At 38.5% G+C, this 126,082-nt stretch overlaps 2 protein-coding genes across 2 annotated transcripts; both read right to left on the reverse strand.

Moving 5' to 3' along the window:
* Positions 1-63,803: 63,803 nt before the first annotated feature.
* Positions 63,804-97,072, reverse strand: tgfb2 (transforming growth factor, beta 2). The gene is made up of 7 exons (XM_066696302.1): positions 95,888-97,072; positions 70,657-70,820; positions 68,519-68,651; positions 68,277-68,387; positions 67,450-67,615; positions 66,243-66,396; positions 63,804-65,850 (listed from the first exon to the last, which is right to left on the reverse strand). The coding sequence occupies exons 1-7, from the start codon at positions 96,231-96,233 to the stop codon at positions 65,692-65,694; spliced, it is 1,233 nt and encodes a 410-aa protein (XP_066552399.1). The 5' UTR covers positions 96,234-97,072; the 3' UTR covers positions 63,804-65,691.
* A 2,841-nt stretch (positions 97,073-99,913) lies between these two features.
* rrp15 (ribosomal RNA processing 15 homolog) lies at positions 99,914-117,940 on the reverse strand. Its single transcript, XM_066696414.1, has 5 exons — positions 117,836-117,940; positions 113,972-114,264; positions 113,710-113,807; positions 111,803-111,983; positions 99,914-101,404 (listed from the first exon to the last, which is right to left on the reverse strand). Exons 1-5 carry the CDS (start codon positions 117,924-117,926, stop codon positions 101,255-101,257), a joined length of 813 nt encoding a protein of 270 aa, XP_066552511.1. The 5' UTR covers positions 117,927-117,940; the 3' UTR covers positions 99,914-101,254.
* Positions 117,941-126,082: the final 8,142 nt, after the last annotated feature.

The following is a 126,082-nucleotide window of genomic DNA, read 5'->3' on the forward strand; positions in this document are numbered from 1 at the left end:
ATGGAAGATTTGACGTGCCATGGTGGAGCTCGCAGTACAGCAGGGTTTGTGTTGTTGAGGCCTAGGCAAAACTGACAAACTAAGTTTGATTCCAAGCCAGGAAAATGTAAAAGTGTGGTGTAATTTATAGGAGCCTCATTTCAAACTGGATCTAATCTGGCTTCATTCCAGTTGCTAAGTGTAAACACATCTTATATCTCATTTGTGTGTTCGAAAAAAACAGCACTGGCAGTTACATCATTGTAGAGCTTGTTATCAACAAACAAATGGAGCTATTGTCAGTAAGGAAAATGTGTCTTAAAACATTGTCTTATTTACTTTAATGAGGCAAAACAGTAGGGTTATCTCTAGGAGGACACAACACCCAAGTCCTGTCCTGAGGAAATAGAAAATAAAACTTTCCACCACATCAGCTTTTCCATGCTACGTGAAAATAAAAAAAGGAATGCAGGTAAGGAACCTAGACATCTTTACATAACAATGTCATAACTGAAACAGACATAAAAGCTAAGGATCCTTCAAAGTGTATGAGCAGTTTTAGCAAAGCCTTAAAAAATAAACCCATACAAGTCATGTGTAGCCATGATATGGGTGCCACTGTGAAAACGAACAAAGAAGATAGTCAGCGACAAAGCAATCACTGGATACAATCACGTCAACACTTCACAAATAAATCCCCTTTGTTCCTGTTGGGTTAATGATTTTTTGGTCCCATTTACCTTAGGATGGTACATTTCACATATTATTTTATTGTATCCTGGGCCTTGACTTTGAATGATTAGGATTTATGGGCACATTTTAACCAAACAAACTGCCTCTCATCTCAATAAAGAAGTGGAGTAGTTGCAGTTAATCATGCGTGGGCTCTGAAATAATAAAGTTCAGCAGTTCATTAAGAGATCAACTCAAGGTGATACTCCCTGCAAATACATGCATCTTAAGAAGGAAATATGCAACAAGAATGTGTATTTTTCCCCTTTCTTTAGTCAACAATGAACTAACATTTCTGAGCTCTGATTTGCAGGTATTTGTTTCATATTGGCAGGATACAATATGTCAAGACCGGACAAATACAGACTTCCATAAAACGTAAGTGTTGGAATGCATGCTAGGTGTGTATGGGAGTAATTATCTATGCAAAGTAGATGAATAACAGTCAGGTAAAAGACCTCTTCTTGCGCATAGTCATGCAATGCTGTAACATAGATATTAGAACTCCCCACAGCGGCCTGGAGGCATGACGTGACATTCCACAGAGGTGCACGGACACGCCAGGTAAAACATTAATGCCTCGGCACAAACACTATTTGATATTCTCATCTGGAGGAATTCAAAGGGAAATTTCAGAAGCAGCTTAGAGTTTAAGCTAAGTGGAAACTTAAGAATAATGGATGACCTTGTAAGAGATGAATGTAAGCAATGTCTTGCTAATAAAGAACACGCATCATTCACAAAGGTGGTCTCGCATAGACACGGGAGGAAGTATATATAAACCATATTGATAGGGGGAAAAGGGTTTATTGTACTGGTTTATTAATACGTCTTATTATGATTTAGTGCCATTTCCTTCTTGGGGTTTCATATACGTTTAGTTTTATTAGATGTGGCTTTGGCCAAAGGGCAGAAAAGTTTTGTGTTATTCTTCAGTGTGCATAATACTCGACTTTAATTTCAACTCAGAAACAACAAATTACACATGATGCTAATTCATACTATTTTGCTGTCATAATTTTGTCGACCTCTCCAGAATCATGCAAACACATTTAAACAAAAACAAATGCATATTTTTTTATTCCAACACAGATCTATTTACAAATTAATATTCCTGGAGATCTTCTACAAAAAGAAATTACTTTCAAGAAACAATCAGCAGGAAAACTGGGAAGGTTTGGACACACTGGGACTATTTTTCTAACATGTCAGTCTTGGTACATTGCTAATCCCTATGTCATATATATAAACTTAATTTTTTAATAATAGAATAGACTATAACAGATGCAGGTGGAGAAAGACAGGCCAGGCTTTGTATCGAGTGTGGAGAGATGCGCCAGAACAGTTCCTCGCTGCATTGTTTCAATCTCTGAAACATTCCAACGTGTTGCTAAAAAGAATGCTTTACAGTGCTTACAACTTATCATATGTGTTGTCTGGTTTTTATTTTAGTGACAACCGTTATGATGTATGCTTTGTTGGTGAGTGAGATTGCAGCTGATGCCGATTTTCAGCAACAAATGTAACAAATTAGCCGATATGAAATTATCCTATGCTTCTGACAAGGGACTGCTCCTCAACACCCGTGGGCTGCTGTACATCTGGTAGTATCCTAATACTGGGAGTCAAGAGTACGGGCTTCTACGTCTCTTGCAATATGGGAGAGGTCTTAAGCTGAGAGGCTGTGACAGCTTGGGTCTCTGCCCTTACCGGCCATATATTCAATGAGTGTAAATCCAAGGAGGCTGTCAAATATACACGCATATCTCATATGACGGCAATGGCAAAATTGCCTGTGTTACGTAAATCAATTTTAAGCCAGATTTGATTTAAAGGAGGTACACATCTCCTTCAAATAAATCAAAATACAGAGAAAAACTATGCATGAGAATTGAATGCTGTGTTCTCAATGGTCAGCCGGTTCTCATTGGTTAGTCAGTTCTCACTGGTTAGTTGGTTTTCATTGGTTAATCTCACTGAGGCACACCTGCAGCTTTATTAAAAGCCAGGCCATGGGCTTCTAGGAAGTGAAAATATAGTTTATGTGATTGGTGATAGTTTTCATTCATTTTGTTTACATTCTTACTAGATACTGTAGTAGATAATGCAAGAAAGTAATCATAATTATTTAAACTATTCTTAGAAATGCCTGGTCCAACTTTGTGTTTATTACTGAATGGTCTTAATGGGATTCATCCACAGAAAGACAATTCACCAAGCATACATATTGATCAAATCAGTGTACTATGACGGGTGATTTAGCTGTTTCTCACTCAACACCTACCCTCTAACTTGCACAATCCAAATGAGCTAATCGTACAAATTGGAACACAAATGACATCAGTGTTTTGGTGGGATTCTTGTTGGCAGGATTCTTGTTCAGAATGGCGTGAGTTTTGCCAAAACCGTTTGAATGTCCACCCATAAAAGTTACAAGTTACAATCGAACTGATGAACTGCAAACCCAAGGCACAGCTGGAAATGCATTTTATGTTGTGCTTTGTTCTTTCCCAATTGCAACTGGATCATCCAGAGTTGATTCCTAGCCTGCCAACAGAGTGTTTATGTTCCAACAAGGTCATATAAGAATGATCACGTGCTGCCACCATGAATCAGGAATCTGTTCCCTTTCTCACAGTTGCAATAGATGTGGAGAGAAAGTAACTGAAAGAGTTGATCAACAACAAAACAAAACATAAAGTAGATTTACTTCTTCTTCAATTTACTTCATTTGCGTGATACCATTCTGAAACATTATAACATCTGGCAAATTATGTCAGTGCCACTCCCAGGTTCTAGGGGTTCATGTGGGTTAACAGGTCATTCTTTCTATGACATCAGGATTGGGTTGGTCGACCATTGTCAGTGACGTATAATGCCTCTAATGAGTTGACCCAGCTGCATTGAAGAATGAAAGGGACATTTCTGCTGGACAGTCACACCCTGAGTGTGTGGGCTCTGGTGGAGGAGTTGATGTGGTTGGAGACCCCGCCAAATAAACCCCAAACATGCTGCAAGGGTAATAGGCACAGGGACATGGCTGGCCAGTCATAGTGAGCTTGTGCAGTGCCAGTGTGTTAGGAAATATTATAGGAAGCTGCATACCTAGCTGGGTATGCTGGGTCCCAGTCTCCTGTTGTCAAACAAGGAGGGCATTATTATACAACCAAGTAATCCACACAGCAGTTACAGAGAAGGAACTGAAGTATAAAGGTAATCTCAAGAAAACGTTCTTGAGAATGAGGATGGAAAACAAGAGGGGGGCATTTGGCCCAACTTACGTATTTGGTTTGAGGCCAACAATGTGATAGAAGTGATACAGATGAAAGAGGAATGGTCTAAAGCAGTGGTCTCCAACCCTGGTCCTGGAAAACCCCTATCCAGCAGGTTTTGGAGATCTCCCTTCTATCAACACCAGAAAGTATTCGAAACAATTAAGCAGGTTGTGTGTTAATTCCAGTCATTTAGAAACCATTGGAGCAATCCTCAGAAACACCGTCAGCATCTTGAGTCAAGAAATCCCTCGGTTGAGTTGCTTAATTGATTCATTACTCCCATGTGTTCCCAGTTTTTAGAAAATGGTGATTTAAGTCGGCCTATAAGATGAAGTGGATTGGGGCTCCCCAGGACGAGGGTTGCAGACCACCATTATTTTCAGTAATTGAGCAAAGACTATACACTAAACGTACATTTAGCACTAAACTAAGCACAATCAGACTTCAGTTTTAATAATCTGAATATAATTTACAATTTAGGATTAGTAATTGCCTAATATGTTTGAAGTGAAACTGAAGAATTCACAAAAGAAATAAACAAAATGTATTCATGGTAGGTCATAGTTATGGATGCAGATGCTATGGTATTAATGATCTTATGTTTACCATAAGGTTCTTTACAGAGTATTATTTTGAGTGATTTAGTGATTGTACTGACAAAATAAAGGTAGCAGGGGTCACATTTGATACAGGGCTGGTGTTAAGGTTAGAGTAAACATCTGCTTCCATTAAGGTTAGGGTTGATTTCCTGTTGACTTTTGATTTGGGGTGTTGGCTAAGGCTGGGATTCAGATTAGCTTTTTTCGAACAGTGATCCAACATACTGTTTGCCCAGGACATATTAAGCATCGAATGCAGTTTGCTGTGAGATAGATAGCAGAAGCTTCCCATTGTATTTCACGTTTCTTAATTTCGGTTCTCAGAAAGCTTCATGTGGGACCCGGCCAAATCGAGTATATTGGGAAATTGCATGTGCTAACTGTTAGATGTCAGTGCTGACCTCAGGCCCTCTGAAGAGGGATGATGTGGTGAGGAGTAGGCCCGAGGGCAGTGTTGTTGTATACAGAAGGTTTAATTGTTCTGGCCCAAATGCAAGTGATGACTCACCCGGGTTTAGCGGAGTGGCTCCATCTCCCATCGCAGATTTGGAACTGGGGGAGGATACTGCAAGTAATCATATCTCTCCAAGTAATGGGCTGGTCCCATCCAACTTTTTAACTGCTTCCACCCGGCTTAATTTACTTTGGACAGATGTTTTGATAGGAATCCAAAAACAGCAGAAAGTAGTGCCTTTGTCACCCTGTTTCTTTGAACCAGTTAGAGCTCGGTGTCTACTGTTAGTAAAACACATTAGCGTGCCAAAGGAAATCCTATTACTGGCCACGTTTATGATATTTTTCAAAAACCTTTCCACTAAAATCAGGAAAAGCAAATATTCCTGACACTTCTAGACACTGGCACATGTCATCCAATCCTCATTTTTTTAAATACTGTACTCAAATTATACATTTTATTTTACATATGCATTTCAATTTACTATTCATCTCTCCAGTAGCCTAACTTTTTTGCTTTTGCTTCCATCAAGGTTAGGGTTGATTTTCTACTGATCTAACAACACTGTGTGTTAAATTGGCCAGCTTGAAAAGTATTTGTATTTTCTAATGTAGCTCAAATATACTTCATATGGGCAGTCTATGTGACTTTCCTGCAGTCCCCACCAAAGACAGTCAAGACAACACAAATGTGTTATTGTCAGGCCAATGATTAGAGACGGATCATTCTGGAAAAAGGTATCTCCCTCGCACAGATTGTGTCCCAGGAAGAGGAATGCTAATCTCTTCCACACAGTGTGAAAACCATAAAGTATTCAAATCATGCATTTTTCACCAGCTCTATGTGTATAGCTAAAATAAGTAAGCATTCATTCAAAACCTGACCATGTATTAACTTATGTGAAGTCTGTGTATTCATTTCTGTGCATTGCAGTTCCGCCTCCTCTCAAACCTTTAATATAATCTGTTATCTCTTGTCTTTTTCTCTTGAATCATTCTCTGATATACTGCAGCTCAGACACCGCTAGGAAGTGAAAGCATTGTTTTACTTGGACTACAAATGCTTTATATTAGACCGCAGTCTTTTGATCAGAAAAGGGAGGACATAACAATGAAAGGAAATGGTACATAGCGTCTGTAAGCATTTATTTCTTTATTTAATCTAACTAGATAAGTCAGCTACTGAAATAAGTGTTTCCCTGTTTAAACAGGCTATAAACAGTAAAGCTTAACCAGATGATTTAACCGTAACACGCCAAAACATCTTGTAAGATGTATTGTTTTATTTTTTTTGATGAACTGCGTAATGCGGAGGATGCTTTTATTAATAAAGGAGCGGAGACAAGTGTTTAAAATAAATACATAAATAAAAAATAAATAACGACAAACCCTGTAATGCAACCATAATTAGACGTAACCTTTTCTAAATAACTTGAGTTATGACATGGTGTTGGAAATAGAATGGATTCCAAAAAGATGAGAGCATTCCTTGGGGTGTTTTAAAGAGAAGTTTTGTGTAAGAAAATGGAAAACCTTTGGAAGTCGATCTTGTTGTTTTCCAGAAGAAACCTGTGATAGTGTTTATGATCGTAAATTAAATCAGGTGGGGCACAAGGAAAGTTCACTTAGTAATGCGAGGTGGGTAACAAAGCTGGAATTGGCAAGAGTTTACTGCCCTAAGAATGCTGATATTGATCACAAGACATTTGTGATGTGGTTGCCCACTGGAGAGATCAATTTGTCTGAATCAGGATATAGATACATAGTGGCAGAACTGGAGGCCTGGCATTGGCACCCTGCACAGTGAGAACATTGTGGCATTTATTCACATGAGAAATCTTTGATTAATCATACTGGACACAAACAAGCCAGCCATCAATTCAAACAATTGTCCTGAATTACTGGGAAACATGCTCATAATATTGAGCTCTAGATACGATACGTTCTCATGGCTTAGAGATGAATGATGAAGCTGTGAGAGTTGCACAAACAGCCAAGTGCAGCATTCTTCAACAAGTGCCATTCTTGGCTCTGCCTACCCAGGAAAACCCATATTGGTCACACTTCATCTTAAACAACCACACATTAGACATGCATTTTTTTAAATGTGTTTGTGAATAGCTACTGCATACTAAATCACAAATAGCCACCATATAAGGCATTTTAGCTACTTATTACACTTATTGCCAGATATGGGACTGTACATGTCTTTAATAAACTATTTGGATCATCTGTTTTGAAGTGAGAAACTTGCTAGTTGGTTGCTTATAACTTGTTAATAACACTGAATCTGGCAGTAAATCAGCCAATTACTTGTATATGTAGATTATTTAGTACTGAACATGTAAATACTGAAATTAAATATGAGATAACATGTAACTATTGTATTTTTACCCAAACTATATTAGTTTGCTGACTGGTGTGAATAATATGACATTGCACCAGTTTACAGCAGTGTTTTCTCTCTCCCAATACATATACACGTTGACAAGGAAACCTATGAAACTGGCCCAGAAAGTCTGTTTTTCCCCCAAACAAACATATATATCTTGAGAATAAGCACACAGTAATGCAAATCAAGCCAATAACTGCTATTGCCAGAGAGATAGTTTCTCTGGCAAATGGACATATATGGTTTTGATCTTTCATTTGATTTGATAAGGGTATTCCCATGCTTTCATAGCAAAGCATGGGTTGTCAATGCTAATATCCCAACCACACTATTTATTTTCTCACACAATGGAAATGATGTTATCATTTGGCATTTTACACAGTCACGAAGCACTGATTGCAGGTATTGGCAAATTACAATTGTAAAAATATATTCTCTTCTCTTCTCTTCACTAACTCTTTTCAAGGGACAGAAATTGGCAAATGTTTGAAACAAAATGCCTCAATCACTTTAATCTATGCAACCTAGTGCTATCTCTGAGAATGCCATGTGCCTGCACTCTGGATGTACAGCTGTAGCTTTGCTTTTAACAGGGTTGAATGTGTGTATGGGGGAGAGTTATGCACAGGGTTAAGTTATGAAAGCTTCTGGGTACAATCAAGAAAGTAACCTGAAATCTTTACACCACATCAAGCACTGAGATCCCTCATCAAGGCATGTCAGATCTAAATGTTAGGCATAGTACTGTAAAAGTAATAAGCACAAGCTTTATCACAGACATAGTTTCCATCTGGATTAGATTTTCTGGCGTGAAATCTTCCTGATAAGATAGACTTGCCGGAAATCTGACTGTTTCATACCAGAAAACCAAGAAGCAGCACTAAAAATATTACCACAGGGTGGAAAGGAGTAGCAGTGATGATAGAGTTTGATCTGCATTTTTAATTTTGTTTTTGTAATCAATAAACTATTTAAGGTTACTATGGTCTCTGAATCCTTACAAAGGTCAACATCCTTACAACACCTAATGGCATTAAATGGACACATTGTTTTTTTTTCTGGCTTTCCTGTAACCCTTTATCTTTATGATCTCCATTGTGGTATTTGATCTCACTCTATTGTGAAATTCAGATTAATGGTGATACCTGTGTTTTATTGGGAACCAGTGAAAGAAATAGAATATATTGATTGTGAATTCATAATTATCTTTCACTAAGAAGGGTATTATGCGAGGGTCATTGTGAGAAAACTTTTCCTTTCTGAAAGACTCAGATTAGTTGCTTGTTGTAAACACATGAATACATAATTATATTTGCAAAAAGGGAGGGATTGTTAACAGCCTGAAAGGATGTTACTTTGTCACCTCTATAACATTATGCTGGCTGATGCAAACAAACACTACAGATATGAAAAACCTGGATCTGACCCTGAGATTCCTCAGCATATCAGCAAAAGTGATTTCCATTTGGTAGTAGATTGTGAAAACCTTGGCACATACAGTACTGACAAATTCTGCACTGACAGCTGCACTAAAAGCCTTTGCTCCCTGTTCCTTGGAAACACAAACCTTCTGAGTCCTACAAATTAAGGGATAACATTTGGGACAAATGCTTTTAGACAATTTTACAGACCATGGGATGCAAACTTCAAACCCAATCATGGAGTATATAGGTTACTTTATAAAAAGGTCTCATCCTAATTGTCAACAAAGTCCCGCAGATGTCCAGCGCGGGACCGTGCCTGAACAGGCTGGTCCAGTCCTTCCTCCAAAGGAGGCCCGGGTACAGGTGGAGCTGCTGGGTGAGCTTGTGCCACAGACAACATTGGGGGGTAGGGCTGCCGGCATCGGGGGCCCAGTGGCCAGGCCAGTGGTAACAGGGGCTGGGGCACTCCCAGCAGAACCGTGGTCACTGGGGTTGGCCGGTGGTTGTGGTTCAGGTGTGGGCACCCTCCGAAGGCGACTACCATGCCAGCGGGAGCCGTCCTCCAGCTGAAATGTGTCCGGGCCAAGCTGACGAGAGATGTGCAGTGGTGCAGACCAGAAGGACCTCAGCTTGTGACCACGATGAGGGCAGCATGTGTGCACCCAGTCAGAGACCTAATGGAGGTGGGCTTTGATTTGTGTGCCTTGTCGAAACGTGTTTTCAAGGCCTGTTGGTGATGGTGTACTGTGGCCTGGACAGAAGGTGTGCATTGGCGGGCTACTGGGGTTCGCAGCCTGTCCAGTGGCAGCTGCAGTTCTCACCCGGTCATGAGGAAGGCAGGGGAAACGCCAGCGGTAGTATGCTGTGTTGCCCGGTAGTGCAGTAAAGTCTCAAATAGCGTTTCTGGAAAGGGCACCCTTGTACCAAATGAGCCCTGATGCCGTTTTTGAGTGTTTGTACTCCATTGGCATGAGGGTGGAATAAGGAGGTCTTTATGTGGTTGATGCCCCTCTCTGATAAAAATGAGCCAAACTCAGCTGACAGAAAGTGTGGCCCATTGTTGGTGGTGATGGCACGAGGCAGCCCCCAACGGGAAAACAGGCTGCTGAGGACTTTCACCATGGTCCTGGCTGTGACTGAGTCTGTAGGGATGACTTCTTGCCACTTGGAATGTAGGTCATAAACAAATACTAGAAAATGCTGGTGGTGTGGGATGTCCATCTGTAGGTGTTACCAGGGTTGGGATGGCCAGGTGAGTGGTTGCAGAGGGGTTGGAGTAGGTTGTCCAGTCTTGCCGCTGACCAGACAGGTGGTACAATCGCGAACTAAGCCTTCAATGTCTATGTCGATTCCAGGCCACCACATCAAATCCCGGCACCATTGTTTTAGCTTGACTATGCCAAGGTGGCCTTCATGTGCCATGTTCAGCACCCATCTGTGCAGTGTTGCAGGAACCACCTTAGAGTGGCCACGGGCAATGCAGGTCTCATTCCAGCATGAGAGTTCATTCTTCACACGGGCGAACAAGCTCCTCAGGCACAAGTGTCGACCTCCCGGCTGTGATGTAGGTGCAAAGGGCTGTGAACAGGGGGGCTGCCTCAGACGCCTCACAGAGCTCCTGGAGGGACACTGTGTCCTGGAGGGGAGTGTGCAGCAGTTGTATGAGATCAAGCTCTGGGTCCACAACCATGTCCTGTGTGTCACAGCTGGTAACTGACCATGAGAGCAAATCAGCAACAACGTTTTCCCTCCCTGGTACAAATTTTAGCCGGTAATTATATTATCGTAGATGGTCAGCCCATCGGTAGAGGCAAAGAGGTCAGTGTTCTGTACCAGAAGTGGACAGCAATGCTGTAACGGCCTGGTTGCCAGTCCTGCGTGTAAAAGGGCAGACATACAGGTACATGTGCCACCGCTCACATGCCCAGACGCACGCCATTGCCTCACGTTCTGCCACTGAATATCGCTGCTCTGTGGGTGTCAGTGCCTGGGAAGCAAAAGCCACGGGCCTCTCTGTGCCATCCTGTAGCTGAGGAGAGAACCGCTCCCACGGCTGTAGCTGAAGCATCGCATATGACCAGGGTGGCACTGTTGAGGTCAAAGTGGGCCAGAATTGGGGAAGTGGTGAGCTGGCTCTTCACTGCAGGCTGGGGTCCAAACCCAGGGTGCATCTTTTTTAAGCAACTGACGGAGTGGAGATGTTGTGGCTGAGTACTGCGGCAGAAATCGGACATAATAAGCCATCATGCTAGGAAAGAAGACAGCTCTGTGGCGGATGAGGGCTCAGGTATGCGGTGTACAGCATCCACGTTGGATTGAAGTGGAGATATGCCCTTAGAGGACAGGCAAAACCCCACCAACTCAATTTCAGGGGCTGTGAACACACATTTCTCACCATTGAGAGTGAGATTGTGTTGCAGGACTGTGGAAAATACCGCAATTGATTGTGGGTTTCAGCATCAGGCTTATGGACCACGATGTCATCTAGATAGACTCTGGGAATTTTGGCAAAGGTAGATTACATTCTTTTTTGAAAGCAACTTGGTACAGAACTGAGACCAAATGGCATGCACGTGTACCTGAACATGCCAGTGTGTGAGACGAATGCGGTGAGGTCCCTGCTGTTGGGGTGCAGGGGTACCTGCAAATAACCCTGCCAAAAGTCAAGCTTGGAGAAGACCGTAGAGTCGTAGAAGTTGGCAGTGAGCTCCTCAGTGGTGGGGAGAGGGTATTTGTCTGGTATTGCAGACTTATTCACCTTGTGGAGGTCAACACAGACTCTGAGGCCAACTGACTTCTTCGCAATGACAAGGTGGGAGATCCAGGGCGAGGCGTTGACCGGTTCAATGTCTCCAGCGTCCAGCATGAGGCGGAGTTCAGCCGTGACGTCATCACACAGTGCAAGGGGAACTCACTGTAGTGGCTGTATCACTGGAGTTATTGCTGGATCCAACAGGGGCTGATATGTGAAAGAAGGGAGACACCACAAACCTTCAAAAACAGGCGTCCACATCTGCTACCAGGAGGAGACAACATGTAGAATCTTTGTACCGCAGTTGTCAGTGAGGGAGAAACCCAACCCCACAAAAAGGTCGAGGCCCAAAAGTTTGGCACCGCACGAGAGCGGGGCCAGTGTATGCTACTGCAGCAGGAGGCTGTGAGGCTTGCACAACGTACTCTGTGGAAGTGAGAGTTGGGCATGCTTCAGCTATTTTCACAGCACAGGCAGCGGCTGATTCTACTTGAAAAGCTATTTCGACAGCACGTTTAAGGTTTACATTTTCTGGTTCAAGCAGTAATTTCTCTCTCACTTGTGGGTTAGATGTCTTTTCAATCAATAAGTCCCGAATCATCTCATCTTGTAACACCCTGAATTTACATGTGGATGCTAAACCCCTCAAATTAGCCACATACTGATGCACAGACTCACCCGCCAGTTGACTGCATTGTCGGAAGACCAATCGCCGAAGAAGCACACTTTGCGATGTGGAGAAATGAGCTCCAAGAGCTGCCACGTCTGCATCATATGTGTCTGTGTATTCCAGTGTCTTGAATATGTGCTGCCCTTCAGTGCCCAAGCAATACATCAGCAAGGCTCTCTTCCTTCCATCAGTTAGGTCTCCCAGGGCAAGCGCCGTAAGGTAAGTTTCAAAGTCTGTTTGGTGGTAGCAACAGTTCAGCCATTATCGTCGCCAAATGGTTCAAGCAGTGAGAAACACACAGTAGTAGTTCGAATGTCACACTTTATTTCCTAAAAACAAACACACTTCACTTGCCGTAAAACCCCACTTAACCTAGGGTAACCTGCCACACTGCCATAACAATATCTATCAGGAAATTGACATTAGCTCTCTAAATGGTATAAAACAGAATATTACAAATACAGGCTTTTGAATACGTGGCCCTAGGTTGGATTGCATTATTCTCCCTAGTCACTACCAAGCAATTAAATATAAGCACCTTGTCAGAAATGCATTCATCGTTTATTTACAGGAAGTAACTACACAGAAAGAAAGTTCTTATTGGCATTTATTCTCCTGGCAAATGCTACCCCGCATGTCCTATCAAATCATGCCTATGGTCCCAAACAAAATTATACCCCCATTCATTTGTTTTATGAACAAGCCAAATCCTTTAAAAAGAAAAACATACACAAATTAAAGGTTTTAGCCTAATCTGCTTTGACAGATTGAATAGGTGATTATATATTTAAGGTTGGAAAGAGAATTCATTCTTCACTGGAGTAAACAGAGCAACAAGAGGAAAGCAATAAGAATGCAATCCATCACAAAATCTTCACTCAATGTCTCTCATATTTCCACAGTTGGTAATTGTGTACTGTACTGCAAATACTTATCTTCTATGTCTTCAATTCAGTTGTGCCTACCTTCCTGATTCTTTTGTATTTTTGTGTGTGTGTGTGTGTGTGTGTGTGTGTGTGTGTGCGTGGGGGGGGGGGTGTCCTGTTACCTAAGGGCCTGTTGGATATCCTGTCATAAATTGCCTGTTGAGTTGATTTCGATCCCCCTTTAATTGGTATCTTTCATAATAACCAATAAGACAATTGGACTAGGAAAACAATTATTATAAAAACATACACCGATCAGCCATAACATTATGACCACCTGCCTAGTATTGTGTAGGTCCCAAAACAGCCCTGACCCGTTGAGGCATGGACTCCACTAGACCTCCACTAGGTGTGCTGTGGTATCTGGTACCAAGAAGTTAGCAGCAGATCCTTTTAGTCCTGTAAGTTGCGAGGTGGGGCCTCAATGTTTCGGATTTGTTTTTCCAACACATCCCACAGATGCTCGATTGGATTGAGATCTGGGAAATTTGGAGGCCAAGTCAACACCTTGAACTCGTGATTCATCAGACCAGGCCACCTTCTTCCATTGCTCCGTGGTCCACTTGTGATGCTCACGGGCCCATTGTAGGCGCTTTCGTCAGTGGACAGGGGTCAGCATGGGCACCCTGACTGGTCTGCGGCTACGCAGCCCCATACGCAACAAACTGCGATGCACTGTGTGTTCTGACACCTTTCTATCAGAACTAGCATTAAGTTTTTCAGCAATTTGAGCTACAGTAGCGGGCCAGCCTTCGCTCCCCACGTGCATCAATGAGCCTTGGCCGCCCATGACCCTGTCGCCGGTTCACTGCTTTTCCTTCCTTGGACCACTTTTGATAGGTACTGACCACTGCAGACTGGGAACACCCCACAAGAGCTGCAGTTTTGGAGATGCCCTGACCCAGTCGTCTAGCCATCACAATTTGGCCCTTGTCAAAGTCACTCAGATCCTTACGCTTGCCCATTTTTCCTGCTTCTAACACATCAACTTTGAGGACAAAATGTTCACTTGCTGCCTAATATATCCCACCCACTGACAGGTGCCATGATAATGAGATTATCAGTGTTATTCACTTTACCTGTCAGTGGTCATAATGTTATGGCTGATCGGTGTATAATAAATGGTACATTTGTGCTATACTGCCTGAATAACTTATTTCAGCAATTCATCTGTTTTGTTTTCTTTTGAGTAATTCTACTTATGAATGCTTTAACTACAGCTCTGTCAGCTTACAGAATCAGTATGCCACACAGGCAGGGAGCAAGGCTGATTTCTGTCCTTCATCCTAGGTAACTTTACTGTAGACAACTACAAAAGCCTACAGAATGTCTACCACAAATGTACAGCCACATATCTTACCCTCGAAATGTAGTTCAGTCACTCGAAACATGATCTCTGTTTTCAACCATGTTTTCTTGAAGGCAGCTTTGGAAATTACAAGGTGTTCATGTCAGACATGAAGATATCGCTAAAAAAATGTCCATTCTATCTGAATGGAGCTGTCAGCCACAAAAATAAATTAAATAAAAAATCTGTCCCCCAAAGCTAAGGCTACGGCAGGAGACATATCAAGTAACTTAAAGCAAAAAGCATTCTTATTGAAATGATAGTCCCATGTCCATCTACAGAGAAATATGTGGATGATCGAACTGTCAGAAATTGGTGAAGGGACTCACCCCTCCTACCATCCTGATCACATCATCTTCCACACAATTGAAAGGATTAGTGCTGGCTGGATATAATATGATCAATGTAATGGGGTATATTAAACAAATTAAGCAGAATGTAAAAGAAAATAGAGGACATATTCCACTTTTTCAACGGCCTGTCTAGAATACGGCATGGGGTATGAGCAATGAATCCTGAGATGTAAAATACTACTTACTATACATTGTTCACAGCCGTTTCTGGTACATATTTTCTCCACCAAATAGATAGCAATTTCTCAGAACCTCTGAACATTATTGTTTCTTTAAAAAGGATTAATGGGAAATTAAAGTAAACACACACAGTATACGCACATTACCTTGTGAAGTGACGACCAAAGCATATTTTTTGAGGAAAAGGAAAATTGCGGCTTTTCGGGATGTTACAGTTAACTACCTGGAAAAATATCAAGGCCTCTGGTCTGTGGAGTCTTGACAAAAACAGAACAATTTTGCTTGCGTGCTGGTTTTGCATCTCAAGTTACACTTACGTATTGCATGCTTCTAACATACCTTTTCAGAATACGATAAGCCATCCTTTAAAGGAAGCATGTAACACAGGACAATAGCAGCAATGATCTAGAAACACAATCCCAAACCTTAAATTAAACCGTTCTGTAAGCCGCTTCATCCGAGTCTTTTGTGCTTCCGTGCAGCCAGACTCCGGGAGCCACAACTGTAAGAGAGGGAGCCATCAGCTTAATCTGCAAGTTCAGGTTTCATGATACATTCTTTTGTAGCAGGCAGTAGCTTTGCTTTGATGGAAGGTACTTATTAAACATGGATTTATATCTGACAATTGAAGGATATGACATTTTTTTTCCATAAAAAAAGAAAGAAATTCAAAGATAGTAATTTAGTAGCCACTTGCAGACTTGGGTGTCTTACTAATGTGATAACAGGTGCCTTGCCTGTCAAACCATGGAAAGCAAGCAGGCGACACTTCTAGATCCTAAAGAGAGATAAAAGATAGTATCCCACCCTGTACATATCACATATCAGCCAACTGTCTGCAGTTAAATACATTTTGTCAAACTGTCTTGCCATTTCATATGACTCCTGTACTTAAGCCTTGAAAGCAATGTGCATAATTTTAAATATATATGATGCCAAGTGAACTGGTAAAACGTATACAGTCTTAAAATAAATAAGTTCTAGAAATAGACAGAAATAAAGTATAATATTCCTGTGCTGCCCTCCCTGGGGATTTCCATTCAGGATTCAAAGCAAAAAGCTATACATATTCCCTCAGATAATGGAGTTCACCAGAATAAGAACATAAGAAAGTTTACAAACGAGAGGAGGCCATTCGCCCCATCGTGCTCGTTTGGTGTTCATTAATATCTAAGTGATCCAAGGATCCTATCCAGTCTATTTTTAAATGTTCACAAACTTTCAGCATCTACCACATTGCTGGGGAGTTTATTCCAGATTGTGACGCCTCTCTGTATGAAGAAGTGTCTCCTGTTTTCCGTCTTGAATGCCTTGAAGCCCAATGTCCATTTGTGTCCCCGGGTGCGTGTGTCCCTGCTGATCTGGAAAAGCTCCTCTGGTTTGATGTGGTCGATGTCCTTCATGATTTTGAAGACTTGGATCAAGTCCCCACGTAGTCTCCTCTGTTTCAGGGTGAAAAGGTTCAGGTCCTCAGTCTCTCAGTAGGACATTCCCTTCAGACCTGGAATAAGTCTGGTTGCTCTCCTCTGAACTGCCTCTAGAGCAGCGATATCTTTCTTGAAGTGTGGAGCCCAGAACTGTCCACAGTATCCAGATGAGCTCTAACTAGTGCATTGCACAGTCTGAACATCACTGCCCTTGTTCTCAATTCTACACTTTTGACAATATACCCTAACATCCTGTTTGCCTTTTTTATTGCTTCCCTACATTATTTGGATGGAGAGAGTGAGGAGTCCACATAGACTCCTAGGTGTTTCTCATGTGTTACTTCTAGTTCTATTCCTCCCATAGTGTAATTATAGTGGACATTTTACTACCTGCATGTATTACCTTGCATTTGTCCACATTGAATTTCATCTGCCAGGTGTCGGGCCACAACTGAATGTTATCTAAGTCCCTTTGAATAGCCTGTGCTGCCGAGAGTGTATCTGCTGAGCCACCTATTTTAGTATCATCTGCAACTCCACTAACAGCCTCACTCCAGTTAGAAGCGACTCCTCTAATCGACACCCTCTGTTTCCTATACATCAACCAGTTCATGATCCATCTACTTACATTACCCTGAATGCCTACAGCTTCCAATTTGAGGATCAGTCTTTGGTGTGGAACCTTATTAAAAGTATATCATATCATATGCTTTCACGTGATCAACAGCTGCTGTTGCATTTTCAAAAAACTAATAAATTAGTAAGACATGATCTGCCTTACTAATAATGTTTGTGTTATGATAATAATAATAATAATAATAATAATAATAATAATAATAATAATAATAATAATAATAATAATAATAATTAAATTCAATATTCATTCAGACCTATTCTGTAGAAATCTTTAGTCTTTGGTAGCACCACTGCCTTTAAATGAACATTCAGACAGTTTTTAAACCACAATAGTATCAACTGAGTTTCCTACAAAAGTATTATTTCATTAATACAGTTTCATTAATACAATCTTATTGGCTGAACTGTACTAGTCCCATCTTTTATCGCTAACAAAAGGTGCTCAGTTTTCTGAGATATGTTGCTATTTGTCATACTTGCAAATAAAAGTACCTGAAAACAAATTTATAACAGTTTTTTTTCCAAACATCAATCTGTTTACCAGTAGTTACCAGTGTGGCTCCCATGAAAATACCAGTATGACATTGTGCCTATACGTGTTTATACTTGCTTTCTCTTGTGATCTGGAAGTGTCTGCTTTCAGGCCTTCTAAAAATGATTTTCACAGAAGACTAGCAGCTTATCTACTTATATCCAAATATTTTTAAAGCTTTACCCCACCTGTTTATTAAGATCAAAACATGGGGAGAAAAAGTGTACTGCAGGCTCAGATATCATGTATTTTAAAATGAATGTGAGGTAAATTATGCATTTGAGTTGATACAGGGTATTGCTTGAGAAGGACAGACCTCAGCTGACCCATGGCTTTGTACTGAAATAGCCTGTTAATTCTTACAGGTCTTTTAGCTGCAGTCGAAATTGACTTTAGCTTGTATTACCTTCTTTTAATTCATCACAATACACAATAAATTCAATTGGCCTCATGGGAAACACAGAGGCTAACTATGCAGAACAGAATACAGCTGAAAAAGCTTTGCCTTGCTAGTATATCGATGAAACAAAAAAAATTAAAAAACAGATGTTGTAGAAGGCTAGTATTTGGCAACAGAACATGCAAAATGACTCCTATTTGGGTACTTGTATGGTCCACAAAAATCATATTTGACTTAAATCACTACCTATGGAAAATATTCATCAGGATCTTTGAGAGTCTTTTAGAGATATATACTATCCCGTAGTTGCCTAGCACACCCTATAAGATTTAGTATTATCCTGTAGCGTTCCTTTATGATGGATGCCTGCACTTCTTAACACAGAGGTTTGTGGGAGTCTTGAACAAGTTCCCAGTCATGTTGATGAGGCAGATCCTTCTGGAAAACAACTACATGAAATCCTTGGATATATTAGTTATTAGCAAGTATCCAAATAAACCAGATGGGGCAAAGGGCCTCTGTCCAGTATACATCCTTCTACTCCACAATACCTGAGACGTGGTTGGAACACTGTGCCAGTCTCAGGAATGACATCCCCATAATGCATTCCTGAATATAATGAGACTTGTTACATCTAAAATCAAAAATCTTAAACCTGATATTTGGTTGTTCCTTTCCAGTGAGTACAAAACCGAAAAGCCCACATAAAGTGGCATGTTTGGAATTTTTAATCGGTGGGATAAACATTAGTATTTAATCTGGGCCCTGGTCCAAGTGGTTTCAGAAGAGAACACACTACAGGCTGATTGAAGTGATAATCCTATTATAATGCTCACTTTCCCTGTGATTGTTGGAACATATGGATGTAGGACAGTTATAACTTTGTTATCGTTATCGTTCCAAGCAAATGTCCTATGTTGCTCAGAAGGCCCTGCCCAGATGGTTTCAAGGTATGATGTATAGGTTTATACTTGCTAGGTGAAACACTTCTCAGCCTCCTTTAAGAAAGAATAGGATTACGAAAATCCAGGGTGCAGCACAAATTCCCATTGAAGGTTATATATTTCAAGAATCTACAAAGGCAGCCAAAGTTAAGATAATTGCCCCAAAATCTTATCAAATGATCTGCACTCTAATATAAATAGCAGTGGCCTATTTGTAGCTCTCTCCCCTTGTTAGTTCTTGGTGGGAATGGAGGCTGACACTTGGCACTTCACACCCAACTAGTTACATTTACCAGACATCCTGCTGTTGACTGTTTCATTGTCCATGTGGCCCTTTTAAGCAGAGTCAAAACAGCCAGCTATTTTGATGTCCTTGAACATGACTGTGGAAGGGAGGAGGAAAGGTTGGGCATTTTGGCTAATTTTCATAATACCTGGTATTCTGAAGGATAACATACCTCAGCAGATTCTTTTTCATAACAAAATGTACATCTTGAACTCTGTCACTCTTTATGTTTATTTAAAAAACAAACTGCATGAACTTCAATGTCTGCTTTACATTTACATTCATCGGATCAATGTTCTCCACACGTGCAAAGCGCATTAGCTGGGCTTTCTCTGCTACATGTGAAAATTCATCAAGCCTGTACAAACTTCTTATATACATTTAAACATCACCTTTTCTCCAAATTTGTTCTCCAAAATATGAGAATGCACACATGGAAACACAAGCTGGTACAAAGTCTTATGAGTTAAGTTAATGAGTCTAACACAAATGTCCACCACTTGAAACACAACAATGGAACAAGGACCCATTGTCCAGAGGGGAAATTTAGATCCACTAAAACAGCCACAGTCTTGAAACTTGAATATGATTCTCTGGGGTGCTTTAAACAATTGTTCATTAAATAATGGAATCAGTTACTACTAACAAGCAAAACAAGCAAGTACTGGCCACACAGTTTCCAGTCATTTCTGAACTTCATTATGTTCTCATATTCCAAAACTTTTTCAAACTCATGCATTGCCCAATATATTACTGAAACCCAGACTTCAAGTCAAGTCACTTTGATCAGATACTGCTTTAAGTAGCAATATGTTTTCCCCTCCCCGGGACCCTTGCCAGGATAAGCGGTTTCAAAAATGGATGGATGGATAGATGTTTTCCCCTCTTGCTCACAAAAGCAATGTGTAGTTCCCCATACAAATGCATTTCTAGTAAGACCCATGGAGAGGCTTCCCCCTCACTGTGAGTCATAGATTTACATGTGGTTTATGAATTTTAGGAAATTTAACATTGACATTCAAATGCATAGTTATAATGGGCCTTCCACCTGTTTCAGCCCATAATATAATAGTACTTCAGTTAGTGAAAAGTTATTGCCCTATAAATATAAAGCCTCCATGGATGTATATATATGTAGACTACATACACACACACACACACACACACACACTTTTTTCAGAACCATAGATATTGAAAAAGAAACACAGAAACAAAGGCTATATTAAAAGCTGGCTTATTTTCCAATGATGTCGTTTCAAAATGGAATTTTTATGATGCAGTTGTTCAATAAATTGAATTTATGGCATGTTGAATATACTATATGGGGTGAAATGGTCATGCTGAATTCATAAGTCACATTCTTTCCACTGGACTGGAAACCAAACAAGGAGTCCAGACTGGTGAAGGTGACAGAATATTCAAGAAGTTGCTCTTGTTGATGTTAAAGCTCCTTGGTGCTCATGGTTCAGTCTTTGCTTTGAAATGCTGAATTTATCCTGAAATCATATGAATCACTACAATTTTACATTAAAATTTTTACAATTTTAGGTGGGGCCATTTCTATTGATGTTAAAAGGCAGCCATTTCAAATACAATAACAGGTGTATTTAAATATCAATTTAAATCCAAACGCACCCTTTCCCAATCATCATTACATTACAATAGACAACCATTGATTTAGGTGTCAACATGGGTAATTTAAAACAGGTTTTCAAAATGTGCAATATTAATGGGACACAAACATTCAGTGAACACAATACAATGTACAAAATTAAGGAGATATCTATATTTTACTTAATGATGTCAATGAGTTAATTCAGATTCCAGTAACAATTATACAATTACCTTCATTCTACATCCACATATCTTTTTTGATATATTGATTAGTTAAATAATGGATAACATTTATGATACCAATTGCATGCTGATGGAACTAAAGTAACATTTACAACAAAAAAATAACCCATCATATTCCAAAATATAATATAATATAATCACATTAAAACATCCAGCCAAGAAAGTTTAATACCCAAAAGACCTTTAATGGTCTTTATTATTTAACCTCCAGTTGATTCACACCTAACAAAAGAGTTCTCGGATCAAGTGTTTCATTTAGGCCATATGGTTCCAAAGTAAAGATACAAAATACTTCTCTTTGTAACAAAGGTTTGATCATTTTACCTCCCCTTAGTCGAACAAATACTTTTTCGATTGCAGACAATTTTGAACTGGAAGCTGACCCATGACTCATTTTTAAATATATTGCCTGTAAGTGACTAAATGGACTGGGCTACCAAAAGATCGGCTGGCTTTGTTTACAGCTGAAAGAATGTCATGCTGTGAGAGCACAAGAGCGTCTGAGAGTCTTATAATGGCTGCATCCGCATTCTTGGCCAGACGCGCCACCAGGAATGTGACATCACTTCTGCCAGTGACAGGCCTTGAAAAGCCTGTTAGGGCCTGCATTACAAGACCCTTCATGGACCACATTCACCGATAATTTGCATGGTGACATCAGGTCAGTGGAACTCCAGGGTCAGGCTTGTGGACTTGGAACCGTCTCATGTAGGTTTTTGTAATTATAGTAGAAATAGCACAGTTAATATGAATAGACCAACAGAAACCATAGCGGCACTATAATCCCCGTTGCCTTGGATACAAGAATTACCAATATGAACTATTAATAAATGAACATATAAACAAACACACCAACAAATACAAAAATAAAATCACCAGGCCGAAATCCTCCAAAAAAATTGTAGATGTTATTTACTTACTTATTTATTATTCTGTAAAGGCTTAGAAACTCAAATAAAACAGACAGTGAAATCATCTACTGATGGTGGGGTATCTTTGATGGAGTTTCTCTAGTGTAATACCAGTGGACAACAGTTGTCTCTATGCCTAATAAGGAGTGTCTTGAATTATTTTGTTTTTTGAATTCCCTGGCTTCTTATGAAAGGAATTTTCAGCTGATTTAAATCAGTGTCTGTCAGTCTCCTGAATGCAAAGTAAACCATCACAAAGAATCGCTAACATCTTTCCATACCCCAGATGGGCCTGCAAAACAAAGCCATCAGAAACTATTACACCTAGATACCCCAGCTATTGCCCTAGTTAACATTCAAAGTCTTGTGTAAATATGTAGATGGAATTTGTGTTTTTTCTCCCCTCGTGCCTTTTTAATATACCTGGCAGCGTCTTCCTCTGTATCAGTGGTATGAATGTTTCACATACTTTCCTCATTTTTCATAATATGCATGAAAGGTTGCTTCAAAGTAGAGTAAATCTACAATGCATTGCAAAAATAGTTCCCTGAAGGTTAATGCACAAGGTGAGGCATTTAAAAAAGATTCATTCCTTGCATAGATAGACTCGCACTGTGTGGCAAATACTAAGGCAGCTGCTATGCTGTAAGGAGTTGCCTGACAAAGTTTCAGTGAATGTTACTTGAAAGTATAAAATGGTGTGACCCTGTAATATGTATACTTATATATTATTGTTTTTAATACTGTTAAAATGAAAAAACATACATTATTTGCAGTGTTGCTGCTGTTATAAATTAAACACTTTTAAGAAAACATAAAACATATCTAATTGAAGTGTAGGCTACCTAAGAAATTGACTTCCAAAAGCATCAATGTTGTCTCTGTTTCACAGCCACATGGACAATAAAATATGTGCTTTCGAGAAAGTAAGTGTAAGTAAATATTTATTAAAACCAGGAAAAAAATTCCCAACTTGGTTGAACTTGAAACATAGTTTTATGATGAATGACACATCCTAACACAATCAATGGAGAATGCCTGTTTTTTCTCCAGCTCAAGGCAGCTTTAGATGATAACATTTAACTCCAAATTCTTTGTGTGCCTCCTGGCTACTTTTCCTCCCTAACGTTTCATGTGCAAAACTGCTCTTTTGGGCACAGCCATACAACTGACTTAAATCATACAGTTGCAAACTAAACTTCCTCCCAAACAGATCCTCTCAGTCTTTCACAGAGGAAAGTAAAACCGCACTAACACATATTTTAACGCAGATACACGAACACATATGCATACATACACATACCACCACACAGCAACCAACACACTCCTCCGGGCTCTCGACAATGGAAACCTATAGACCATAATTCACAGAGACTTGGGTTGACCTGACAAATAGCATTTTGAATCAAACTTGACTTTACCGCTAACCAAAGCCTTAGTGAAGTCATTTGTCATGGAAAAGGATCACATACAAAAAGGTTCCTGAAAGAAAAAGGGACGGTTGGGGGTGTTGTTAAAGTATACTACAATTCCACTAAAAAAGTTTTTGACAGAACTGTTTCACAGCTGGGTCCCCCAAAATGACTAGTTTTTCTTCCAACCTGCATATGATTCTTCTGGTCAGCCTAAGAAAAATGTTTGCATACTGAATCAAGAAGGTTCCCTTTTCTATTAAATCTCTGTTTGTTCCTCTGAGAAATGGTCTTTATAGGCAATGAATTGCACTGGCAAGTAGACTGATTAGTGAAGCAGAAAGAGGTAGAGAGCTGAAGTGCTGGAATGTAAGATGAGTGCAGGGACAGGACCAGGATATTGTGAGAAACTGAAAGAGAGGAGTGCTGTGTATTTAAGGGGGTGAGAGGGGGAAGCAAAGCAATCTAGAGAAGGAGTAAATCTTGCCAATGATTACCGATGTTTCTAAGTTCTTCTGTGACTTCTGCTTCATAAAAGCAGCTCATATTATCAGCCCCAACGGAAAACAGATACAGATACACAGTGGGTATGATGTTCTTCTCAACATAGGCTTTTTAGCACCAAATATACTGCTGGTACACTTCACATGCCCACTGCCCACAAAGACAATCCCACTACGATTCCCATGATTGCAAGTACTGCAATGTGAAGATGACAGAAGAGCAGTAGGTTACTCTCAGTATCTTTGGAAAATCAGTGCCCGTGCTATCATTGAATTGTACACTAGTTAGGATATTGTTATTATATATTGTGTTGCTCTTACTGTATTCGGTTTCTTGAAATGTGTAAAGTTGTCATCACTGTCCTTTGCCCTGGGTTTATTAGTTTAAAACTAATAAACAATAGCACTGTCAGTTTGGAGAAAGGCAGTTCATTTCTCATAGATTCCCAAAGGTTTTTATTTTTCTTTCTCAATATATGTATTATTTTAATCCTCTCCTGCATACCAATGCATTTTTTAATTTAATATTTGAAGTTCAACTATCTATAAGGTTGTTCCATTATTGATACTTATATAAACTATAATAAATCACATTTTTTACCTGGAACTGTTTTTCAATACATTGCTACTTATATTTTTGTAATTACACATTTACACATTACACATGATTTTTTGTCACACAAATGGAAACAGGCCTCTATGTCATGACAAAACTGTTCCTTTAACCACTAAGATGGATATGAGATATAAAATATATCATGGGAACAGCCTTGCAGGGAACAGGACTGGCATGTACTGGAAAACATTTTGGAAATGGGATATATATATATATATATATATATATATACCATATACTGTAATATGCATATTACTCTGTATAAAATACTGTGCTGCACGTGTTGCTTTCAACAACAACCTTCTGTTATTAAGATCTTTTCTTACGTAAGAGCATTGTGAAATGATCAGAGAGAAGGACATTATTTTCCAGATAAATGTTATAGTTAAATGCCAACTAAATGAAATGTATCTCCTTAGTTATTATCCAGGAACGCGTGAGCCAAGAAATACAATTTGGTAAAAGCCGTTAGATTGTGTGAAATCCGTATGCTAAATACTTTCAACTGCAGTAAGATCTGGCAAATATAATCCAGTTTGTTATAGAAAAATACTCTGGGAAAGCGTCCCACATTTCGTATTCTCTGCAGAATGTAGCACATTCTCACTGTCCAGTCTGTAATTAAGATGAAAGGCATATTTCCATTCAATTTGCCATTCAATGGCATGGTTTGCATTCCATCTCTTCTACATCATAATACATTCCTTTAATGCAACAGAACTGGCATTTTTACAGGATATACTTTGTCAGCTTATGTTATTTTTCAGTACTGCTAATATTTCGTTTTTTCCCAGGAGAAAAAAACGACATAAATTACAGAGTATGGATATATTGTTGGGATAAAAAAATACCTTAAATGTGGATTCAAGAGAAGTAACCATTTTTGTATTTTGTAACACTTCTAAATGTTTAATTAGTAAATTACTTTACAGTAAAGAAGGCTGTTTTTCTTAACTCGGTAAGTACTATTATTTTACTTCAACTGACTGACTGAGAATTGCTTTAAGTGATTTTATGTCACAGGTAATAACAATGGCTTTATGTATGCTACACTGCCAGCAAGGAACAATGAAAGTTTCCAGTCAAAGACCTATAACTATAATATATAACTATATAACTATACCTATAACTCACACTGCCATTCAGTCCTGTGAGTCCCTCGAGTAAGACAGCTGAGCCTTGCCAAGAAAGGATGGGAGGAGTGGTTTTGAGGAGGTAAAAATGAGACCAGTCTCATCACTTTCAAGACCATTGTTTCAAGTACATTACCTTAACCCTAACAACATTGGCCAAGACCAAAGAAATCTACCAATTAATCACAACTTAAAAATACAATATCCTTAACACACTACAGTGGGTGTTTGTATTAGTATGCATTAAGCTGTTTGTTTCTACATTGCATGGTATAACCTTATACAGAAGTAGACCTGCCACAAAGTCTATAATTCAAATAACGAAATATTTACATGAAGATGATTTGTGTTGATTTATTTTGTCCCTTGCTATCAACGACTAAAAAATGCTGTAGTCTAGACCCTAGTTGATTATTCATGTCAGAAATATTTGATGCATTCCAAAAAATACTTCTGTAGTCCTAGGCAAATTAGTAAATCTCTAAAAAACAAACACAAAAACATCTAAACCATTTAAGGAAAAAATAAATGAAATCTTATGAATGAATATCCTGTGGCTTCAAGTTCACATCTTGGGCATTTACAGTCATGGTTTTGTTCCTGGCATTCCACTGCCATTTCTTCCAGTGTACACTTTTATATGAGTCACGCGAGTCAAATCATGATGCATCTTAGCCACTCATTAAAATAGAAGTCTTCAGCTAACCGTCTGGCAGTCATAAAATTTGACAGTCAGTATATCTGTAGGTTGATTATGTCTTTATTGTCTCACAGCGGTAGGTCTGTAGGCCGACCACCAGGATTCAATCTTAATAACTTGCACCTTTGAGATGGAGAGAATCAGAAAAACCACAAGGGATTGGTCATCCATGTGAAAGCCTTCAAGACAAATTCCTCCGAGACAACAGATCGCAAACAGCTGAGGTAAGGTCCCTGTCCCAACTGCGGGAAATATCGACACTGCTGTATGCCTCACATTTAGCGAATCCCTCTGTCTGACTCTCTCCGCTATTACAATTCAGTTTCTCTTTGGCCTCTAAAAAAGTAAATATTAAAACAGGAGCAGAGAGTTTTTCACCATCACTTTACCCTGTAGGTTAATCATCACGTGTGTATTTCAAAACCTACTGAACATACCCAGTAGTTTCACAATGATTAGAGAAAGTGGGGAATGGTGGGCTGTCAATAAAATGTTTCTCTCAATAATGAGGACAGGAGGAACAATACATTCTGAGAATGGTTTCTATGTCGTTATTTTGTATTTTGTATTTAAGAAAATGTCCTACTTTCCTGACAGTCGAAAGTCGATGTGGAGCAATTGGTCATCATAGAGACTGTGATTGTATGATACGGCACAGCAAGTTAAAGCCCACAGAAGTCATGGCAACAGATATAGTCTTGTTTAAAGTTTGCCTGAAAACATTCAGTATCAAAATATGAAACACTGGTAACTGAGGAAAATAATTACATCTTGCTGAAAATAATAATAATAATAATATTGGTTGCCACCTTTGTCAGGTTTTATGCACTGTAATGCATGGAAGGTTTATTTATTTTTTGCTTTACATTGGATGCGTGTTACAAAGTACAGTAACCTCATTGCCAGAGATTCAAAATATTCAACCTTATGCTTTACTACAGCCCTAGGCCTCTGGTTACTAAAGCACAGCCAACTTGCTACACTTTTGCTATAATATATCATAGTAACTACTTGTAGTATCTTTGATGTACCAAGAAAAGGAATACCACATGAATCTCTTTAAATTAACCCTGTTGTGTGATCTGCTCAATGTGCTTCAATTGGTTGTGGTGAACTGCTCAACATGATTGCCTGTGACCAATGTGAAGGAATCCATGTGCTGTTTCTGCTCCAGGCGGTGTAAAAAAATACCATCAGACAACAGCAAAAAGAGAGAAATAGCAGTAGAATGATCTTTTTGAATACAACCTAGCTGTAGCACAGTGAACTGTTATGTCATACAAACAAGAAAAAGGGAGAATAGCTTTTCGCCATCAAAGGCAATGCAGACCATATAAAAACGTTTAACATATAAGTTGAGGTCTCTGCCTGCTGCCATGCTAGCCATAATTATAGGCAGCCAGGCCTGTCCAGAATTGGTATATGGCCCTACGCATGCTGAGATGTTATTTGCTTAATTACCGCATGAGCCCCACCTGGGTTGAAGCCCTTACGTTCAATACCCTCATTTATCCAGGAGTTTCCATTTGCTGTCCACTACCTGTAGATGAATTATAACAGGACTACATGTGTGTCCCAGTGGAAACTCTAATTTTCTCCCTAAAATGATCTCCCTGGCATTCCATTTCACTCACCTGTCAATCACTCTGTGCCTCCAGCATTATATATTTCAGATGTAGCCATCCACTATGTATTGGTTCCGTATCTGCTTCTCCAATCTTGCTGCTCTGTCTCATTTATTGTAGTCTGGTTTTCTGAAATTGTAAACCCTTCTTTTGGGTCTACCTGTAGAGTGTCTGCGAAATAATAATTGACTCATTTAGGGGCTGAAAATGATGCACTGAAAGATCGTTTTACTTCATTCATGAAGGAAGAAACGAATACCACGAGTCAGCTTCATTATTCAATACTTCCAACATTACAGAGGCTGACATGTTACGAGTGCTAGGAGCGCTTAAAACAAACAGATTGTCTTTCAGCACACACTTAGGAAAGGGGATGTATGGACCAGCTGAGAAACTGCACGTGTGATACGCATCCACGAACCCAAGTAACTACACGCCTATTAGTTCTCTATTTATGTGTAGTTTGAAGCAGCTTCAATTAAGATAATTATCTATATTGTAAAAGGATTCTAGGGGGTAGTTAGCATGAATTTAGAAAAGGCAGATGGAGTGATACCCATATGTTATAAATTTAGTTTCCCTTTGTGTAATTGTAGCCTAATGTGAAATTATGACTTACTGTCTTTTTCCCAAGATTTTTTCCTTGAGCTATTTTCCCTCATACATGGTTAGCTAAATCAACAGCAACAACAGCATTTAGATTTCCACATGAAGATTCCACGTGAATTAATTATACAATTTGCAAAGGATAGAAGCCCAAAGCAGTGCATACATATGGCTGGCGAACTTGTAAATGCAACAACTAAAACCAAATGAAAGGTGAGAAAATTCAAATGCACATAAAACACTTTAATTACAAACCATATGCATTAAAGATCATCTGCAAAAACTTAATATTTGTGTTAAATTCACAGCATTAATCTTTCAACAGCTTGAATGCACTATGATATATTGTGTGACCTTCTGGATCTGTTTTATTACCATGGTAATCATTGAATTTATTATATGTGGGCTCATGTGGAAAAATACAACTCGAAGCAAACTGGTAATGCACTGTAATGCCAATATAATATTTGTTTTGACACATTTTTAAGGTGCTTTTCCAAATGCCTTCAGGATTAATGTGTCATGTTCAGCCATTTCCATTCCATGTTGGGATTGTTTCACACAGGTATGCCCTGTGAGAAGCAGACATTTGTTTAGAGGATAAGATTATTTATTTATTTATTTAGTTAGTTAGTTAGTTATATCTTCAGTAAAAATAGTCCCATACTTTATGAGGATGCTGCTGAGTAAGCTGACAATCTGTAAATGTGCAATCTTTTAATTCTGAACAGCCTGAAATTATCTATATATGGATATATAATATACATTAAATTGAAATGGCTGTTTAATTTTGGAAACCAGGGGCAGTTGCTGAATTAACACAATCAATTTGCATGCTGATGTTATACATGAGAAGTGTTGTTGTTTTCCCAGAAAACACTGCCTAAAAATATGCTGTTAGTATTCCAATAAACTAAATATTTTCTCTCATGTAAACACAATACTCCAAAAATATTCAGAAGGTCTATTGAGGACATGTACACATTCAGCCAAATAGTCATTATACACCTATGTTTCCCAAGAAAATATGTTGATGAATACAGGGGAATGCAAAACTAATTTTGCAGTGCTTGTAATAACATGCCGCTGTACAATAGTATTTGTACTCATACTTCTGCCTTTTGTGTTCGACTGTGTTCAACACTACGACACAGTTACATTTCTTGTATTAAGTATAATGATGAAATACAAGCAAATAACAATGAACAAAGGATAGCAAAGTAATAATGACAACTCAATGTTCTTGGCTGACCAAACATGTATGAGTTTTTTTCAGCATTTAAAGAGAGGTTTGAAATATGTAATGTTATATGGCTTCATATGAGATATGATTAGATTGTTTTTGCCAGACATTTTGGAGCTGTAAGTAACTTAATATTTTATTAATATTTCTAGAAAGAAAAAGTGAAAAAATGCATGATTGTATTAGCCTCAGTGAAAGCCTTGCATCTTTTGTCATATGTACAAACATATTACAATATATTATATATGATTAACTGTTTAAATGTGTCCTTTCTCTACAATATATATTTGTACACCCTACGAATTATAAATGATGTTTTTCAATGACATGTCTTTCCCAGGCCTGTCCTGAATTCCACCGGTATGAAACTGTCAAATTACAGACGTTTGTCTCTTAACTGCTCTGATCTGCAGTGTATCGTGGGGTCATGACCAAAAATATCAGAACAGCCCCCCACCAAATGAAAAAAAAAGAATAAACAAATACAAATAATTAATGATAATGAAAACCATGAAGTCCATAACCATGCAGCTATGGGAATACTGCCACATGGAATAGTTGGAAAAGAACAAAAATAACTGTGGTCAAATGAAATCTTTCCTTAGCAATGTTTTTTTACTTGCTAAGAGTCAAAAGCTTTACAGGAGGATGCACTCCACACTCCACAGAGGATCCTGACCACAAGGGTAGATTTAACCAAATCCAATGCAAGAATTATGGATGAGACGAGTTATTGACGAGTCCACAATTTAAAATAAAACATTTAAAATCAGCTCAACAGTTACATGCATATGAGAGGACTTATTTCAGACAATAGCTTGGTTTACATACAATTGAAAATCATGTCAATCGTTGTTGGAACTACTAAGAAAGAGTTTGTTTTCTTGAACTGATATTGTTCTGCCTTATACCATCGTGGTGCAGTTTCCCCAGATGTCTCGAGAGTCTGAATTGGCCTTACCCCCTGGTGTTTTAGTCTGGGGTAAGGTGTAATTAAGAGGAAAAAAAAAGTGTGTGTCAATGAACAAGAGATCAAACAGAGAGAAAAAAATACTTACCCAAACACATTCCACACATGAAAATAATCACTGTCATACAAAAATCCGGATTACACCAGACAGCCACTAATAAGAATGATTCAGGTAATGAAGACAAATGTTAATTAGAGTACATACCCAAAAAAAAGGCAATCTCAACAACCAATCAATCTAAAGTGAGAAAAGTTTGAAAAATAATGGCAAGTCTGCTGTTTTTCAAATGCATAGTGACAGCTAGATTATAGGGAACACTATAACCATTATCTATTATTAATCTTGCAAACTTGAAACTCCTCACCTCCTAAGGGTTTGAGGTTCATTCAGTCTTTGGTGCCAATACCTCAAGCAGTGCAAATCCCATGTCAGACTTTTGGCACCATTTTTATGATATAGAACATTAATCATAATACTATAAATATCTAATTGCTTCCTTTGCATTCTATAAACTCTGTAGGGGTGGCTGAGATTTCAGGGAGGAGGAAATACCCCCTCCCTCCTCCCACTTTCTACTTTCTTCTCAGTTTATTATACAGTAGCCTCCAAATGTATCCATATCCCCAATGAACTGTAAGAAAAAAGTAGTTAACAAAGTAGAGAAACAAGGTGTACTGGCAATATACGTCTATGCAAATGAGAAAAATAAAACAAAGAATAGTATGAAGGTCAATATTCTATGCATCAATAACATACAGTGAGGGGAAAAAAGTATTTGATCCCCTGCTGATTTTGTACGTTTGCCCACTGACAAAGAAATGATCAGTCTATAATTTTAATGGTAGGTGTATTTTAACAGTGAGAGATAGAATAACAACAAAAAAATCCAGAAAAACGTATTTCAAAAAAGTTATAAATTGATTTGCATGTTAATGAGGGAAATAAGTATTTGACCCCTTCGACTTAGTACTTGGTGGCAAAACCCTTGTTGGCAATCACAGAGGTCAGACGTTTCTTGTAGTTGGCCACCAGGTTTGCACACATCTCAGGAGGGATTTTGTCCCACTCCTCTTTGCAGATCCTCTCCAAGTCATTAAGGTTTCGAGGCTGACGTTTGGCAACTCGAACCTTCAGCTCCCTCCACAGATTTTCTATGGGATTAAGGTCTGGAGACTGGCTAGGCCACTCCAGGACCTTAATGTGCTTCTTCTTGAGCCACTCCTTTGTTGCCTTGGCTGTGTGTCTTGGGTCATTGTCATGCTGGAATACCCATCCACGACCCATTTTCAATGCCCTGGCTGAGGGAAGGAGGTTCTCACCCAAGATTTGACGGTACATGGCCCCGTCCATCGTCCCTTTGATGCGGTGCAGTTGTCCTGTCCCCTTAGCAGAAAAACACCCCCAAAGCATAATGTTTCCACCTCCATGTTTGACGGTGGGGATGGTGTTCTTGGGGTCATTCCTCCTCCTCCAAACACGGCGAGTTGAGTTGATGCCAAAGAGCTCGATTTTGGTCTCATCTGACCACAACACTTTCACCCAGTTCTCCTCTGAATCGTTCACATGTTCATTGGCAAACTTCAGACGGGCCTGTACATGTGCTTTCTTGAGCAGGGGGACCTTGCGGCCGCTGCAGGATTTCAGTCCTTCACGGCGTAGTGTGTTACCAATTGTTTTCTTGGTGACTATGGTCCCAGCTGCCTTGAGATCATTAACAAGATCCTCCCGTGTAGTTCTGGGCTGATTCCTCACCGTTCTCATGATCATTGAAAGTCCACGAGGTGAGATCTTGCATGGAGCCCCAGACCGAGGGAGACTGGCAGTTATTTTGTGTTTCTTCCATTTGCAAATAATCGCACCAACTGTTGTCACCTTCTCACCAAGCTGCTTGGCGATGGTCTTGTAGCCCATTCCAGCCTTGTGTAGGTCTACAATCTTGTCCCTGACATCCTTGGACAGCTCTTTGGTCTTGGCCATGGTGGAGAGTTTGGAATCTGAATGATTGATTGCTTCTGTGGACAGATGTCTTTTATACAGGTAACGAGCTGAGATTAGGAGCACTCCCTTTAAGAGAGTGCTCCTAATCTCAGCTCGTTACTTGTATAAAAGACACCTGGGAGCCAGAAATCTTGCTGATTGATAGGGGATCAAATACTTATTTCCCTCATTAACATGCAAATCAATTTATAACTTTTTTGAAATGCGTTTTTCTGGATTTTTTTGTTGTTATTCTGTCTCTCACTGTTAAAATACACCTACCATTAAAATTATTGACTGATCATTTCTTTGTCAGTGGGCAAACGTACAAAATCAGCAGGGGATCAAATACTTTTTTCCCTCACTGTAGCTACAAAAATGTTCCAATTAACTTAAAATGTTGAAAATCTATATTTTGTGACTATTAATTTCAGTACACACCAGAAGTATTCTATTGGATTGTGGTCTGGGGATTGTGGTGGCCAATAAAAAACATAGATTTTGTGCTCCTTTAGCCATTTGGTTGGGATGTTTTCTTCAGGTATTTATTTGCAAAGGAAAGTCTATTTGCAACCAGGCTTGATCTTCAGGACAGAAGATGCCAGGGTTATTATATTTTGTAATCCATTATTTGTCTTGATTGATACAAGGGCAGCAGGACTGGACTGGAAGTTGCAAAACAGCCCCACACCAATCAGATCTGCTGCCTTCCTTCACAGAGGATATAATATTGTTTTCAACACAAGCTTCACTTTTCTTGCACCAAATATGCCAATAGTCTGTATATCATCAGCCCAATTGATGTCACAGTAATTAACATGCTTTTTGTCTAATTCAAGAGTCCTCCTTGTGTGTATGAGAACCAGTGGCATATTTGACGCAAAGATGTGAAGCGATAGCTGACATCAACATAATACTGATGTATACACTGTTGGTGGTATTATTCTTTACCTCATAATTTATTTGTATTGTAGAAAAAAATGTAATGCATTTTCATGATCATTTTCCCAATATTTTATTGAGGGTCTGGATGTATTTTCTTTTACTGTATTCTGGGTAAAATACTTGACTGTGGAAAACTTACCAACTAAAATAACAAACCAGCATATTCTCAGGGTGAAAACATTTAAGAGTGCCTTCAAAGTTGTTTAAATGTAAGAAAACAGAATTCAGTGTGTATATAACCTATTACCTACCAGATTTTATTCTTCAAATCTAACTTTTGCAAGAGTAATTTTGTTTTACTTCAACAGCTGTATGTCATACAACAAAACCTAGGCCTTCAGCACAGTTATTGTTCATTTCCAAGTGCTGGACATAGAGTTATAAGGACACATGTAATTCACTATGTGTTGACAGATCTCATAACGATAGATCCAGAGGCAATTGGTTTGGAATGTTTTGTAAAAGCCAATAGATGTTGGAAGACAGCAACTGATATTCTGTGTTCCTTGCTCTCCGTGAGGTCTCTGAACTTTTTTTTCTTTTTCTGAATACTTAATTTCTTTGCACAAACATAAGCTGGCACAGTGTCAATGCGGTGTCATATTTTATATTTCTAGCTTTTGTTCTCCAGATGGCTTTTGTAATAAAATGAAGAAGACGAAGAAGAAGAAAAAATGAAAGTGTATGCCCACATCTGGGGAAAGACTGGCTGTCACCTGTGTTAAAGTGTACTTTATAAGCTCATATTGCAAAAACATATTGTACAAAGGCTTACTTTCCTTACCATGGGAAACTAATACAATTTCACTAAAGAGTTATAAAATATAATACTGTCTGGAAGATCGAACTAGGATCATAAACAATACAGTGACAGATGTTTTATTTAAAAAGAGGGGAAAAATCTACGGTCACAAGTGTATTATTAAATTCTAAATATTGATATTTAGTTTAATATAATAGCGGAATGCAGCTACCCTAGTCTTTTATAGAATGTGATTCTCAAGAAACACCAGTCAAACCTAAGATTTTAGATTTTGTGATGTCTACCCTTTTAACTGTGTATATGTAAATTGATTGTTAATAAGCTCCGTGGTCTGTCCTGTAAATCAGATATACAGTAAGGATGAAATCTTACCAGTTTATCCAAACTGTCAGATTGAAATTATGGAAACTACAGTAAATCCCACCACAGACTGGAAGATTAAAAGTGAATCTTATATGGTATGGTAGGTTTTCCTTGAATACATTTGATAGTCTGTTATAGATCATAAAACTCAACAACAAACGTCCAAAGTGGCTTGGAGTGTATCTATTTTGATTAGGGTATTTTTACATTGAATTAATGACTTGAGTACGCCCACAACTCACAAAATGAAAAACCAAACAATAACAACAAAAAATGTCCCTAGCAGTAAAAACGTTAATGCCTTATTATTTAACACACACACACCAGAGATTGCCTTAACCATGAAGTTCATTCGTGAAGAGCACAAAACAGTTGCTAGACTATACCATTGAAAATGTTTTTATTTTTATTTATTTGAATATTTTGTATTTAGTTATTTTCCTAGTTCAGTTAAAAATAATTACCTTAAAATAATATTTCAGTTCGAATCATGTTTGTTTGGATATCATGTGAATAATCCCTCTGCACTTTCTTTTAAATTCTGTGTTGACAACTGCGCTCCATAAGGAGTTAAACCTTTCTCTGGCAGCCTGTTATGGACTTGGCAGTTGCTCTATAATGACAAATCCAGATTACTATTATCACTTGTAATATGAATGCCCAGCTCTTAATCTACTACCATGTGTTTTTGTATTGGATAGCTGTGTTCTGCAATAGTCATTAGGAATGTTTTCTATCTGAAAGCACTTCATTTTCAACAGGCATTATAGCTAGCTTATATAATATAATGTAATATTATATATATATATATATATATATATATATACGTGCAGTGGCTCTCAAAAGTATTCACCCCCTTGGACTTTTCCACATATCACTGTGTTACAACATGAAATCACAATGGATTTAATCAGGAGTTTTTGCCACTGATCAACACAGAACATGTCCATAATGCTTTAACTGGGCCACTCCAGGACAATGACCTTTATATTTTTAAGCCACTCCAGTGTGATTTCTCTGTACTTTGCTACATCTATTTTGCCCTCTAGCTTGACAAGGTTTCCAGGCCCTCACACAGAGAAGCATCCCAATAGCATGAAGCTACACCACCATGCTTCACGGTAGGGATGGTCTTCTCAGGTGTTAGGCTTGCGCCAAATGCACTTAGCACTTAGCATTGAGGCCAAAAAGCTCATCAGACCATAGAATCTTCCTCCACTTGGTCTCAGAGTCTCCCACATGCCTTCTGGCAAACTCTAGATTGAATGCAAGTTTTTTTCTCTCCCATAAAGGCCACTTTCTGTTTTGTATTTGTAATTAATTTAGAACAATTTGCAGATTATATTTTTCACTTTGACACTGTGGCAAACACTCCTGATTAAATCCATTCTGATTTAATCTGGTAACACAATGAAATGTGGAAAAGTCCAAGCAGGTGCAGCTTTCCAAGAGCCATCTAACATGTCTCTGATGTAGCAAGAGCACATACTGACACCTGACCCTGACGGTTCCTGACAACCTAAAGCAGTGCCATGTACGCATTATACTGTCTAGTTCAGTCATGTACTATTAAGAGATAGTATTAAAGTGTGGCCGCTGCAGTATGTACATGTTAAAACTCAATCTCAGTGGCCTGGCAAGCTCTTTTAGTAGAGCATTTGAGGTTCATACTCCATACCTGGGAAGTGCATGAATTAAGCAAAATAAAATTAATAATTCATTAGAATCCATCCATCCATGAATAAATACCTATATATGTACTTTGAATGTGTTTTTTCTTTTAAGTAATTATAACCATATCTCTAGTACAGTACAGCAAGGCAGGGAACTCCAGGCCTGGTCTTGGAGAGCTACAGTACAGTAGAAACACACAAACATACTCACACACGGATAGCAAAACAGGCACACATATAGGCTGTTGACACACACACACACTCCACATTCTCAACGTACTGGATATTCAAACATGCCCACACAGCACCTTGACTGTCCCTATGACACAGCCCTTGTCCTCTATGTCACACTTTGTCCCCAAACGTTACTTTAAGGCTGTTCCGTTTACCCCCTATTGTAACATATGTATTCTACTGTACTGTACTGTCACTACAGCCCCCTATTGTAACAGCACTATTGCACTATTGAATTTCATTGATTTGTACTTGTCCATAGTTGTAATTTAGTTTAGTTTATTTAGTATGTTTTTTGTAACATGTACAATTAATAATACATTAAACAGTGTAGTATGAATTGTTTGGATTGTATGTTTCTCCTTGTTTTTTTTGTAAAAAAACATGGTTGTCCCTTAGTTTAGCCGTCATTACCATCACAATGCACAAACTACAGAACAATAATGTTGTATAAAAATGTATCTAATTGGTCACATGCAAGTGATGAAGTCACAACAAAGCACACAGAGATGATGGAGGGAGCTTCTTGATATCATGTCTTTAATATGAAGAAAAATTAAGGTACATATTTTTAATTATGTGGTTAGTGCTGCTGCCTCACAGCGCCTGGGTCCTGGCTTCAAGTCCCAGCTTGGGAGGGCCCGTCTGTGTGGAGTTTGCATATTCTCCCCGTGGCTGCGTGGGTTTTCTCCAGTTTCCTCCCACCATCCAAAGACATGTGGGTTAGGTTGATTGGTTTCTCTAAATTCTCCTGTGTGTGTTGTCCAGTGATGGACTGGCATGCCATCCATGGCCATATGCAGGGTTTAAAAAATACCGAGGTCTGGACCTCGGTGTCCTCAATGGTGGATACGGCCATGATCCCATCCTGGGTGTATTCCTGCCTTGTGCCCTATGCCTGCCAGGATTGGCCCCGCAACCCTCACCAGGATAAGTGGTTTCGAAGATGGATGGTTATGCTTATTATGTGTCATTACCAATCACGTTGTAACTTGTGTAAATTAATTATAATTAAAACATATATGGTAGGCCTATATTTTCATATAATTAAACTTTACCAAGAGATATTTGTGCAGTATTATGTACTAGGCCTGAATTCCTAGATTTTAGGCCTAAAATAGGGATAAATGTCATTACCACAATGTGTCATTACCATTACACATTCTTTGAAAGACTATGGTCAAGAAAAACATGTGTCAAGGTATCATGGGGGTTTCCTGAGCAGGGCAGCGAGTGTGCTGGCGGTGCCTGTGTTGCAGGTTTGGTTCTGCCATGGAAGTGGATCTCAGGCAGTGTGTGCCAGAGATGGGCTCGGCTGGATGGGAAGACGGTGCTGATCGCCGGCATTGGCAAGGAAATCTTCATTTCATCCAGGTATAGTAATTAATTAAGCCAATACCTAAATAATATTAAAGGTCTTAATTCCATACTTTAATATGACACTGCAACACTGAGAGGACAAACCTGATACTATAAACAACTGCATTAGATCAGTAAGTTACGTACTTGACTGCCCACTTAATGGCGTCGGTATGGGCACATTCTGTGGCAGTATGGGCCATCTTCTCCTCGACTTGTACTTGTGTGGAATAGTCAGGGGAGCCGCAGTCATAATTTCCATATCTTTGGTAACAATAAAATCATTGGTTCGTCCTCCACCACTTCGTCAAACTCCACTCATGTTAGCACTGTCAGTAAATTCTCTGTACGGACTGGTTGACCATTGCAAGCTTAGTACAGTTGTTGCAGTTACAGTTGGATGTCAGAATAAGGAAGTGATATCACAGTTTCGCTTTGGTCAATCAAAATGTAGGATGTAGATCATTCCTACCATTTATATGGCATATTAAAACTAACTTTTAACTGGTTGGGCTTTTAACCCTAAAAAAAACTAACTTTTAACCCTAGCCAATGCCAAAATGTCAAACTAGGACCATACAAATCTACACCCAATTGAGTTAAATCAGCAGAAAAACAACCCTAACCTAATCCAAAGTTTAATGGGGACTCTAACAATAATCCTAGACCAGAATAAAATGTAATCCTAAATTCATTTTAGTGCATAATGTAGCTAAATGACTCTCCATAATACTTAATGTAAACATCAGACCAGTCCAACCTTCATCAGTACCTGTCAATAAAACTATCAGAATGTGATATGTAATCTGATTTTGGATAATCATTCATTCTTTCTGTTGTTTGTTTCTGAACTACTATTAATATTAATAATTACATTTCTTAGCAGATGCCAGGGCGACTTGCAATTGTTACAATATATCATATTATTTTAACATACAATTACTCATTTATACTGCTCAAGGGTACAGCAGCAGTGTCCTCCACCTTGGATTGAGTACAGTGCCCTGACCACTACTCCACACTGCTTCTCTCACATCATACAGGAAAACGATAATCAACCTAACACTGCAATAACATTCACAATCTTTATTTCCATCTCTGTTACTGCATTGCAATGTAGACTGCAGAGACTTGTCATTATAGCCCACTGTATTACAACAATGGTTACCTGCCCAATGTAGGCCTGAACAGCAGCTTGAACCTCCACCCCAGCCAACACCAGAAAGTTCAAGCAAGGGCAATACTACTAACCCACTCACCATTGAGTTCAGTCAGTGGAAAAGCAAACCTAACCTTACTGAAAGACTAAGTTTAGTGGGGACTGTAGCCCTAGAGCAGACCTGTACAAAGCAGGGGAGAGAGAAGTCATTGCTGTGTGTATTGGCTGCTGCAGGTACATGAAGGTCTGCTAATTCTAATGTGTTGAATTGGGTTGCCTGAAAGTGTCCTGGTACTCTCAGGGGTGATGTGTCCCAAATGGTCGATGGAGGACGGATTTAAGATGCAGATGGTTTTCAATCACCTGGCCATTTTCCTGCTGACCAATCTGCTGCTGGACAAGCTCTAGAGCTCCACCCCCAGCCAGGTGGTCAATGTGTCGAGCATCACCCATAAAGGTGGACAGCCTCACTCTCGTCAGCCCCCACCTTGGGTTTCCAGAGTGAGTACGAGGCAGGAGAAATCTGTAGGTCTTTAGGTTGAATTGAGATGTGGACAACGTCCTGTTAAAAAAACAAATCCCACAACACTATTGGAAGGAGGAGGAATGCTGTATTTCAATGGTCCCTCCTTCTCCTCTTCCCCCATCTCTCACTGCTGATGATTTCGCCTCCTTCTTCTCCTCCAAGATTGCAGACATCTGCGGATGTCTGCAATCTTGGAGGAGAAGAAGGAGGCGAAATCATACTCCAATCACTCTTCAATCCTCTGCAATCCGGCTTCCCCATAGCTCACTCCACCAAGACGGCTCTTCTTGCTGTCACTGACTCCCTCAGCTGTGCTCGGGCGGCCTCCCTCTCCTCAGTCCTCATCCTCCTTGACCTCTCTGCAGCATTTGACACCGTTGATCACTCCATCCTCCTCTCCTGCCTCGCTGACCTTGGTCACCTGTCTCACCTGGTTCTCCTCCTACCTCAGTGACCGGTCCTACCAAGTGACATGGCGAGGCTCCTCATCCACCTCCCAACCTCTCCTCACAGGCGTTCCCCAAGGCTCCGTCCTGGGCCCACTCCTGTTCTCTCTCTACACTCGCTCCCTGGGCCCCCTCATTGCTTCCCATGGCTTCTCCTACCACTTCTACGCTGATGATGCCCAGATCTTCCTGTCTTTTCCCTCTTCCAACCCTCTCATCCCCTCTCGCATCTCTTCCTGCGTGTCTGCTATCTCCGCCTGGATGCACTCACACCACCTCAAGCTCAACCTCTCCAAATCGGATCTCCTCTTTTTCCCCCACTCTTCCTCACCTTCTGCTGACCTCCCCATCTCGATCCCCTTGGAATCCACCACACTATCTCCTTCTAGGAGTCACCCTCGATCCTGCGCTCTCCTACACACAGCACATCACCACGCTGACATGCACCTGCAGATTCTTCCTGAGCAACACACGCCGGATCCGTCCCTTGCTCACGACTACTCGACTACTGCTTGTCCAGTAACTGGTCCTTTCCCGCCTGGACTACTGCAACTCCCTCCTGGCCGGCCTGCCTGCATCTACTACCGCCGCTCCAGCTCATCCAGAACTCTGTGGCTCGTCTGGTATTCTCTCTACCTGATTCACACGCTACTCCCTGCTCCGCTCCCTCCACTGGCTCCCGATAGCGGCACACATTCAGTTCAAGACTTTGACCCTCACCTACCGCTGTCTCGACCACACTGCACCAAGCTACCTTCAGTCACTCGTCTCTCCATACATCCCCTCCAGACCACTGCGCTCCTCCAGTGCCAGAAGACTAACTCTGCCTCCTCTCCACTCTCCTTCCTCCAGAGCCGCTCCTTCTCATCCCTGGACCCTAAATGCTGGAACGGCCTGCCCACCGAAGTCAAAACAGCAGAGTCCTTGACCTCATTCCGGCGGTTACTCAAGACGCATCTTTTCCGACAGTACTTGTAATATTATTCCTCTATCCCTGCTAGATAGCACTTCACAGTTCTTATTATGCTTCTCGCGTTCTTGATTGTTTTCCTCCTTGCTCCCTTTCCCGTAGCCCTTGACTGTGACCCTACATCTTGACAGCACTTAGCTTTCATTGTCCAGAATGTAGGACCTCACTTACTGTACTTGTGTAAATTGTAAATTGGAATTTGTAAAATGTATTATTTTGAATTGCTATGTTTTAGCTAAATTGAATTTGTAATGTTTGATGCCGTGTACTTAACTGTATTTTTGCACTTTGTTTGCACTTATGTTGTAAATCGCCCTGGATTATTATTGTTATAATAATATTAACAACCATAAGAGATACATTACTAGAAGGGAATATTAGCATTAGTGCCTTTTGGGTGGTAAACTCAACTGGGTAGCAGAAGAGCGAGAAGATGACACTGCCCCCTGTGCTGAGTTCTGCTGACAGCATAAAATAACACACAGCAATGTACAGCAGTGGTTAGGCCTCTGGATCTGTAACCCGGGCATTGCTGTATTACACTTGAGCGCAGTCCTGCACCTGGAATGCTCCAGTAAAATCCCCAGATGGATAAATGGGCCCCCATCATGACACCTGGCAAATACATCTCTTCTGACATGTCTATGCAAAGACATGCTGTATTCAGTGAGCACAGGGCACAGTGTGTCAGGTCTGGTGAGCACTGGCCTGTGAGCCAGTAGTATCTCCTCATCTGTGGACTGACGGGAAACAGCAGGGAAACAAACCTCTGTGCCTGGCCGTGCATCTGCAGCGCTGTGAAAGACACAGTGAGACACCTCAATATTGCACACAGGGCTGGGAACACACACACACACACACACAAATACAGACACACGAAGAACAGAGCAACACCAGGACATCAATTTCTCTCCATAAAATGCTCAAAAATAAGGGTTAAGGCAGGGCTATTTATTTGTACCTGCAAAAAGTAACCATTGTTTATTCAGGCTTGTTTAAAACATGCTGGGATGACTTTATCACTCTACTGTCTTTTGCACAGGTTTATTCAGTCAGGCACTCTGACTGCTTATTGCTCTGGAAAATGTCAAAATATATGACTGGTGTATTTTTTTCATTACATCTGGATGAACAGCTGGAAAGAAACGCCAGAAATGAGGCATTCAGGACAAGGAAGCCTGGTCTCATATTGAAGCAATCATTAAATCTGCCCCTGACAACAAGCCTTCTTTTCCAGAAGACATTTAGAGGACTTCTGAAACTCACTCATCCCAGAGACATTTGTAGTGGGACATCTCTTCATCATAGAACTGTTAATAAAAAAGAATATACAAATAAAATTAATCTATTGATGTATTATATAATGATAACCAACATAATTGAATATTAAATCACAGAGTATAACACTTGTAGTGAATGGATACTGAAATTGACATTTTACTTTCTTATATTTTAATTTGGGTTTTGTAAAATGTGTTGTATTTGTATATATATTTATATTATATTTGGGGTGTTTCTGGAAATAATGCAGGAAGTTTTCATAACACCATAGTGATAACTATGTTACAGAATATCTTGCATCTATCCATCTTCATAAGTATTATCTGTCTGAGAAACAACAGCAATAATAATTAATAATTATACTTTTCAGATGCACAGAGATGTGTAAAGTAACTGTCCTTTCTACTTTGTAATATGCAAAAACTAAAAGCTGATTTACACTGCCAAGTCATTGACTTCTCTTTTACATTCTTTATTACTGTCAGTTAAATGCATAAATAAGGAAAACTTCAAAATAGGATAATAAGGAATAATTCAAAATAATAATAAGAGGAAATAGTAAATACAACAACAACCATAACCAACATCAAAGATTTTTGAATATCACATTCATTCCTCTTCTGTTTTGTTTCTTCATCTCCTGGCTACAGTGAGACACCCGCAAGGTATTGCTAGTCCAAGTCTAAAAAAGTTGTTGGGACAATTTTCACTTAAACAGGCTATATATCACAGCATGTGTCATTACTTTTCTGGGATTTCCTCTAAATTGCTCCTTTCCCCTCTGTTCCCCAGGGTGAATAATATGAAAACGAAAGGTGCATTATTCAATGCTGATTGTTGTAATGGGTATCCCTGGTATATTTGAGCTATTAATAACATGTCTCCTGATTTTCCTTAAATAAAAAATGATGTTCCTAAAAATCATCCTGACATCTTGGCAGATCTGTAACTAAACTCAGTACAAATATGCCTTATTGTCCTTACCATGTAGGTAGCACTAAAGAGTGCAGAATATCTTCTACCTGTCATCAGAGATATCTTCTCTTTGGAGAATAATTGCTGGCGTGAGATGTCATGCTAATCTGAAATGGCTCTGTTTTTGAATGCTGGCAAGAAAGAATGTTTTTTTTTTTTTCTAATTCAGTCTGTAACTCTGATAGTTAAATCTGTCTCCTTTATACAGGTTTGAGACGACATATAAAAAAGTGACTAATCCATTTCACAAAGGATAACTCTGCCAAGACATATCAGGTTTTCTTGTATTAAAGGCTGAAATAGCAGTCTGTTGTATTGCATTCCCTTTCTTATCACAAGAACTGCCCTAATCCCATTTCACCCCTGCATTTTTAAGATATATCATCTGCTCCACCCTTGACACTGCTTTTGAAACTGATTTGTTGAAGCAAACTAAAAGGGTTAGTTGGACAAATCTAGTCACACTACTACTACTACAACTAGTTCTACTACTACTACTACTACTACTACTACTACTACTACTACTACTACTACTAATAATAATAATAATAATAATAATAATAATAATAATAATAATAAGCCACTATTTCAACTTGCTCTTGAATCGACAGCTCAAGGCAATGTGCAGCATCTGAACAGAACCTTTAAAGACAGAGGAAAGAGAAAATGTGCTGAACATATATCTTCATTGTAAGACCAATCAGTCCCAGATTGCCTGGGAGCACATGTGGGGCTGCTAGGGGTTGTGGGAAGCAGTTTTAAGTGTTGTTTTGTCATCAGTAGCAAGCTGTCCTCTGCACTATATACAGGAAGCTATTGGGGAGACGATAACATAAAAATCCGATCATTTCCTTTCGTTCCTCAGTTAGTCAAATGTAGTTTTACAAAGGAACTGTTCACAATAAATGCCTGAGTGCTTTCGCTGGGTCTGGGATTGGAAATTATGTCTCCACTGGTGAATTTGTTGGTATTGCTATTTAGGAAGCATTCTGAAAATGCATTTGAAAGCAAAAGATGAGAAGTAAAATTTGGAGGATCCCAAAAGGCTCAGCAAGCCATAGCTTCTGCTCAGAACGTATAAGAACTGCATTAGTTCTCCACATCTGTATTGCTCTGCTGTTTGTGTTTTTGGGCTTTCAGTGTAAAAAAAATGATATGGCTTTAGCAGCACATGTTTTGGAGTAGGTATGTTAGCTGTCTAGATCCCGCCAGTGTTAAGCAATTTGCAAGGAAGTGGTTGAGGGTAGGGAGGGGGGGATTGGTGATTCCAAATAAAGAAGTTAATAAAGTTGGTGCAGGCTGGTAAGGTGACACCCGGCTGGATGGTTACCCAGTGTCATTAGTGGGCTGACATTGGTAATTAGGGGGTTTTCATCTTGAAATAAGATATTTGTTCTTATGTGAAATGTGAGCTAGCTTTGGAGTGTCAAGAATGTTGCATGCATCAGAGTATTATTACATTTATTTAATTTATGGAAAAACAAAATGTTTCCATTAATCAGACAAGCAGTTCAGGTATTCAATGTCCTGTCTCTTAAGAACTATATTTGAAAGCCTCGTAGCTGTTATCTGCAGCCACAAACTCTCTTTATGTTTTGTAATGTAGTGCTAGGCAGACCACAGCTTGGTCGGCATGTCAGCACTACACCTCCTACAGTCAGAGATTCATACTACGGAAGCACCTGACCGCCAAGATGGCCCTGATTAGCTGACTTTCTGCATAAAAGCAGGAAGTTGGAATCGTTTGTTGTGGAGAGAAGGGTAAGGGTAAAGGTAAGGGTAAGGGTAATTTTGTCACGGTGTGACTGTTTGTACAGGTGCTAGACTCAGTCAACCCAAACACAAAAATGCATTTTGCCAGCCCCTGCTGATGACATCGATTCCCAGACCATAAGGATTCCACTGCCAAATTGGACCGTTTGGGACAATACAATCACAAGAAAATACCTCACCATCTCTCTTCCTTATGAAGGTAGCACCGGAGATCCAAAATCCTTTAACAGGAAGTAATGATTGATCAGTTCAAGAAACTGTGATTTAATATCCTTATAGAGCACATATGGCATTGCTTTTCATTGGCAGGGTGTGCTTACTAAACTGAGGCCTGTTTCATTTTCCTGCCCAAGCACTCCAGTAAGCTTCTTTTTTTGCATATGGCCTCTAGTCAAACAAATATGTTATTATTACAAGAATTAACAAGAAAGACAAGACTTTTGGGTGAAAACTTTGAAGAATCCAGTCTACCGTGGTAGGCTGTATACAATGATACTCTTTTTCATAAGCAATGCACACATTTCCATGTCTAGCTGTGATTCTGGTGAAAGAAATCTCCACAGCTTGAAAAGTGAGGGTGTTTCCTGTTTGCTGACACAAGTGCATCTGTAAAAGCTGTCAACGTTTTCTCACACTATCCTGGCCTGTTCATACAGAAGGCCTGTAACTTCCTGCAGTATCATCACTAAACACACACAGTCTTCCCATGCAGTGTCTGCGGTGAAATGGCAGGTGTATCACAAATTAAAGTGCACAGAAAATGCATGCACAGAAAGCCTTTTAGTCCAAATGTTATTCAGTGTTCTGTAGCGTTAGAGGTTGGATTCAATGTTATAAAACAAGCTAGGATTGAGTTGCAACAGGAAAGGGTCTCAAACCATATTTGAATGCTGGGGCCTTGATACCTACATTTGACTTCAATTACAGTCAGTCTGTATTTTATTTTTCTTTATTTTAAGTTTAATATGTGATAAAGACATACTATTTATTTTGATCAAAAGTAAATCATGGCTCCTTACAGATGATTGCTGCGGAAGGTACTTCAGTTCATTACAGTCATATTGAAATTACAGGTTTTAGGGGGGGGGAAATGTGAATCTATTATGAACATGTATAATTGCATCCTATAAAAATGGCTCTGGAGTTTAAAGACTCATTGAACTCAATTATGGCATTCTTCAGCAAACCCAGAATAGCTTAATTGTTTTATGATTACATAATGTTCTTGTCTTTTCTGATTACATTTCAAGTAAACCTTAACTTAAAGGTCTTATGTCTACCCTACAAAGCAAGGTTAGTACTAAGCAGCATGCCTTTTCTCACACAAATGTACTCTGTCTGCTCCTGACAGCTTCATAGTGGTCTGTTTTCAAAGACATCAACCTCACATATAAACATGATAAAGATTTAGTGAGTCATCAACATTATGTCAGTATTTCTTAAACATACGTGAGTGAAGAGGAAGCTTGATGTGTCCCATTATGTACTAATTAGCTCTTCTAACATCAAGACATTATGCTGTTGTCATATTATTCAGAACTATAAATGATATGGTGTTTACTCACTGCTTCTAAAAGCATTATGGGAGGAAGGTATTTTAATATTTTGTATAATTAAATGGACAGGACTTTCTGATTCCCCTTTACTTCTCTTTGAACCCAACATATGTATTGAAATAAATTACAAGAGAGTAGAGAGATCTAGCATGCATGAACAGTAAATCAATGCTTAAACCATCACCCTACACATTAGAGTGCAATTCATACAGATAGGTTGTATATTTTACACGTTGAGAGTTGTATCGGAGTTGAACGTGATTCATTTGTTGGTGGCGTTATCAATGGCCTTTCTCAGGCTAGTGAAAACAGATATGTTTTTATGTGTGCATAGGGGTAATCACACTCTTTTCCCTTTCGTTTACCTACGGGTGTCTTGCTAGTCCAAATGTCTGCACTCTTTTACTTAGTCTTTCAGCGCACTGTGCTTCCCATCCAACCTGTTCCAGCAACATTCATCATCTTGTTTTATGTGCCTTCCTCTCTTAGTCATTGAAGGATGGTGCTGACATGTATTGAGGCTTTCGTTATACATCATCTTTGTGCTGGCTTCTCGAGTCTTGAGACACGATGCCCAGTACCCAAGTCGCACTCGTGTGTCAGCACCTGGGCTCTGCACGGCTTGCAGACTGAAAGGCTATTTAAATATCTGTGACCAGACCACGGCCAAGAAAAACGAGGTCTTACCAAAGTCTGGTGTTCCATGGGGGGAGTTTAGAGAATACAGTCTGTCTCATTATGTAGGCTTACAAAAGAGGTCTTTGATCAGGAAGCCTAAGCATTCATCAGATGAGTACTGTTACTTTTATCAGACAAAGAGATGAATATTGATGCTTTTAACTTTAAAAATGTTTTACTTGTCATGGTACAGCATGCAACACAGTTAGCCTATGCATATTTAAAAATAACAAAGACAGGGCTATCGAAGTTCCAAAACAGGGTTATCAGTGCATCCGTGAGAATCCACAAGGTGTTGGGCGATAAGCTTGTTTTGTTTGGTAACAGTATTTACGCTCAATATCTGTTACAAACCTACAGTCAGAGTAAGTTAATTTCAATTAATTGGTACTACACTATCCCATGTCTAAATTATGACACCATTCCCTCCTCTAAATAATACTTAAAATGTTCTCCTGTTTTCAGGCCTATAACCACTTTTTCACAATTCAATCTAACACTGAAACTGCCACATTTGTAACTAGGGATTATTCTTCCAGAGACCTAGAAAAAGACATCTGTGTGAATGAAGTTGATGTATTTGCACATGAAAGGAATAAAGCAATCATGTTAATCCTGTTAAGCAGAACAGATCATAATAGAGGCAATAATCGCTGAGCAACGTAACCTAAGAAGGATTTGTAGGATACTTTGTATGATAAAATAAGTAATTAAAAAAGTCTATTTTCATTAAGAAGACCTGCTCACTTACTAGTCAGACCAAATTCTTATAAGATTATTCAGCTTTACTGCTATTACCTGATATCTGAGTTCACTATTATTATTTAATGAAATATCTGGTACTGAAAATAAGCCAACATATTAGATAACTTTCAATAGAAAAGGGCCCACTAATACCTATAACCTAGCTTTTGTGTTTTTATTGTGTAGTATGACTTTGTTAGAGTACTCTGGGGCCACATCACATATTTATGGTTTGGTTCATATCAGAAGATTTATTCTTAATACCATTTTACATCATTAGTAGGGTACTCTGTGAATTATATTTGATTGGTTGTCACGGTGTAGTAAAACTGTACTGTGTATTTTATAACATAAAATGAACAATCAACAGTCATTGCAATCATTACCTTGAAACGCCAACATCTGTCCTAAAATACAACTTAAAGAAAATATGTTCCAGTCAGCCAGTCAGAGGATTTGAATAACATCTGTTTTACTTACAGATGTACTGTAACAAATGGCTACAATCAAAGGTTATATCTACTACCCCTATGGTTATTTTAAAAGTGTGTATCTGATATATAATGCAATTTCTACTCTACCCTAAATTTGAATTGTTTATGTGGTTAATCAACATATGTTGAGAAGAACAAACATGTTCTAAAATTCATAAAGCCACAGGACTGAGTGCAAGTTTTATTAACGTAGTTATGTGACTCATAAAACATAGCCACTTAATCACATAAGTGGGAGAAATATTTTAGCCCACACATGTGCACGGTTTTGATGATCTTGACTATCTGAACAAATATTTTGAGATTGCTTTTGGGTTTTCTAAACAGCTAAATACGCTCCCTAGATTTCCAGCTTCAGATGTGGAACTAATCTAAATCATGTTAATGATCATACAAATAACCACCACTTTCACTCATCTTGTGTGGAGAACCCAATAACATGACCTCAGTCTTCTTATAATTTCACAGCAAAACATTATTTTTCACCACTGCATCCAAATGTTGGGTTCCCTCAGGCAGTTGCTAAGCACAGAAACAATCACGTCAGTATCAAGTTTATTTGTTATGTAGGTTTGCATGTCATCAGTATAGCAATGAAAACATTAGGTTACGAATGCAACCCCGGTTATCTGAAAAAAGAAGCACTGTCGAAAACCTCACTCGCACGTCACTCAGAACAGGTCCCTTCCCACTTCCTGTTCTATAAAATGTGATGTCTGCGCAGGTTCATCCTCTTTTGCAGTGCTTCCTTTATCAGATAACCGTGGGTTGCATTTGCACCACAAGGAGTGTCCAGTTGCCCTTGCGCCGTGACACATCACATTGACCAGCAGGTCGGCCGCCACCGCTATCTCTCTGATAGGGGGCGGGGGCCTGTGATGCAGTGGCTGGGTCTGGGGCCTCAGCGAGCTGGGCCAGGTAAAGCGCCAGCAGGCTCTCGGTGTTACGCAGGCGAGCCACTTGGGCTCCAGCCTCGTAGGCCCTCCGGAGCAGGTTTTCCATCACGCGACATTGCCAAGTCACGTGACTCCGTGGACAGCAGGGTTAAGGAGACCTGTGTGGCAATGGTGGAGTTCACTCGGGGGCAAGGTGCGTCGTCCGCAAGCTGCACAATGGCAGGGGTGAGAGGAGCTCATCGCTGAGTGCACGCTCGCATGAACCAGGAAATGAGCAGCAGTGGCGCCGGTCAGTGTTTGCACCAGGGGGCACACAACAACTGAAATGCTGCCACGACAAGTGGAGCACCTAGTGGGCTTGCCGATGTAAGTGCGTCTCTGCTCGGCAACGTTTATGGACACGGGGGCACTACAACACCAACCAGACGCAACCTTGTAGTTGCCGGACAGAACACTGTATACTCCAAACACCAGGTGCAGGATACAAGCGCCGTGTAGGCCCGTAGGCTTAACCACACCGTGTGTGCTGTGGTTTCACGAGGACACCGGGTGACGCGGGGTCCGGGGTCCAGGGGGGCGAGGGTAGTAGGCCACCAGCCAAAGCCAGAGCTCAATCCCAGCATGCTGAGAGATCTGCGGGCTGTAGTGTGGGCGCAAGCCGGCAGAGGAGCCCCTCACGTGGGCGAGATCTCTTACAACAGACAAAGGCTTAGGCCAGGCAGCTGGGCCTCGGATTTTACTGCTGCTGCTAGCGCTCCTGCTGTGGAGGAAAAAGCCCTGTGGACAAAAAACCAACACAGCAAGCAATCGGATAATATATAGCACTATATTAACACGATTATTATTTTTAAATGCTCTATTTGTAGCCGAAACTGAAACAGAAAGCGCAGCTGGTGCTCCCGTGCATGGACAGACAGGATCAAAATTTGCTATAAATATAACTAATAAGGCACACAACAGAGACACAGATGTAGCAAAATGGTGGTGAATAACACTATTAGTGAAGCCAGCCAGCCGAAATACGCAGTTTTTAAGGTTTAATGCAACACACAGACAAAGAGAGCTCAAGTTCTCGGGTCCAGCGAAATGGCAAAAGAGGACGAACCTGCGCAGACGTCATGTTTAATTGAACAGGATGTGGGAAGGGACCTCTTCTGAGTGACATGCGCAGGGGCCAATGGCAGCTTAGATTGACGTTTTCAATCGGGTTCCTATTGAAGTGTGCAGAAACCCCTCCCCCTTGGGCAGTGCTTCCAACTTGAAAGATAACTAATACCATGGTGACAAATTATCTGGCAAAGAGGTAGCATATAAATAGTACTGAATACTATAAAAAAGACTGAACAGCTCTAGGTTAGTTCATTCTTGGAATTACTCAAGACCACATTGGGTCTCATAGCTTAGGGAGTATTTGATTGTTTGTTTGTTTGTTTGTTTGTTTGTGTATTATGTGTTTGTATTGGTAACCTTGGCTCATTTTGTTTGGCATTTAAAAGGCCTTTAAAAGGAGTTTTTTTTTAATGGTTTGTCTTTTCTCAAAAATACCCTTATTTTAGCAGAAAATTATAAAGCTCCAGCTTCTTCCTTGCCCATCTTGAGTATTAAGAAGATATTTATAGTATTATAATTCAGCAGAGACACAATTCTGGATGGTGGTATATTGTCAGTGTCAGACCGAAGGATAAATCCTCCCATCAAGCAATTAAGATATCAATAACTAGAACTGGATTTAAAGATTGGTGGAAGGGTCCAAGCTTAGATTTGGCCTGGTCTTCGTAAGTGATATAAAACAGTAAAAGTATTTCTAATTTGTGCTTCCTGATCTAAAGGATGATAAATGTTTGTTTATGGGTACACTTATACCATGCCACTTCCTCATGTGAAGAAAGTCACCACCTATGCAAACTACTTCCCAGAAACCCTTGGTAACATACTTAAACTGGTTGAAACCTCAACCTTTTAGGAAGATCCAACTCAGAATGTAAACCCTTTCACTAAATTCTCTCCATTGACTCCATTGAAGTGCTTATATTTATATTCTGAAGACATTTATTTCTGTGAAGAGGAACAACAATTTTTATTTTAAAATATATATTTTACCACTGGGGACCTTTCTCTGTGTTCTAATTAGGCTTTGGAACCATCAATTACCTTCACTGGTCTCCTAGGTTATGAAACCTGAGAGTATTCCACATGAGCGCTGCATTAACAATATCATAAACCACGCCATCCAACATCTCTCCTGTGGACCCTTTGTGGACCGGCTGCCAACTGATTTATTGTGCACCTGTTGTTTCAGAGAGAGGCAGAGAGATCTCTCAATGTCAAAAGAAACACAAAATGTCCTTTGGAAATTGTATCAAAAATAAATGTCTATGTCACGAGCGGTAGTGACTCTCAACCTCTTAAAACCCCCTGACTATGCCACCCCAGTATATTTATGAGGATAGTGAGCCTCATCGCCACCCGCCATTACTGAAACCAACCCACACAACAAATAAGAATAAAACATCTCTATATATGGTATATATATAAAAATATATATAATAAAGCAATTAACCACAATTAGCCCCCTGTCATCTACACTGTATGAGTATCTTTATATCTGTGCAACACAAAGATAGGGGATAAGGGATATCTCCTTGTGTATTGGTGGTAAGAGTTATAGAGGTTACTTTTTCTGTTGTGTTGTTTCTGTGGTAATCATTCTTTTGCATTCTGCACACAGCTTTTGTCTCAAAGGGAGCTTGTTATTGCATTACTCCACACCAGAATGTGCTTTTCATGATGATGCAACACTGTATGGTTGACTTCCAATCTGCTATGCTTCGTATGCAAGCTTGTCAGTTAACAGCAATTCATAAACACTGATGATGATCACAAAAAGCAATCTGCAGGTATGTTTCATTCCATATGGGTAATCTGGGATAAACAGTTTAGTGTATCTACAAAATGTTGTGATGGTGTCAACATGCACTCTTTAGAATCTTCTATCTTTTTCAAGATTATACAAAAAAAATGATTGGAGAAAATTACTTACCACAAACATTGTTTGAAATGGCAGTTTTAGTCAAGTTAGAATGACCATTTCAAGCATGATTTAAAAAGATAAAACATAAGACATAAGTAGTTTGAAAACATAAAGAACCATTCTCTCATTCTTCTTTACTAAGCATGACAGGAGACACTGTTATATAGTCATGCTTTGATTTTCTGGGTTTACACACATCTTGGCATAAGAAGTAGCAATGGAATAAAACCATGTATTTGGAATAGAGAGGACCTGGTGGGAAAATGGAGACAAAAATAGCAATATACAGGAGGATTTAATCTGTATGTTGGCTTGTGCAAAATAAAACATCAGAAGTAAAGGGTGATTAGGCACATTTACACTGCCATTTCTGAGCAGGATCAAAAGCATCGGTAGCATTGTTTTAAATGCAGGCAGCAGACAAACACCCTTCACATCAGTGGAGCAGATAAGAGAACACTTCCCTACTTCCTTTATTACAAATAAAACATTATTAAAGTTAATAGTAAATGGCCTGTTATTTTAAGTTAGCAAAAAAAAAAATGTTTTGTTTGTGGAAAAATATGCAGGTGTGTTGGTTTTACTTGTTAGAATAATTCATAACGAGATAAAAAAAAACGTCTAAAGGATTCATTTAATATATTCATATAATGTTTGGATGTCTGTGCTAGTGCGGCTACAAAGACTCCTGTGGCGGTTGAAAGTTGATCCTGATCAAATGGCAGTGTAAACGCGACCCCACTGATCCTGATCAAATCTACCAGTGATTTGATCCGGATTAGAAATGGCAGCATAAACACACCTATTGAAAGTGAAAAGTACCAAAATCTAGATAAGAGTAAATAAATAAATACACAAATAAATGTAGAAGTACTTGTAGCATTTCCTAGTGTATATGTTTATTTACAGACAAATCCATGTCAATGGAAATTGAGAATCCCCTCATTGGAGAACTGGTCCACCCCAGTTCCCATCAACCAATTTAATATGTTATTAGGTGGATTTCCAGGCTTTTTCAAAGCATCATTGTGTCTTTTGGCAGACATGTGTGGGAATGATCGTGACCATGTGCCAATTCACTCTTTTCTCTTATTGCTGAGTGTGTCGAGTGATTATTTTAGTTGATGCCATTCAATGTATGGCTTTGTTGTTGTTGTTGTTGTTGTTTGTACACATTTCCATAGTTCAAACTGTATATTAAAACTTATCATCAATGACACAGTATGGAAAGGTTTGGGGAATTGTCTTATATTAAGGTAAACTGCTATATTATTACAATGCTAAGTAAGAGTCACAATCTGGAAAAATATAGGAGTGGTCTTCTTACTGTTTCCTTAAGTCTCACAAAGAGCTCAAAGTCTGTTCAAAATAAAACTGTGAAGTATAATACTTTTTAAAAGTAAAATCGTTACATAACAGTTAAAATGCAATAAAGAATCCAAATCAAATAAGTCTTTCCAGACTGCAAAAATGATTCATCAGCAGCTCTATAAACACACACACAAATTCTTTGACAAGAAGGCTCTGATATTTTTTGTAGTAATTAGGTTTCAGCATTGCTTGGTGCTGACATCATTCCTAAGAATGTTTTCCCATGATTTGGTATTGTCTCTCGCCATCTGTTCATGAATCAGTGAGGCACTACATTTCTTTAACTCACTGAGCAAGCTAATCTCTTTGACTGAAAAATATATTAATTTTCAAAAGGTGTTCTTGTTAGCAGAGATGTTATTGCAAATGATTAGACCCTTTCTTTTTTTCAGATTTCTTTTATTTTTCCAATTTTAAACCGCAGAGAAGGTGACTAGTGTACATTTTACAGAAACAGAAACCTTTATGATGTCTCCCTTGTTTGTTCTGGTCTAAGTGTTGCTGAACATTTGTACCACCCTGCAGGCCAAGTTATATTCAATATACTGCATGGTTTGCACAGTCTTCGCCAATTTTCATGAGCATGCATTCAATTGGCTTGTGTTTATGGCTCAGTAGTTGTGCACACAGTTTGACACTTTCCATTTTGCATGAATACTGAAAAGCAAACAGCAATAAATAAATAAATCAGTAAACTGATGCTATGTTGTTTTCTTAGCACCTGGTGTAATTGTATACAAAATAAAAGAATGCCACTATATTATAAAGATATAACTAATAAACATAGTGCCAGTGCAGTGTTACAGTACTGGCTTAATATCAAGGTTAGGATTATGTTTGTGTTTTGCATAGTCATGTCAAGTCCATGGTTCTAAAATGATGGGTTAGGATGAGTCAACATTCATTTAGTCACATTGAACATAATAATTATATTGAAGGCTACAATATAGTAGGAATATTGAATCATTATAGGAAATGTTACAAATGTTACTCAACCTCTACTTCTCATAATAATATTTAGCATCCTATCTTTTCAGCTTTCTTGAAGGAACTCAAGAACACTAACCCTCCCCTAGAGATGACTCACCCTGATCAAGTTAAAAAGACAAAAGCATAAATGACAGAAGTGCTTTTGCTTGGTCGCCATCTACTACAGGTCATACAATTCCACCTCTTTCTTTCGGGAGGGTGTGGCCTTCCGAAAAGTCAGAAAGCAGTCTCAAAATGGGCTTGTAAAAATCTGAGAATAGAGAAAAGCTGGGAACTATACACACCCTCATCCTACCTATATAACAATGTGAATTTTCTGACTTCATGTCCCTAATCCCAAAGGAGCATTAAAACAAGCCCAGTGATTACAAAACAATAATAAAAAAACGATTGTGCTATGGCATTGTGAAATGAAAACAAACAAAGTGGAGGCAGCATGAGGTAACAGGTTGCATAATCTCAGTTAACCCCGTGTCATGGTTTCACAGTCAGTAATGATTAAAGTTACATTGTGAGAGAGAAAGAAAGAAAAAGTGCACATTTGTTTCCCAGTTTGTGTTCTAACTTTGGCCATATTTCCTGGCCTTAAGCACTTGGAACCAAGATTTAAGTTTTGTCAGAAATAAGATGCATTATTCATTATTCATCAAGTTCATATGCAGAGCTTGTAAACACAGTTCAAAGAAGCCCAATTGCTTACATGATATTGCATATGATGATTGTATGTGTCATAAATAACTAATTGGGCATCGACCCCCTTTTTAATTTGTTTGATTGTTATTTATAAATATGCATTCATGACAATAATTTTTTGATTTTATTTAGACTTCCACAGCTAATTTAGACTTTTATGTTAGTTATTAATCATATAATCATTCATTTTAGATTTCCATTGTACAATAATCTTCATGGCCACCAAAAACAGCAAACATTTATTTTTTTAAAGCCCCCCCGCCCCCACTTTGAACACAGACAGCCATTCTAACAAGGTTAGCAGAAATCATGGCCTCTTCAGAATGATGACTCGGCAAATGTGTGTTTCTGCATGTATGTGTTAAGACGACCATCTGGTATAACAATCTGTGTCTCAAGACTCCACATTTCCTGTTACCCGGGATAAGCAAATTTCAAATAGGAGGGAAAAACTGAGCAAGTTTCCCCATGTACCTCTTGACCGGGGACATGGTTTGCTCAGACAAGGAGGAGCATATTGTAATACAAAAACATTTCCCAGTGCATTGAGAGAACAAGTCATTTGTTTTCAATGTTTTTTTTTAAATAATTACTACATTTTGTTAGTAAGCATTCACTCACTCACATACTTTGCTTAATCAAGCTGATGAATGTTCAATTTAAATACCCTCGGCATTTTAAAAAGCCAGAGCTTCAGTAATAATAAGTCATATTGCTGTAGCATTCACCCAAAACCCATATAGCTCACAGTAAAGTCACAATGCAAAACAATCAGCCATGAGGTCATGAAAGACAGAAACAATACCTATAAGACACTATCAACAGAAATAACGAAGTATGCAAAACAAAACCCCAAACCCAAAAGAGGCAGGATAAAGAATAATAATAATGAAATCTCATGAGTCAGCAAAGCTTAGCACCAATATAATTGAAATAGTTGGATATGACCCAAATGTTCACTTTCTGTTTCTTTTATTGTTTTTCAAAACAATGTTTAAGGTTTTGCATGTGGCCACTGTTCTGTGAGGGGTGTTTATACTTCCCATTACCAGGCATTCATTTGGCTGTTATCCACTAACCCAAGCAAGATCGTTTTATATTGTTATAAACAAAACCAGGTGTGTTTTTACTACTAAGATAAGGCATATGAAGCACAAACGTGGCATACAGCTGAATTAAAAATATGAGCAAGCTGTAGAGCAAGATAACTGCAGTGTGGTAAAGATACTTATCTAAGCCTGTGTTCACACATGGGGACAGATGTATTACAGCTGTCGTGATAATCTCAAACCGGCTGGCAAAGCTAGCGTGAAATGCACTAAAGAAGAGCCATGCTGTTAGCAATATTGTAGTCAATGTTTTGCAAGAGTTGTATGTCACTCTTCAGGACTTTTGAAACAATGGTTGACATTTTTGCAATAAAAAGTATCCCTGCCACTACGTTTGTTCCGAGAAGCACACATTGTCACCAGTAAGAACAAGTGAATGTATGTTTCCATTTCAAATGAAAGCTGTAAGGTGGTATTGATAAGCAGATTTCCCAGAGAACAATGGAGAGTTACAAATGTGACTCACATGCGTGCATTTGTTTCCCGAGTAACTCCTGTGTGCATTGATTCAGGTGTAGTGGTTTGGAGGATATCAAAGGATTGCTCACAGTTGCTCACTCATATACTGTCTGTATTGTCTCTATGCACAATAGATCCCTTTATAAATTTAAATATTTTGCAGGATTTAAAAAAAAATATTCCTTCAAGGCTTTGGAATCAGCCTTGGTTCCTGTTAATATCATACAGGACTCCTTTCTCTGGCAAAATAAAGTTCAGTGAAAAATTGCATAAAGTATATACATACATACATACATACATACATACATACATACATACATACACACACACACACACACACACACACACACATACACTCACCTAAAGGATTATTAGGAACACCATACTAATACTGTGTTTGACCCCCTTTCGCCTTCAGAACTGCCTTAATTCTACGTGGCATTGATTCAACAAGGTGCTGAAAGCATTCTTTAGAAATGTTGGCCCATATTGATAGGATAGCATCTTGCAGTTGATGGAGATTTGTGGGATGCACATCCAGGGCACGAAGCTCCCGTTCCACCACATCCCAAAGATGCTCTATTGGGTTGAGATCTGGTGACTGTGGGGGCCAGTTTAGTACAGTGAACTCATTGTCATGTTCAAGAAACCAATTTGAAATGATTCGACCTTTGTGATATGGTGCATTATCCTGCTGGAAGTAGCCATCAGAGGATGGGTACATGGTGGTCATAAAGGGATGGACATGGTCAGAAACAATGCTCAGGTAGGCCGTGGCATTTAAACGATGCCCAATTGGCACTAAGGGGCCTAAAGTGTGCCAAGAAAACATCCCCCACACCATTGCACCACCACCACCAGCCTGCACAGTGGTAACAAGGCATGATGGATCCATGTTCTCATTCTGTTTACGCCAAATTCTGACTCTACCATCTGAATGTCTCAACAGAAATCGAGACTCATCAGACCAGGGAACATTTTTCCAGTCTTCAACTGTCCAATTTTGGTGAGCTTGTGCAAATTGTAGCCTCTTTGTCCTATTTGTAGTGGAGATGAGTGGTACCCGGTGGGGTCTTCTGCTGTTGTAGCCCATCCGCCTCAAGGTTGTACGTGTTGTGGCTTCACAAATGCTTTGCTGCATACCTCGGTTGTAACGAGTGGTTATTTCAGTCAAAGTTGCTTTCTAACAGCTTGAATCAGTCGGCCCATTCTCCTCTGACCTCTAGCATCAACAAGGCATTTTCGCCCACAGGACTGCCGCATACTGGATGTTTTTCCCTTTTCACACCATTCTTTGTAAACCCTAGAAATGGTTGTGCGTGAAAATCCCAGTAACTGAGCAGATTGTGAAATACTCAGACCGGCCCGTCTGGCACCAACAACCATGCCACGCTCAAAATTGCTTAAATCACCTTTCTTTCCCATTCAGACATTCAGTTTGGAGTTCAGGAGATTGTCTTGACCAGGACCACACCCCTAAATGCATTGAAGCAACTGCCATGTGATTGGTTGGTTAGATAATTGCATTAATGAGAAATTGAACAGGTGTTCCTAATAATCCTTTAGGTGAGTGTATATATATACAGCTCTGGAAAAAATTAAGAAACCACTGCCCATTTTTCTTAAATCAGCATTTCTACATGTATGGCAGCCATTCCATTCCATTCATATTTTTATTTGTAATTTGGGAGAAATGTTGTCAGCAGTTTATAGAATAAAACAGAAATGTTCATTTTACCCAAACACATACCTATAAATAGTAAAACCAGAGAAACTGATAATTTTGTAGCGCCTCTTAATTTTTTCCAGAGCTGTATATATATATACACAGCGTGGTCACAATCAATCGAACTAATTCATGAGGATTTCAAAACTCGTGACTTTCATACCTTTAAAAGACTGACATAACCCCTAAATAACTAATGCAGGATAATACACAATTAATATAAGTTATTAATTAATTGGTAACCATCACTTGACATAAATTACCTTTGCAAATAGTAGGAAACATAAGATTTACTGTGTTCCGAACTCCACCAAATATTTTCCTTAATTCTTTAGATCCAAAGTGGAAGCCTTGGTGCTTCTCCTTTGCCATAGTTATTATTGAAAGAAAAGGGAGAATCAAATTCAGCAAAACTATTGTGAATCTCACTGCGTCCAGCTGCATTTCAACTGATCTTACAGCCGGCAGAATCTTACCGTATGGTTTGCAACAATTGCAGTGCGGTGTAGAGATTTGCTATTGGTCTCTATGAAGCACTTAGAAACATCGCAATTATGATTTTTTGTGTTTTTGAAACTTTGTGACTGCACCGTATTCCCTTCAGGGTAACTGGAGGATCATTTCAGGAAACTCAAAGGATGGTAATCCACATAATCTGTCGTATAGGCAAGCGATTTTGATCCTGATGTTTTATTTCTGAATCTTAAATCAAATTCCAGATCATGCCTACAAGCAGCTGAAAAATATGCAGAAAACCCTGCAGAAAGTCAAAATAAACACCTTGGTAACCTGGGCACTCCACTGTTGTGCTCAAAAACAAGAGTTGACACATTTATTAGAGAGACATAGAGTGCGGCTAGCTTCAGATGTGAATCATTGGTGCCACAGTCTGGAGTGTGTATTTCCTTCCCACATATGGCAATGTTTAGCCTCAGTTTTTTTTTCCCCTCCTTGGCTCCTAGATGGGTCTGAAACCAGATGGTTCTGTGTGGCCTAATCGTTGATGATTTGTTGTGTGATACAGTAGCATTGTTTATTTGTGTTGCGGTCCAGTGGAATTTTGAAAACTGTATAATATCCCTCCCCAACTGTGTTCTGATATAACACAGACATGTTTGCCCTTTTGTTTTGTGGTTACAACTGCCATAAAAGAGAGCATTAATCTTGCTTTGATCTCTGTGTTGGGTAATGCTTGAGAAAAAAAGATATATATACCGAACTGCAGGAAATCAACCTCATATCAGGGTTCACACTTCTGGGGATCACAGAACGAGCTCCTGCAATAAAGAATAACTGTTTGATATTATGGCTTGCGGTCCAGGACACCAGGAACAGTTGTGATTGTTAGTGATACATGTAATCTCAATATTGTCTTTGATTCAGATGCCGTACGTTACCTCTCAACTCTACTTGGGAGTGTTACTTGAAAAAAAAGGGTAAAGAGGAATGAAAAAAAAAAAATCCCTCCGGGAGAGAAAAAATAAAGCAGGATAAACTATACAAATCATTCTGCTGGAGGTCTGCACTCGGATGAAGCTTCTTCATGCAGAAACAAAGAGGGGAAAATTGAGTTGGTTCCAGGGATCATTACCCCGGCGATCTCTGCCTGTTGAATACTGGCTTCATGGAAGGCCATAATTGCGAGAAGCCCTCTCAGTGCATTCTCAGTGCATACTATTCAGCCGAACATTTGCTGGGAAAAGCTCAGGCTGTCAAACTGTGCAAAGTTAGGAATTCATAAAGGCATTTACTACAAGCTGGAAAAGTAAATAAAAGAGACAAATGGATTTTGCACCAGCATGCTCTCCTCTGGTTTCTGGTAAAGATCTAGCGTTTTATCCTCCCCTAACAAAAGAGACCACACTGCCTTTATTTATGTGAGTGATTGCCCAGAAATGTGCTGTATAATACTTTCAAAGGCTTTGTGCATTCTCCATGTCGGGGGAAATGCCTGCTTCCAAATATTTAACATTTCATAGAATTACACACACTTCAAATGAATATGGATATGTATAACTGTTGTTCCTATGCTCTCATCTGCCAATCACATTTGTGACATCACACAATTAAAAATTTGAAATATTTTCAGTTCTTCTAGTTGTTTTATGTCTTCTTTTTAATCCTTTTATTTCACATTTATAGCCATATAACATTGCTGAATAATTTAATTGGAACAACTCAGTCTAGCATAGGGTCCCTGCAAATTATGCTGTTCCTATTCTAGCTAACAAGCAGGTAAACTAACAATAAGAAACATTATAAACTAGAGAAGGCCTTTTGTCCCAGCTGGATGGTTTGAACCAATTGAACCATGAATTTCTTGAACAAACCCAGGGAGTCATCTTTAACTGCTTGGTAGTGTGAATAAACTCTTTGTAACTTTGATTCCTATCTACAACCTGACAACATGGGATCTGTGGTTATTTTATTATTGTGGAGATAGATGTGGGTTGACTTTACCCATCCCATTCAGATTCAAAATCAATCTTCCCATCTCATTCTTTGCATTTCTAATATATCTTTGGACATTTTAGTCACGGTCTCTTTTGTTTGCCATCGTGAAACAAGGGCTAAGTTATCAGGACAGGCACAGCGGACCCAGACTGAACTGAGAGGGAAGTCTAAGCTCAGCTACTGCCTTCTCCTTCTGGTCAATCAGTCAATCAGATACAGCCTGGCAGACGGCACTCCAGCCCTTGAGCTAATTATGGGCAGGGCAGCCTGCCACATCCCCCAAATACCTCATTATATTTGTTTTCTTAATTGAACTATTAAATCATTCAGGACTTTGATTTACTAGATTTTTTTTAATCGTTAAACTGGCTCCCTGCCTCTAGCAATAGATTATTAAATGCAACCATCCGTTTTCTACTGGTTCCACATATATATGACCTCCGTCTGCTTTTAAGCTTTGTCTCGTTCCCTCATGGTCTGCTTTTCTGAAATTGTAAACCCTAGCTTTAGACTCTATGCAAGCAGTAAGTGCCTTGACAAACTCAATCAAAAAACAACAGTTTTCATTTAATCTTCACTGCTGGTACTCCAAGTTGGACAGTACTTATGTCACTATAACAATAATCCATTTGTCATGCAAAGTATTGCTATGGGGAACTTTACAGCCATCTTTCCAATGCGAGGATCCAACCTTTGATCTGCTAAAATAAATAAATCCAAAAGGACTTGTGAGAGGCTCAACGGTAAAGGCCTCCACTTGGCACACAAACTGGAGCCTGTAGTCCAGACATTGCTGGTTTGAATCTGGGCTCCAAGACACAGTCAGCACAAAATTGACCATCTCTGCCAGGGGCGGGAAAACAGTGCTTAAAGTCATCTTCACTCTGTGTAAAATAGCAATACATTTTTGATGGTGTTTATAATGCATTGTCTGCAGTTGAGTTCATTGCAAATAATGCATGCTAGTTAAGTACATTTAGTTTGTATCTGGCATATAAATAATAATAATTGGAAATGGCAAGTTAGACTAATTGTCATATGAAAGATTTACTTTTGACCTTTAAAGGTTTTACAATTAACCGTATTGCATCAATCAGCTATTTTAATGGAAGGAAGGAACTCATTGGCACAAGGTATTTATTTTCTTTAATAGAAGCACCAGAGACCAGAGAGTGTAGAACTGATAGAGTTTTCATACTTCAGCAGCTTTTCACATTTTGCTTTCAGCTTATCATAGCTTTCAACGTGTAACTTGGTTTCCCTTGAGAGCAGAATAATTTAGCTGTGAAAAGCTGCGTTTCAGAATGTAAATCTGCTCTAGCACTGAAATCCTCTCCTGAAGGCACCTACTGTACATAGACCTCCCAGTCACTTGGCTGACTTGTAATACTGCCAAGATATAGATCTCAGGGCTAAAATTTATGTTTTCTTAAGTAAGACTAGTCTTTAAGAACACAGTAATGTAAAAGTGAGTTTTGAGAATTATGCACACACATTTAGTTAATACTATAAGAATGAATTAATTCACACTTAAATGTAGATGTAAAGGTTTGATTTTTAACATAAATACATTTAATTATCTTATTTCATATAACCGACTTCATCTATAGTTCGCTAGCTACAGGGACAGACCTAGGAAAAAGGTTTGGACAATAGATACAAATATGTTCCCTTTCTTAGTCCCACAAGCCATAGAAAGCTATATGCATAAAGAAAAAATGTTATAGTAACAAGATTTCATACTGAAACCAGAATCCCAAATAGGGTAGAAAATAGGATTTTTAAAAAGTGGGAGACTTCACCCACATTAAAAAAACATTGCGTTGCAACATATTAAAGTATACATGCATATTTCTGCAATGATGCAAGGACCCAGGCACGCAAGTGGAAAGTGAGTTTAAAGGCATTCAGAACGGAAAACCAGTGGCACCTCCTCACACGAGAGAGCTGTGGTGGTCTGGAAGAAACGGCCTAGCCTTAATATAGACGCTGAATGTTTGGGATCATTCAAAAACAGACTGGATGTGTCCATTAGTTACTGTCGCTACTAAATGAACATGATGAGTCTAAAGGCCTCCATGCATTTGAAAACTCTCACTGATCACTGAATGTACACCTTCCTTATAACATTGTTTATTGCTGCTCCAGCGAGAAGAAGAATTGGGCCAACAAGATTTAACATGAAGGTATATCAGGATCTTTGAATCCAGGACATTGGGGGATGAAAATATATAATTACATTGCAATGCTTCACATATGAAGGACACGAGTAGTCTTTGTAATTTAAATAATTTATTTACCACTAGAGCACCACAACATAATGTGTTACAATACATTGTAATGGGTAAAAAAAAAACAACAACATAAACAAAAACAAAACAAAATCTTTCAACTGGGTTGATTCCATGCTACCCTCTGAAATGTACTGTTGATAGGGAATTATGTTATATCCTACCCTCACTCTCTCAAATGCTATACTTTGTGACTGGTTCTTACTCAAGGGAAACAACAGCTAAGAAAAAACTAAAAAACAAACTGAAAACAGGGAAATGTCAACAGAAACAAGCATGAAAATACTATCAGTGCAATAATTTGAATCAAAGGATTTTATTCCTAATGAGGAAATACATTAGTGAAGGAAGGCATTCTGCAATGGGGTGGACATGGGAGCGTTTGACTCTCTGCTGCGCCCAGCGCAATCAAGCGAAGCTCTGAAACTCTTGGTGCTCATCTCGACATAAAAACAAAATCAGTTTTGGACAAAACATGTTGTTGCAATCACAGTACAAACTGTACGATTCTTTAAAGCAGCCTTTGCTGTGTTTGTTTCACATGCGTACGTTGCAAAGAAGCTGCAATCTTTTGTCCAAGACTGTGAAATTTAGATATGCTGTTGGTAACTGTGCACCAATGTATAGCAAAATTAAACTTTGTAACTGAATTTGAAGGATTTTTAAACACGACACAATCATTTTGTTTGACAAGTACGTTTTCCATTCCAGACAGCTGAATGTCAATTGGAAATGGTGACAGTTGGAGAAAATATTAAAGACAAGATATTGGGTTCCTATCTCAGAAACATATTTAAAATAAAAATAATCAATATACATATATAGAGAGAGTACTGATAGCACATTGCTTCTGGTGGATTGTTGTCACAATTCCTTATGATACCACCTCAAGATGCCTTACATATGGATCGTCAGACTTTCCGTCGGCCCCACTGCATCACTGTGTTAAATTTTAGCCAGAGTATTGAGTGTTAGTATGCCCTCGTGTTGACCTTGTCTTTTCTTACTGGCCTGAACATAAAAAACAGGTCTGAAATGTCTACCCCCCCAACCCTCCCTCTGGAGTAAGAATGAATTAATATACTGACAGTACTGACTGTCCACTACTCACCCAGCGATGACTAGTCACCACTCTAATGCTAGATTTTTAAATACGAAATTAGATTAAAAGAAAGTAACAAATTGCACTATTCCTGAAACAATGCAGGAAACAATAGACGATGCCTTTAAAATGATGTAATGAGCCTTCAAAACATAAATTAAAAAACGTATTCTCCATTCTGTCGTACGCACTCCAACACATGACCAAATACACTCTGCACTTTTTCAGCTCTTTTAAATTAAAATAGCTTTCAATTTCATAACAATTGAGCGTTTTGTGTTTGTTTGTTGTGTTGTTGTTTTTTAACTGTAGTGCTATTGAAGAAAGTAAAATCTGTTTTCAGTATGAATCGACAAGCGTTGTAGCAATGCATCTGATCGGTAGTTTTGAGATTTGAAGACTCTAAAACAGACATTTCCCTTTTAAACCGAACACATACGAAAACTGATTTTCTTGTTGAAAAACAAAAGGTAGTTTCAAAGAGGCAAAAAATAGTTACAGAGAGAAAAACTGGCATCAGACCTGGACAATTAAATCAGGGAAATGGCATTCTTCTATTTATTTCACATATTGACACTTAAAAGATTCTTCCAGTGTTTACAATTATGTCTCCTTTATATCACTAACATAGTTGATGGTTATTAACGCCTTCAAAATGCATTTCTTCCGTTGGCCTTAACGACTCTTCCATACAGACTATGATTGTTGTTTTGAAACTCTTTCTCTTTTAACACTGATACACCCAGACATCCCAACTACAAACCCTTTTTAACTGCACTTACAAGACTTAACAATCATGTTGGATAGCTGTTCGATTTTGGGGGTTTTGCCGATGAAATACAGGATGGTAAGAGGTTCTAAGTCTTGGGAAACACAGCATGGTGACGCAGATGCTTCTGGGTTCATTGTATTGTACATACCAAGTACCTGTGGAACAAGCAAAAGGAAAACTGTAAATAAAGCCCCCAATAACCATTTTTTTTATATAAAAAGAGCACATCCAAATAACAAATTGATTTTCAAGTGGTGCACATTTTAACACAAACTCATAAACACTCTCTCAGGTAATTTCAAAGATTTGACTACATCCATGACAAGTCTCAGTCATTTCACTGTCATAAGTAATGTGATCAATGGTATTTTTTGTCCACTCAATCAAAATAAATCACATCCACACATTACAGAATCACATATCATAGTTTATATTTGAATACATCTTGTTTAAGTGGCTCAGCCTGCATTCTGAGTGACGTTTTGTACCTGATGAGCCTCTCAGGATCCAATTTGTTTCGTACACCGCTCACATGCAAATTACTCACCTTTGTATGTTGAGTATCAGCACTCCATAAATATGGGCATGCCCCTGCACAGAAATTTGCATTATATCCTTTTGGTTCATGGATCCATTTCCAACCAAGATCCCTCTTAAAGTCAATGAATAACGGGCGCAAGCAGCAGTTGTCCTGTACATTCCTGTAAAAAACAATAAAATAAACAGAAGTCAGGTATTTAGCACATTGTGTTAAACATCTCATAAAAACCTCAAAGCACTACAAAGATGTGGTGTCCTATACACTATACTGCGGAGGGAAGGATTTATTGAAAAGGGATAAACTATAACAATAATGTTTAATGAAAGGATCAATAAAGAGATCTACACAGGCATGAAAAGAAATTAACACTTTACAATAGGTCTCCCTAATTACATAGTAGATACCCAGTAACTACATGTTAGTTACTCATAATAACAGTGTAATTATGCATTTATTAACATGTACTTGATGTGTAAAAATTATTAATGGTGTATGTAAGAACACATTTGTCTGGTTATGATGCCTTTGGAGCTAAACCAGGCATTATAGAAGTATGTTTAGACGGGGACGGGGGAGACATGTTACCCCCAGTGTTGGGAGAACCTTAAATTGTTCCCCCCAACATTGTGTGCCGACTCCATAGGCGTAGGGGACACATCCCCCCAATATTGACAGTGTCCCGCCCTATAATGACAGCGTCCCCCCAATATTGACAGTGTCCTCCCCAGTTCTGAAACTAAACCTACGCCCCTGCCGGGCATGGCCCACTTTTTACACATTAAGTACATGTTAACAAATGCATAATTACACTGATATAATGAGTAACTAACTTACCGAGTACCTACTATGTAATTAGGGAAACCTCTGATAAAGTGTAAACGAAAAAATGAAAGGCAGCTTAAACATTACAAACTTGCCGACATTCATGTAGTTTTTGTTTAAATGAAAACCTTTAGTATGAATTTGTTCATGAAAGCAAAACTGGAACCATAAAAGGTGAGGAGAAATATTCAACAATTTTAACAAGAAGTATTACATAGCGGTGATATCTGATTAAACCTAATTGACATATGCAAACATCTCAGTCACACCTCAGCTGGATTCAAGTCCAATTGAATTATAGCTCTGACCAATGTACATGTTTTCACGTTAAGGTTTTGAAAGGTTAGACATTTGTGTTTTTTTCTTTGGAAAATTGGATCTGAAGTCATACTTGGAACAGTAGGCAGCGTCCAGAGCCCGTTTCTTCCTTCGATTACTGTGTGGGGTTTCCAGTCTGTATGATGGGAGCAGCATCAGTAAGAGGTGGGGATTCTTCCTGCTATGTTTCCTCTTATTGAGTTGTTTCGAATTCTCTGCATGGACGCCGTCATCGAAACCTTTAAAGATATCAAGGCAATAGATGTCACTAACGCACTAACGAAGACACGGTCGAATTTGTAGCGATGTTTTCCCTTAACTTACTGACACTTGAGCCTGAGAGAGATACATCTATAACTTCAACCAGTGTTTGATCGCTAACGCCAACGTAGAAATAGAATTGACCGCAACAGGAAACAAATTTACATGATAATAACATTTAAAATTGACCTCTGGTTGTTTGTCCAGCTTTATCGCTACCGGTACACCTTGACACTCCAGTAGTAGCATGAATCAAATAGATTGTTTTAGATACTAGTAACACCAGATAAAGTGGAGTTACATTTACAGCGGTAAAACTGTGACTTCAGATGTCCTGAGAGATCCTTAGTGGGAACACTAAGTAGGGAATGTTCACAGGCCAAATATGGAATGTTCCGGCTGTTTATGGTCCAACCCTTGTGAAATATAACCTCATCTGACAAGATGAATTGATCTGTCATATTGGCGTTCTTTCACCCAGTTCAAAGAACAACAGTTAGCATTCCACATCTGCTATTGATCAAACTTGCTAAGAGCTATATTTGCATAGAAGAAACTAAATGCAAAGAGGAATCCTCCACACAGCACAGTACTTGCAAGCTGTACTATCTTGCTGAAAATTACGATTTAGTTATTTACCTGCAAATCTAGTTTCCAGTTCTTCGCTCTTATTTGGTATGATGTTATTGTTCGAAGGCACAAACGTGCAGCAGGGGCAGTGCAAACTTATTTTGAATCCATTGTTTCTATCTGAAAAATAAGAGGTTAAGTTAGCATCTGATTTTTTCAACGAAGATATATAATGGTATCTTCTTCCATACACCCATCCCCCTCGTATTTTTAACTCTGGGTTACATGTGCGGCAACTGTAATGTTCTTGCCTCTGTGTTGAAGCCACTCGCTCACGGCTTCCGTAACGTCAAAAGACAGCCATTCTCCCTCCGTTCTCGTTTTCACCACTTTGCTGTCAATGTAGCGCTGGTTTGGTGATGTTAGGTCTTTGTGACCAAGGACCTTTAATACAATACAAAAAAAAAAAAACATTAAAAATATCCTGATGTGGTTGTATGCATAGATAAGGATTAAACTGAGATAGGGAGTGTAAACATTAGATCACTGCAACTGAACTGAATTTTAGGATTGTCCTTCAATACTTTACAAAGACCTTTGAAACCAGGTTTATGAACTCTTGAGGATATGAACAATGTTAAAAAAATCTCAAGTGAAAGTTACTGTTCTGCTAAATCTGCTAATTGTGATTATTTAGAGCTGCAACATTTCTTGATTTTTAAAGATATGAAGGATTACACTTGTCCATATTAGATATGCATCAGAGTTTAGAGCTATTACATTCTCTTTAATGGATATCAGATGTGGCTTTTTTATATCAATGATTTATTTGCCTGTCAAAAGATGTAAAGATAAAATCTTCGCACACAAGGCTAGATTGCTGATGTACATAAACCCAAATATGTAATTATCAGTCACAGATTCCAAGGTTGTGTAAAACAGCTGGGAGCAACATTTAAACTCTAGTGAACCAAGCGTTCTCAAGACTCCACCTGCTTCTGGTTGTTGCTGCCCATCAATAAATAATTTTCTTTTCTCTTTTTTATACACAGCCTATGTGAGGCTTGGCAAACCAGGGCCGTGCTGGTCATTTGTCAGGTCAGAGCAAATCCAAGCTGATGTTCTTGTGTTTCTGTGCACCATTGACAAGGCGTTCAATGAGACGTTAAGTTTGCATATGTCCCATAAACAACCTCGGAATTCTGACACATCTGGAACAACTGTGCGAATACAGGTGTCTGTGATGTCTGTACCCGGGGGTGTTCATCAAAGAATGAAAAAGAATAGAAAAACGACTCATACAAAAGCAGTAGAAGATTCAAGCTGCATTCTGCTGATTTGTGAACAATGTGAACATTTTTACGTGCCCTTCTCAGCAGCGGTGAACATGTCAAGCTCTCAATAAGATTCATTAGCTCCTTTTCCTCCTTGCCTAGGTGTGATCTGCTGCCTAAACAACATCTGCAAAGTCCTTATTTTTTGTTTGGACAGGTAATATGCCACAATTTGTTACACACATTAAGAGCCCTCCTTATAAGTGCCCTATGCTCAAACCCTCATCTTTGAAGCAAATGAGAAACCGTTAACAAAATGTGGTGCTTCTGAAGAGCTTTGCACCTCCAAGCCCAGCTTTGTTCGATCTCTCATTGAAACAACTGTTGAAAACATTATTTTTCTTCCTCACTGGACACACTGTTCTAAATGATTTTGCAGCCCTGGAAAAACTACACAGCACTACAATATAGCTGCTATGGGATAACGCTGTAGTATGAGGCCATTTTTTTTTTTCTGAAATGTCCTAATGGTAATGTGTTTGCATTGGCATCTCTTATTGTGGTGTTCTTTCCTAATGCCTAAAACATTATTTCTGTTACCTTGAGTTTTTCTAAAGATGCCAAGAAAGACTTTTCACACCCATAGTACAAGTTCATTAATCAGGGAGAACCTTTGACTGCAACACTTTTGAGATCCCTCGTTTGCAGCTAATTGTGAAAGCGAGTTCGATTTTGGATAAAACACGTTGCCATGGAAAAACTTTGATGTAATGTTACATTTTAATGTGGGCCAAGGCTGTCGGGAATACAATGAACCAAACCAAAAAGGAATTGTATCAAATTTCGTGCCTAATTTCTGAACAGCTTTAAAACATTTCCTAAACTGTGATTTAAACAGAGTAATGATGTTTACTTTCAGGAACCAAGGGAAACATTTTTTATACATGTTTTACACAGAAAGTGCAATTTTGAGTAAGTCATTACAGCTACGTTCAACCTTTTGCAGATGCATAGCTGAAAAAATGACATTACAAGAAACCAATCTAATATTTAGAGCTACGGTGACATTTCATCTGCCTGAAAAACAAGTAAAACACTGCATGCTGTCTCTATGCTAAGACACAGATATGTTTGTACTACAAGTGGACTACAAGGTACAAGACCATTTTAGTTACCTGATACAGCTCTATCCTCTGCTCGAAGACTCTCGCCTTCGGGTTTTGAATTCGGAAAACTCGCAGTTCAGCCTTCACCAGGTTTGAGGAGTTCTTCTCCATTGATGTGACATTAAACCTGAGGCGTCTAAAGTAAGGGTTGTATAATACTGAGGGAATGACATCTGAAAAGACACAAAGAGAAGGATGATTAGTATAGTAAGCTTACAATCCGATTGTGTACTGAGTACAACATACTAAATCAAAAAAAGTCAAATCTAAACAAAGCAGAGATCATCAGTATTTTGGATGTGAGAAATCACAGCACACATTTTAGTTTTCTGTTTCTTAGTGACGGTTAATACCATACTTATTACTGCACATAAGAAAAATGAGTTGTGCCCTGACTTAACATATGGAATGTTTAATTCTGAACAATTACCCAACTAATATTTAAAAATCTGAATACATCTGACTGTTTCTGTGGGAAAAAATATTGTACTCATACCACACTATTGCACCATAGGCTCTTGCTTTATTGAAATTGGTTACTCAAAACCACATCTACTGCACAATAAATAGTTATCCAGACCAGGCTTGAGTTAATAGAGAGAGACAGAGACAACTGAGAGTGGAGAGAGAGGTTTTTATTCAATAGAAAGGAATGGAATGAGGAGAATTGAGGAAAGAACGAAGGAAGCTTGCATTAAGAAATATAGTATGATTACATGTTTGAACACAAAATAATTAATCATATATATGCATTTTTCTTCAATACTATTTTAATTATATGAATGACAAGACTATTTTCCCCATTCAAAAAATAACTTATGAAATTATGAATAAGAATCTAATTAGTACACTGCAAACATTAGATCATTCAATAAATTGTCTTTAAACAGGGCTTTTTTGAGATATTTCAACTTTAACTTTCAACTTTGCAATTAGCAAAACAGAATTGTATTTGTCCTCTTGCACACAAAAAAAAAACCTGTCTCTGCCACTCTGTGCTTTGCTGCGAATGAATATGAAGTCTATGAGTTCACAATTCGTGCAGAAGAACTTTTTTCCCCTGACATGCACAAAAAAAGGAAAAAACAATTAGCAAGAGGCCCCACGCTGAGCCTATTATACGCACTTAAACTGTAACAGTTTAACAAAACACTGCTATTTAAGTGAATTTGAAAGAGGCAAGCATGCTTCTGCCAAAATCATAAATCACAGAACCTCTTTAGAAAAACGTAAAATTACTCAGGAAAGAAGTCATTACAGATGAAATCAATGTTGATTGTAAGATTAAAAGAGTACAAACAAGACCGTGAAGTGCTTAGGTTTTACTACTTAGTGCTTTTTGAAACAGAACAACTGACATGTTGAAATGCCACATTTTCTGGTATCTTAGAAGCAATTACAGTTTGATTCTTATGTTGCGCAACTCTGTAAGAGCTTTGCAAAACTTTGAGGGCACATGGAGGATTAAATGCAGATTATACAATGGCAAGGGTCACCCTCTATTCATTGCAATGTGATGTGTACTGTTACACCCCTGGCAATGTGTTATGGTATTCTCAGGGTGCAAACATAACTTAAAAGCATCAGATTTCCTCGACCTACAGATATGTTTACATACAAAAATAAATAATGTCATGAAATGTAATTCAAAGATAAGCCATTTTGCTTAGTCAGTTAAAGGGAATATGCTAATAATTAAATAAGTTGATAATTTTAATTGAACAAAAAACAACACTATACATTACCATAGACACCCACACAACTGAAGTGAGTGTTCAATATATTTAATATGTAAGGGCCTTCATTTTCATATTTACATTTTTGATTGAATATTACGCTTAACAATGTCCATGCATTTATGGAAATACATTTTCATGTATTTAAATTGATGCAGAAATGGCTACATGAGATCCCCAAATCAATTAGATAATTTGAACCCCTTAATAAATCTTTATTAGGATGGAGCTGTTCAGCTGGAAAGGGTTATTTAATTGAAAAGAACCCAACCAGAAATGATAAAACAACTGAAAAGTTTGAAGAGAGTGAAATCTGTTGAGCTGCTACAACAAACACATTAACTATAGGCCCATGGGAAAGCTGTGCATTTCTTTTTATGTCCCGTTATACATGTTTCTGGCTGGAATATCCTGGCGCCAAGCTGCTTTAGGACTGCCACCCGGCCACAGAAAACTCCTGGAGAGAACGCTAGATATACCAGGCTATTCACTGGCCCCTTCCCTCAAAAACAAAGTTTCAAGTTACCTCTCTTGTAAACATCTAGAACAATGTGCCTACAGATTGGATGCAGCCAGATAATGATGTGATTTTTTTATTCAATATTAGTTTTGGATACACATAATATTTGGTCCTCAAAATGGGACAATCTAGGATTAGTTTGTGGAAGTAAGTAAAAATGATGACTCATAACGTTACTTGCAAAATGTTGTTTTTTGTTGTTGTTCTGGTTAAAATAAACATTTATGTTGAGAGTTTTGCTCTTTTTTTACAACCAGAGAGGTGACAGAAAGTGTGTATTCATCATAATCACACGCAATCTAGCTCATTTGGAGAGGGAACACATTTTTGCAACACTGAAATACCCTACTGTAAAAGATTTTTGGAAGCTGTCTTTATAATGGTAATTTGGTATGTATGAAGAAGATGTGTCCAAATCACACAGGCTGAAATGAAAAGGCGTTTCGTAACAGAAGAATGTATTCATTGCTCACAGAGTTCCTTTTATCAGCAAACACACTTTCTCTCCGATCAGGGACCGAAATTAAAGTACGACCTTCACTTTCCAGTCTTCAGTTTTCCATCAACATCCCCTGTTCAATAGCACTGGTTTAGACTAATCTCATTTGTTAGTCACAGTGTCCTCACAAAAAATGTTTTTGATTCTATCCAGTTATCGTCTAATCTATTTTGGATGAAAAATGAAAACAAAAGTGAGTTACCCAAGATCATTTTTTTTTTTTTTTTTTTTTTTTTTTTAGTTTTAACTGGATCTGCGGAAGCTTATAAGCACCACAGAGAAAACAATAATCATTGCGTTAATACGAGATATAATTGCGTTATTTTACGATAATTATTGTGTTTAATATGAGATTTTTTGTATAAGATACGAGATATGAGAAGTTTGCTTTGAGATTGAGATAATTCTATAGGTGTAAAGAATACTTTACATTTATTCTGTTTTAGTGATGGGAGGTTATAATTGGTGCAGTATAACAATATGGTCTTGGAAATTTGCATTAATTGTTTTGAGTTAAATGGTTAAATATGGTTCAAACATATTTTTTTATAATTATATTTGTAATCCTCACTATACATATGCCTACAATTTAAAGTTTTAAGACGCAATATTATCTCGTATTAAGGCAATAATTATTTTCTCTGTGGAGCTAATAAGCTTCCATACAGATCATACAGATAGAAGACCATATCAAAGAAAAGGATTTATTTTCATAGCAGTAATTCTCGCATTGGCTAAAACCAACCAAGCAACGTTATTCCAGTGTTTTGCCCTATTTCCTTTGAGGTGCAAAGCTCGACAGCTGAGCTAATTGAGATTACAAGGGCTAATGTGGATCTGAAGGCCCCCAGCTCATCGGGGGGGGAAAAGCCCTACTCTAATGGAAAATCTAGTAAAATACATATTCCAGTTTCAGATTGCACTAGGAAAATTGGAGGCCATGCGTGTAGTGAATGAATAACAAATAACAATGGGCAGCTGCAGCAATCCCCCTTTCCCTTTTTGGAGAAGCATAAGACCAGCCAACAATAACTGTGCTCTCTGTCATTTCCTTCCTATCAATCAAGCCAGCTAGCTAAATATAAAAGTCACACTTCGACTTCCACACACAGCACTGGATTTCACACACATCAATAATAAAAAAAAGAATGAAAACTCACCATGAATATCACTGTTGTACTCAATCAAACACTAGCCACATTTACAATACCTTCAGGATGTGAGGACTTGCACAGGCCGCAGGAGCCAGAGCGATCGCAGCAGCACCTCTCGTGCCAGCAAAATCCCAAATATCACGAAATTCATTACGAAGGGGTGAATAAAAGTCAAATTGTTCTGATCCTCGTAGTCTAGTGATTACGTGCCCATTTGCTGAGGAAAAGTAAATGTTTTTTGACAGTGAAGAAAGTCCATTCTAAACACAGCAAATGACAGGAGTTTCGCAGACAACAAAAACGACTCTATTAGCCTGAAATTTGAACACATAAAAACAACAGGCACAATAATGAAACCTTGTTAAAATATAATTTAACAAGGGGGGGTTATGTTTAAAACAAGGTTAGAAGGTCACACTTGCCCCAGGGCAAACTGAACACTGTAAGGACAAGTAAGTGCCTGTGTTTCAGTAATCCACTGGGTGGCTACTTTTATTTATTTTGAAGTATACAGATATATCCTCTAGTTTAGCTTTAAATGAATGCAGAAAGAAACGATTTTCTTATGAACTATAGTAGTCAAAACAGACAGATCTGCTCGAATGCAATGCCAAACCCCCTTATTGACAATATATGTTACCCTTCCTCATGTCAATGTGATAGAAGTTTACTTTACTAGGCTACTTAATTCTGCTTCATTAGAGAAAGTGTTGCCATTTAAACTAGGTTGCAGCCACCCTCCAGAAAATACAAAAAAATTATAACAACATAACACACACGCACACCAAATGTTTCCACTGTGATTTTTATGAAAACAGAAGCCTAGCACTAAAGTTTTCTTAAGTAGTGTCATTCCTCTATTAGCTCATACTCTGCCTTTATCCTCGAAAGCAGCCTGTAAAGTTTAGCTGTACTGTGCAGAAGACTTCTGCTTCTTTTTGAAGTCAGCCCTGGAATAAACTAAATTCTGTGCCAAAGAGATAAAATGCAAAAATGCTCTGTAATATTTACTGATTCAACCCGCCACTGAGCATTAGGCAAACTTTATGAAATTTCCCGTCGAGCACTACACACTGCATACGGATCTGATCCAGTTTTACACAATGCAATCCAAACTTACCACGGCAGCATTCCTCAGTTATGGCAAAAAACGGACTTATTTGACACTTTGATACAGCTTGATAGTTGTGAACAGTGTGAAGAATATGATGTAGATTTGGTTAACCTTGTTAACGTTTATAAATGCATATACATCCATGATAATGAACAATTCATACATCACTTTAAGAAACAAATAATAAAACATAATATTGCTTACTAATGTTCAAAGTTAAAAAGCTGTGCAACATAACACAATTTTCAACAGATATTTTGCACTTGATGAACAGTATTGTGTTGATTGAAGAAGTCACATGACAAGCAGTGCTTTGATTTCGGATGCATACGCCAGGAACTGTTAAACGTTAGACTGCTGAAATATGGGTGTTGGGTGGCATTAAGAATTGATAATACAAATAAAGGCATCATTTTCATTTGGTTCTCTATTGCATCGTTTGTGGCTTTTACACAAGACACTTTAAGGAGAAGGAGTTAGATCCCCGCCCCCTGAAACAAATTGTAATTGAGTGGTACTCTCTGTTTCTGGCAGCATTGATAGAGTTAGTGGTATATTTATATTACAATTGCCATGTTGTTCTGAGCAACGATATATATATAATTTAATCTGTGGCTCCGTGGGGGTACTTAAAGAGTCAAGTAACAGGAAACTCCAAAGGACAAATTGTGTTACAAATTAACTGTGCTTCCTGCTGTTAGGAAAAAGTAAACATCTAGCTAGCATTGTAAAAACGCACTCCTCACACAGGGGGCGAAAAAGGCAGCGGAAGTCTCCCTGACTGCAGCCTTCACCCTAATAGTGGGGATTAAAAAATAATTGGTGGTATGCTTTGTATTTTTTGTGTCCGATGTGATTGTTAGACTTCCTTTTTGTGCCTGTCACTCAGTTACTATAGAGACTATTCGGCAACAAGCATATGGTTAGAGCATAATGTTTACTGCAGACCAAAGCTCCCTTTCTTCATTAAACTGCTTGACAGTAATAATCTTAGCAATACTAATGGCATGGGTGCTATTTTATAGTGTAAGTGGTTAAAAGAACCACTCTCCACTCAATGGTGCAAATTACAAGCTGCAGCAATGTACATAAGGGACAGTAAAATATCTAACAGGGTAAAAATCTGAGAAATTCAATGTACTATTTGGCTATATAGCTATAAAGAGCTGTATGAATGCATATGAGTGCAGAAACAACAGCTACATACCATGGATGTATGTATCTTTCCTCTCCTCCCCTGCTTTATTTCGCATGTTAGACTGGGCAGGGTGGTAGGGTGTTCCTAGCTTTTGTCAGTTTATTTCTGGGAAGGAAATGTGGGTGTAACACTCATGTTTTTCTCTTCTTGTCCTATAAAGTCTGGAAATAAATCAACGACTTCTCTTCTGCTGGAGGCATGAGACAGTGTTCTCGTTTTCCGAGCACTCCGCTGTTTTTTGCACTGCAGGACCGACTCTTACAACTATCACGCCAATCGGAGGATATGAGGCAGCTGGAATTCCTAAAAACACGAAGCTACAGGCGCTCGAGACCCAACAGGATTCACTGGTGTGCGGTGAACCGAGGAATACCCAGCTACTGCCCACCCTGTCCTGCTGATGCATGGCCAATTATACTTCACCCCCTGGGAACTCTGGCAGTAGCATAGCCAAGATTTGAGACCAGCTCCATTCAGACTATAGGAAGCATCCTGCACTCTGGACAGAGGCCTTTACCCATAGTTGTTGATATATATATAATATATTTCATCCACATTATTTAAAAAAAAGATAGTGTAAGCACTTGAATTCTCACAGGGTAGCATCTGTTTTCACCCAGTTTACCAAGGCCCTTCAGATTATCACATATGATTCTCACGGTAGAATGGGTCAACTCTGGATTCTGGTCACTTGTTGGCAAAACTATGTGTTTGTGCTTAAAGAAAAACGAGTGGCACCAACAAGGGTCAAAGAGTGAGAGCCCCCTCTCAGAGCAAAGATTAAGATTATAGTATGGATAGTACTGTTCAAATCTGGACTGTCACAGATTCCCCGCAGGGAAATTATGGACTTCTGTAGTTTAGCAGGTGCCTGTGAGTAGCCCATTGTTATCAGTTAGAAATGCATTAGTACCCCCCCCACTAATTCCCTGTGTGAAAAGAAGCAGATAGTTTGACAGTGCGTGCTTTGGCGGGTACATGTTTGCTGTGTACATCTCCCCCTGTGTGTGTTTGGATGGGAGGTGTAGCACTGAGCCAACCTGATCAACAATTGGCGATTCCGAAAAGTATGCGCATTTAGAAGAAACAAAATGTTGGTCAAATTCCAAACAAAATTTAAGAAGATGCCAAAAAAATAAATAAATAAACCCAGCACTACATCTAGTTTCAGCATAAACAGGTCTTCTCTCCGAGCTTGGATGTCTGTTTACTTATGTCTCGTCTTTGTAGAAAGATCTCGCCAGCTCCTGACATTGGTTGTGGGCCACCTACCACACAAAAACAACACTGATGTTTGCTTATCTTCAGTAGGATAACAGTCCAAGGGTAGTGTGGCTGCAGGCCATGACAAAACAGTACATGGTCTTGTCATAATTCTGTTTGCTCAAAAAATAAAAAAAGACGGAGATAGGAACCACATTACAGCAAACGTATATTTTAACGATCCATTTTCACTTTACCACATGGCATTATAATTGTCGGTGGTGGATGTGATTCCCCACTAGCATGATTGCATGATTTCCTTCAGTGTAAACAGAGTTGCAAACACACAGCCCATTGTGTGGCACCTATACAGACGTGAGTTTTAATGACGCGCATGGCCCTAAGCAAAGCTGACCCGCAGGGAAATGTTTACAAGCCCCAGTACATGCACAGTGTGCTTCTTTTCTCACAAAAGCAGCTATTCATTTACTTCCCTGCAGGCTGAATACTTTATGCACATCAGCTTCTCAAAAAAAGGATAATAAATTCACTGTTACACAAGTCTCCATGTATACAAAAATCAATCCTCATTCTTAACAGTTAGATATGTGCCGGTGCAAATGTGACTGCAGGGTGTGCACAAACATTGTGATTTCTAAAAATTAAATGAACACATTTAATTAAAATTTGTCATTTGATATTTTTAGCATTCTTATTATCTGTCCACATACAGCATGGCAGTTGTTTCCTAGACCATTATTTTTATATTAGACATATATGTCTGAATCGTAAATCTGAACTTCGTAGAGAACTGTCTCATTCCTACTTAGGCTAATTTCCTGATTTTTATTTCACCAGAGTAGGCATTGTTTATTTTATGCTAATACTGAACTCCACTTTCCAATATATTGGTACTGAAAACAAACTAAGAACAACATCAGCTGGAAACAGAGTTTTTTGCTGACATACATCCTTTCTCTTAAAATCAAATTTGACTTTTGTTTATGAAAGCCGTTTACTGTAAGCCGACGTCATGCAAATTAAGGGGAAAGGAGTGATTTAATATGCAAATTAGCTATATAGACAGCAGTGCACAACAATATAGAGAGCACAATGATAATAGGGAATTAATTACAAAAAAAAACAGCTTTCTGCATTGCCATTAACCTGAAATACACCATTGCTAACCATGAAACATCCATCAACAACTTACTTGAAACCAACAATAAACTGACCAGTTATCTTGCACTTTTATTATGTGGTCATTTATGGATAAACAATTATCTCAGAAGAATTAACACGTGCAATCCATGGGCATGTTTTTCCCATGTTTACATAATTTTTACATAATTTACTCAAGTATTTGGGATTGGGACAGTTATTTGGGAGCGCAAACCTGATTCTCCCATGTTCTCGGGCCAAACATGAATGCGCATCATCACATCACAAGTTAAAAACACCAAGGAAACTCCCCCATCTAACATAAGAAGATGGAGAAATAGAAACCTGATAAGATGTACTGAATAGAAGAATCAGAAGATCATAAAAAAGAAAGCATAAATGGAACTGCTAGTGCTAGTTACAATTCTGATGACATCTTACAGGAACATGCTACACAAGTTTGGAAACCTTATAGAAGAGTGAAAAAATAGCAGAATTACCCTACATAAGGACAAGGTTACATTGGAATATGTGTAGGAAATTTAAAATATAATACTTACATTATGATTACAATCGTGGCCCTAGGTTACAGAGGGGCAATGCACCATCCTGACAATCTTTTGTTAAGGTTGAAGCTTGGGGGGGGAATAGAAGCACTTAAAGCTCATACATCTCCCCAGGGCCCGATCGGCTCTATCCGGTTCTGCTTGGGGATGTTATTTATCAACCGCATTTCCTTATTCTTCCAATTCGCAAACAAATTAAATGTAATTTCCTGACTTGGAAACAATGCAAATTGGAAACGGAAAGTGTCTAAGACAAAATAAATTAGGTAAAATAAACATTGCAAGGCCACTTTGTGAGTTGCAGTAGAAAATACTGATCCAAGATTCTTTCAAAGAAGGGAAAGCATTAAGGCTATAATAACCAAAGATAAAAAGAAAATGCTGCTTGAATAAATGCCAGAAATCTTTCTCTCTCTCTTTTTATCTATAAGCAAGTCTGCATCGATCTACCTACCGTTTATTCAAAAGGTTTAACAAAACCGTTGAAGGATTAGAGGGAAATAAAACACAATTGATTAAAAAGCCGATATTGATAAACTACAAAAGTGTGTGACCTGAGGAGTGTGTCACAATGTCACACAGGGGCCTAAAATAGCTCAAAATCTTTAGATGGTAAACTACCTACAGCCTTTCATTTCAGGACAGGCCTCTAAATTTGACAGTGACCCTACATCTTGACAGCACTTAGCTTTAACCGTCCAGGATGTAGGACCTCACTTACTGTACTTGTGTAAATTGTAAATTGGAATTTGTATAATGTATTTTGAATTGCTATGTTTTAGTTAAATAGAATTTGTAATGATTGATGTCTTGTACTTAACTATATTCTTGAACTTTGTATTGCACTTATGTTGTAAGTCGCCCTGGATAAGGGCGTCTGCCAAGAAATAAAAATAATAATTAATAATAATAATAATAATAAGTTAATGCCTGCTGCTTTGATCACAGTATTCTGGAAACTAACCAGATTTACATTTGTAGAATTAATTAATTAATTAATTAATTAATTAATTAATTAATTAAATGTTTTATAACAAAATACTGGTAAGTGCTGGTAAGTAAGAGTGCTAAGTGATGGAACCTCACCCTGAAAATAGAAAGAGTTATGATGAGAAAGATACATTCATGGGGTAAATGCTACTGCCAGCAACACTTATTCAGTGAAATGCTTGGTATTTCAAATATTCAGAGTGCTGTACAAGGAAATCCAAGGAAACCTGACTGGAATGCTCTTAAAAGAAAATGAACTGCATGAGACATCTTATTATTTATTAATTATTTCTCAATTTCTTAAATTCATTCTTAATCAAATATCACCTACAATTAAGTGAACACAAAGCCTTTCACACTAAACATACAGAAACCGAGGCATAGACCAAATCAAAACTTTGAGCCCCTTGCTAACTGCAACTTCCAGTTTCAGTGCTTGATAATGGCTTCTAATTTCAGTGTTACTTCCTTGCAAACCCAGCATCTCCTGCACATGTTATTAAAAGTGTGCTCTTCATCTTGAAATATTCAATATATATGAACAAAATGCTGGGATGTGGTAGAATACTTGTTATTTTGTTTCACAAATGTGTCTCTTTCTTACTGATGTAATACTCTAAATGTAATCAAGCTTATTTCAGTGACTCGTCTAAAGAGATGTTTAAAAGCTCTCTCTAGGTTCTCTCTAGCTCTTAGCACCCATCTCATCAATTACGTTCCACAGACAGAACCGAGACCAAAGCAAAGATCTGTTCTTTGTTTCGTTTTCAAGGTTAGGCTGAAGATGTTAGCCATTGTTCTGAAAGATAATTGTTTGCATATTAATTACGAGTTTTAGGTTTAATTTGCTGGGAAGAGAAACATTACGCACACTTTCAGATTCCGCAGGACAAACCGCTGCTTTGGTTTCAACAATCCAGTTGGCATATTTATAAGGTCCTCATTTTTAAAAAGAGTAGTGCTCTAAGGAGAGTTGATGCATTCTCATGTTTTCCAGATGTGTCACCCTTGCGTTTTACTTCAATTTATATGTGGTGATGCCAAATAGCACATGCAAGTTACGTGATGCAGAATTTTACCATAGTTGCCCATATCAACACCAAATAAATATACCAATTTGACACATAACATGGGCAAAGCCAAATTCCTTCATAGCTCTTGTACTCAGTGCTTCCCAAGTATGTTTTCATAGTTCGCTAATTTGCTGGCAGGGGAATCCTCAACTGCCTTCTCAGAAGAAATGGGAGAGTTAATGCTCACTCCCTCGTAGACTTACTACTTGAACCCACTGCCTGTGTGTCTTCTAAAAAGCTGTCCTGATGATGTAAGTCCAATGATATTCAGTATATCGTGTAATTCATTTTCTGCTGGATGCCTGTCAATCCAATTACCCAGATGTGCAGCAGTCACTCAAAAAACACCCTCTTCCTCCTGCCAGCTTGCATAGTTCCTGGACAATTTCCAGTCTCACGCTTACAGGTTGTTGGAAACAGAGCTGCGGGAAAAGCTTTGCTCTCACCTTCACAACACAACAACAATCCGTTTGAAATGTTCCCACCTGGCTTCAGAACAGAGCGATGAAACGGCCTTTCTTACAAGACATTAAAGACTTTTGAAAGCGCATAGAGAGAGAGAGGAGTGATCTGTCTGTTCTCATTCTTTGGGATTTGTAAGCAGCCTTTGATGTGGTTGTGGATTGTGAATCTCTCCTGGAGAGGCTTGCAAACACACAACAGCACTGTCTGGGGATGGCGGTGGCTTGTCTCCAGTCATACTTAAAAACACAAGAACATAGGAAAGTTTACAAACGAGAGGAGGCCATTCAACCCATCGTGCTCGTTTGGTGTCCATTAATAACTAAGTGATCCAAGGATCCTATCCAGTCTATTTTTAAATGTTCCCAAAATTTCAGCTTCAACCACATCTCTGGGGAGTTTGATCCAGTGCACAAATTGTCTGGGAGAGTTCACCTCTGACCTTGTTGGGCAAACCAGTCTTTGGCCCACTGCCCTTGACCTCCAACAAGCTGCCTCTGGGGTCAAACTTCAAAAGCTTTTAATTCCATTTCCATAGCTACACTGATGACACCGCAGTTTACATCTCACCACCAGCAGACTGAAGGCTGGTGCTCAGATGGCATAGATATTCTCAAAGAAAAGTCTGAAGGCCACTTTTGTAAATATTACACACTTTGGCCAGGGTTTCCTAGGGAGATACTCACACTTGTGAAACTCATTCACTGCATTTATAAAGCCAAGAGGGATTTTTGGCAGTTCCTTTTTAAGACTTGATTACTTTTTCTGCTTCAGAAGTCTGCATCTAACATCATCACATATAGAAAATCACATTGTCAATAAACCCCTTCAGTTATGTTTTTGATCTTGAGACGGTGTGGGCCTTCCTTATATTTCCTCATTGCCCCTTATAGTCTAAACAAACTTTACAATGATCTAGTGCAGGCATGCTAGATACCACTTTCAACTGATTTTGTTCCAGAACCTTCTGTTGCTCTTTGTACATAATAAGTTTCATGGCTAATATGGGTCATTATGTATAATGAGCCTGTTATGGTGACATCAGGTCCCCGTTGAAGCAGGGGTTTCTTACTCGTCACAGAGCTCTGCGGGTCAAGTTTTTTGGAGGTCTGCGTTTTAGCCAAGCGTCCGACTGCATAAGCTACATATCTACAATTCCAACTTAAATATTTACAGTTTGTATCAAGTAGTAAAGCTTCATGTTGTGCTGGGCAGCTATATTTTATAGCTGTCATTCTGGATCAATGGGCATATTGAGAAATACTGGAGCACAAGATCTGACTGTGTGGTTACACGGCTCTGGAGCTGAACATATCAGCGCTGAGCACTCAGCTGCAGACAGAAAGGAGTTTCTTCTGAATAGATTAGTGGAAAACCTGATTGGCTAGACTTAATATTATATAATGATTTTACTAAATATGTATTTTTACCTTTTTTTTTGCTATTTTAGTAATTGTTGAGACAGGAAATGCACTTGAGAGTCTGATTTTTATATTATTGGTTGTAAAATGTAAAAGTATTGTTAAATATTATGTATTCAAATGCAAAAATCAAAACCGCCTGTATTACACAGGAGAAAATGTATTGGGAAAAGTGAAGTCTCTATGTAGAAAAAGGATCAAAAGCTAGGGAAGGTCACATCACTGGTTTTTGGCAGAGTGTGGCTTACTATGAATTTTGGATTCATTATGTTAACAACACATTCCTTGTGCATATCCTGGGCTTTGAAATTGATGCTGTTTCAACAGGAAGCCAGTACCTGAAAATGTTGCCCGTGGTAAAACTCAGCCAGGCACTCACTGGAAATACAGATTCAATTTACATAAAGGCCTGGAACTTCTTTCCTTCCACCCTTTTTGTAATTATGGTAGTGACCGACATGATAATCCTCCGAGCAACTATTGATTTGAGTTTGGCTTGCTCCATTTATACCATTACAATGATTGTGTGTTAGTTTTCAAACAGTGTTGGTTCAAAGGAGGACTTCAAAGTTTTTCTTTCAACAAACGCAACTCTTACTTTTGAAAGCGTTTCAGATTACCACCATCAAAGTCACCACAAAAAACAATGTCAAGAAGGGCCGCTTGATTGAGTTTAGGACATTTGCTCGTTTGAATACAAACATGCTATATAAATTTGTTTAATCCTTTTTTAATATGGATATTACAGATAGCTGAGGTTATTGTTTTGTAGAGGGTATTCTCTTTGAAGCAAGCGGTCACATTTTGTGAAATTCAATTTCTCTGCAGGACCTACATTTTTGTGGGCATGTTATTTTGAATAAAGCTGAAACTACACCCACCTTCTCAGAGTACTTTGCCATCTGGAACTAAAATAGAAAGGTATTTCCTCAGGACTGCCCTTCACTGGGATGTACGCATTCACACACTAGCTGTTTCCAGATATATAAACAATCTGTATTTGGTAACATACAAAAGACAAATTAGGAGTTTCATCTATAATCTAATAAATATACTTATGAGGCCAATATGATTGCATGTTCCTTTCTGTTGCTGGTAGTTCCCTGAGTTTTTCTATTCTCAGTAATCATTCAAGCTGCATACCTTCCAATCCCACCATTACAGGTTCAAACTAATAGGGAAAAGAGAGAAAATAACCATTTTAATATTCAAGAGAGCCGCTTCAGATTAATTTATCTAATGACTTTTCCACAAAGGTCCAGCACAGATGCCTTTGAATTAAAGAAATGTGTATTACAGGTGTCTTGTAAATGCTGTTGAAATACTTGATATGACTTTGTAAATGACAACAGAATCCTGTCTGAATGAGTGAGCTATTTCAAGGATTGTAAATCCAGGTAATCTATCTAGAGACTCCATAGCATTTGCATTTAAAAAATAAATGCATATATTTGTGGTTAATGATTCTAACTTTCTCAGGTGGCAGGTGGGTCTTCTAACATCTAACTTTAATAGCTGGACTGTGTGCATTCTGCTTGCTGTTGAAACCATTGCTAATGGCTTTGATAACATGCATGTGGGAGAAAGTGTGCTTTATCCTATTCCTCCTGAAAGAGCACAATGTTCATAACCTAAATTCGCTAATTGGCAAATCCAAATTGGGTGAAAAAAGCAACAGATTGTAATAACAGGATCTGAGAGATGACACTTTACTTTACTTTACCTTGTGATTGACTCTTTCACGTCCTTCCATTATGCTTAACATTTGTACTTGTTCTGTTTTAGCAGATCAAAATAGGCTGAACAGAGGTAGAACAATGAGCTGTTTCCATAAATTAACCCAGTTCATTGCCATGAACTGCTATCCTCTAGCTAAAAGTAGAAATGAGCTCGAGAGGAATGCTCTGGATTCCATGCCTGAGGAACTCCACACCCAAATGCTCACCTGCCAATTACAAATTGAAAACAACTACGAATATAATTGGCATGACTAAAAATATATACGTAGCTTTGAAACCTCTTCCATGAAATGTTGACAGTCTACAAGCTGTTCTTTTCAAACAACAGTATATACAACAAAAAGGGGTTTAATGGGCTTGGCAAAGAGAGACTAACTTTTCTTGGCTGTCTTTGGGGAAAGGGAAAAAAAAAACATCAAAAGATGTCATTCAAGAGAGATATACTTCAACCGCAAAAGGGAGAAAGAACTAGGAGAAGGAACGAGGGCATTTAATGAATAAAAACACTTTGCAAGAGTTACACACATGTATTAGGTCAGCCATTTTCAGGGAGTTTTATATTCTACACGGACATCAGGAGAACAGTAAATGTTGCGATGCTACAATACTCAAAAGATGAATTCAAAGACCAGAGCTGAGAGCTAAATGCTAAATGTGCAGCCCACAAATTCCATTCAGATGTAAGGGAAACTGGCAATCGTGGAGAAGTGGAAACTGACCTGCAGATACAAAGACACTGTGACATACAGACAAACAATCAGCCTGTCTTAACTCAAATTAATCAACTGGGACATGTATTACTAACTGTTAGGATAAATCAATGTTCGATACATGTAAAAAGACAAATCTAATTTATATATAAACTTGGTCTATTCAAAAAGTGTGATTTGCATAAACTATAGCAAAATCATTTTGCACACAAACCCTCTATACAATGCAAACATTTATCATAAAAGCCTGATATTCCATTTGTTACTGTTCTTATTGTTATGTTGATGTTATTTCAGTATTGTCTTTATGATACTTGCCAGAGACAAGTGTCAACAATTATTCACTTTTATGATTGCGATAACTTCCAAATTTGACATGTTTCAAAGTAATCGAGAGACTTGTGCTGAATTCTATATTCTAGTAACCTCCCGTTACAAAAGCCGTTAATGAAAATATACAGCAGGGGCAATAAATCAAAATCTTTGTCATGTTAGATTTCTAAGCTGTGTGCTGTAGAGTGTAAACTTGTACAAAAATGAAGTTTTTAGGAATACATTTCCACGGGCTTATTCACACAGAAACACAATCATAGTCTTTCAATAGCTTGTCAGACTAAAACTGGGATGTCCGGTGCTGAAACTGCTGTCATGAGACACATGTCACTTCAAATCAAGACCTCGTTATGAACAGTCTGTGAAGATTTTAGGCGCCTGAGTGAAGAGCGATCCTTGCAGGTCTCCCCTCACACATCTGTATAGTGTCAGAGAGGTCATGAGGATTACACACTGTGCTGTGAGAGACTGCTAATCCATGAACGTGTTCACTCTTCTCTTGCGCACGTTTCGCATCATATAATCAATAGCTGCCCTCTCAGTTTCTCGAGCTATCAAGAGCAACTAAAGGTTTATATGGAACCTAAGATCCTCTGTGACATACAATCAGTCACAGTTTGGCACAGACTGGCTTTGTATCGGAGATATCCAAGCTGCAGATCAGCACATTTCCATTCCAAGTAAGAAAAAAACAACAACACAATCTCAAAAGCCAACACGAGTGACCCACAGTCAGACCTCTTCTAGATAGACCCCTGCACTGAGAAAGAACAGTTATGACTCAGTTCTTTACATAGCCTTCCTCATCTTTTGACATTGCAAATTGCATACATCAGTTGCCATCAAAACAATAACGTATTTCATGAGCAAATTAAATTATGCAATATGAGTTAGAAACATCTGCTGACAAGTTCAAAATGCCAAAAAGGAATATCTCAACAATAATAAAACTCTCTGAAGATTTGCGGTTTGAATTCCGTTTTGTTTTCCTGTTTGTTTTAAAAACAAAAACAGAAAAACAGAAAAATAGAATAGAAAATTACTGTTTGGAGGCCTTGATATATTAACTTGCTTGTAAATATGTGAACTAAACACATGCCAGCTGAGAAAAGATGCCAATAGATCTTCTGCTAAGCGTACTGTAATCTGTTTTGGGATTAATTTAGCTAAAAGTATTCATTTGTTGGAATATTTTCCTCTTAGATTCTATCTAAGGCATTACTGGCAATATTGCAGTCAGTGCTGCTGGTATTCTATGTATGCTAATGAACTCTAAATCATTCACTGTATGGTTATGCTTGCAATCCCAAAATGTATAAATTATCAATTTTAACTGCAGCAATTACATAAAATCCAAACCAGTGCATGTAGCCAAGAATATGTTCCAGGCACTACATTCAGATTTCAGTGACTAGTTGATGCAACACTCATTGTTATAGTTTACATTCCCATGACAGTAACCAAATAGCAGTCCAAAGTTAAACTTCATGCTGTTTCCGAAGTGGTGGATAAATCCTTCCTAGCTGTCAACTGAGGTTTGTTTCGGCTCCTCGAGCCCTGCTATTGGCCTCCTAAGTTTATTTACTAACCAGCAGTCCATTAGAAGGTGGTGTGGTAAAGTAGCACTTAAAATATAACCTAAACAGAATCCATTTCAAACAGTTGATGAGAAGGACACAGTGTTCATGATTGTTCCTGATCTTATCTAACATTAGCGTGGGCCTGAAAAACAACAACAAAATACAAATTCTCATGATTATCAAATGGGGGCTGCAAAAAATGGAGGGACTTCACACATGGGTGAGTTACTCAAAGGATTACAATATAAATTTACAAGGATCTTGTAAAAGAGTGTGAGAGAGAAAAGAAAACTAACGTTTTAGACCCTTCCTCTTATTAAACAGAAATTCCCATAAGCAAACTGACAGGCCTCAACTGGAAGAGTCAATCCCTTAAAACATGTAAGAATTGAGACATTTAACTCAACACCTTAGATTAAATTGATCTCTGATTTAACACATTAAAGTGACCCCACACCATATGGTAAAGTGTTTGTTTGATTTTTTTCACTGAGCTGAGTCTAAACTTTTAGCTTTTTAAAGGAAATAATAAACTTCCTAAAACATACACTATCTAATTATGATGCACAGTGCTAATTATTATATAAATGTAAGCAAGACTGATAGATAACGTATAGTGGCTTACAGTGATATTTCTAAACTCTTCAGTCAAAATAAATCTCGTTTTGCTGTACAGACACTCTCCTGGGCACATACTTTGTTATGCCTCTCCTCTTTCATTACTCAATATGCACATAACAAGAGCTTCTGCCCTGGACAAAAAGAAGTACGGGTCATGAAGTGTCCTTTTGCTGCTTTAAGTCAAGGGGTGTTGCTGTTGTAAAGTTAGCAGATAATTAATCTAGGCAGGAAGAGAGCTGAAATATTTTATTTGTCACTGCAAAGCATTAATCTGGATTGTCATGTGAGTAATGATATATAAACAAACGGTGTTTATTGTGTGATGTCAGAAGCCTATGTGCGGTTAACAGAGCACAGGCCAATCTGCTGTCACAAAGCTCAATCAGCTTTAAATCAGTAACTTTACTTAATTCGGGGGAACTGAATTTATTTGAAAATGATCAAAGACTGTCCATACTGATGCTGATAAACTGAACTGTGAAAATAGGTGACTGTTGCAGAGCATCTTTATGAATGGGTATGTAGTGGTTTAAGAACAATGTCTCTTTTTGATGATATCATCAGCATTATAAGTGCCTTTGGTAATTGTTGCCAACAAATAAACAGAATCCACTGACAGCATTGCTGAACTTATTGATATCCTTACGTTTTCCAAATAAGACACACATTAGAATCATCCCATCCCTTTAAGTGATAGTGCAGTACTATATACAAGGTATGTACAAAGATCTAGCTGGACAGCTTCCAGTTTGTAAAAAACATGGATTTGCTTGGGACGATTTCCAGTAACACTTACCAAGACTTTTTGGTAGTGTGCAGATTCATCAGCCTCCTGCTGATGGCCTGTGTTTCAGTTCTGACCCTTGGCACAGTATCAATTATTATCATTTGTTATTATTGTTCGCTTAACTCATGTCGTGCAAATCTTGTTACGATGGTTTATTTAGAATTGTTTGTTATCAAAGTTTCCAAATGGTAAATGTTAAAACAACCGCAAAGTTTGAACCCAAACGCGTTCACACGGTTTCTCTGTCAGACTCCATTCGGTGAGGCCTTTGGGTCTCCTCTGTTGCACTAACAGCAGGCTCCTGCGGATGTGAAAGATTCTCAGAAAATACTCCTTTATAATGATTCATATAATAGCACTGGTGCAGCAGTGGGAGCTCATAACGTTCACAGAAATTACATTGTTTTTAAGTAGGGGAGGATGAGGGTATTTCATAAGAGGTGAGGGACCTCAATTTCTCCCCACTGAGTCACACTGTTCTTTCTTCCTTCATAATATTTAATACAATCATATATTTAGTATAATAAAACAAATACTCCCATGTGGCAATATATCTTGTAAAATGAACAATGTGAGCAACTTACCCCCTACCATGTATGTTTTGCTGTGCTGTGAACTTTTTTAATTGTGTATATCAGAAATATTATAAATGCACCCCAACAGATACATACTCTCTTTAAAACATACACAAGCAAAAAAGGAAAAGTTTTGGCACACATCAGTTTTCAAATACACACTACTGATAATTCAAACTAGTTGGTGTTGATCTAGAAAACAGAAAACAGAAAACAGATTCAGCCTGCCCTGAGTGAAAGATTGAGTAAAATAAAACAGTAATGATATGGTTTCCAGTAAAGACCTCTGTTTTTAATTACTGCAATTTCAAAATCGGCTTTAGAGCTCTGATGGTACTCACATTAAGCAATTGTTTACTTTATCATTTGTAAGAAATATAAAGCAGGTCAAATATTTCATGTTTGACTGGTTCAAAACGAGAAGCGCATGAATCCTTAGCTTCCTTAGAATAGGAGGGACTGAAAATGCCAGGGGCCTCCATTGCTGTCAAAATGAAAAGGGGCTATTTGAGGTAAGGGTAATGGAGTTGAACGGGCTTAGCGATCCAGTAATTTACTTCATGAGTGTGAACGCAAGGGAAATAAGTCAGCTCATTCACAAGCCAGTCTGAATGTGTAGTGTTTACCATGACACAGTATATTCATTGTTCACTCGTTTTACAGTGTTTTCATACAAGGAGGCCCTGATTAAGCCAACAGCCATCTTTTCATGTCTTCAATCTTTTCATCTCTAGAGCATACTGATAAATACTGAGAGACTTTGTAACTTTTAATGAAAGGAATCAGCTCAGCTTGTATTTGTCAGGGGAGTAATAGCCAGTGAGAAAAAAAAGAAAAAAGAAAAACGCACTTGGCAAGTTTTGGTAAGCTAAATGTAATTAGTGGCCATTACGTACTGAACCTTTTCACTGCTTCATTAACCTCTCTTAAACTATCGTTGTGATTGTGATAAAGTTGTTCCAACAACAAAAAAAAGTGGTAGGGAGGGCGGGTGTGTGAACATATTTGTGAAATCTTCGATGTTACTCCCTTTTCTCAGTGCTAAAGAGTAAGACGTCTAACATAAAACACAAACAAAGCTCCTGCTGGGACCTGTTAAACAGACACCATTCAAACCTTTAACTTAACGGCTTGCTTATACTTTTCTTTATATTCATTGTACTCTCTCATGGCAACTGTTTTGGGTTGCCTGGGATAGAGTCGGCTCCAGAAACCATCCCGATTGTGGATCATCACTTATGTCGGGGAAATTGCAAGAGAACCTGCACATGACGGACTGCCGACTGCAAACGGATGCAGAATAACTGGGGTCAATGAAAATAAGTCATCAAAGCGTACAGAGTAAGACTCATAAAAGAGGCAGAGAGCACTCGTCCAAGGCTAATTGCTTCCTGACCAGAATTCAATCTGCTGCCATTTTCAATCACACACCTCAGGGAAGAGACATCTCTGAGACACTGTATGAAAAGGAGAGCTGTAGCCTAAAAAAATGTAAATATGAAACCACGAATATTGATCAGAAATGTTATGGACAGTCAGAGAAACATGCAGTTTTGCTGAGACACTGTCATTAAAGAATGTTTTCATTAAAGAGTTATTTCATTTCTTCTAAGCAGGACAATATCCTATGGTGGCTTGTGGATGGTATTTTGCTAAACATAATGTCCCTAAACACACAGCCAGACTAACCCTATATTATTTAAATCAATATTTTGTCTTGAAATCTTAGTCCTACCCACTTATCTGGACAAGTCTGACCACAGATAACATATCATGAGCTCGACCGCAAGAGAATATAGCAACCAACCAGCTTATTTCTGCTCTAGGATGTGATTAGGACACAATGGACAAAACAGACGGAAATCTCTGCCAAGGTTGTGTGGCAGCAATCCTAGACTATGCAAAGCTAACAAGAGGTAATATTTTGATGAGATATTATTGCAGTGATCTGCCAGCAAAAACAAACAAGGTTAGCAGACGTGTGTATCCTGCTGCTTGTTTATGTAACTGTATCTCTGTAAAATGTCCAGGTTTGCTGATAATACTGACTGCTGGTGAGTCATTTCAACGCAATGTTTCCTTCGTGAGCACATTGTATTGTTCAAGTCGCCCTATCCTAATGAAACTGCTCATTGTCAAGGGCACAAAGCAGCATCCTTTATGAATACTTCAGCATGATTTCTGCATTTTCTTTTAACTTCTATTTTAACACCTTCTATTGCTATATTCTGTTTTGAATCAGAATGGAACTGAATTCACTTTTACATGCATTGTCAACTGCCTGTGTTCTTTGGATCAGCACCCACATGCTCAGTTTATTTTAGTTGCACTCCACTAACCTCCACTAACTCCCAAATCAGTTTGTATGATTCTGCATTTCCAATTTATGAGAAAAAGGAAGCAAAATAAGTTTTGGTCCCTTCCTTTGGACTTTCAATGATTGCAATACCCAAAAGTGCCTGTTCTGTCCACCCAGATTGACTACCAAGATAAAACAGAAAAGTCAGAAACAGACATTTGCAGTGTAAGTTGTTGTCTCTCTGCTGTGGAGAGCTGCTCTTCTCTCACTGGCTTCTGTTATCTGCCTCTGTCTATTAACGATTCGGATCCTGCTGGGAAGTGGCCGAGTTTGGCTCCCATCACAGAAGTACCCTGTGACACTAACACTGCCGTGTGAGGTGGGAGGACTGGAGGGGAGGTGGTGTTTTCAGGAATGCCAGATTTCCCTTTGGAGGAGGGCAGGCAGCTCAAACCAACCTTTATGAAGCTCTTAAACTACCCAGTGAAAGAACTGACGCTTGTATGTCCAGCAAAAAGCTATGTGAGGCACAGTTCCCAGAACAGTTGCAACCACCAGTTTGGGGATGTATTCTCCTTGGGAATACATCTAAAACTATCTTTGCAAAGTGGTATTTTTAATTTTCTGTATAAGTGTTGGGAGTGATAAAAACAGAACTCCCAAAGTTAGGTGTTAACTTCACTGTTATAAACTTCAGAATCTTTCACAATCTTGATCAATCTAAACGTGGTAAAACAGTTGCCAACCCCCCTACACTCACACACACACACACACATACACACAGACACACACAGACAAACACTACACACACATACTCACATACGCACAAACCAACACACTAAAACGTCACTCAGAGAAACTTAAAACTTTGGAAATGTACATGTGCACCAAAACAGCAGAAACAGAAAAACATTACTATGGAAACAGCGAGAGTGTATTTCAGCAAGCCTATGGAAAGAGTGCCCTGGTAAAGCAGCACTTACCATCCTTTCAGATGTATATTAGAAGACAATTGATTACCAGTCTTATTTTGAGTATGTTCATGTATTTTGTATAACACCATTTATTACTTACCTGCATTTGATATTAATTATTTCCCATTTGTTATATTTTCGTCATATGCTCAGTCAAATTCTCTTGAATCTTATTTTCTTATTTGGACAACCCCACATATAAAAACAAATCTGTTAAGGAAACTTTTACTTCGAACAAACTAAAACAATGATCTATAAAACATTCTTGGAAAAGACCGCAGATTTCACTTGACTGGACTCAGAGAATGACTTCATTGGACTCTGAGACAAGTCTAAAATTCCACCAGATTGCACTTGAATGGGACTTTGACTAAAATGAAACAAACGCAGATTAAATTAGTGTTGCCTACATAATATATAAGACCGTAAAACCCCGTAGTCTTATGCCCATTGGCAGCTGCATTTACGAACTTTGCCTTAGTTTCCGTCGGAGGGCTAGGTTATCTTGAGTGCTGAAGTTTACCCTTGATGAGTGGAAAACAGTTCGTCCTAGAAGCCACTTCAGAACCTAGCGACCAGTCGGTCTTTTATTGGAATTTTCCATAGAAACCATATATTTATGATGCTTTGCAGCTCACTGTTTAAATACGCTGTCCTGCCAGGGTACTCTCTCTCATACATTTTTGTATCAGTTACAGTGATGTGATGCCCTAGGGTGAGGGTGTTTGGACTTCCTGGCACCCACCCAAATAAGGTAGATCCATTATACGTATTATTATCTGGCAAATATGACCACTCTGTCATTGGATCATATTCACAGTGCCTGAAGACAGGACAGCATAGTACTTAATTCTTGTTTTTTTTGTATTTGATTATAGGGATGTTATGTCATTTTTTTTTAATTATTATTATTTCCCCTTGCATTTCTAAGATTTAACTGCAGTAGTGGCAGAAGTAACGATTAATATGAATACATTTCAAAAATAAACTGGATCTTTCTATACATGTTGACAGAGTATTATTTATATCCCAGAAATGCCTTCCTGACTGGATTTATCCCCGGAGTTTGGCTTGCTGCCAGTTCTATTCATATTTACGGTATTTATACAGCAGTCTCAGCCAAGGATAATATTTAATACAAAATATACCTTAGGGTATATAAAATATCTTCTAATTTATTTTTACTCTGTCTTGTATACTCACATTTGATCTGGGGAAAAAAGGTTAATTAAGAATGAATAGCATAATAACAATGTAACTTCCATAGAGAAGGTTTTGAGAGAGAAAAATAAAAAAAACATTGATGTATGTGCAGACCAACAATTGAGTAATGTTTCACATAAAATGTTGATTTATTTGGTTGATCTTTGCTTTGTTGATTGGAATTAGTGTCAATTGTCATTGGGGGTAATTTAAAATAACTCCCCATGACAGCTGGGAAAAACAGTATTTGGTTATTGGTTTTTTTCTAGGGGAGGGGGGCGTTTCTCTTTCATTTCCTTGCGTCTGTAATAGAAGGAGTCAGGGTCCAGAAGTGGTGGAAGAAGGTGCTGAAAGTGGTGTTTAGATCTATCCCCATCTAGTGGACAAGCTAAACACATTTGCTCAAATAATGCTTCTAACGTAGGCTTGTGCATGTATGTGTGCGTGGTACTCTACTTAAAGAGTAGCAGTTTAATTTCGTAGACAACAGTCACAGATGTACTTATATAGCAAATAAACGCGCTGTGCACTGTAACAACTGCTGCATGCATTCAAGCAATAGCAAAAAGGGCCTGCGGCAACTTGTTGCCCTAAAAATAACATTTGCAATGAGAAACTTGAGTGTAAAGTTACAAATTCAGCCGGATCTTCACGGCTGCGTGCATATTCAGTTATTGTATGCTCCCTATATGTTTCATGATCACTCAATACTTACACACACATGCATACATCAATACTGTAGTAAAAGCGTCTCTCACTGTAAAAGGCAGACCTTCTGAGCATGTTTATTCACTTTAATCTGGAAAGTAAATGCAGAGTGACTCTCCACAGTCTGATTTTAACTTCTGGCTAATCACAGCAGTCTTCTCCAATAATAATAGGGTTGCGAAATGTTTATATTATCGCGTCCAATGTGAACTTATTTATTTTCTCTACAGGGATCATGGGGTACACATTGCTAACATGTCTGTATCTATCAGGGACATTGAACAACCAACACTGAGTGTGGATTAATGAACCAATTGATGAGCCAATTAATCAATTAATGAATCCGAGATGCACTCAAATACATATGACGATGCATATTAACATTCCTCCATAGCTGCCCATGCATATCCCCATATAGGACCCCCCCCCCTTCCCAAAACAACTGACTGAGGACTATTGAGGGACAGCCATAATGACACTCAAACATCCATGAAACCACCAGTGGTGATGTTAACAACTGCGTTTAGAGACAACATAAAAACGTGCGAATGCCCAGTACACCCACAGAAACCCCAGCAGCGGCCATGCACCCCTCCATCACAAGGCACACTCACTGTCCGTGGAGTCGTAGGGCCGCATGTCGACCCTGTGCACCTCCTTGGCGTAGTACTCCTCCTCGCTGCGGTCCCGCTCGCACGTCGCCGCCCTCTCGTTGGCCTTCTCCTGCAGCAGGTCCCGGGTGCTGTTGTAGATGGCGATTATATCCTTGGACACTTCTCCGGGTTCAGGGTAGTGGACAGGCGGGCTGTCCAGCTTCAGTTTGCTCAGGATCTGTCCCCGGATGGCTTGGATGCGCTTCTCCATGAACTGGTCCATGTCCAGGGTGCTGCAGGTGGACAGACTGACAGCCAAAGTGGCTAAATCCAGAGTGAGGAAAACACTCAAAATGTAGCAGTTCATCTTAATGAGAAGCCACGGCAGCGTCTTGCTTTAGAAAGAAAATGAAGCGATCGTGCATAGGGTGGAAGATTTAAATAGGATACTGTAGACACTCAAGTGTGTTATTATGATGATGATGATGATGCCAAATAGATCTGATCGCAATTAACAGCGAGAGTATATGAATTCCCACATGAGGAGTCGAGGGATCTCTCTTATCTCCGCGCACTTATAAATGCGGGTTCAGATGCAGCCGCCGAGCCGAGCATGAGGGCTTTGGGATCCGTTATGCGCGCAGCTGACTAATTGTTGCTGTCAACGCTCAGATGGGTCAAAAAATAAATAAGCATGAACATAGTTTCCAAAAGTCCACTTAATCGTCATCCAGTGCCCCCCAGACGCCTCCAAAAACGACCCCGAGCCGACCCAAGCTGACCTATCCTCTGCGGGCAGCGCACCTCCACCGCATCGGAGACGTTTCTGAGATCTTGTCCAACTCTGGTCCCTGAAAGTCCGCCTTTCAAGCCCTGCAGTCAGACCCCCCCCCTCTGGACTTCACCGGGACCCTGCATTGCCTCAGCCTGTGCCTGTCTAGTGGACTCTGTCTGCGGTGCACTGTGGATGTACATGCGTGTGCGTGTGCGTGTGCGTGTTATATTTCAGAAACAGAAGTATAAGCAAAGTGAAAAAAAACAATAAATCCCTGCTCGTTTCCTCAGTGCAAAGGCAGACGCTCCTCCATCCCTTCTGCTCAACTCTCAGCCCCGAGCAGCAGATAACAACATGCCCATGCAGCCGGGGCCGGGACAGATATTTATACGGCGCCCGGTTCCCAGCGTGTCCGCCTCCGCCGCAGTGACGCGGGTCAGCGCTCAGACCGGCCGGGCGGGAGGGCGGCGGGCTCGGCGTGGCGCTGCGGCGAGAGCCGGGGAACAGAGGCGCTCCGGGTCCTAGCGCCGGCAGGATGACATAAGCCAAGCGGCGGTTATTGGAAACATGCTTCACACACAGGCGAAGTGCCGTGTATTTACATCAGCAGAAGTCATACATCAGATCTGAACTTCTAATAGCTTATTATTATTCGTTGATATGCTGGGGAAGGTGGGGGCAACAGATTATGGCAATGACAGTGTACCTGTGTTGGCTCACTAGTATGTGGCAAAAAGTTCTCCACATGCCTACAACTGTCACCTTATTATACAGCTCTGGGAACAATTAAGAGACCACTGCAAAATGACCAGTTTCTCTGGTTTTACTATTTATAGGTAGGTGTTTGGGTAAAATGAACATTTTTGTTTTATTCTATAAACTACTGACAACATGTCGAGTCGTCACAATCTGGAACAAACTCCCCAGCGATGTGGTTGAAGCTGAAAGTTTGTGAACATTTCAAAATAGACTGGATAGGATCCTTGGATCACTCGGTTATTAATGGACACCAAACGAGCACCATGGGTTGAATGGCCTCCTCTCGTTTGTAAACTTTCTTTTGCTTATTTTTTTCCAGAGCTGTATATTGTTCTATACAGGAGCTTGTGCTCTTCAAACTAATTTATTTTAGTCATTTATTGATTGAGTTTGAATTGGTTTTAAAGCTTTTTAATGGTTGAAGCCAGTAGCTTCATGGTTTATGTCTATTTATCTGGCTTTGCGTTTCATGTTTCAGAGGGTAGATACAGCAGGATGAAATGTTCAAAATTGCTGAACATCTTGAAAATTTTGGGAAAATGAGGGTCAATCATGGAAGAGCTTTACCACAAACTGACATTCAACAAACTGAAAATTAATCCTTCCCCTGAAAGTCAAATATTTATATTATTTCAGAGCATGCTGGGTGCAACATTAAACCCCTGCATTGTCTGCTGAAGCAATGTGAAAAAGTGCTACAGCAACAGAAACTATCTATTTTTATTAGCAACGGTCTTCGCAAGTAAAATAAATCACATCCCGCTAGTTTATTTCAGTAGGAGCACATTTGGCCAAAGTAAAAATTACACAGATTAGCTAATATAACCTGAAAACCAGAACCCCCTACTAACGAGGACTTAAAGTGAGCCAAAACAATTAAGTTTTCAACACGTGCAACTGAAATTCTCCAGCAACAGACAAGCGCTTAATTCTTAGGCAGCCCTTCATTGTTTCTGCTTTGCAGTTTAGCGTCTTTTATCACTAGAGCACTTGTGCTAAAAATATAGACGTGAACTTTATCTACATTTGTCACAAACACAGCAGAAGTTAAGGATTTCAATTTTACCTTTAAAAACCATAGCTTCTGAAACATTAAACCAAAGAAACCAAGTTCTCTTTAGGCCATTAAGCCACCAGAAAGCAAAATGACAAGCCGCACTTTGTTCAGCTGGAGAAAACACCCTCATATGCCAAACTATAGAGGCCTTGTGCTTTTTAAACTAAGAGGGAGCAAAGAACTATTTATTTACTCACATACTTTTTTTATTGGTTTTAAAGGATTTACATTTTTAGGAGTGTCCTCCCCTGAATGACAGGTTGATTTACATGCACACTCACTAGAAATTCAAACGTTTTTCATTTGCTGCCAAACATTTTACAATCATTCATCACCTGTGACAGACTCTCAAAACCTCCAACTCTGAAACACTCGTCACCATTTTACTATCGTGAGCATATGTTTTCAGTAAATCAATATCAGCACTGACAGACGTTAAAAAGTGTGGTTAAAACCGATGATGTATAGCGTTACCCATACTTTAAGATCAAGAGATGGTCTACTGCAGTCATTTAAACTTAAGGTATGAAGTATCAACTGCCCATCACTCAGTGTGTGTAAGTTTACAAGGGATTCAAAGTGAAAAAACAGCTTTTCCCCAACATCCATTATAGCTAGAGCTCTTGATTGATGGCAAGGCTCTGTAATCTTATTCGGGAATTACAGTTGTAGGACCAAAAGCATTGGGACAACTGTCAAAGAACAAAAGTTGTCTTCTCACTATGTATATAACAATGTACAGGACCACCCTTGACTTTATTGAATGCAGCAATCTTCTTCATAGCTGTATGGGGGAATATTGCGCCATCTGTTCCACAAGTGCGGTTCCTATTGCAGTGATAGAAAGTTGTCTCTCGCACTGGTTGCTGATTCACTGATCCAGCTGATCACAGGGTTGTTCTATAGGACTGAATGCTTTGATGGTATTCCTCTTGAATTGCTGTACACTCCCAGATTAATGACATGGAAAAAGGCCCTCATCGTAATGTCCAATCAGTGCTGGAAGTTCACTTTTCCCCAAAAATACAGACTGGCGGCTGTGGTGCCCTTATAAATATACCTCCTACCATCTGCCACTACTTGTGCTAATATATAGTGCACATTTTTCCTCTGAAATAACCAAGAAATTTGTATTTTAAGTTTGAAGTGGCTTCATCCTCTCTGAAATGAAAACAAAATAAATTAATTTAACATGACCTCATTTAAGATGGTGTAAACTATTTTGCAGCATAGCAGGCTGAACATCTCAAATAATTTGGACTTTAGGTCAAAGCACCACATGCAAAATGATTCAGAACTCAATTCACTAGCCTGTGCTCTCCAATACGCTTTATGCAAATCATGAACGCTGTTCTCCGAGCAATCAACACGGCTTCAGACTACAAAATAAGTATCATTAGAGGGAAAGTGATTTAACCCTTTGGTACCCAATTGTTAAATAAACACAACCAAGGAATCCATTTTGTGTATTTTTTAATTCACTCCTGATGATGACTTCCAAATTCCATAAAGAAAACAATTAAATATCTTAATGTAAGCCTTTACATTAGTACAGTTTGCCATTGCATAGGGATAAGGGATAGATAAGCACACGGCACAGGTCAGAGCAAAGTCAATGGTTGGGTGAACAGGATTCCCTGAAGACTGGACAGCTTAAAGGGAAAGTTCTCACTGACATTCCTTCATGACAGGCCGTGGCAATCACATGACAAACAGCTCGTTTACGTGGTGGGGCCAGGTTGGAAGAGATTGGCGTGTTTTACAGCTTGGTCCTTTTTCAGAGTGATAAGGTATTTGGCAAATATTTCCACATAGCCAAATGTGGGTCGAAACAGCGGTTCTTGAAAAAAGAGCTGTCAGAATCCTCTCTCACAGATGTGGACTTAACGAGCAATTCTGCAGGTCAGTCCAAACAAGAGGCAGTCGCTGAGGCAATGCATTAAGGATGGAATCCTTGGCGCTCGTTCGAGAAATGAAGTCTGGGACGCAATAACGTCGAATTGGAAGGCGTGTCGTTGATTCGCTTCCTATGCATTGAAAAGGAAATCCTTTACGAAAGCAAAACAAATCTTGCTGTAATTACATGGCAAAACAATTATTCTCAAACGGATTGGCGTTCTAAGGTTTCAATCAACCACTCCGACAGATATTTGGGTTTACAACTGTCATTCAGAAGTGACTTGATATTCCACAAACCTTGGAAACAGGTTTTCATCACAACTCCACAGAACTTTACAAATGTAATAAAAAGGCCAATTGCACATTTAATCATACAAAAAGAAACCACATTACAGTTGAAAATACATAGAAAGGGTAGTAAAATAATTACATCATTCAACTTTGTTGCCATTTAATAAATTTCTCTTGTGGCCCATTAAAATTAAAACATACTTTTTTGCACTAATAAAAAGTGATTGGCAACAAGCAAACACTGATATCCCAATGTGGTGGGGTGTTTTTCGTGAAAGAACTGAATAATGGGTGATATTTGTAATGTTATTTTATTTGGTTGCTGTTTTTCTTCAGAAGGCTTCAATTTAACCTTCCAGTCCCTCATGGTAAAGTGACTGGGAGTCTTGGTTAGCCCAATAAAACCCGTCTCACAGACTGACAAACAGCATCTTTCTGTAACAGCAAAGCACAGTTTACTATCACAGAGTAGAAACTCAAAGGTGCTTCTCATCCCGATATCCTCCAGGAATAAAATCTGCAACTATTCACACAATGAGAGGTATACAAAACTGGAAAATCATGTCCCTTGTCCTTTAATTCACCATGTACCAACACAGAGGCAGAATCAGTCAGAATCGCTGTCATAGTCATCATCTTGCGGTTCTTTTTTAATCCCATCATCGCTCTCCTTGTCCCAGTCTTTCATGGTGGCTCCCATCATGAAGTCATCGCGCAGAATGCTCCATGAGGCCTTCTCTTCCGTCTTTACCTCAACCTACAGAAAACAAATACAAAACAATTAATGTCAGAAATACAGATTTAATCAGTGGTTCTCAGCTTTTGTTCACCGATTACTTTCATCTAGGGAAAGAGAAACAAAAATCTTTTTAATTCAAAAATCGAGCTGACATGAACATAAACATAATAGTCATAATTACAACAAAGCAGAAACTAATTAATGAGACTTGGTGGAGAGTGAAAGCTGTGCAATAATGTGGGTTTTTCTTTCTTGAAAGATAAAATTAATCAAGCATGTGGGGAACAAAAAAACAATGTAATTTATTACAAAATCATTGCTTTTGGTTCTCAAAAAAAACAAACACTTGTAGTCAATGAATTCAGACCATCTGCTGCTGTTTTGACACAGCTGTTTTTGAATGATTCGAGAACCAACAAAATATAAATCTCATACTTATTTGTCAAGAACAATTTTCAGCATCACAAAACTGAAAAATTACTGGAGAGATGCAAGGACTTTACAAACAAACAAAACAATTGCAGTACATGTCAATAAACATTAACATGTATACGAACAAGAGGATCTCTTTCAAAACATGCATCAATGTCAATCTAAACTATTTTCTTTGAGGGTGAAAAAGTTCTACAAGATGTTTTTTTTCACAAATTAGCCTTTTGAAAATCTCAGACGTTAAAGCCTAATACATTCTAGATAAGAGTATATTATAATTTCAAACCAAATTCAAAATCACTCGTGAAAACTATTCTCTAGACTTACAGCTGCAGATTGTACAGAGAAACCCAATTAGTCATAAAGCCCTGCACAAACGTCTCCTCAAATCTTAACGAATATTAGTGTTGTCATCCAGAGATCTTAATTTGCTACAGTGGACTTTTCACCTTTGTGCAAAAACACATTTCCCATCGTAACTCATCAAATTTGATTGCAAAATATGGTACACAGATTATAGCTAGGAGTAATTAGTCTGAGTGGAATATTTGTTCTGCGCTGTGGCCATGAAATTAAGAAAGGAGTGACATTTCCTATATCTGCGTTCATAACAAGAGGCATCTGGAAGGAGCGAATGGTTCCCAAATAGTCTCTTAAAACGGGAAAGTACAGCACTACTGATTATAAATATCAAGCTCTGCAAAGGCCACCTTACATAGAGCAACAGAGCAGCCTAGTGGATATATGAAGGCAGTTCAGGCTTGTACTGCAAGTTATGACGGTAAACATTTCTTACAAGCCAGAAAAATCACATCAAAACTTATATATATGTATATATATATATATATATATATATATATATATATATATATATACATATACACTCACCTAAAGGATTATTAGGAACACCTGTTCAATTTCTCATTAATGCAATTATCTAACCAACCAATCACATGGCAGTTGCTTCAATGCATTTAGGGGTGTGGTCCTGGTCAAGACAATCTCCTGAACTCCAAACTGAATGTCTGAATGGGAAAGAAAGGTGATTTAAGCAATTTTGAGCGTGGCATGGTTGTTGGTGCCAGACGGGCCAGTCTGAGTATTTCACAATCTGCTCAGTTACTGGGATTTTCACGCACAACCATTTCTAGGGTTTACAAAGAATGGTGTGAAAAGGGAAAAACATCCAGTATGCGGCAGTCCTGTGGGCGAAAATGCCTTGTTGATGCTAGAGGTCAGAGGAGAATGGGCCGACTGATTCAAGCTGATAGAAGAGCAACTTTGACTGAAATAACCACTCGTTACAACCGAGGTATGCAGCAAAGCATTTGTGAAGCCACAACACGTACAACCTTGAGGCGGATGGGCTACAACAGCAGAAGATCCCACCGGGTACCACTCATCTCCACTACAAATAGGAAAAAGAGGCTACAATTTGCACAAGCTCACCAAAATTGGACAGTTGAAGACTGGAAAAATGTTGCCTGGTCTGATGAGTCTCGATTTCTGTTGAGACATTCAGATGGTAGAGTCAGAATTTGGCGTAAACAGAATGAGAACATGGATCCATCATGCCTTGTTACCACTGTGCAGGCTGGTGGTGGTGGTGTAATGGTGTGGGGGATGTTTTCTTGGCACACTTTAGGCCCCTTAGTGCCAATTGGGCATCGTTTAAATGCCACGGCCTACCTGAGCATTGTTTCTGACCATGAGAAGATTACACAGGGAAGCAGTAAAAATAGTGGTATTGCTCTAATCAGCATCCAAAGATTTTAATCGGTTTTAAAGTTGTTTTATTTTACATGAAATCAAACCTGTTTCTTAAAAAAGTGTGACAATCAAGTGATGCATCAGGCAGTAAACAATTATCTCTAAAGAGCCTGTGATTTAGTATAATTGTTGAGAGACTTGAATGGCCAGCCCAATCTAATCTAAACCAAATACGAGCAATAGAGGAAGAAGCACTGAAAATCATCAACTGAGGAGAAAAGCACCACTTTAGGTTGAACCAGTACAATATTACTATGTATACTAACAACCTAAAATGGATGACTGAGCAACTTTACTCACAGCAGACTGCTACTCTTCACAGAGTTGCTGAAATATGCAACACACACACTTTCAGTTAATCTGGGGCTCGTTGTGTTGATATTAGAGAGACTTGTGTTTAATGGGATGAAAAGATTTATTGATGTACATGCTTCCCCGTTTTTTTTTTCCAGGATTCTTAAGCTTTATTTATTTTATTTTATTGTATTTGTTTAATACAAGATGAGATCTCTCAAAAGGCAAAATAACAGGATTCCCTTTAAACTGCTGGCACTTCATGCTCCCAGTCTGTGGTTCTTATCTCTGACACCCCACAACAGAATAAATGTCTTACAGCTGAAGATCGCAGCCAGTAAACCTAGGGGAGGGTGCCCGATTTCCACTCGTTTGGAAAGCGGCCAACTGAGGGTTCTGCCAGAGGACAGAGGTATTTTATATAGGTAGAACTTGGTAAAAAAATATCATTTTAATGGATCAAATAGCACCTACAGAGGATTCAAGACGGGATCAAATTACTCTGAAATGGCTGCTGACGCCACAATGATTACTTCAGTAGCATTTATGCATTTTCCTTAATTTAACTCCATTACAAATGGGAATGGAGAGACTGTCCCATCTTGGGGCTTGATGAAACATCCATATGATTAACCTTTCTTTAGCTTTCATTGCATTCATTCTCAACTTCTTAAAATTCTTGTATTCTCAGTCTTGAAAACATTCCTGTGTAATACTGTGGGATAATGCAAGTGGTAGTCATTGTTATATTAGGAAGGATGAACTATGCAATACAATAATATCCTTAAGGAACAGAAAGAACAGCATAAAAAACTGAGTATCGTTACCACTTCGGCACAAAATCAACACAGAGCTTCCATTATAATACTTTGTAAGTGTAATATTTAATGGATTTGGACATCTCTGTTTGAGCCACCCACTCTGTGGTTAGCTAAAGCGTGCAAAGTCGCCCAGTGGGGCGGGGTAATGTGCCTTATTTCACAACTTCTACTGTCATCTTCCCAAATATGCAATTAACTTTTAAAAAATATTTAAAAGCACAATTCCACCAAGATCCCATCAATTACGAGCTTAAAAAAAAAAACTACAAAAACGTGAGCTGCTTGTTACATTGATTTATTATGCCTTTTAGTTTGGGAAAATTAAATACCTTGAAACAGACCATGCAGTCAATATTACACAACCAACTTGCCGTAACTTAGCCAAAGTCAAGCAATCAATAGAAGTGATTTAAGTTTCCTTGGCACACATGCCTGCTTAAGACTACCTTGCCAACTGGCAATGGTTTCCCCCACTGCCTTTTCATTTGACTCTAGTGGGCATGCAGCAACACCAGGATCATTAGGAAATCCAGCACTGAGAAAGAAGAAAAAGATTCCCTGGAGAGTACAGTTTGAAAACATACACTTTCGAATGTCTGTCACAGAAGTGTATAAAATATGTATAAAATAAATTAGGCAATGCTCCACACATGTGCACGGGCTAGTTATGCTATGAGTTGTGTGAGAACAGTGGGGCCTTCCAGTATAATAGTGGTCTAAATCACCAACTGTATATCTGCTATAAGTTTAACGCCAGCCAAATGTAACCATTTAAATGTGTGTTAAAATGTGATATTGTCAAGTCTTAATACGATAGACATGTTGCATAAACAATGAGCTGCAGTTGCTCTACAAATTCACGACGAACAGAAACTCCGAACCACTCTTACCCTGAGCATACAGTGTCAGTGGTTGGCTGTAGGTTAACGGGCCGGGGCTTGCCTGATGTGGCTGAGGTTGAATCAGCCGGGGAATCCTCGGCTCACCGCACACCAGCATCGCCTGTGGGCTGAATCCGTTATGGCTGTGTCAGTCCCCTGCATGACATCTAACCTACATGCTCTGCTCTGTGGGCTTGCGGTGTGAAAAGTTTATGGTTTGACAATTTGGTAGCTTGTGTCCCCGTTGCCTTCTTTCCTCCATGAATTCAGGCGATTGTTAGTCGATTCAAAACCTTAATATCATCCGAAGAACTGTTAACTGCAGAACAGCAGAGAGATTAACTTAATGCTGTACATACACAATTCAAACAGATGATCAGTGTTACTTTATCTATTGTGAAAGAACAGCTATTATTTCACTACAGACCTTGTTTCACGTCGAGTTCAGCTGCAGATTCCCGCTGTGTGGGTAAATAGGACACTTTCCCCAGTGAATACCCACCCTGGCTTTAAAATCCCTTATTTACAATGGAATTAATTAAGACAAATTTCAACAGCACAAACTGTGCATGAGGAGCCTTAATTAATTTGCAGTTAAGTCCTTTCAACTCAAATGTGGTCTGATTTTATTTAAATTTTCTGCCAAAACCAGGCATGCTGGAGACAGTGTGTTTAAATACAGACCACACAACAGAAATGAAATGAGCGCAGACAAGTTCTCGTGGAAATAAACTTTATAAGCTTGCAGCCGATGATGCATGAAAGTATTCTCAGCCCTCACCAACCTGTGCTGGGAGCACTTGTGAGCAATGTGCAGTGAATTCGAAAATATCTAAATTGGTTGTTCACTTACGTATACAAATTGTACTCACTGTTGTGTGTAAGGAAAGAGTTTGATGACACCTAATTGTGTGTACACATTGAGAGTTTGCTCTCTAACCATGACACTAATGGCTTCTAGTTATACTGAATGCAATTACTACAAACAAAAATATAGTTTAGCTGACATTGCACACATACAGGACCAAGTCTATTTGAAATTTGCTTAAAAATCCTGCTTATAACTATTAGAAAACATTCCAGAAAAACCTAAAATTGTCTTTTCGGTCATCTCTATCTCTTATGTAAAATAGACATAATATCATATTAGATTACATTATTTGAAGGGCAACTGTGTTTGCATTGGGGGTGAATGGAAAACCCAAAGGAGTAAAAACCAAAGAGAGAAAAAGGCATTCCTTAGAAATATAAAAAATAAGACATTTGTGGTTTCTATTATTACTCCAACTACTATTTTTCTTATTTCTTGGGCTGCAATGTCCAAATTCATATGTTAACACCCTTGTGTACAGAGGGTTGGGCAGAACACCTTGTTGAGAAAACGAGACGGTTATTTGTAGGGAAGACTAAGAACGTGTTTTGAGTCACGGTTCACTAACTGTGTTGCCATGAGGTGCAATGAAGTCTGGGTGATGTTTTGAATCTGCACTAGGATTAAATGTCAGCAGGGTGGGGAACGGTGGCACTGTGGGAAGCCCTAGAATAAATTTATACACACTCTTCACTCGTCTACGGTCTATAAGTAGCCTTGCACATAGCACAGTCTGGATCAGGCCACCACAAGGTGCACGATGACAAATGTACAAAGGCCAATACTGCAAAGCATGAGTCAGAGTCAGCCTTACTAGAGGGACAGCAGAAAAGAGATGTACAGAAAACACTCAAAGAACAAACAAACATGCCTTACAGACATGACCGACAAAGACATTACAAACAGAATAAATACAAAAACTCGTACTGGGAAGTTACATGAAAAATAATTCAGACATCTGGACTGGTCCGCAGGGATAAAGAGATACCTTGGTGATATTATGGAAAACACAGCCCCTGGCTACTGCTAAAAGCCATAATTACTCCCATCTGGGCACACAGAACCTGTGAAAGGGATCCGAATTCAAACAACATTGCCAAATATTTGAACATTCCCTTGTGCCTTTCCTGTTAAAAATAGGAGAAAAGTAAATTAAATAATGCAAAACCATCAGCCACAACTTCCTTTGCTCTGATTTCATAAGCATGAGTTTGAATTCGGTTAAGAATTAACATTTTCATTTTCAGGATGGACATTACTTTGTAGATAGTGGACTGAATGAAACCCTGAGAGGTAATGTCCTGAGTGAAATAAATTCCATTAAGGCTGGAGTCTCAACACACTCGCAAGTCCGTGGAAATGCACTGCACAAAACCAGAATCCATTACCCTCAGAAGCAACTTGGGACATCACAGCACATTACAATTAAGACAGACCTGACTGGTGTTCAGGAGTAACAAATGATGGCTCAGACAGCTATTTCTTCAATCTGTATCTATAAGACAAGCAAATTTTTCTGCCAAGGATTTGTTTTAACTCCATATATAGGCCTAATGTTTGAGCATAACATACTGGATAAACTAATTTGAATATGGGAGGAAATGGCTACAAAACATTTCAAAGTTCTTTTATGGAAAAACTCAAAATAAGATATTGCCAGTTTGTCGTTTCCCTACACAAAATGGCACGAGGACCTTTTTGTTTCATTCAGAAGAACACATGAAAGGCTCATAAACTGCAAGTCATCATATTCAGGAGATAAACTGTTTGGGAACAGCCAGACTAGAAAACACGGTTATTTTTAAAGGTGAGGAAGGTGGTTATGGCAATTTCTGGTAATATCTGATGCGATCTGGAGCAGACGGATCCATGATGCCAAAGGAACAGCTGGAAGCACAGAAAACCGAGCCGCATCACGAGCGCGGATACATCTTGCATCTACCTCTAGCTTTCCAGCTGAGCAGCAACTATTTGAAGCAGTGGCCGATTTCTGGAATTTGGTTGGACTGTAATACCGAGCAGGAAAATCCCCGGCCTCCCCTTCCACACTCACACAGTTGAGGTGGTGTCTAAATACAGAAATGTTGTGAGAAATGGTTAGCCTATATCCCACATTGGGGGAAGAATATCTATAACCCTCAGCATCATGCTAAGAAATTGATAACTGGGAATCAAAGGAGAATCTTGAGTAGGTTTTTTTTCTCCTGTTGTGTGTTGCTTTGTTGTAATGATGGATGGATTTGGAAACCGCATCAGGAAAATGTTAGCAAGAGACCGGCTGCATCTCATAACAAACCCCTGCTTGCCTCCCTGATCTTGTGAAATCTCTTTCCTGCCGAAGCATGTGAATACTCCCTCGAAACACTACTGTAGCTGTTTCAGCTCACCCCCAAAATATACAAAACATAACCACATGACCAAAACAGTCTCCTAATTGATTCAAGCAACAGGGGCTGGCAAACAAAAGCTAATGCAATATTCTAAACCTTACGGGACGCCAGCCAGCAGTCTTACATCGAGAGCGAGCCTCTTCCAAAGTCAAATGAGTCAAAGTGATTTAATGCAGAAATGACAGTCTCTTTCAAAGTACAACATAAATTAAAAACTTGTTTATGTTGTAACTTCGGGGCTTAGTGGGAGTTCACTAAATCCTCTGCTTTCCCATTGAATTACTGGATCTTAAATAGACCCAAAGAAAGAAAAAGAAAAAAAAGAAAGTGCTGACACTTCAGCTATAAAGTTTTCTTGGGATGAAAGCAGATATTATCAGTCCCTAACCAGTACCTAATAGAACCCAAGCCAAGTTATGACACTAATTATTACCATACTGTAGAAACGTCATTGTGAAATACGATCGTGCGGACATTGAAAGCGTGACCTTAGTTAAACTGGTTTTCCCAGGAGAGGTCTATTATACCCTTCACCCTTGTTAAATACCACAGCAAACCCCAAGCTTAGATATGGATACATCACTTGTATTCAACACCTATTGACTAGGTATGTAGCCTAGATATACAACACTCTCGGGTGCATACAGGTCGGGTCATCCAATCAGTTTGGGCTATATACGTATTATGTACTGTATATATGTGCTTTTATATAACAGCCGGTCAGTAAAAAATAATAAGGGTCGAATCTATATCAATTCAACTAGCCAATGTCATTGTATGCATCAGGTTTAGATTAAATTAGCACTGGGTGAATTCATTTTGCACTTAAATAGTCACCAAGAATGGGATTTGTAGGGAAAATGTCAACAATTAATTGATTTATTTGTATTATTTGAAATAGTCCTTAAGAATACAAAATTACTGAAAGGAAGCAAGCATTGAAGAAGTGTAAGGATATACTGGCTCGACCGCCGACTCCTTTGATTACTGTATCCATTCCCAAACCCAAATGTTTCCTGAAGTTTGGGAAAACTGCAATCACTGCAATTCCTGCATTTGAGAATTCCCAAAAGGTGTCTGATTATAGACCCCTCAGAAATCTTCTGTTGGGCTCTGTCAAGTGTTGGAAACGTATGTAAGCGGTCAAGAGCTGGAGTTTGGGGATTTTTTTTTCGGTTTCAATTACAGTTTGGACAAAGACCTAAGCATTCTGCTGAAACCGTCTGCAGCTTTCTTTCAGATATGATCTAATCTTGTTTGGACGAGGGAGCTGTGATTGAGACGGCTTGGAGCTAAAGACAGTGTTAACAACTATATCCCATCTCTAAACAGAGCAGATCTAACTTTTCAAATATGACACGGAGATGGATCGAATTAGGATACCAATATTAAGTCTCCTTGTAGAAAATTATAATATGGCAATCCTTTACGGGTATGTGGTTTGTACATTAAGTATATCCCCTTATGTCCCTTGACATGGACGTTTGGATCTATGAAGAAGAACAAACATACACTGAGCTGGCAAGGAGGTAAAAAATTTATATAACTAATAAATATTGTCAAAAACATAAAACTACACAAGTTTGCCTAGAAATTAATTTGTCTGGCTGTCACAAAGGTGAGTGTAACATATCTTAATTATGAATATAGCATCCTGTGTGAGGCTACTGTATCAAATGGCAGTACATCATGTCTGTTTCTTGAAAAAATCTGTAAGAAATGTTCGCCTCCCACTAGAAACAAACTGCAAAAGAGTGAGAGATCCATAAAACTATACTCTGACCTGAGAGTAATGTCAACACAAAGTTAACCCATTTCTGTGTGCTAGAAAGCAGTTTAAAAGGCTCTCTGTTACAGGAAAGATAATTTACACACCAATTGCATCGGTCTATGGACTTAAAAAAAAAAAAAAAGTTTTCCATTTCACAAATTCTGCCTTCTAATACATTCACTGAGCAAATGGCATGTATTGAAATTGAACATGCATTATCAAGTTAATCAGATTTAAACAGGGTTGCATTTATAGATGCCAAGACTGGACCAGCTGTTTTCTACAAATAATAGAAAGACAGAGAGACCCAGATTATATGAAACACTTCTACTCACCTGCTTATGCCAAAGGCTGCTTGGTTGTAACAAATGCAAACCAAGTGCTGGCCTTTTAATTTGCAATTGGCAGGTGGATTGAATTTTTGTTTTAATCCGGGCCCAATGTATACCATATGGTACGTTTTATTTTGTTAATTTTAACTATTTACGATGACCTAGAGCTTTTAGAGTTTACATCTCCTGTAGGCTTGAATATTTATTTATTTTACACGTGGAATATTTTATTTTAAGGTGATTTCAGCTAGATTTTAAGCAGAGTAAATCTACATTTAGTAGGAATGTGGGAATAAAAATCAGATCTCACACAATCTCCTGGCCATAAATTGACCGAGTCATTCTATTGTTGAAGTCGAGATTAAGCTGTAGGAGCGAACAAATGCTTTAAATTAAAGAGCTTCAGGGTTATTGTTTCAGCAGAGTGCTTTTGAATGTCTTTAACATGCCTTGACGCAAGCTAACTTGTAAAGCAAAGCTAATAATATGTCAACATGCGGTAATTTGTTCCACAGCACCATATAAATCTTGCAGTAGGAGGAAGCAGTTTTGAAGGGAACTGTGATGTTAACGAACACTGTGAGAAATCAAGACTGAACAGCTCAGTGAGAGATGCATGGATTAAATTGCACGTTACCCAGAATTAACAGGACACTGGGATAATTAATATGAGTGAGGCCACACTCTGTCGCAGCCAAGTCAAGTATGTAAGAATGATTGAACACCTTTGGGAGAAAGAAGGCAAATACTTTTAAAGAATATATAAAATCTGAAGGAGAATTTTAAAGAAAAAAAAAAAAAAAATTCACTGCCAGCTTAAATTAATAAATTGACTGTTCAAAACAAAAGCTTACCTGTTTGCTTTTATCTGGCTTTGCCGCTGCTTCGGTCCCCCTGAGGACATTGATGAAGTCTGTCTTGGAGACCGACGACAGCAGCTTTGCACGCTTTCTCTCGGACGCTCCGACCTCCTTCACCTTCTCATCGATGTTCTTCTGGTGCTTCCGAACCGCGTTGAACAACTGGACCACTCCTCTGGGAAGGAAAAGCACTGGGCGTGAGAATATCCTGAACACTCAAGTCGCAATAGCAAAGCCACACTTTAATCTAAAAGCACAGACAGCTTGTGTGTGTATAGTATACATAATTGACCTGGGGGCAAATATATTCAAATGAAAATTACAACATTGGATTTGTTTTTGCTAAGAGAACTAATACAAACACTTGATAAATAACTAAGCGTGGGAAGCAGGAATGTACATATGTCCACACTGTCTGATGTCATCCAACCATTGCAGATGAAAATATACTGGATGCTTATACAGCCAATGACTCAAAGATGACTGTGAAAACTGATGAGCAGTGATATTTGATCCAAAATGGGACCGTGGGAAATACGTTAATATGGAAGACGAACACACAGTAGAAAATTACCACCATTATGGTCCGTGAATTCTTGTACGTGTAGAAAGACCTGGCATTCATTTGCACAAAACACTAGTCCGGCTGTGTATGACCGAAGGAATGCCAAGCTAAAAACGGAGCCAGTGGAGGGTGCTGCGTGTAGAAATTGAAAACAGCAGTGGCGATACGGCTTGCACACTGGTGATGGTTCAGTTTAGGTGTGAAGGAAAGGTTTTGCAATCCATTTGGCTTTGTCAGTTCTCTGCATCCCTGCATACCAAGGCCGTACGCCCACTCATGTGCTTTCCAAATCCAAGTCGAAGAGAAATCAACATTTACAAAAGAGACCAGCAGTGGGATGACCATTTCTCTCCACTACGCCCTGTGTTAACTCTTTGACCGTCGGCACAAGATGGTGGCCAAGACAAAAAAAAACTGGCCACTTTTTCACACCTCAACCCTCCACTATTGAAGCCTCACAGTCGGCCATGGCATTCAAAGGGTTAACCATTTTTCAAACCCGGCATCTCTTTCCCTTCCCCCGAGTGTGCATTATAGTGTATAAGCCTGTATCGACACATGTCTTGCATCTTATGTTAACCATATTTCCATGCATCCGATTCTCCTATCCTTCACATGGTCTCAACACAAGGGCAAGCCCCACTGCTTTTTCATCTTTCGTTTAGTCTCACTGTTGCTAAAAACAAACAGATATCAAAGGTTACAAACAAGAGGGAGGCCCTTGGGTCGATCACACTCATTTGGTTGCTGGTAGCTAATCAATTCCAGAGTATCCTGAAGGAGTCCATTTCAACTTCACGGCACTACAGATCGCTCCACGTTCCCACGGCTCTTTTGTGGAAAGACGTGTCTCTTATTTCCAGTCCCCAAAATACACCTGCTCTTAATTTCCACTTATGATCTTGGCTCCTATTTCGCCGTTTGAACTTGAAGTAATCCTCTGGGTGTGTGTTCATTTGTATTAATAAGTGGTTACAATTTGAAGACATGAACTTGTGTCAATCTTTGCTGAATTACAGAATGTGTACTTGGTCACGCTAGAAAGCCACAAAGTTGAAAGTTTGTTATGTTCATGAATAAGCAAAAATGGTATTCATCATATATAGTTTATTTAGGTATTCTAAAGTGGCAAAATGATTGATTGGTAGATTCTATGTAATGTATAATGTACCAAAAAAAGGTTATGGCTTTCCTTAAAATTTTGCAGTGATCTAAGTTTTTCCAGAAAAACTAACTAAATTAAAGACTTTAAGGGAACATTGGAAACACCCAAAAATGATTAAATAAATTCCTCTTCTTCAAAGAGGGTGTAAAGAGAAGGAAAGTAAAATAATACCTGGTTGCAATCCTTTGGAGATTGCGCTCAGTCTCACGGTCTTGCACAACGTCCGGCTTGACTCTGGACATGCCTTCCCATTCCCGCCTTTTATCAAGCTGCAGAAATAAAGTTTTTTGTTGAAAATATAGCAAATATATAGGACAAATATTGATGCAAATACATAAAAAGCAACTGCCTGACAACCAGCTCTAATTGTAGACATTTGATTTCCAAGGTTTGATGAGGCAATTTGGGATGAGACCAGTTCCCAAGATCGTACCTGTTTTTTCTTCTCCAAAAGCTCTTTCTTTTCCTTGGCCTTCACTTTGTCCAGCTCCTTGTTCTTCAGCAGTATGGTCGGTCTGCTCTCTGGCGTTTTCTTGTGCAGAATTTTAGCCATGGCTTCAGCCCAGCCAGCGTTGGGGTTGTTGTCCTGTGGAGCAGACTCTTCTCCATCCTCGCCCTCGCTCTTGTCTCCGTCACTCGCAGACCCCTCGCCGCTGACACTGTCGTCATCGGCTTCTCCCGCAGAGGAACCACTGTCCCCGGAGACTTCATCCTCTGCATCAGAAGCTGTGTGAATTAAGACCATTAAGACAGGTTCATCTGACGAGCCATTTACAGTGAGGATCAGTGAGGATTCCCGAAGGCAAAGCACTGAAGTCTTGTCAAATAAAGATCTGAAACATTTATTGACAAAATCTAAATCATCAGTATTAAACCCCCGGAATGAAAAGAGGCAAGGTAAGGGTTAGAGTCCCCAGTAAATTTAGGCTTTCATTGATGGTAGGTTTGCTATGGGTTTTACTGAATCAAGTGTAGATTTGTGAGGGAATAGCTTGAATTTTTGGGGTTGACTTGGGTTGGGGTTCAGGTTGTTGTTCAGCCCTAAAATGGCACAGTTAACCTATTAATGTTATACAAAGCTGTACATGGGGTCTCAAGTCCGTCACTTTGGCAATGCAGAATACAGTTCAGAATAAAGATACTGAGTAATCAATACACAATGAGTTAATAGATTTTGAAGATGAAATAGGAGTTAAAAGATAATTATTTTAAAAAGATAAGGTCAGCTTCAAATTCTTTTATAAAATCCTACAATCTATTTTGTTTTACAAAAAAAATACTCATATTTCCAACACTGATAAAACCTTTAAAAGCATGTTTTCTATTATGAGGTCATGGGTCAATGTCAGCAAGAAGCACAAGGACAGAATTCCTCATAGCTGCATCTCTCCTCACGGTTTCAAGAAAATGGTCAGATGGTCCAACATGGGGCTACAGAAATACTGAGCAAGTTGACAGTGAACAACCAAAATGCAAATATCAGCCGCCAAATCAAAATAGGAAAGAGAGAGGGGAGAAACAACGAAAAAAAAAAAAAAAAAAAAGTATTTTGGCAGACGTTAAAAATAATGTATTATATCACGAAATACATTCCCTTTACATATAAAAATTTGGTCTGGAACCCTCCCGATCATCACAGCTGTCAAATCTGCAGACGCTGACACACAGGAGGAGACGATAATGGGGAATGTCACATCAGTCGTTTCCGAGGCATTTGCATGTACTCAGTCTCATCAAGCAGACAAACCACAAAAATGAAGACGGCAGGCTGTCTGAGCAAGAATTATAGATTGAAGAGTGTAAGCATATATGTGATTGTTTTTAATACGTTTCTTGCCATGATTGTTGAACATGAAGATGATTTTTAATTAAGAACTTGCTTGCCTTGATTAAAATGAACATGTGCCAACCCTTTGACTAATAATTCAGAAAGACGTTTAAATCATAATGTTTTGGGGAATATGAACACATGTATAAAAGCAAAGGAAGATTTGATCGTTATGGGCAAGAATTCTACAACTTTCAGAAGAATCATAGCTCCTTCAAACTTAAAATAAAAAAGCATTACATGTCTTCATGGAGTAAAGAATTAATACTATAAATTATATAGTATTCCTTATATTTCATTATTCAGATGGTGTTTTGGGAGGGGTAAAGACTAACTCCTAACAGCGAAGGAGCTTGTATTGATTAATCAGCACAGGGAACAAATGAGGGAAGCGCATTCACTGATGACAGAGATTATGAATTGTTCACATGACAATTCGAGAGTTTCAGGATTTGTCCCTCTCTCTCACCAGGGGCTACATTTATCAATTGGGAGTAACAACATTAATTAAATTGTTCTTACGCAAAGAGTTGAGAATGTTCGCATGCCAAATTAAAATCCGATTCATCCCTTTTGCCTCAGACATTCACGCGTCATTTTAAAGTAATAAATGTCAATGTTACTTAAGTTATTTGTACATGTGATTAGCATGGAAACCCCTCCCACACCCGCTTGTTTTTAAACCATACAAAAACAAGTTTAACATACAACAGGACTAGGTTTAGTAACTGAAATGTCAGCTATTGTTCCTGAAGCCTGTTAAAACAATCCACAAAGTAAGCAGATCACTTGCTTCATATAGTCTATTGCAGCAAGGCAACATGCCAACTCAATCATGGGCACACTGCTCTTCTATATTAGGGAGAACTGGTCAAAGCAAAATCAAGTGCATGCCTATTCAGACATGACAGAAAGTGCACAATACAAGTAAGCAATGCACCTGCAAATCTCTCTAAAAACAATGTAGAACTAAAAACGTCAATTTTCTGGGTTGGACAAGTAGCACACAAGCCTTAATAATAAAGCAACACCTGCACCATGTGGCAAGTTACAGTATTACATATTTAAATAATGGTCATGTTGCGCCAAGAAGACACCCCTGTTGTCAGGACATGGAATAGGCACCAGCAGTAAAGTTTAAATTGTATAATAATAGAAAAGAATACAAATTAAATAAAACCACAACAATTATAAATGAAAGTCAAAGATTTTAAAGCCCTAATTTGGCCCACTCACTCCATATTGTTGGTGCCCTACAAGGAAAAGCTTGCAGTCAGGATTTTGGGTCAGAATATTGAGCATTGTTGGAACTTATTTGTAACCATGCATAAATGAGCTCAAAAAGTAAATATGGAGTAGGGAAATTAAAGACTTCAGACTTTACTTCTACTCATCGCACACAAAATGTCATTAAAAAAGGTGTAAATAAAACATTGCTATTTGCTTGTGCCATAAGATCATTCCATGGACACCGACACGATTTGTTTTAGATCCTGCCTGACCAACAAGTTGAACATTGTTACCCCAATGAATCTCTGATAAAAGCATTTAACATTTGGCCTTAAAGTAATTATATATTTCTGACTTTGTTAAAGTTTGGGCAACTCTTTAGTTTTAGATCGCAACAATGGCCTGTTTCATATTTCAGATTAAAATATATTCAACAGGCCTATATGGCTGTCTTAAACCATACAATAAATAGATAAATAAATGCATAAAAAAAATCTCAGTATAATGTAATGAGGATATTCATTAAACCAAAGATAAAATCATACTAGGACTCTAGCTTGGTCCATATAAAAGTTTATTATAAAAGATAATGGTGTAACTGTTTTTGATCCAGCAGTCAAAACTAGTTAAATTTAATATCCAAAGCTTAAGGACGAGAATTAATGAGCACATTTTTTTTTTTAAAGGACAGAAAAGGCACAATTGCACAACTTCTTTTGACACAGATGTGTTTGTCTTAAACTGTGGCAATGTCTGTTTGGTATTTTGCCTTCTGTTCTCTCCCAAACCACAAAAAATCCTTCCAGCTACTCAAAACACTACTACAAAAGACTACTCAGTCTCAAGTTTAAACAAATTACAAAAAAACAACATGTATTCTCATTTCAACTAGTATTTTTCAAAGACATGCAGTTCAGACAAAATACGCATAAACTACTTCATAAATCCCTTCAAAACAATGAAGGCCTTAAATTAAAAAAAAATAAAAACACGCTATAACCCAGCAAAGAAATGTGACTATTGCTCTTATTTGGGATTAATATTACTTAAACAACAAGCATTAAAGGTAAATTAATAAATGTGATGAAATGTATCTACGAATAGTATTTAGAAATCTACTACGTTGCTAGAAGATCGACGTTAACCCACAAACGACAGATGGACAATACGGCTTACTATTTTAATTATCAAAACTGTAAAGTGTATAATTCAATATTTAATAAGTATATTTAAAATTACCACTGTACTCTTGGTCAAGGCTGCCATGTGTTGTCTCCACAGACGCCGCCATCTTGCCGGAAATGGTAAATTTGTGTCGCATCGTAAACATTCCGCTGCACGCAGGTCATCTGACATTCGAGTTCCATGTCTGATGTGAACAAGGTTAGTGTGTCTGACAGAACTATGAATATTTGTGTTGAATTACTAAATAAAATATGATTTTTAAACTTAAATTAACTTAATAGTTATCTTAGTAAGAAGTAGAAAAGGATAACATAAACTGTAACAGGCTATTAAACAGGCTGTTTCCATACAGATAAAATTGTAAACAGCTGCAGTTCAAAAACTATTGTAGATAGATTATGTTTTTGTCCAGAATAATTGTTAATACTTAGAAAAACTGGTTAACTGTGTATTTTACTCCCATAATTTATCATAGGTGCAGTAAAAAGTACAGTCAATATACCTAATTTAAGAAGCTGTATTAATTATTGTTTATATATATATATATATATATATATATATATATATATATATATATATATATATATATATATATATATATATATATATATATAAACAAAATCCTAATATTAATTGTAATATTTATAATGATGTATGGCTTGCATTGTTTACACTAACCAGGCTAGAAAAATATAATCACCATTTAAAAAAATCATAACAGTGTTATTATTTGAATCACACAATTTGGCTTTGATATGAAAGTTACATAGTTGCCCTGATTAATTTAGGATTATTAACCTTTGTGGTCATCTAGTTAGAACATACTTTTAATGAAATTCTGAAGCCAGGATTTATGTCACTTATACTGAATATTAAAGTGGACCATTTACATAAGCAGGACATTAACCTTCTGAGCACAAAGAAGCATTTCAGCACTTTGCCGCCAGGGATAATTCTTAATGGATATCGTGTATTTATCTTAGGATTCTCTGGTACCACTCATAGTCACCAATAACGATCTTAAAAAAAGAGAGAGAGGATGAAAAAAAAGCTTAATTTAGTGAACTTTACTCTAAATCAAATATTAAATTGTCTGCCCATATGGTTCCACAGAAAGATCACTTGAATATATCAAGACTTGTCAAGTAAAGAGCCCTACTGGAATACATTAAATATTCCTAAATTATTGGTAAAAAGGCAATAAGTACTTTTGAATGTGGAACATACATTTGTTATATTTATAATTTGTGTGAAATAGGAGAACATATTTTATTAATATATAGTTGTTTTACCACTTGGCATGCAAGAGGCTAGGACATGATTCAATGAGAATCCTGTGTCCTGTTTTTGAACAGTATAAGCTGTCAAACTGATCAAACTATAAACTTGAGAAATAATAAATTGTATTTACTAAGTTAAATATTGTTTCCTTAAAAAGAAACATGCTTATTATTTGCACACACACACACACACACATATAGATATAGATTTAGTTTTTGTTCTTGTTTTTCAAATTTTTTTTTTTTTTAATGGAGCATATGTGAAAACTCAGCTGGGAAACATCTAACGTAGCCCAAGTTTTTTAATGAGTATTATTATATACACAGATATTGTCATATGCACAGTATCTGCTGAAAAACAGAAACATCTGACAATGAAACTTAAAAAGACTTTAGAGTTGTTTTACTAGATTATATTCTAAATTGGAAACATTAATTTAAAATAAGCTAAAATCTCATAAATGGCGGTAAATTATTGTATTTATTTCATGGATACATTTTGTCCCACCCAGTTCTGACTTCTGACTAACTAGTAGAAATAGTTCCTATAAAGTTTGTATTCTAAACATTTGACTTTTATTTTGCAATATTAAAACAGGGTATATGAGGTTAGCACTAATGGGAGTATCTACTATACCTGGCTAAGCTCAGATCTGTGAGTGAAGCATTTTATGAAGTAGCTTTTCATAGCTCCTTTTTATAACTACCTTCAGGCTTTTGTTTCCTCCAATGGAAGATATGTGATTTTGATCCACGGTTAGACTTATGTGTCTGGCAGACATACAGGATGCCAGACTCTGAAAATATACCACAGGCAGGCAGTGCATTAACCTGAAGAGTGTTCCCAGTGCTATCCCCGCCAGTGTCCTCACAACAAGCTTATTAAACTGACACGTGCAAATCAAATCCTGCCAGACACAAGCCCTACATGGAGTGTTTTCCTTTTTTTCCCTCCCCCCACCCCCAAAAATCATCTTTTTAAGTCTTTCTTTTTTCCCCTACAATCTGTCATTTTGACGGGTCCTTGTTCCTTACTAAGTGCCTACAGGCAAATCAGATGCTGGTGACAGGAGCACTTTCAGGTTGTCATGTGTTAATGTAAAATGCCGCAGGACCTCGGAGTGTATTCATCTTCATCTCGTTGACTTATGCTTTTCCCAGTGTTGTTACATGTTGGTAAATTAAGGAAACCTCCCAGAAAGCTCTGTCAACAATTTACTGAAATGCACCTCATTAGCTGGGTGGGCTGTCACTCTCGGAGGCCCCCTTGATTTTAATCCCGTTGAATTATCACTCAGGTGTCAGGCAGTGATGCAGGCCACTAATGAGAAAACAAGAGCTGGAATTGCTCCAGAAGAGCACCCAGCATCTTAGCAGGGGGAGAGCATAAGGCAGTGATTCATTGGGTTGAAAAGCTCCTGGATTCCTCCAGCCTAAGGGAAGATAATAAGGCCATTTATATGGGTGTCAGCAGCTGGGAAGCACACTGGTGTCTGGGTCTGAAGGTCAGTCGTTCCAATGATGCCTTTGGAGATCAAATTTAGTGGACAAAATTAACATGTCCTAACAACTCCACTTGTTTTTGTAAGCTTCGGTAGCTCGGTCACATGTCCCAGCCAGATGTAAATTGACCAGTCATTTTAAAAAGTAAGAAGCAGCCTTCATGTCATGGCTGTGACTTATATTTCCTACAAAACAAAACAAAAAAATTGTGTCATTATGGTATAAAACCACTAAACACGAAGAATGTTATATTAAAAAAAGACTAATTATATTAGATCATACTTAAACATGCAATGTAAGAATTGTGTTTAACCCTTTAGTAAGAGTGAGAAAGGACAGTAGTTTAGCAGTTCTGCTGATATTTGCATGCAAGAAACCGATTTCAGTTGAGCAAAGGAAAAAATAAAGATTCACTCTATGACACGCAACAGGCTCGGTCACTCTTAACCCAGAGACCTTCAGCACTAGTCGTTACAGCTGGTTTTGCTGGAACGGTGCGATGGAGGATACGTGCAGTGGAAAAGTTTGCCCTTGACTTGACAAATATCTCCCAATTCTTCCAAACACTGTCAAAAACTTTGGATGACACTTTGGCTGACACCAAGTTCAGACATTTGAGAATGACTAGCTGTCACAATAACAATAGCTCCCTAAACTGCAGGAACTGATGGATATCTTCTTGATGACATATTGAATTTATGCTTATCACAACCTCAACTCCTCAGAGTTACAGATCTTATGTGCTGTGGCCCTTCATTAAGGTGCCAATAATGGGGCTGCCAAGTGGTATCGGGTAAAGGCCTCGGTCTGACGTGCCAGAGGTGTCCTGTAGCCGGAACAGAGTTATAGCTGGTTTGGGCTGGGACTTCTGGAGAGTCTGTTGTTTGGGGTGGGATCGGAATAATTAGGAGGATCCTTGGGTCCTTTGCAGGTTTGACAATGGCAATTTGACATATGTGTTTTGACCTTACTTGAGACAACATGCTTGAGTCACAGAATAAATGTCCCTCTCCCTCTCAGGATTTTATTTATTGCACTCAGGACGAGCTGCTGTTTACGGCGCCATACGAATTAAGGGCAAAGGAGTCAATTAATATGTAAATTAGCTCTACGTACAGTTCTCGTGGTGTTGTTGTAGGAAAATTCCAGTAAAGGTGGTATACATGCACAGAGAACAATACTGGAGACATCACAGAATCCTTGACTGTCATGTGTCAACTTTTTCAAATTAGACCGTGTACAGCTGAGGCTTGTGTCTCGTGTCTAGTATACTTTGTTTTACTGATCTTACCCGAGTGTTTTTTCACATCGCTGATGAAGCTGTAAGCCGTGAATATAACAAGTGTTTTATAAAGTTAGAATTACAACACGATGTACAGTACTGCACAGTGCACAACAGACCCACAACAACATAGAGAGCATAATGATAATTATAGGGAAAAGTAAAAGAAAAAACAACTTTCTGCATTGCCATTAATTTGAAATACATCATTGTTATCCATTTGCAACTTACTTTATCTTGAAACCCACAATAAAATGACCAGTTATCTTGCACTTTTATAATGTGGTCATTTAAGGATATGTACGATTATCTCAGTAACATGTACATGTGAAATGTGTTTTTCCCATGTTTTCATATTTTTTTACATTATTTACTTGGGTATTTGGGATAGACCCTGTCCTTCTCTTTGGCTGTTTTTCTTGGCCGTAAACCTGATTCTCCTGAGTTTTCGGGTCAAATATGCACACGAATCACCACTGCACGAGTTGAAAACACTGCATCTAAAGCTACGCTAGGCTTGTGCTTGAATGTGTGAACACAGCAGGCCGAACGTCCATAAAGAATCTCTCCTGGCGAGGGAGAATGACTGAGGATCTCATTTGGGAAACTCGTAGTTTGCTATTATGCAGATGTGTTGGAGCAAACACATACATTTGGAACAGCAGGGTGTGATGGCTTAGTTATTGTTTTAATATAAATAAACACCACAACCTGAGCATAAACAGCAGAATCACTGTAATGCTGAAGTAAGGCATATGTCAGAGGTTGCGGAAACATCTGCTACAAAAATATTTTACTAATATACGTAAATTACAAACGAGTTCTGAAGTCATCCTAGTGTGATTTTATAATAGTCTATGAATCTGTCCAGAGATCAGCATACAAATGGGATACCATCCCTTTAAATATTAGAACTTAGACCGCAATGAAGAAAAAATAAATTCTAATTTATACATAGAGATTACCAAAGTCATTTGAATAAAAATCATTGCGATTTCGCAAGCTGTAAAGCATATCATTACCATTACCGTTTTACACACTGGTAAAACTGTAGATCCGGTCTGCAAAGTATAGAGCTTTAACAAAGTCATTAAATCCATTTAAAAAGAGCCTCATTTGAGAAGCAATAAAAATTTTAATCATTTTATTACCAAAAGAGTATTTAACAAGTAGCTAATTAAATGCCAAAGGCAGGTTATCTAAGTTTAACCTTCAGAAAGAAAACGATGTATCAAAGTCTGCCGCTGGCATCCCAGGATAGAAATGTCATCCTCGCTTATCCCCACGCCTGAACTAGCTGGTGGCCTTTTCTGAAGCAGGAGCAAAATTAGGTGATTCAATTAATGGCCATCTTTATGTTTCAAGGATTGCACAGCTTGGCTCACATTATGGGGGAAGCCAGACAAGAAGGAACACTGAAGCAGAAATAAATGCAGAAATGGCACACGGGCCAGCCTTCTCAGGGGAATGCTTAATAAGGTAAGTCTTAACTTGGTGGAATTTGCATGCTCGAACCTTAAGACTGAATTGTTTAAAATATATAGTCACCAACAGGAGGTGGTACAAATCATGAAAAAAATTGAATACCTTTTTATTTGCACAATCTCTCAATGTCAATATTTTTGAAAATACAACTTTTGACTGAAAATCATGCATGGCACAGTTTTGTTGTTCAGAAATAAATACAAATTCTCAAACAGGAGAAAATAAGACCATAAACATATTTATTCCCAATTTTATTACTGGTTTCAAGTGGGGTGACGTTGTAGAGTTTGTGGTTTTTTTATGACAGTACAATTTTCAATGAATCTCTGCTTGGGCAGTCAAATAACCAAACTAAATGGGATAAATCTTTCAATAATAATAATATAATTAAAAAAGCATTTCAGTTTGAATTGTGTAGATGTTTTAAGAGTATAATTCTATATATATAGTAGAAACATTTTGTGCTACAATCCACTTCACAAAAGCATTTAAATACATGGCAAATACAATTTGCTTGTAAACAGATTTGCTTGGGAAACATATTAATACAAAGACCATCATATATACACTTGAAACAGTTAAAGCTTTTACATTATGAAAAGATTGCATGGGTAGTGTGAGCTAGGACTTCACTATATCAAAAAGTTTCCTTATTTTATTTTCATTTCAGAATACAATAAACTAATATTTACTTGCAAATAAATAGTACATATACTCAGCAGATAATTTAACATCAGTAACGGCATACAATTTAAATGCTATTTAGAGACAAGTCACCAGTATGCCACCAATATAGAAACATATAAAATATGTAAATGAACAATTTCATTATATAGGGTGAAAGGGAACACCCCTTGTTTACAAACTGCACTACTACTGTATTGGCGGATTTGCTAAGAAGTGGTATTGGATCGCCAAAGAATGTTAGAATGATAGGCTCATATAACAAAGAGATAGAAGTTGATCTCTTTATATTACAAGTTTATATTACACTTCACTCTGCCTTTTCTTCATGGGGAAAATACATGAGATGAGTATTCTGTATCTTCAGTAACGTTTAATAACCCCCAAATCAGCCTGTACTGTTTACCTGCACCAAATTACTCCTCCTGGAAACACAGTTTTAGGAGCCAGTGGCACATACCGTGTTTTGAAATGCTTACAGGAGAGAGGAGTGCCAGAGCTCAAGGAGAATGGCTATGACACACAAGGACCAATGAGGTGTGTCCTAAAATGCCAATGTCAGCTATAGTCAACCTAGGCAGGGAAATGGTTAAGTGGGAGTCATTTCATAATTATTGAACCAGGTAACTCACATTTTCATCAAACTATTCTTCTTTTTTTTAAATATAAGACTTTAAAAAATGGCCTTTCATGCTCATGTGAAAGACAACATTGCCTCTATCAATCATTTTGTGTATTTATAAGATCTCTCCCTCTTTTGGAATATTGATATAGGGATTTTTTGACAATCTGTAGTACGTTGGCATCGTGGAATTGTCTCAACCTTGAATCTTAATGTGCTGTATGTAACATGCGCTTATGGTATATTTTACTGTGTGACTTTGACTCATAAAACGATGACATCTCTCTCTGTCTCTCTCTCTTTTTAGGAATTTCAGTTCCCAGAATTATGAGATTTATTTACTTTTTTCGTCCTTGACCAACAACTGATCCTCATGCGTATCAGCTTAATGAAGTCTGAACTAATCTGTAGGACAAGTTATGGCCTTTAGCATGACGTAACAATGGAAGCGTGAATATCGCAATTTAGATGAGCTCTAAAAATCAGTCCCAAGACAGATCAGCAGCACTATCAATGTGATGTAACCTTGTGAGTTATTATTATTATTATTATTATTATTATTATTATTTTAAATGGCTTAAATCAGACTATAGTGTCTAAATATTTGATACAAATACAAAAACAAGATACATTGGAGCTTTACAAGAGTTGTGTCTCATTAGAAACACTGATATTCTGGGCCTCTTGAAAAAGGTACTGAGGATTAGCTACCACAATTAATTTATTTTCTTAGATTTCTAGATGTCTTTTTGGTTTAAAAAAAGGGGGTTTAATTGACGAATGATTGGAGACACACTTTAAACAAAATCAGTAATTCTGCAGTTATAAACAATAGAATGAAAAAACTATTTTGGGTGGAAAGTGGTATTCACTGACCCTATTTTTCATCTCATTTTTAACAAGGGTACATTCTTCTAAACATTTCCTATATTCCCTTTAAACAGATAAATTATTATTTAATTAAAAGGTATTAATTTTCCTGATTTTAGTCTCAAATGTCACTTACTCCATAAAAGGCCAACTCAAAGTTGTTAAAATGTCACATTGTATAAAACAAAATACCTTTAAATGCTAAAGAATGACAATATAAAAATTCCCACACCATAAATGAAATACTGCACCTGCTTATTTAATATTTTATAACCGCTCTCCTAATTATCTAAGAAATCATGGAGGCTTTGTAGCATTTCTCCCCCGGTGAGTTATAGATATTGTATTATAAATATTAATGGTTAGAACCAATTCTACATAAAAAGTAACATCGATGTTATAAACAACAGGAAGGCTAGTTGATATCCAGAGTCCCAGTAATTCAGCTCTCACTATTGGCATTTTGTTCCATACATCTGCATGCTCCTGTGTAAAGAGGGGCGTCCTATTGTCTGTCATATGTGTATGTGCACTTCAGTTATATGTTTTTGCAATGAACCTGGTCTGTGTGTCTG

Source organism: Amia ocellicauda, chromosome 1, assembly GCF_036373705.1.
Source record: "Amia ocellicauda isolate fAmiCal2 chromosome 1, fAmiCal2.hap1, whole genome shotgun sequence".
In the NCBI taxonomy this organism is placed as follows: domain Eukaryota; kingdom Metazoa; phylum Chordata; class Actinopteri; order Amiiformes; family Amiidae; genus Amia; species Amia ocellicauda.

Coding starts and splice junctions, on each gene's coding strand:
- tgfb2 (XM_066696302.1), bottom strand. CDS start 96,233: ATGAACTGCTACATTTTGAGTGTTTTCCTCACTCTGGATTTAGCCACT. Junction 68,388..68,518: donor CGAGTGGCTTCAACACAGAG/GCAAGAACATTA, acceptor CTTATTTTTCAG/ATAGAAACAATGGATTCAAA. Junction 66,397..67,449: donor GACGCTGCCTACTGTTCCAA/GTATGACTTCAG, acceptor TGTTTTTTACAG/GAATGTACAGGACAACTGCT.
- rrp15 (XM_066696414.1), bottom strand. CDS start 117,926: ATGTTTACGATGCGACACAAATTTACCATTTCCGGCAAGATGGCGGCG. Junction 114,265..117,835: donor CCTTGACCAAGAGTACAGTG/GTAATTTTAAAT, acceptor TAATTCACACAG/CTTCTGATGCAGAGGATGAA. Junction 113,808..113,971: donor TTTTGGAGAAGAAAAAACAG/GTACGATCTTGG, acceptor TTATTTCTGCAG/CTTGATAAAAGGCGGGAATG.